Source organism: Zonotrichia leucophrys, chromosome 13, assembly GCF_028769735.1.
Source record: "Zonotrichia leucophrys gambelii isolate GWCS_2022_RI chromosome 13, RI_Zleu_2.0, whole genome shotgun sequence".
In the NCBI taxonomy this organism is placed as follows: domain Eukaryota; kingdom Metazoa; phylum Chordata; class Aves; order Passeriformes; family Passerellidae; genus Zonotrichia; species Zonotrichia leucophrys.
Window position 1 is genome coordinate 1,421,033 of NC_088183.1, and position 117,505 is coordinate 1,538,537.

At 56.4% G+C, this 117,505-nt stretch overlaps 4 protein-coding genes across 4 annotated transcripts; all 4 read right to left on the bottom strand.

Moving 5' to 3' along the window:
- Window positions 1–4,755: 4,755 nt before the first annotated feature.
- SLC26A2 (solute carrier family 26 member 2) lies at window positions 4,756–15,556 on the bottom strand. Its single transcript, XM_064724894.1, has 3 exons — window positions 15,332–15,556; window positions 9,686–10,324; window positions 4,756–7,126 (listed from the first exon to the last, which is right to left on the bottom strand). The coding sequence occupies exons 2-3, from the start codon at window positions 10,310–10,312 to the stop codon at window positions 5,630–5,632; spliced, it is 2,124 nt and encodes a 707-aa protein (XP_064580964.1). The 5' UTR covers window positions 10,313–10,324; window positions 15,332–15,556; the 3' UTR covers window positions 4,756–5,629.
- A 6,361-nt stretch (window positions 15,557–21,917) lies between these two features.
- On the bottom strand, window positions 21,918–26,520 carry LOC135453802 (E3 ubiquitin/ISG15 ligase TRIM25-like). The gene is made up of 6 exons (XM_064725187.1): window positions 25,604–26,520; window positions 24,897–24,992; window positions 24,295–24,528; window positions 24,180–24,202; window positions 23,576–23,739; window positions 21,918–22,983 (listed from the first exon to the last, which is right to left on the bottom strand). Exons 1-6 carry the CDS (start codon window positions 26,198–26,200, stop codon window positions 22,907–22,909), a joined length of 1,191 nt encoding a protein of 396 aa, XP_064581257.1. The 5' UTR covers window positions 26,201–26,520; the 3' UTR covers window positions 21,918–22,906.
- A 3,191-nt stretch (window positions 26,521–29,711) lies between these two features.
- Window positions 29,712–76,702, bottom strand: PPARGC1B (PPARG coactivator 1 beta). The gene is made up of 12 exons (XM_064724904.1): window positions 76,566–76,702; window positions 46,050–46,223; window positions 43,368–43,577; window positions 41,536–41,646; window positions 39,802–40,852; window positions 39,280–39,316; window positions 38,894–38,958; window positions 37,747–38,494; window positions 37,163–37,238; window positions 36,316–36,437; window positions 35,888–36,042; window positions 29,712–34,355 (listed from the first exon to the last, which is right to left on the bottom strand). The coding sequence occupies exons 1-12, from the start codon at window positions 76,647–76,649 to the stop codon at window positions 34,252–34,254; spliced, it is 2,937 nt and encodes a 978-aa protein (XP_064580974.1). The 5' UTR covers window positions 76,650–76,702; the 3' UTR covers window positions 29,712–34,251.
- A 13,641-nt stretch (window positions 76,703–90,343) lies between these two features.
- Window positions 90,344–103,507, bottom strand: ARHGEF37 (Rho guanine nucleotide exchange factor 37). The gene is made up of 13 exons (XM_064724860.1): window positions 103,285–103,507; window positions 101,103–101,306; window positions 100,666–100,789; window positions 100,198–100,345; window positions 99,291–99,490; window positions 98,673–98,803; window positions 98,079–98,183; window positions 97,358–97,468; window positions 96,062–96,391; window positions 95,283–95,411; window positions 94,776–94,971; window positions 94,184–94,359; window positions 90,344–93,848 (listed from the first exon to the last, which is right to left on the bottom strand). Exons 2-13 carry the CDS (start codon window positions 101,292–101,294, stop codon window positions 93,639–93,641), a joined length of 2,052 nt encoding a protein of 683 aa, XP_064580930.1. The 5' UTR covers window positions 101,295–101,306; window positions 103,285–103,507; the 3' UTR covers window positions 90,344–93,638.
- Between the last annotated feature and the right edge of the window lie 13,998 nt (window positions 103,508–117,505).

Consider the following 117,505-nt stretch of genomic DNA (forward strand, 5'->3'; position numbering starts at 1 on the left):
CCTGGGGGCTTCACACCTTCTTTTTACTGCACACACAAATCACAGCAAAAAACCAAAGTGATGTTTTCCACACACTCCATAATTTCCCCACATTTTACTCCAGTAACACACAAATTATTTTGTAAACAGATCAGATCTGCTGACCAGTGGGATCTAGGCCAGGCCTGAGGTCCTGGTTGGTTTAACTGGTTCTCCAACCAGCTCCAGGCACAGTTTGCCACTTTGTGTGTTCTGCAGATTATTTACACTTAAAATTATTCTGAATTTTCAATTATTAAAAAAATCACCAGAATGTCAATTATTAAATCACCAAATTTCATTTTTTTAAAATTTCAATTATTTATCACCAAATTTCAATTATTAAAAAACCCCAGAACACACCAAGAACATATTAGAGATACTCAGGAACACAAAACTAAAGACTCAAATAATCATGTGCTTGTCATAAAAAATGAAATTTTACCTCTCCTTAACCATGTTTCGACTGCATTTCAAATAAACCTAAAATTTACTTCTTTAAGTTAGAAAATCAGATATAAAAACCTGGACCCAAATTCAACAAAATGTTTCCCACCTATGTGTGGAGTCTTTAGATCATTTGAGTGATGGACTAAGTGCTGTCAGAGCTGGGATTCAAATATTGAAGCAGTAATTTCACCTCAATGGAAATTTGGTTCTCCATCCAGTGCTGAAAGATTTGGTGAATTTGCACATCCAATACCATTATGCCTTAACTTATAGAATCTCCAGGAAATAAAATAGACAGGTACTAATTATGCTATGAACTAAATCTAAATATTAAATATTTGCCATTTTACCTAACCAGAGGCCTTGCTTTTAGCACTGCAATGATCTCCAAGGAAAAAGCAAGGCTCAGAATGATTTCCACTTCAGAGACAATCTGACTGAAATGACAAAAATCAGCTTGATTTTCACACGAGCAGCTGACCCTCCAAAGGCTCATTAGGATGATGACCCAGTGTAATTAATTCTTGGGATTTAACGAGGTCATTCCCAGTGCCAAGGCTGCACTAAGGCCAGGATTGCTCTTGTCTGTGCCAGGAGAAAGGGCAAACCCTTCTGGTGTGGAGAAATCCACCAAAATCCACCAAGGCAGTGGCACAAACACAGAGCCCAGCATGGCAAGAGCAGTACAGGAATATTTGCATCTCAGCTTCACCAGCTTAGCCATGTCCATTAAAAATGTCAATTAACTGAAGTGTTTAATCCCTTTTCCAAAGCAGGTGGAAGAAACGCAAGCCACAGGAGAAGATAATGCCCTGAAGCAGGTTTTGGCCTGAAGAGTTTCACCCTCAGCTGGATCTGGGCCAGCCCAGGCAGAGCTCACCAACCTCAGCCCAAGGCTCTGGGCATGGCTCAAAGCCAGGGTTTAGCTGCTTTTCCTGCAGTTCTCACCTCTGTTCTTCAGCCCCACCAGCAGTGGATTCCAACCCCTTGGCAAAAGGCAGCAGAGACAAAAGGGTGGCTGAGATTCCTCCCAGGAGGGAGCAGCTTCCATGGCTGCAGCTCTGCTGGCCTGGTGGGACAGCCAGGAGTGGCTGAGATTACAGTGGCACAAAAATAAATAACCACAAACCCAGAAATCCCTCATTTCTGCTTGTGTCACACTATGGACAAAGGCATCACAGCCAGGTGTGGACTGAGATTACAATGAGACAGAAATAAAAACCAACAAACCCAGAAACATCTGATTTCTGCTTGTGTCACACTGTGGACAAAGGCATGACACCAAATCACAGCCAGGAGTGGACTGAGATTACAGTGAGACAAAAATAAATAACCACAAACCCAGAAATCCATCATTTCTGCTTGTGTCACACTGTGGACAAAGGCATGACACCAAATCACAGCCAGGTGTGGACTGAGATTACAATGAGACAGAAATAAAAACCCACAAACCTCTAATTTCTGCTTGTGTCACACTGTGGACAAAGGCATCACAGCCAGGTGTGGACTGAGATTACAATGACACAAAAATAAAAACCAACAAACCCAGAGATCCCTGATTTCTACAGGTGTCACACTGTGGACAAAGACACAACAAATCACATAAATGCCAAAATAAAGACACCTCCAGGTTCAGCTGGGCAGCACAAAGAGCCCCACAAACCCCCTGCCAGCCCCAAAGCAGGCTGAGGTTCTGGTTCTCCCAGAGGACTGGGGTGGTTTTGGGGTTGTTTTACACTCACTTTACTGCTCAGGAGCTTTGGCTTTATCAAAAGATCACGCAAAGGGAGCAGCAGGTCACATGGAATTCATCACACACAGCTTCTTGTGTTTACAGTCAATATTGAGAGTCTGGCAGCACAAGCCAGGAGGAAGCAGCAGGAGGAGGAGCTCATCAGCATCACTCAGTCCCAGCTTGGAAATGTCAGCATGAAACCCAAAAGAGCTCCCCGTGCCCACTGCAGTGCCTGTCCCGGTTTTCTGAAGTGGACTGAAAATGGTTTTTGTGTCAGAACGCTCAGACAAGTGAAACATTTTCGAGGAAAAAACAGAGCCTGGCATTCAGCAGGAGAGTGCTAAAGAGATTTCCAGTACAGCTGAGACAGAGTTCATTTACATAATGCTCTGTTGTGTCATTAATGAACGTGCTAATGATCTCTTAATTCTTCATTTAGACTGGTAATTGTTGATTGGGACATTGGGGAATAGAGCTGAGCTGATTTACACCAGCTTCCAGCCTGGCCTGGGGCTCTGCAGGTTGCACTGGGAGGAAGATCCCTGCTCCAGGCCGATGGATAACCCAAACCCAAACGTTCTGAGGCGCCAAATTCACAAATTCACAAATTCAGGGGATGGGGGAAGGCACAGGAAGCAGTGAGTGCGGCAGATTTCCCCTTAAAAAAACATGTCACATGCCCAGCACTGTTCATTTCAAACAGCAGAAGGCAGGAGAGCCCTTCCAGGACAGGACAGGAATATCACAAAAGCATAAATGGAGATATCCAGCTGCTGCATCCATCACACAGCAGCAAAACACAAACATATAAATATATGGATTCCTTTATAAAACAAATGCTTTGGAGGAAAAGTTTCCAATCAGTGATCCCCAATTCCTAAAGATAAACTGGATTGCTTTAAAAGGTCCATAAACAAAAAATGTGCTGCTTGCCAGTAGGATCAAATCAGATCCATGCCACTGCTAAAAAACAATTCCAGGCCCAAGAGGAACAGGGCTGAAACCCACTGTTGTAAGAAATTCCAGCCATAATCAGCTTTAATCTCCAGTTAATTCCCAAGACCTCCCTACTGCACTGAACTCTGGCAAATGGCATTTATTTCAGTTCCAATTTAGCCAGGGCAGCGTGCATTAACGGATATTATTAATTTTAAATAAGAACATTAAAAGTATTTATTTTGACTGCTTTTGCTGTTGCATTTTAATAGTTTCTTGTGTTTTGCTGGAAATGAAATTTGGAGGCTGCACAAACAGCACTGAGGCCAAATGCAACGTGCTCCAGGTAACGTTCAGCACATCTTTTAGATATAATCTAATTTAATTACCTGAAAAATGATTTTATGGCTGTTTTATTGTGCTTTTATGTAAATACATACCCAGGAGCCACAAATACATATCCCACTAGTTGCAGGAAGCGGGTCCTTTTTGGAGTTAACACTGCTATTCCTCCCTTCCTGGCACAGGTAGGAAAGGATTTACAAAACCATCTTTTAATAAATAAAGGTTTGGAATTCGGTTACACAAACCTCTGAAGGGTCACAGGTGAAAAAATCTCCACCTGGGCAGCACGGAAAGAACAAGGGAGAGAGGGGAAGAGGGAAGAATCACCCGGAGCAGTTGTTATTTGGCTTTTGTCCCACTCCTGGCTTTTCCCAGGGACACACAGAGGCTTTTTCCTCACAGGTGCCAGTTCTGTGAGGTGCCATGGGTGGGGATCAATGAGGTTCTCATTTCCCAAGCTGTGCTGCAGCCACCCCTCACCTCCCCAGCACTTCTGTGCTGCTCTGTGCCCTCCAAAACGCAGTAAATTCAGTTAACAAGAAAAGGACTCATCTTCCTGCTGCCTCATCCTTCTCTGAGGCTCCCAGAGTGAAGTGATCCAGGACACTCAGCTTTCACAGAAAGAATAGTGTTACTGGTGCTTGCTCAAAAAAAAACCCAAAAAAACAACAACAAAACAGTTTAAACTCAAAATCTCTACTTAGTAAACATTTCACAATTCATATTGGATTTTACACCTTTTTTGACTTCTGATTCATTATTTTTTAATTATTAAGGATGAGAATATTGCCTGTTCACAGCACCTTTCCCTTTTAAAAGCTGTGAAGCATCTGAAATTCAGATTGTAAACTCCTCTGGCAGGAAAGCACCCTCTTGCAGGGATGTGTGCTGTGTAGAGCTGCTATTCAGGAAAAACTGTTAATCTCTCAATTCTGCCTTCACAATTGCATTCTACTGCTGGGAGGAAAGCAGTAAAAAATCCTATCCTTGTATTTTAGCATGAAGAACAGGCACTCTCCACTTCCACAGAATTTAAAATCAAAGGAAAAAGCTCTATTTATACTGACCTGGTAAAAAAAAGGTCCAGGAAAGAATTTTCCTGGCTCCTTTTCCAATGGTGTGTGCACTCCCATTGCATAAAGTCCAGGACAGAGCAAAGGGTTTATAGCCAATAAATCCTGCATTCATGCACAGTCTGTGTGACATGGACACATCTGGGCACGTGCTGGATAATTTATTTGTCCCTTTTCACTTTGGTGCCTGTGATTCCCTCTACCTGGCATAAAAAACTGCCTAGATGGGACTTTTTTGGTCAAAATTAAAGAGCTAGATATTTTCTATATCTAATGTTCATAATTCTAAAGAGCTCCTAAATATTAGGAAAACAACTGACTGACCATAAGAATGAATCAGACTTCTAGAGAGTCATCTGTGGAAAAGAAATCATTAAAATCAAGCTGGAGAGGCAGCATTTCCATGGGCACAGGCAGGTAAAGGCCTGTGCAGAAATGAGATAACCATGTCCTTGTGGCCTGGCTGAATTTAGGAGGCAGTGCCAAAACCTCTGCAGGTGAGAGGTGCTTGCTTAGAAGATATTCATTGAGATATTTTCCTGCATGTTTAGATTTGATTTCTCTATCTGAAACTCAGGGAGATTGCAAATTGAAGCACTGCCCAGTAAAGACCAGAGCAAACAGTCCCTGGCAGCCTTTCCTTGGCAAACACAAGGGCGTGGTGATGGAAAGCAACGCCAGAATGAGGGATGAGAAATGAGTTGCCTCATTCTTCAGCTGCACAGGATGTCCAGGCTACTCCAAAATCCCACCCCATCCACAAGGACAGAGTGGCAAAAAAGACTTGATCACTTTTCAGAGTGGAACTGAGACACAGAAAGCTCTAGAGAGGACATGAGCTGAACAACCCCATGGAAACTTAAGATCTGCAGATTGGCCGCAATCAGGTTAAGAACTGCCTTCATTCAGCACCTGCCATGGAATCACTACCCCAGGCAGGTAAATCCAGAGAGATTGCAGGGCACCAGAGTGCTGGCACCACCCTGCCCTGCTCCCTGAGCACAAACACATTGATTTCACACATGTACAGACACGTTTGCCCAGCCATTGCTCCAATCCCTCTCTTTCCAATCTATTTCTTCGGAGCGCCGTGCCCCTGCGTGCCCAGGGCAAAGTCCACGGCCTGGTGCACGCTGTGGAAGAGCAGCTGGTCCTCCCCCTGCTGGAAGAACTCCCCTCGGAGCAGGGAGCTCCTGACAGAAGGGCTGCACTGCGCCAGCAGCACGTGGACGTCGATGTCCCTGTAGTCCTTGCAGACCTCCTTGAGCGTGCGGATGCCGGCCGTGTCCAGGAACTGCACGGCACAGCAGTCGATCACGATGGTGTGAAACCCCACCGGCTCCGACCCCAAATCCACGGGGAGGCTGCTCTGCTTGTCCCCAGACCCCTCCTCCTTCTGCTTGAGCTTTCTTTTCTCTGCTTTCTTCCTGGCTGCCTTCACCCAGGCGGGGTTGACCCCGGTTTGCTTGTAGAGGGTGGATTTGAAGCACTCCTTGTTGATGTAGTAGATGGGGGCCTCGAAGCGGAACACCACCACGCCAGGCTTGGTCTGCAGGTTCTTGTAGGCAGACAGGGACTCGTAGGTCTCCGACTCGGCCACCCAGCCCAGCAGCGGCGCCTCGGGGCGCTGGGTGCGGAAGATGACGCAGAGCATGGAGAAGCAAACCCCCACCAGGAGCCCGATCTCGGTGCTGACCAGCGCCGTGGCCGCCATGGTGACCGCCCAGATCACCGTGTCCACCCTGCTCAGGCGCCACATCTTGGGCAGGTCCCTGAACTTGCGCAGGGCTCCGCGGAGGTTGACGATGGTGATGACGGCGAGGACGCATTTCTGCAGGGAGTAGAACAAAGGGGCGATGACGAGGAGGACCAGGAGGATCACCAGGCTGGTCACCATGCCGGACACCTGCGTCCTGCAGCCCGTGGACTCCTTGACCAGGGTCTTGGCGAGAGCCGCGCTGGTTGTGAAGCAGTGGAAGAAGGAGGGGATGATGTTGCAGAAGCCAATGGCGTACATCTCCTGGTTGGCCCTCACGGAGTAGCCGTGCTTCTTGGCAAACATCTCCGACAGGGACACGGTGATGGCAAAGCCAATGATGGCAATGGGGATGGCATCCAGCGCCACGCTGGGAATCAGGGTCCACACTGGAGGGCGAGGGGGCAGAAACCCTGTGGGGATGTGCCCTGAAATGCTGGAGCCATAATTCTCCTTCAGCTTCCCAAAGTGAGAGGCCAGAGTGGCAGCCACGACCACAAAGAGCTCCACCGGAACCGGAGCCTTGAGCTTGGATTTGAAGCGCTCGTTCAGCTCCTTGGCTGGGACGAGCACCAGGAAGCACAAGAAGCTGGTGATGAGGTCGCAGATGTTGGTGGCGTGGATGTTCCTGAAGATGTTTATCCAGGTGGTGATGAGGGAGCCCACGCCCCCGCTGCGAGGGATGTCCAGGCCCAGCAGGTACTTGACTTGTGAGGTCAGGACGGTGATGGAGGCCCCTGTGACAAACCCACTGAGCAGAGAATCCGAGAGGTACACGGAGACAAAGCCCACCTGGAAGAAGCCCATGGCCACCTGGAAGGAACCAACCACACACAACATGTCAGGACACAAATCCCACAGATTTTGTCAGCTGGGATAAAAAAACCCAACATTGTGCACGGCCCTGGAGGACCAGGCATGGTCCGAGCAGGGAGAAAATTCTCCCTGTATTCAAAGTATTTTAAAAATATATTATAATATATATTATATAAAATAAAATATTATTAAAATACTAAATAGTATATTATAAATATAATTATATTAAAATTATATAAAATATAATATTTATATTTATAAAAATATAAATATAATTATATATAATATATATTATATATAAGATATATAATATACGATATATGATATATAATATATTATATTTAACATATATAATATATTACATATATATTTTATACCAATATAATATATATACATACATATATATATACATATATACATATATACATATATACATATATATATATAATTATTATATACTCCCTGTATATAAAAGTATTCCAACCAAACTTTTTGGGAGATCTTCATTCCCTGAACAAATGTTTATTATCTGCTCTGCTAATTACCCTGGTGGGGAAAAAATGAAGAAAAATCCAAACCCCACATTTGAAATACTGCCTGCTTTTTGCCATTTCTCTTTCAGTTCCTATAAACTCTGTGAACTTTGCAAGGATCTAAACCTTCCCTGCTGGCCTTTGTCTGCCTTGCACTGGAGTTCAGAGCCTGCAATAAAACCACAGCTTGTGGGGTGACAACTGTCCTTTGCACTGCAGAAAGTTTGGTGCCTCTGACTCAGAAAGTCTGTGAGCTGCAAACTCCTCTGCTGCAGATCATAAAAACAGAGATAACTGGGAACTCCATAAGAATCTCACAGAATTACTGAAGATAAGGCAGGTCTGGAACTGCACTGGCTGAAATCAGCTCACAGCTCTCAAAGGCTCCCTTATAGCCTTGATAATTAATTCAAGGTTGTTCTAAGCTTATCTAGTTAGTATTAACTGGTGTGAGAAGATTTTCTTTTTATTATTTGATTGCAAAGTTTCTGATATAAAGAATATGTAATTTTGGTTGAAAAAAATAAATTTGAGGGTGTTGGCCTGTAGAGAATATGCATAATATTCAGAGGGACTGAAGATAAAGTGATCTGATTTCTTCAGATAAAGAAACTTAACTGTATTTTCACTTGCAAAGACTATTAAGTGCAATTCACAAACTGCACCCATCCCACAGGGATGAAAGATGAAACCCAAAAATCCAGTGTAGCCTGGGAGGCCCAGGATATTTCTGAAATAACTCAACAGGAACTTGCAGTACAAAAAGTTCCAGTTTGTGTCTAAAACCTGTGTTTTAAAGTGTCACAAACATGTTTTGCTCCTCTCCTATATATTTTGATTGGCTGTCACCCTGGACAGATGAGAACAAATGAATGTGAACTCACAAACTCAAATACCACAGCTCTGCAGTACTGCTAAAATTAATCCCATTCTGGTTAATGTATAAGACTCTAAAAACAAGGATACCTGCTTTAATTTAGGCAAGCAGTGAATTCTAGAAAATAAAAAGAGATATGTAAATATAAAATATTTGTATCCTCTCAGTAGAATCCTTCCCATGCAATAGCATTGTTTTGGCTTCAAATGGGCAAACAGCAAATTTTTAAAAGCACATTTACAAATAAAAGGAAACTGGAGATACTTTTACTGTCCAAATTTTTCTTCGTTAAAGGCAAACGATTAAAGACTGGAATTAGGAGATGATACACACATTTTGGCCTGATGAAATGGGGTCTAATGCCAAAAACATAAACAGAGCTTCAGGCCACAGCAAGGAAGGTGGTGAGCAGAGGTGGGACCAAGAGCTGGAAGTGCAGGTAAAACTTTACAAAAGAAAGGCCTTATAAAATCAAGCCTTATTACTATTTGAACTCAATTAAGTTCGTCTGTTGAGTTTCAATGAGAAACAAATTCTAAGAATGAAAATCAATGCACATGACAATCTATTCTTGTGAAAAAAATAAGATGCGCTTACAAAAACAAGAATTCTATCTCATTAGAATATTAATACAGAAGAATATTAGAATACTAGAAGAAAATATGTAAGCTATCTAAAACTTGAAAAGTTTGATAGAGACGTACAATAACCCGTAGCAACCAATGAACTGAGTTTCACTAGACTACTAACCAATTACATTCAAACACAGTACCTTCTAATATCATATAAAAATGAACTCTCCATAATAAAAAATGTAATATTCTGCCAAAAAAAGCGCAAATGTCTAGTCTCATATCTATGTCTAACACAAGGCCAACAGCAACTCCAGCAGAAGTGTCCTACCTACTTATTATTAATATGTTTTCCACTTCTGTGCATTATTTTGATCAGGTGCAGTTTCCTTGTAAAACCAGTTTTGCAAAAGTGTGAAGTGCTTTTTTTTTGCAGCGTGTCACCGGCTGTAAAAGAGCCGCTTCTTAGGTAACAAACCTTTACAGTACTTGGCAGGTGAAATCACTGCATTAATAAAATAAAAGCAAGAAGAAGAAGCCACAGGAGGTGCGGGCCAGCTCCACGTGCCCTTACCTGGTACACCCCCGAGATGAAGGTGACGGTGGCAGCCACGGCCATGGCGTAGCAGCCGCTGTCACAGAGCGGCTCTGTCCCGTTCCCAGTGCCGTTCCCGTGCCCCCCCGGGCCTGGCAGGGCACTGGGCACGGCTGCCTCCAGCTGGTAGCCAGCCCTCTCCACCTCCCTGTCCACCACCTGGCCCAGCATCAGGCACACCACGCCGAAGATGCTGACGGAGATGTGGCGCGAGGTGCCGAAGATGCAGTAAATGATGCAGGAGAAAAAGGAGGTGTAAAGGCCGTAAATGGGCTCCAGCCCGGCCAAGAGGGAGTAGGCAATGGACTGTGGGACCAGCAGGACCCCCACGATGACACCAGACATTACATCCCCCAGGAGGTACTCCCTGAAGTTGTATTTAGGGAGCCACTGTAAGATGGGGAAAAACCCCAAAACACAATCTTTAATTTTGGCTGGGGTGCAGCTGCAAGTTTCTTTTGCTCGCTTAACCAGCAGAGCCTTCATGTTCCTCTTCTTCTCTTGGGGTTCCAGGAACATGGTGTGATGGAAACTGCACTTGGCATCATCTCCTTCTGGCCCTTCCATCAATTCATGGATATGGTTGGTCTCCGTCATCGCTGTCATCACCAGGACTCACTGAAAACACAAAGAAGGATCATTAAACCAAAAATGAATGTACAATGTGAGACTGAACACAGCATTTATGAAAAGCAAGGGATGCAACTCTCAGTTTAGCAGAGAGAAAGCAACTTCCAAGCAAACTGGGAACCTCTCAGCTTGCCTGGGAATTGAGAAAATGAGATTTTCTCAAGGAAGCCTCCACACTGCATCCCTGTGAAGCAAGGAATGACCTTTCCCAGGAGGGAAGCTGATATCCTGTGGAATACACCTGCTGCTGGCAGGGTTGGGAAATGGACAGGAATGCAGCAGCTCTGCCTTTCTGGGAGGCTTCCTTGAGAAAATCTCTGCCTGCAGCCTGTTCCACCTCGCAAAGCCAGACAGAGGGTTTATTGTAGTGCCACAGCCACTCCAGCCCAGCTGCTAAAAATTAACTGCAAGTGGGACATGTTCAGCAAAGCACAGCTCAGTCTACATCTCTTGTGGGTTGGTTGTTTCTTTTTTTTTTGTTTTCTTTTTTTGATGCAGGGATTTCGCCTGCCAAGTACTGTAAAGGTTTATTACCTAAGAAGTGTTTTTTTTACAGCCAATGACACGCTGCAAAAAAAAAGCACTTCACACTTTTGCAAAACTGGTTTCACAAGGAAATTGCACCTGATCAAAATAATGTACAGAAGTGAAAAAACATATTATTGGGCACAATGACAGGTAGGTAGGACACTTCTGCTGGAACTGGTGCTCTAGACCAAGCTGCCCACAGACAGTAAAACAGAGTAATTATATCAATAATTTAATCCTGGGAACATATTGCCTGACTGGGAAAGAGCAAACTCTTGATGAGACAAACCATAATGGAAGTTGAGCATACCAAGTGACTTCCAGCACTTAGACAGCTCTCCCACCTGCAGAAAACATCCAGAATTCCCCAGAAAACTCCTTAAGCCCCAATACCTGGTACCACCAGTGCAGTGAGGACATGTCAGCCAGAAACTCACTGGTCTGGGTGAGACCCAGCCAGAGAACCCTGAGAAGTGTCACTGCCAGGCCTCCCTTTGTGGCCCTGCAGTCCCATATGCCAATGACAACATGGATTTGATGTGCTGCTCACGTCCTCTCTGTGCAGTGCAAACATCAGCCAGACTCCTGTCCATGGAACGCTCACTGCTGAATTAATCGCCCAATTAATTGTCCAATTGTCCTGAATTAATTGTACCAATTAATAAATCGCTACTGGAACTGGCAGTGCTAAGGATGCCACTTGAGTCTGCCCCAGAATGTGTTCAGTTAATCACCATTTCTCAAGCAGCTGCAGCACCACAGAACTGTGGAGTCATTCAGGTTGGAAAATGCCTCTGAGGTCACCCAGTGCAACCACTCCCAGCAGAGCCAAGGCCTCCACTAACCCACGTCCCCAAGTGCCACATCTACAAGCCTTAAATCCCTGCAGGGATGGGGACTCCAGCACTTCCCTGGGCAGCTGTGCCAGGGCTGGACAGCCCTACTGGTACAGAAATATTCCTAATTAAAACACTCCCTGTTACCATCCCTGCAGTGTGGGTTTCCCAAAGGTATGGGAGGGAGAAGTGAGAGGAGTGACTTTGTGTGCCTTAGGATAGCCTGAGCAGAAGGAACCCACAAGAGCAGAACCAAATACAGAATTATATATTTACAATGGCTTCTTCAGAGACTTCTAGAATGAATTAGAAAGTAATTGCACCCAACTAATCCAACCGTGGTGTCCCTGTCCCTGGAGCTGCAGATATATCTAAAGCCAACACACAGAAAACACCAGGGAGGAGTTTCTGTTTCATCTCCTGCTCCATGCTGGGACTCCCAAAGGAGTTTCCATTCAGCACAGAGCCAGACAGGGAGCATCTCTTTGGTGGGTGAGCTCCTGCACCCTCCCAAATAACCAAACCCTGCCACTCTTTGCTGGGCGCCCCTGAACTGGTACTGAAAGGAGGGTTTCAAACACAGACCCCAAACCAGCAGGGATGGATTTTCTGTGTCACAGGGGCTGTATCCATCCCTGCTGTAATATCCCAGGATCACTGAGGCTGGAAAAGCCCTCCCAGCCCCAGCTGTGCTCAATGCCCACCTTGTCCCCAGCCCAGAGCACCGAGTGCCACGTGAAGAGTCAGGATCTTCAAATGAAGAACCTGCACTGCAAGAAGGGACATGCTCAAGATGATCACACCTGGAGGAGACCCCAGCCCTACCCTGCAGGTTTCCAATCTCACCCACCTGTACAGGACTGCAAATTGTGCTCAGGGATGATTTACAGCCCTCACAACCCCCTTAAATACACAGTGAGAATCAGGGGAGTGTTACAAAAGCCCTGTGTTAGCTCTACTTTGCAAAAGTCCATTTTGGAGCTGTATTTGCTCAAGAAGTTTTATTTGTTTTACCAGCTCAGAGTTACAAATCAAAAGGCTTCTCACCCACCCAAAGCTCAGCAAATCAACACTGTAAAAGCTGAGGGGGAAAAAAATCAAGCAAAACTACTTTTTATGTGTAGCAATGAGTTTGTTTTGTGAGATTTTAGTAAAGATTTCAGTAGTGAAAATTCTTTTGATTCCTTCTGTCCCTCCTCCAGGACTTGCAGGCAGCTCAGTCAAACCTGGGAATTTTCTGAAATGTGCCAAGACAAACCCCAGACAGCTCAGTTTGGTGCTGCTGTAAAACATCTGCATGGAGGGGGTGCCTGGGTTTCAGTCCTGTCCAGACAGTAGGGAAATGTTCTAAGTAAAACCCTTTTTGGCTCCTGAGCTCTGAGCACATACTGGCTCTTTGTGCTGACTTGCATGACAGCTTTCTCCCCGTGCCATGAAAAGGACCTTTCAGCACACAGTCCCTGCCCCTTGCCATGTCAGGACAGTAGGAAATATCACAATTTCCAACACTCATTTCACCCTTTTCTGCCTCAAAGTGCTGCCCTGTGTTAATTTTGTAACCGTTAGCTCTGGCTTGTCTAATAAAACTGGATTTTATTCTTACACATTAAAAAAAAAACCAATGCTGAGAAAACACCTTTGGTTCATGGTTTGGACACTGAAGGGCATTCTGTACATATAACTTGAAAAAGGAGCTGCTGTAGTTTTTATTCTGAAAGCTGCTATTTACACACAACCCAGAATTCACTTTTATCACTGCTTTTGGCCTTTCAGGGAGTGTCTCGTTGTGACAAACTTCGCTTAAGATAAAAAAACTACAAGACAGAACTGAGGAAATTTCCAGTATCTGTCATCAACTGACTGCCATAAAATGAAGATACAGGGAGGTCCTGCAGTCTGTAGAAGTCATCAGACCTCCAGACTATTTCTGGAGCCCATCTGGGCCCTTCTTTCTGATACCATGATGTGGCAGCATCTGCCTGGCTTCTGCTTTTTGGGGGAGCACAATCTGCAGCCCAGGGTTGGCCTGGACTTCATCAGTCCGTGGCACATCAGAGTCACCTTGAGAGTAAGGGAAAACTGGATTGTGAAGCTCATTCACCTGCTGAAATAACTAATACGAGGTGAAACTTCAGATGTGAGCATTTCAGAGTAGAAACTGAATCAAAACATGATGTCAGTTGCTGCAACACCGTGTCAGTTTTCCTTATTTTTCTACATTTAAATTTTCACTGTATGCGATCACTCCCCACCCTCATGTACCCTTTGCTAGACAGGAAAATTTACACGCACTAAAAACTAATGCATAAAGCCATACAAGACATGAACAATTTGTGGAGAATTGTAAAGGTGAATCAGAAATCCAAATTCCACACAAACTGACCAGAGTTGGGCCTTTAGAAAATGCACCCCCTAAGAATACAAGAGGAAAGTATATCACATCCTTTTGACAACTAAATCTTTGACCTTTCTCTTGTTGGACAACAACCTTTTTCAAATAATGTCTTGACTGTTGTGCAGCAACAAGGAAATTCAATATTACCATGATAACACCCAGATAAGCACTGGAACAACACTGCCTGCACCTTGGAATTTGACAGAATCCTTCATATCCTCCAGCAAAACATTCAAGCCACAAGCATTTACTTTCACAAAGGGCTGAAAATAACATGAATAATGAAAACCACGTTTAAGGAACACATGTGGAAACAGAGCTGCCCCGCTTCTGGCACAGTAACCAGCAGCCATTCACTCATGTGGGAAAACCTGCAAAGCCGGACAATAAAACCTCACTTTTGTGGAAAACGGGATCTGCTTCCACTCCAAATACGGGATCTCCTCACTTTTCCCGAGCAGCAGCAGCAGCAGCAGCCTCCTGCATTTTTGGGGAAGATCCCATGGAATCCCTGCTGGCAGCCAGCTATTCCAGGGAAGCTGTGTCACCTCCCAAGGGCAGCTGAGCCTGCTGGCTGCCCTGCCCTGGCTGAAGCAGATCCCGCCAGCAGCTTCCATCCCACCCGGATTTCTAGGGAGAGTTTGCCAAGGCTTTCAGCAAGTTACTCCTGCGTTAGGGCTCTTCTCCCACCCTTTCTGTTAGCAGGGGAAGGTGGCACACTGAGCAGCTGGGCCGGGCACTGAGGATGGGCTGAGGAAGAGCTGCCCAAAGGGATTTCCTCAGGCAGCAGCTGCCAGCTCTGCCCAGGGCATCCCACACCGCCCATCACAGCCCGGGCTGCATCCACAGGGCTGGGGCTCTCCGATCCCAATGGAAACACACCGGGACTGCGCTGCATAATGCAATAGTTGTGTTTTAATTAACAAAAATTGGTAAAATCAATAAAAGCCTGCATGAAGAAGCCCGCACGTTGTGTGCCCCTGAAACTGCGGGGTTCGCTGAGCGCTTCGCCAGCACTGAGGGTCCGGGCAGAGCGGAAGGGAAGTGAGAGCAACAGCTCAGCTCTCAACGCCACATTCACTTTCAGCCTCGGGGTCCCGCTCCTTCCTACCCAGCTTCCTCATGGCTTCCATGGGCATTTTCCTCTCCTCCCGCTCGTTCCGCGGCGGCGAGCAGAAAGTGAGGAGGGTCCGAGCCGGACCCGGCTGTGCCCCGGCCCCTTCCCTCAGTACTCACCGCCCGCGGCTCCCCGGGGACCTGCGGCGGCTGGGGCCGACCGGCGGACGGACGGAGTTAGAGACAGACGGACGGCCGGACAGACAGAGTTACGGCCGGACAGACAGACGGACAGACGGAGGGACCGCCCGCCCGCGGCGGGCCCCGGCAGCACCGCCCCGCTGCGGGCAGGGAGGGCCGGGCAGAGCCGCGCCCCTTCCACCCCCAGGCCCGGGGCGCTTCCGAGGGGATTCCGGTGTGTGTAGTCACGGGGAAAGCTGCTTCTGGTCCTTAATTTTGCATGCAGCCCTTTTAAATTGAAAGTATAGGGTTGATAATGTGGGGTGATAAGGTGAGGTGAAGTGAAATTAAACTTGGTGCAGGTGGGGAAGCGTGGCACTGTCTGGCCCTTCTTGCCCTGGGGTACCACTGGGATTTAATGAAACCTGGATTCATTGAAATGAATGGGATTCATTGAAACCCGGGAAGGATGAAAGGTCCTTGGCTATGTGGGTATTAAAAATCCCAGGTTTCTGTTAAGTGCTCTGCTCTTGTCTCTGGGCTGGGGGTTCAAGGTCGGAGGGGCCATGCCCAGCCCTGTCTGCCTTCCCTTCCCTTCACACAGAAAAGCAGACGTTTCATCTGAAGTCAAACATTGCCCAATATTTGCATTCCAGGTGGAACCTTGAATGCAAACTGTCAAAAAACCCCATCAATACACAGCTGGAGCAAAGGAGGCCGACTTCAAGCCTGCAGAACTCATGCTCTTGTCTTTCAGTGTTAAGCAAATGCTGTAAACCTTCCTGTAGAAATACTGAATATTTCCACAGAAAACACTTCCTTTCTCCATGAGGGTTTATTAGATGTCATGGTAACCAGAACAGGCAATGGCAATGGAAATAAAAGAGCTCCCTCCCTCTCCCCTAACTGTCCATTGTCAAAAACATCAGTGACTGACTTCCCAATCCCTTTAGGGACTTCCACAGGAGTTTTAATTGAGTTTGAAGTATGGTGACTTCAAGACAACCAGAGCAAATCCTTGGCAGGAGTGACACCTATGACAAAAGCATTCAAAGCTTATTGGGCAGGGACTCTGCAGAATCCTAATAGGAAATCACAAACCCAAGCTATGAGTGTTCCAGCATTTTCATTCTTGTTCTAGAAGCACAGACTGTGGAAAACTTGGGTCATCCAATACATCATGTCTTCATGGAAGAAACAGGGAAATAATATCTTCTTGGAACATGATAGTAAAAGAAAAAAATCCCAAGCATTATTATTTTTCTGGACCTAAAAAAAGTAGGCTTTTTCCTTCTTACTTTTAGACTGATTTTCTTACAAATGGGTGGAAAAAATCCAAGCAATTATTTAAGGTAATTAAATAATTTCACTTCCAAGTGCTTTCCTCTTCTCGAGGTATATTAAGCTTTATGGTTAATATATTTCTGTGCTGAGGGAACCTTTGGCCTTGGAGAAATGTGTCTCTGGGCTCCTCACGCTCCAGAATCTCCTGCCAAGGAGCTGGGGTTTGCTGACACACGAATGCCAGCGTGTGCCATCTGCCCATCCCACTCAGCCTGCCCGGCAAACCCACTGCTTCTCCAGATCACCACATCCTCTTTGGAATATCCAATCTCCACAGACCAGCTGGTCAGACTGCAAAGTAATCCTGGAAACTGCTTTGTTCCACAGAGCAGGTACTCCTGGGCTGCCCTGGGAGTCTCCCTCCTTGCCTTTTGCCCGCAGCTCCTGTCCAGCCCTGCCGTGCCCTGGTGCCACCTGGCACATTGCTCTGCCTGTGATGGTGTTATCAGCCCTGTGTGTCCATAAACCCCACAGGCAGTGGCTCTCCCTGGCTCTTCCCAGGCTCCCAGCTCAGTGTTATCACCCAGCAGATAAGGGCAGCCTGTGATTTCCCCGGCTCTCAGCTGCTTCGTGCCACCTGGCTCGCAGCCTCGAGTAAGGATTCTCCTTCCCTTCCCTTCCCTTCCCTTCCCTTCCCTTCCCTTCCCTTCCCTTCCCTTCCCTTCCCTTCCCTTCCCTTCCCTTCCCTTCCCTTCCCTTCCTTCCCTTCCCTTCCCTTCCCTTCCCTTCCCTTCCCTTCCCTTCCCTTCCCTTCCCTTCCCTTCCCTTCTCCCTTCCCTTCCCTTCCCTTCCCTTCCCTTCCCTTCCCTTCCCTTCCCTTCCCTTCCCTTCCCTTCCCTTCCCTTCCCTTCCCTTCCCTTCCCTTCCCTTCCGTCCTCCTGGCACCTCCCTGCCCAGTGCCCTTCTCCTGCTGGTACAGCTCCATGGGAGGATGGCTGGGTTATGCTGAAAGTGGTTAAAAATGAGTTATTAACTCTCCTTGCCCTACCCTCCCTCTACAGCTCGCAGTGCACTGAGATTCGGGCCTGAATTTGCACATTCTTGCATTAAGTTTGGAGATGGAGAAGATGGAACTGCCTGGTTCCCATCTGTGAGTTCTGTCAGAGCTGGGACAAACCTTCCTCCCCACCCTGACCTGCTGGGCTTGGAAGGGCCTAATTAATGTCACACACACACGTCTACGTGTGGCAGGTCTCACTTAGAAAACCCATCAGACTAAGTAACAGGAAGAGGCCCATCCTAATGCTTGAAATGCATTTAATTTAATTCAGTCACATCATTCAGTGCTTGGCAAAAATCAAAAAAGAAGAGCTAAAATGAGCTGCTTTTAAAGGCTTCCATCAAGGATGAGACAAATGCCAAGTAAAAATTGAGTGGTTGGAGGTGAGAGGGCGTAATAGAAAAAGAAAGATGCAATGAATCAGAGTTCTTAGGTAATGAAAATACTTAAGCCATAAAGCTATCAAAAAGAAATAAGTTCTGTCCTTATCTCATGTGCATGTCATTGTACATGTCACAATTATACTGCAATCAAGAAAAAGTGTTCTGCACAAACATCTGTGCAGAATTGCTGCACTTTCAGTGTCATGGTCCAATGTTGTCAGCTAGAGTCAAGAAGTAATTAAGTGATAAAATTTTCAGGGTGTTGATGTGTTAGAAAGCTTAGTTAAATAATTGCTGGATTCTGTGTTTTCTTACCCTGCTTTCATCCAGGCTCTCAGCTCTTTGCTTCCTCAAAGATAAAGCATAGAACATTTTAAAAAGTCACAAATTCCACTGAGTCCCTTTGCAAACAAGCAAACGCATGGAGGAATTAAACTGCACCATCAACTTAGCATCTAACTCAGAAATTCCACCTTCCTAGATTCTCATTTTCATCCAAAAGCTTGGTGAGCCTGCAGCAGGATTACAAATCCCAGGTTTGAGGGAGGGATGCTGCAGGAACTCTGCAGCACTGCAGGAACTCTGTCTGCAGCAGCAGCACTGACCTGCACTGGCTGCTCCCAGCTCCTTCAGCTGGCAGCCAGAGAGAAGCCCAGGATGGTCAGGAAAATGCTGAAAGACAGGCTCAATTCTTTTGCCTCCTCTGAGTGCTGAGAGCAGCTGCCCTTTGTGCCTTGCTGCCTTCGAGCAGGAAGGAATATTTGCACCTTGAGCTCCCAAAATCTGGCCACACACTTTCTGTTGTGCTGACAATTGATGGGTGCAGCAGAGCCAGGGCTGAACACACAGCACAGCTTGGAGAGTGTATTTAAATCAGGAAGAGATGTTACCCTAAATCTGAGATGGACTGCTAGGTTTATTTTTAATCCCTGAAATCAGGTATGTGTTGATTAGCACAAGTGACAGAACAGAGCTGTAGCCACAAGTCCTGTAAAAGCACAGAAAACTTCAGCCTGGATTTCTTGGGAGTCTACCCACAAAAAATGCTCTCAACATCTAATTCCTGGTGATGGTATGGAACCCTCCAACCCTGCTTACATATGTCTAGAGCCATTTATGTGGTTATTCAGCCACATAGTGACAACAGAGTCACCACAAATCATCTTACAAAAATATAATTAGACATATGAGATAATACAGTTCACAGTTTGCAGTGCAGCAGCAGTTGGAAATTTTATTATGTTCATGTTAATTCTTAGTACTTATAAAAAAAATTTTGATGTGTTACAGAATTTAGGAGGGGAGGAGAATTTAGGTAGGAGGGGAGATCAAAACATGTGGCAGGTTCTCATTACTAGAGGTAATTTTGGATAATATTCAAGTTTTTCTTTCCATCTCAGTTCTGACATCTGTTCTTCACATCTCCCTTACATCTGGACCGAAGAGAATCAAAATTCTCCAACAAGTATGTTGTTCCTTCTTGACAATGTTTTCCTGCAGTAGGAATAAACAAGGTGGAAAAGTTTCACTTACTGTAAAATAAAGTAATATTTTATAACATATTTGACAAGTTGCTTCCAAGTAGAGCATTGCCTTGTCTCAGAAAAAAATTATTTCTTTTTCACTGACCTGTTTTGAGTGACTGTCTCATTCTGTGTAAAGCACAGCCACTGACTGAGCTCACAAGAGAAATAAATGGACATATACACTGATTAAAAAATATACCTCTAGATTTGCTCCAAAAAAGTGATGAAGAAAATAAGATTTTCTTTTGAATTTACGAATTAAGAAGACAGTAATTTGCAAACTGAATTTCAGTTGCAGCAATTCATATCTCCTGCAGCATTTGGATCTATTTAGGGAACCTTTTCAGGTACTGAGTTTGCTCCAGCTCCTGCCCAGCTGGTGGGAACGCCTCCGTGGTCTTTCCTTGGAACAGGCTCAGTTTTCCTGAGTGCTGAAGCAAACCCAATGCCTCCCTCAGGCTGAGGATAAATGATTTCCCTGCTGAGTTCCCAGACATTTCTGCCCTGAGGGTACATGCTGTGGCAAGGACAGGAGATACATGCAACAAAATGCTGATCACATTGTTAGGTGGGAGATTTTCTCTGCAAGACTCACAGCTCCAAGCCAGAGTCCTGAGGAATAAATGGTATTTTTGAACATTTACTTACATTATGAAGAGGTATCAGTGGGTGAAGCCTCGATGTAAAGAAATGGTGTTGAATGTTAGAGCCTTGTAAAACACAAATCACATCTTGTTAATAGCAGAACAAGAAATGTGAATAGATCTGAGTCCCTTCTTTTAAGGTGAAGGACAGCCTTTGAGACTCTGCTTAGGTCTCCTTAAAACTGAAGCAGGAAAGTGCAGGACATACAGTCCTTAAATTACCAACTGGAGAAATCTGCAGGGAACATTTTATAAGTAAAGGATTTACCTGCTCCTCTTAATTTACTTGGCGATTTTGATCTAAAAATAAAAAAAATAGAGAAGAATGGTTAACAAAGCTGGCAATGAACTCAAGTGTATGGCTGGGTACTGTCCCCCTGGATCTCATGGTCAGAGATAAACCAGGAGGGGATGGGGCTGGGCAAACACAGAGGATGTTTCTTGACAGTGGTACTGAGCACCCAGAACTTGGGAAGTTGATGGGAGCAGGAAACCACATCAGAGAGAGGAGAAATTGGCCTTGCACTGCTCAGGAGCAGACCTCTTCCTTGTTATCCACAGAAACTGCCCCCTGCCCCCAGCCCTCAGGACCCCTCACCAGCCCCTCACACCCATCCCCACTCCCTGTGGAAGCCCCACCGCCCTTCCTGCGGCTTTCCCCCGTCCTCGCCGCCAGGGCAGGGGCCATGGGCAGGGAAGAGCTCCCTACCAGCTCTTTGTCGTGTCCCTCCTTCATGGTGATGACCTCGTGGCCCTTGTGGGCCCCGGCCATGGAGCAGAGCACGCAGATGCTCCTCCCTGAGGCAGCAGCATTCCAGCAGCTTGCCGTGATCCCAGCACCTCCTCTCCTCCTCCTTGTCTGCTCCCACCTCCACCAGGATGTGTTCCTGATGGAAAGCCCTGGCGTTGTGGTTGCTCAGGTGGGCCTGGCACAGGGACGCCTCGCAAATCAGGCAGGTTTTCATGGCCGGCTGGGGCTCATCCAGGCACTGCTCACAGGCAACCACGTCCATCTTCCCCTTCTCGGCGCCTTCGTCCTACTGGAGGCTTCCTCGTCGAGCTTTGGAAGTGATGGCCTTAAATGCCTCCACGATGTTGCGCAGCTTGAAGTTGTGTAGCTCCAAGGTGACACCCAGGTCGGCCATGCATGTGGGGCAAGTCCAGAGGGCCTGGGAATACAGCGCCTCCTCAATGCACAGCCGGCAGAAGTTGTGGCCGCAGCTCAGCACCATCGGCTCCCGGTACAGCTCCAGGCAGATGGGGCAGGTGAGCTCGGCCTCCAGGATGCCAGCCCCTCCACATCCCTGCCGAGCTTGGGCCATGGCTGCAGCAGGAGCACAGAACCGAGACTAAAACCTGGTGCAGGCAGCCGGCCCAGGGTCTTGCCAGCCCGCCCCCTCCAGCCCCTTCCTCCGCCCCAGGCCAGGCAGAGAAATGTTCCCTCTGCCGGCTCCACCCTTCCCTACGCTGTGGCAGCCACTTCGGGAAGTTTCCCCTCAGTCTCCAGCAGGGAACGCTGCACGGTCTCTCCTCACCTCCCAGGGCAGCTTTGCGTCTGCACTGGATGTGCAGGATGGAAAGAGGCGGCAGAGGCAAAAGCTGCCGCCTTAGATCAAAGATCAGAACTGCTAGTGCTGTAGCAGTTAATGTTGTGCTGTCAACTTTTAGATGAAACAAATTGCCATCACGTTTAACAAACTAATAACATGACTTTATTAACAAGAACCTAACACAGTATTTAAAACAGCTAAGCAAAAATGCCCAACTTAATGGTATTTCCATTATGATTAACAGAATAAATAAGAGAAGCTCTTGCAGGAAGAGGTGGGGTGCTGTGATACACCCCCTCATAGCAGCCCACAATCCAGCTTGGCATAGCCTCTGTGCAAGGCTCACAATTTCTAGGCCTGAAAAAACAAAACACCTTGTAACCACATTACTAACAGGAGCTTCATCACACTGATGGCATCATGGATGGGATACTGGAAATGGATGGTTCCAGTCTCTATAAGCCCGAAGTTCTTAGCAGGATGTCCAGCCTTGACAGACATGTCATGAAAAGACAGTGTTTCTTCTACCATTAATATCTTCGACCTAAGGAACACACAGAGGCAGCATTCAAGCCAGGCACAAACAATTCCAAGCTTCCAGCAGCTCTCATTGCTGGTATCCTCCTCCCAGCAGCTCTGGGATGGCACTGTGTGTATTGGAGTCCTGTCCTGGTTTGGGTTGGGATTCATTCTAATTATGAGAACTTCATTCCTGAGAATTCATTCTCTTCTCATCAGCTGGTACAGTAGGGAATAATGTTGGTAACAGAAAGATGGTTTGGCTGTGGCTGAGCAGTGCTAGACCTGAGCCAAGGAGCTTTCTGTGCCTCATGCTCTGCCAGCGAGGAGGTGCACAAAAAGCTGGGAAGGAGCATAGCTGGGGCTGGTGACCCAAACTGGCCAAGGGCATATTCCACACCACAGAACACCATGCCCAGTGTAGGAACTGGGGGCAGATGTCCACAAGGAGCCAATTGCTGCTTGGGAACAGTGGCTGGACATCAGAGAGCAGGTGATGGGGGAGCAATCACGCTGTGCATTGATAGTTTTGGTCGGGTTTTCTCTCTCTCTTCCTGCTTTCTATGATTGTTATCATTATGATGGCCAGTGAATTTGTGTTTCGTTAGGCTACTTGTAAGAAAAATGAGTGGCAGATCCAAATGAGAATCCAGAGGATGTTGTACCACCACTAAATGAGAAGGGACCTAAAGAGAAAAAATGCATTGATTACCAGATCATTGTGGACATTTGGAGTCTGCCTCTGTCCTGACCCGAGGCCCGCTGCCAGCAAGGGCTGAAGCAACACCCACAGAGCAGTACCTAGGGATCCCTAATTTCACCAATTCAGTCAGACACGTGTCCACTGTGCACAGCTCTGGGACTGTGGGCTAAGCTTGCAAAGCATTGCAAAGGAGTAGAAATATTTACACAGGAAGAGGAGGTTATTTATGTCTGACCCTGCCTCTGCTGGGATGAGTTCTCAATATCCCACTGAATCAGAGAGATGCCACAGAGGTATTGCTATTATCTTCTCTTAATCCTCCCAGAAAACTCCTGGGAATTCCCAACCTCTCCATCCATAGCCTGGTTTAGCAAGGCGCATTCAAGGCATGCCCCAAAGCCCTGAATGGCAGGACCAGCTCCCTTTGCTGCACACACATGTGCAAATAAGCACAGGTGCAAGGAATTAGCATTTCTAGAGGTACCCAGTGTACTTGGTGCCTCATTATAGTCCTTTCTTAAAGATGTTTTATTGACTTCCCCATTTACTTTTGACATAGCAAAATGAGCTCTTACCAGTAGGCTGTGCTCCATATCCCCAATGTGATGGGTGCTTAAAGGAGACCTCCATGTTTGAGATGAATTGCTGGAAAAGTCTCAGAATATTATCGGTTGATGATTTATCCACAGTAATGGGTGGCTTTGGCACAACTTCCCTTTTAGGAAGTGGCTGGCATTTCCTAAAACACACAGAAGGAATCACAGAACCACAGAATCACAGAGGGTAGGAGAAGACCTCCAAGGCCATCAAGTCCCAGCTGTGCCCCATCCCCAATCTTGTCACCAGCCCAGAGCCCCCAGTGCCACCTCCAGCCCTTCCTTGGGCACTCCAGGGATGGGGATCCAACCCTCCCTGGGCAGTTCCAGTGCCTGAGCCCCCTTTCCATGGGGAAATTCCTGCTGTGCCCACCCTGAGCCTGCCCTGAGCCCCCTTTCCATGGGGAAATTCCTGCTGTGCCCACCCTGACTGCCCTGGCCCATCCTGAGGCCGTTCCCTCTGCTCCTGTCCCTGTTCCCTGGAGCACAGCCCGACTCCCCCTGGCTGTCCCCTCCTGTCACTGAGAGCTCTGTCCCTTGTCCACATTGGCAATAAGGATATTAAACCTCAGGAGCAGCTTACCTGCCTCTGATCGCTGAAAAAGCCTGTAAACACATTTGGAAAGCAGAATCAGCACAGTGCAGGCACAGGCCAGCCCTGGAGCTGTGTGTGTGGGAAGGGGGATGCTGAGAGGTACCTTGGTGAAAAGAAGTGTGTCCTTCTGACTCCTCAGAGCCTGCAGCTCCTGAATATCCTGGCTGGCCGAATCCTTCATCCTCTTGTGATTATTCACCTCTGTCTGAATCTTAGAAAGTTGTTCCTCCTCATAGTCATTTAGAACTTTCAGGACCTCCCCTTTTTTCTTCTCTAGCTCTTTATGCATCTCCTTGAACAGGCTCTCCAGCCGTACCCTCCGCTGGCTCTCATCACTCTATCAAGAAAACAATTTCAAATTTGTAAGGGACATTTCCACATTAGCTTTTACTTAGAAAAAAAAAATCTTTTTTCTGGGATTGAAAAAGTAACTAAACGTTGAAGGTTGGAAAAATAAAAAAGCCACACACCAGCCACTCATCAGGAGGCACAGACCTTCAAGCTTAACTAAGAATGGACCTCCCACACTGATAAGAAAATTCTGCATCACCCTTTCCCAAAGAAGAAATCTCAAAAATACATGAAAACCACCCAGGAACTAAAAAAGGTTCAGAATCCATGATCTGGGAAGGACAAAAGAAAACTTTATCTCCTTATTTACCAGCAAGCAACCACACCAAGGTGATATGGGACCTTGAAACAAACCTTTAGTCCCTCCATTTGTTTCAGCAATTTTGTTATGACTTTATCCACGGCAGCTTCATGGTTCTTCAGTGTTTTCAGAATTCCAGGAAAAGATTCCTACAAATATCACGGGAAGGAGATATCAGGAGAGGACTGGCATAATGCACGAGATCAGCAGTTTTATCGACAGGGGTTAAGCTGGACTTGCAAAAGGTCTGCTCACTGCATGCTCTCACGACTAATCAGTGGATAAAGGTTCACTGGAAGGTTTATCCCTGAACAAGTGCCACAATTACAAGCACAAAAAGGACAATTTGAAGCTGAAAACTGTTCACGTGCACTAGCCACATACAAAGCTATTTCCCCTGTTGGAACCTTTCTTTCTCTTACTCTGTCATTAATTATCTTTGCATAAGTGCAGCTCAGGCTCATCTTTGCCTTGGAGGTGCACCAAGGACTAAAACCTTGCAGGAGCACTCAGGCCCACCAGTCTGGCCAAACTCTTCCTCAGGAGGGGAAAAAGGCGTTTATAACATCTCGTTTTATGTCTGAGGGGCCAAAGCCAGAGAGAATCTGGGACAAAACTCAGAATAAAAGCCCAGGACTGCAGTTTAGCCCCATGCTGGCTCTGAGCTCTCAAACTCAGCAGCTGCCCCTGTGCCATGGGAGCTCCCTGGGGTTTTCCTGGTGCAATCGCGGCCAGGGCCCCCGCCCCAGCAGCCTCTTACCTGCGCTTCGCTGAAAGCCTCCTCCAAGCTGATGATCTTGTGGTTCTTGTGCGAGATGACGGAGCACAGGACGCAGATGCACTCCGAGTCGCTCTCACAGAAGCACTCCAGCAGTTTGCCGTGCTGGGGGCATCTCCTCTCAGCCAAAAGCTGCCCATCGCAGGGCTCCACCAGCACGTGGCTCTTCTGCCCGTGCCGGCTGTTGTGCCTGCTCAGGTGCGCCTGGCACAGCGAGGCCTCGCAGCTCAGGCACGTCTTCACTGCGGGCTGCGGCTCCTGGAGGCAGGAGTCACACAGCACCGCCTCCCCGGCCTGGCCCGAGCTTTCCCCCTTCTCCTGGCCTTGCGCTTCCTGCTTTTCCTCCTCTTGCTGCGCGGGAGCATCCAGGAACCTCTGCACGATGTTGCGGAGGTGGAAGTTGGCCCGCAGCTCCCCGACGAGCGAGTGGCACAGCGGGCACCGGGCAGGGCTCGGCTGGGCCCGCAGCGCCTCCTTGATGCAGTCCTTGCAGAAGCTGTGGCTGCAGCCCGCGCTCGTGGGCTCCTTGTAGATGTCCAGGCAGATGGGACAGGTCAGCTCTTCCTTCAGCCCGGCCATGGCCTTTGCCTGGGCCGTGCCTTCAGCTCCGAGCAGGGCGGACAGGGAGGGCTCAGCTGGGAAACGAAACTGAACGCGGGCAGTGACGAGGAACGAACTTTGCCCTGCGGGCTAATGGCTGCTGCCTCCTCCCCTTCACCAGGCAGGGTCTTCCCTCCCCTCTGTCCCGCTTCCTGCCTCTCGGGGCCACGTGGGCAGGGGCTGTGGCTGTCCTGCTGTTGACAAAAACAAGTAACAAGTCGTGTTCAATTAATTCCTTTCGGTTTCCTTGCCAGGGCGTTGTCCTGTGTGCAAGCGGTTATCTCATCTGTAAAGACTGTGAGCTTGAGCTATGCTGGTAAGTACTCATATTTTGGTCAGACTACAGTGTGACAAACCCTTTCACTCTCCTTTTAAAATTTAAAAAGTGTAATAAAGGACAATAGGAGACTGAGACAGTAAAGCAAAGATTACGGCCGGGTGCGTCTTGGCAGTCAGTGAAGAGTACACCTTTACCTTCGGGATACCTTAAATACCTTTACAATGACATCAGCTTGTTGCATTCTCATAGACCCTTATGCATATCCATCTTTTCCCATAAACTAGTTCACATATTCCAGGAACGATTTTGCATGGGCCCTCCTTGGGTTTGCCTTTTTAGAGCATGCGTGTTTCTTGGCTGTGGTTTTGGCTCCTTCTCCTTACCACTTCTCATCTGAGCTTTGGTTCATTCTTCCTTCAGATGGCAGATGCTGATAGCTGGCATATCAATATCAGTGTCCTCATGACATGTTCACTGGATGTTATCCTGACCAAACAGTTCACTTACAACTATATCAGCTACCACTACTATTATGTCTTAAGGTTTTTTGTTAATAGCAGAAATAAAAGCAAAGTTATTTTAACATTATAGATAGAGCATTTATTTTACTATTTGTGAAAAGCCAAGAATATAATATGTATTTATAACAAGAGCAATGGGATGCATTGAAAGAGAAGAAGACCTCCAAATTTTTGGAGGTCTGTGACCAAAAAAGAATAGTTGGAGAAATGGGATGTTCCCCAAACGACTAGCCAAGAACCTCAAAAGAACCCCACTCCAATGAAAATAAACTCTGAGAAGTGATTTAAACATGCAGAGAATACAGGGAGTGTTTAGCATACAGGTATGAGTTTTGGGAAATGTATTGGATATGTAAAAGCCACATAGATTAAAGCACGTTGGTCAGCCAGGTGTGCTGTGTGTTATAGGGAGTTATGCCCCGCATGCCTGGGGCTGAAATAAAGAAACGCCACTTTCTAATACTGAAATTCCAGCGTTAGAGAGCTGAATTTCCCAGCGACAGCAAGTCAAACTCCTCGCAGCAGCTCGAGGCTGAGAGCTTGGGCACTTCAAGGGCAGCGTGGCAGAAGGTCCAGCCCTGCTGTGATGGGTCAGGAAATGAGGCAGGAAGGAAAGCTGGGAAGAATCCCTGTGGGCAGGGAGGCTGGGACAGCTGGAGCAGCAGGCAGAGAGGACCAAAGGAGCCAAAGCTGTTCCCTTCTGCAAAGACTCCTGGATGGAGCCGGACGAGAGGCTGGGACTGATAAACCCTGAGTGAGCAATTGTGTGGCTCACCTGAAGTGCAGCCTGCAGAGCCCAGGGCAGAGCTTGTGCGGCCCAAAGCTGAGGTCCCTGTCAGGCAGCTCCCGTGCCAGCAGAGCCCAGGGCAGCATTTGGTGTCAGGTGCCACTGCTGAGGGCACAGGTGGAGCTGAGGCTCCACAAAGCAGCCCAGCACAGCTCAGCAGGCACTGGAATGGAGTGCGCACAGTGGGCACCGCACACTGGTCAGGAGCAGCAGCTGGGCTGGGCTGCCCCACTGCCAGGTGCCAGCCAGCCCAGGGCACCACCAAAGCTGTCTCTGTTCACACAAGCTCCTGAGGGACTGATTTTCCCCTCCCACGAGGCACACTGTGCAGGGAGAGAAATAACACTGCCCCCCTGCCCTGCAGCAGCCACTGAGCTGCTCCAAAACAGAGCCAGCGTCTGTGTGAAAAGGAGTTGTTTTATCTCAACGTTCTGCCAAAATAAAAACAGCCCAGCTGGGATTTATCCCAAATGGTTGGAAGTAATTGCTGGGACCAAGGGAAATGATGAACTGGTGTCAGCATTCACCATCCCTTCATGCAGATTCTAGGTCTGCCTGCAGGAATTGTCCTCAACAAACAATTGTATTCAATAAACAGGTGAGTGCTTTGTTTTCCAGGAGGCTGCCTGGGAATGCAGTGTTGGAGGCACAGGTCAGGTTGGGAGGACAAACATCAGCCCTGGCTCTGTCCCTCCCTGCAGGCCCTTCCCTTGTGTGCCCCTGTCCCTCCTGGGGACCCACTGCTGTGTCTCTGCTCCACACGTGCCCACCCCGGGCACCCCATCACTGGCTGTCCCTGCTGCATTCCCACATTTCCCCCCTCCAAATTCATGTTTTCACCCGTCTGGGCACTGTTGGCATGACACTGCCTGATGTAGCTCAGAAAAACATTCCTCTTTGGTGGCCTTGAAGGCTGCTGGCTGTGGAAAGCAGCAGGGAATGGGCTTCCCATGGATCTGCAGTCTGGCTGCAGCAGTGGCAGGGATGGGGGGTGGCTTTGGGCTGGGAGGCAGGTTCCAGCTCTGTGCCCAGCCTGGGGGAGCCACACTGGGCTCCCACAGACAGGCAGGTGCAGAGCTGCTGCCTGAATCGGTGCCAGCCAGCAAACACCAGCAGCTGGCACAGCTCAGCACCTCGCAGAGCTGCTCCTTTGGGGCTGCTGGGATCCCCCAGCCCAGCAGCTTCACTGACCCATGCTCTGGATAAAACCAGTGCCACCCCTCCAGCCTGGTGAGCCCTCACAGGGCATGGCTGGCACAGGGCTCCCGTGTGCCCGGGGGAGCTGTGCCCGTGCTGGGTCTGTCCCTGCCTTCCAAACATCCCTCCCAGAGCCTGGACTGCCCCGGGGACCAGGACAGCAGGGGACCAGGACACCAGGACAGCAGGACAGCAGGACACCAGGACAGCAGGATACCAGGACAGCAGGAGAGCAGGACACCAGGACAGCAGGACACAGCCCTGCCCCTGGGGGAGCACTCTGGCTCCCAGGGCTGCTCTCCTGGCTCCAGGGGCTCTCCAGCTGCCAGCCTCAGCTGCACGGCTGCTGCATCACCACCTGCAGTCTTGTCCACATTTTCTCCTGCTCTCTTTCTCCACTCCAGAAATTCTGAGGAGCGTGTTCAGCTGCGTTTTTCACCCTCTCCATTTGTGGAGTTCCTTCAGGAAGGGCCCTGTGGCAGTGGCACCACTCAAAGTGCAGAGCCCAGGTTTTTCCTGCATGACTTAAACTGGGAGCAGGCACACTTAAAATAGCAAGAGACAGCGATGTTCCCAGGCAGGAGCTGCATCCCTGGCAGCTGGCAGGCTCTGCCACCCCCTTGGCCCTGGCACAGGAAAACACCTCACCCCGAGCAGATTTGCACTAAAAACCAAAGTATAGCAGCACAAACTGGTTCCTTTTTTTGTTGTTTCCACTTTATAGTATATATGTTATCGTTTATTTATAGGCAGATCACTTCACTATTTACAGTACATGAGCGTAGAGATTCTACAGTCTTTTTGATGTAAACAAGAAACTCCACGGCAGGGGAGTCTGGAAAAAGAAGCCAGTTCTGAAGTATTTACACAATTTAAAATAGAACTTTTATACCCACTGGATAGATATAGAGAATACATTGAGCGATTTGGTTAAATTATCTATGAAACTATAGAATCTGACAATGTAAAAATACAAGAAAACGTTCTCTCATTTTAGAAGGTAGACAGTTAAATCACACTAGAAATAAATCTCTTTTCTTTTTTAAAAATAATAACAATAATAATAAAGGAAAGGCATAAGAATCCATGCCATCTCTTAAGGTTAAAGTATATTACATAAATAAGGACACAACAGAACGGAACTGGGGGAAAAATTAAGTGAAATATAAAAAAACCACTACCAATTAAAAAAAAATACTAAAAACTTGATTCTTAATCACAGAGGGATCAATTCTGCTTTTACTTACTCTGCAAGTAGAAAATTGCAGAATTAAGTAGTACTTGCTCAGCATGAGCAACAGAGGCAGAATTGGCCCCTAATAATTATGAGCAGTGTCCTTTTACATTTAAAAAAAAAGAAGAAAAACACAGAATTTAGCTTTTTTATATAAATAACAAAGCAGATGTGCCCCTTTTTAGGTGAAATTCTTACACCTTTCTGAAGAAATGCATCAATGGAACCGTTCTCTCTCTTTCTCACATGCACTCACACATTCCCTCCCCAGCTCCTGCTGCTGCCCCTGGCCCCGGGGAGGGCGAGGGAAGAGGAATGAAACCCCTAAATGAAACCCCAAGGCTGCATTTGGCTCTGTATTGCTTGAGATTGTCAGGGATGGACTTAGAACAGAACAGGTGTTGAGTTCAGCTCCAACACCAGGACCTCAGGACTCAGCAGACCGCCAGAAAGAAAAAAAATCCCCAAAAAGAGGAGAAAACCGTGTTGATCTGCAATTGCAAAACCGATTTTGCACGGCGCAGAGCTGAGATCAGACCCAGGACTGCAACAAGGGGACTGAGCTGCTGCTTCCTGAAAGATGTGCTGAGGAAATGAGAGAAACCTTTGCTTTGGGGCAGCATCCAACCTAAAACCTGGGATTGTCCTCTGCATTCAGCCCACACACTCAGAAACGTTTGCTCCTCCCTGCGGAGCCTCAGGGGCACGCTGGATTCCAGCCAGAAACCTGCTGTCCCCCCTGAACAAGGAGTTTTCCTGGGGCAAACCTGTGCAAAACAAGCAAAGGGGCATTTTATCAGAAACTCTCCACACATTCAGCATTTGCCCACAGCACCTGCAGGAAACGGCCGGGGGGCGTTCTATACTCACACAGCTTTAAAAAAATAAATCTCCTCCTGACTTATTGCCTACCAGAATCAACCCTTTTGCTCCCAGTTTCTCCTGCCCTTGCAGGGGGCTGGGGTGTGAGGGTCCCACAGGCTGGGATGGGAAGGCAATCCTTGGGAAAGGGGGGATCCCCAGTCCCTGGCAGCTCCTGCAAAGCTCTGGGCACCTCTGGCTTCCCTGGCAGCAGTGCCTGGGCATTGCTTTGCTCCTGCCCCATTTCCCTGTCAGCGTCCAAACCTTAGGCAGCTCAGGAGGGAGCTCTCACCTGCCCCTGTGCCCGACCCACCTTCCTGCAGACTTGAGCACTGTGAGCTAAAGACACCTTTAGAGCAAAAAAAAAAAAAAAACCCACAAAATTAAAAAAAAAAAAATCAAGTGGAAATTTAGTTTTCACCCAGTTCTAAGAGGTGGGGGAAGCCCCAGGGGCAGGCAGCACACAGCCCAAGGGGCTCTAAGCATAGTGCATAAGTCTGGAAAATAAAATTTTTTGGGGGAGGAGGGAAAACAAACCATCCCAAGTGAATGAAAAAAAGTAAAAAATCCAAACAAAAAAAAAAAAAGAAAATAAAAAAAGAAAACCCAACCCCACTTATAGGCTTCAGGCACCACAAAGACCACTTATTGCATCTCTTCCTACCGTAGGGCTGCAGTACTGATGAGCTCTGTGCAGGACCAGCCCTTCCCTTCCCCAGCACCGGCCTCAGGACCCAGCAGCTGGGCTGGGGCCGACCCAGGGCACCCAGCCACAGGAAAACACCGGGAAATGCTGGGGCTGGGGAAAACCAGTGCTTGGGAAGTGACTGAGCGATCCCCTGGGTGGGCTGGAGCCCCCCAGCTCTGCACTAACCCTTCCCCTCCACCACCCTTGATGCATCCCCAGCGGGGCCCAGCCACGGGTGCCCCCAGCTGAGTGGGAGATGGAAGAATTCCACTTATTTGCTCTTCTTTTTTTCTTTCTTTCTTTTTTTTTTTTTTTTTTTTGTTGTTTTTTTTTCTTTTGGATTGATCGTTTTCTGAAAAACATCAGCACAGCACAGGACAGTACTACCCACCCTAAATGTGTCGCTATATACATTCTACATAAGCTCTATAGCAATCACATGTAAACATCATCATCGTGAGGAAATACTAGGACAGAAAAAGGCAAAGCTACAATGAGGCAATTGCCAATAGCAGATGCTCAGTCTTGGCCAGAGCTGCTCGTGGTCGTTAAGGTGGGATGAGAACGGGGGATCTGGGGGTGGGAGAGGCGCCAGATTTCACTGCTGAGGCTGGAATGGCACGAGGGCTGTTCCCTGGCAGCGATGGTCACCGGTGGCAGCGTGGGGACCCCGCGGTGGCCCCGGGCCCTGGCGCTGCCGGGCTGGTGTTGTCAGAACCACGGCTCTCCCGAGGGAACAGCCAGGGAACTGTGCTGGTGTCGGCGCTGCCGGCATTCCTGCTCCTGCCAGAGCCCAGCTGCGCTCCAGGGCCCACCCTGGCACGGCTCCGGCTCCGGGCCTCGCATCCTGTGCCACTTCCCAGGCTTTGGTCGCTCTCCCTGCAGGACGGAACATACCCAGGGAACCGGGGGTGAAACCCCCACGCCGTGGGGAGGGGAGACCCCAGGAGACTCTAATCTATCTATTGGCAGAGTTAAGGCTATAATATTCTATCTACAGAGGATGGCTGAATCCCTAGTGGTCTCTGGGGCTCAAAAATAAAAGGAGAAGGTGGTGATGGCTTGAGGAGCGGCAAGGTTCCCGCTCCCTTGGGAAAACAGCGCCTCTGGCCGGCTGGTGGTGGGCTTTGCTCCGGCTGGGGGGGGGCTGTGTCCCCTTCCCACCACACCCACACGTGGAGGGCGAGTCCACAAGTTCATTTTACACTTCAATCCAGCGCCGAGGGCCCTTGGCCAGAGGCAGAGGCGTGCCCCGGGGCGCTGCACGGATCCGGGGTGCGGGTGGGTGCTGGGACGTGTATGGCTTATCAGCTACGGGGCAGGGGGCTGGGGGGTGCTCAGTGTGGGTGCTCAGTGTGGGTGCTGTGCCCGCCCCACCTCTCTGCACTTGGGGCTGGCCTTACTTTGGGCTGGATTTGGGGCTGGCTGCCCAGTGGGAAGCACACACAGGTCTTCTTGCCCCGCTTGCTTTGCAGGGTGTGGAAGCAAGTGTGCATCAAGCCACAGGGCCTGGCCAGTCTCGCAGCCAACCAAGGAGCTGGAGAGGAGCCAGCTCCTCCACATGGCCCGGAGACATCCATGCCCCAGGCTGTGCCAGCAGGACCCATGTGCCCAGCTGGCTGCAGCCCCCCAGCCCCTCTCTCCTGGCTCCAAAGGCAGCGGAGGCAGCAGCAGCGCTGGCTGCAGGCCCTGCATCCCTCTCCCAGCCTCTGCAGCCTGCAAAGCTGCATCCATCACCCACCAGCACCCAGCTCAGCATGGGGGTGATGCTGGGGGCTCGGGCCACGCCAGCACGAAGAATGGCTTTGACAGCAAAGTGGGTGACCCCGGGGCAAGCACCGAGCACTCCGGTTTGCCAGCAAGGGAGGCAGGGGAATGTCAGCTCTGTGACTGCTCTGACCCCCCATTTGCTGAGTGGCAAGTGCCTCATTACAGTGCATAGTTAAAAATCAAGGAAGCGGTACAATAAATCTGAATTACAGTACATCTGAGCCATAAATACATTTTTTTAAGTATATACTTTTTTTTTTTCTTCTCTTCTTCTATTAAAAATTAGTTTATAATCCTGATTCTATTCACAATGAACAATTTCATCATCACACACTACGGACAAAAAAATGTTATGGTGAACACAGCTGCAACTCCACGGCGGGAGCATGGGGAGGGCTGGGAGGGGGAAGAGGGGCCGGGGGGCTCCTAGGCTCACCCTAAAACAACCAGTCAGAAGCAGAGGGGGGACTAACGTGTGGCAGTGAGACATCAACACCATGGGGACTCACAGACAGAAGCAGCTTTGTTCAATGTAAACATCGATCAGGGGACAGCAGTCTCTCTCTCGCGGGCGTGCTCTCGCTCTCTCTCGCTCTCTCGCTTGCCATAGACTGAATAATTTCTTTGAAAACGTAAACATATTGGAAGTGCCTTGACTGAGGTATTGAGGTATTCCTCCAAGGTTAAGGCTGTTACCGATGCAGGCTGAGCTGGGCCTCCTGCAGCAAGCTGTCGAAATCCATGGTCTCGTACTTGCTTTTCACCGGAGCTGGGGACGACTCGTCCGTGCCGCAATCTGGGGATGGCAGGGACAGAGGACAGCCGGGTCAGGGAGGGGGATCAGCGCCCTGTCTGCCTCGTGGGGAGGGAAACTGAGGCACAGCAGGGCACTGCTCACTGCCCTGCTACTGCACAGCCAGGCTGGGCACAGCGGTGATGGTGACAGTGAAAAGAGAGGGGCTGCAGCCAGGCCAGGGCACACACCACTGGCATTCACTGCCAGGGTGAAAAAATCTCCTGTGTGCAGCTGAATTTGGAAGGGCTGACACAGGGCCATGCCATGGGAGCCGTGCTGGTGGCAGAGCCTGCCTGCTCCACTGCCAGGAGCTGAACACAGAGTGCCCCTGGAAAGCCCAGGGAATTCAGCACACAGCAGAACCAAGGCTGCCGAATTTCACAGCATCTTAACAGTTTGGGTGTGTATTTTTGATTGGTGTGGTTGCATTTCCCCTCTGCCTGGGGGCTCGCCTTCTCACCCTGTAGCAGGATGAGCAGGATTTTAGGAATGAGCTGGGCTGTGCAGGAAGGGGGTGACCAACCCTGGTGGCTCTGCAGAAGTCAGGTGAGGAGCACTCAGGGGGCTTCTCTTAGGCAGGGGGACAGCTCTGGCCCCCCTCCCCACAGCACTGCATGGTCACCATCTTCCTCACAGGGTGCTATCTGGTTCCTAATTTCTCTGTGTCCAAAATGGGAGGCTCTGGGATTTATTTAGATGAAAATTGGACACTTGTGCCCACAATCAAAGTCAAGGGATGGCTGCTGTAAGCAGAGCAGATACTGCAAGGTGATAAAAAAACCAGGGAGTACTTGAATCAGATGGGGCATCTGGAGGTAAGTCAAGACTTGGGGCTTTATTTTCTGGACCTCAGTCTTTCACTCATCAAACCCTTCAGCCTCTGCGGAGGGTACAGAAATAAACATGCAGTGCTGGTGAAACACCTGAAGCAAGGAGGGCTGGGCAAAGCCTGGGACACATTTCTCTTGCAAGACTAGCACAGGGTTTGGCTCCTGGCCCTCAGCTCAGGCTGCAGCCCTGGTGACACAGTCACTGAGACCTTGCTGAAGCACTGAAAGGATTAATGCGAGCACAGCACATTTCAGTGCTGTCACTTTGGCTCCAGAGTGCATGTGCAGCCTGGTGAATCTGTCCTGCAGAGCAGCAAACCACCCACATCACCTCTTGGGCTAATGAAATGTTGCTGACTGCCTTCTCTAATGCCTGGAAAGGGAGTTTTCTGCTGGAAAGCCTCCAGCACTGTGCAGAAACTCAGCAGACACAGGATGGGCTGCGCTCAGCTGAGACCCAGCACCCCGGGCTGTGATGCTCCATTTTGCAGCCAGCACACCCTGAGGCCTCACACCAGTTTCCTTCCTTCTCCCCAGTTCCCCAATCCACCTGTGTGAGCCATGAGCCATAGGAAAGGCAGTGGGCTTCTCCTGCAGGCTCTGCAGGCGTTGGGGATCCCTGCGTGACCAGGGCTCCGCGGTGCACTGTGCTCTAACAGCTCTGTGCTGATAAAAGAGACAAAGCAGCTGCTGCTTCCTCACCCAGGTCAGCGTATCTGGTCCAGAAGAAGCGCCCCAGGCCACCAGAGCTGAGCTGGAAGGAAGGCTCGTTCCTCTTCCTCAGCGAGGGGCCGTTCTTCAGCGATAAGGCGGCGTGCTCGGAGTAGCGGTATGTGATGAAGCCGTACTTCTCCCCCCTGAGCAACCAGAGAGAGAATTCAGGATGTGATGAGCGCCACAGCCCTTGTGATGCAGCACTACACCCCTGGCCCATCATTCTTCCACTCCTCCATCCCACAGATGCCCTTGGAGCTCTGGGCACACTGAATCTCCTTGACAAAAGCACCGAGACCGAGGGCTCGGCTGACCCAGGGGATTGGTGTGGCACTGCCTGGCGGTGCTGTGGGGTTTGAGGAGAGGAGCTGCTTGTGGCTGCTGGAGCCCAGGGCCACAGCTCACTGCCCACCCACCTGTTAGTCCTGGTCAGGACCTGACACTCCACGATTTCACCAAACACCTCAAAGCGTTTCTTCAGCTCGCTGGAGCTCATGCTGCTGGAGAGGTTTCTGATGTACACCACCCGGCCTTCCCCCTGCCAAAGCAACCAAAAGCTTTCAGGCTTGGAGCCTGCACCTCTGTGCTGCTGATGGGCTGTGGAGGAGGCCCTGCAGCCAGCACTGGGAAACTCTGCCATGGACACAGCCTGACATCTCCAGGATCTGGAGCCAGGTCACAGTGTCACCCCCAGGACAGCCATAACCAAGCTGGAGCAGCCACTGCCCCCTTTTTTCTTTTATATTCTCCTTCATTCTTGCAACTTCTCCTGGCAAATGTGGGATACAGTCCCAAGAATTGCCAGTGGCAAAATCCAATTGCATTGCAGGAAGAAGTGCCAAAGCAGCACGTGTGAGTGTGAGTGTGTGCACAGCAGTAGGGAGCACCAATTTACTCTCCCACGTGCCCACTCCTCTCCCAGCTCCCTCCATGTGCCCACAGGTTCCTGGTGCACGAGGATGCAGCAGGGCCATATCTGTGCCATCAGGGATTCCCCAGTTCACCCCACAAACTGCCAGTGCCAAGTGCACTGAGGCACCAGCGTAGGAGGCTCTGGGCATCCCTGTGCCAAGGACTCCGTGTGTTGCCAATCGCTGGCGGCTCCTGCTGCACGTTGGGTTTTCCTCCCCCCACCAGCCCCTGTCCTTGTTTAACACTGGCCTCGCACCAAGGGATGCTGAAGCCAGGGCTAATGGGCTCCACTGCTGCTTTTGGGAGCAGGAGATGAGCCGAGGGCTGGCCTTGCTGTGTCCCCTCACTTACGATGGCCTTTTCCCGTCTCTTCTTCAGCTGGCCCCGCTGCCCGCTGCCGCCCTGACACTGCTCGCCGTTCTCACACCTGCAGGGAGGGACAGGAGCTCAGCCCGGGGCTGGGGGAGCTGCTGGGAAAGCTTCAAACATCAGTGAGAAGCTGAGACACCCACAGGAGCGGGGGCACTGGGAGCCAAGGAGAGACTGGGGTCTGGGCTCACTGGAAAGGACACTGCAAAGCTTTTTCTCATCGATGCCAGGGTGTCCCCAGGCAGCACCTGCCCCTTCCCAGGCCTGGGTCCTGCCCATGCCCTGCCACCCATGGAACCCCCTGGCTGCTTCAGTCCTCCACGGCTTCCTCAGGCCATGGCTGACACTTGCAGCAGTGGCTGATGCAGTACCAATTATTTTCATCGTTTTTCTTTCATTAATTAGCATCTTTACTACTCGCAGCACCAATTACTTTCACACTTTTTCTTTCATTAATTAGCACCTTTACTACTTGTGCCAGCGGAGCAGAGAGCACTGGGGGTGCCCTGCACCACAATGAAAACTCAGGGGACACAACCAGTGCCAACGTCCCCGTGTGCCCGTACCTGAAGGTGCGTCTGCTGGCAGGTGACCGTGACCGGCAGCACGAGGAGCCCGAGCTGGACCTGCTCCGGGAGCAGTAATGCAAACTGCCCCTGGAAAGGGCGCTTCTCCTCAGGCACAGCTTGGTGTCGCCGTGCTCCTCCTCCTCCTCCTCCTCTTCCTCCTCATCCTCCTCCACGGGGGAGCCGCTCTCACTGCAGCTGTCCTCAAAGACGGTGTCGTACTCGGGGGTCTTGCAGAAGACCATGTCCTCGTCATCGAGGGCACTGTCCAGAAAGCCAAAGTGCTTTGTTAAGCTGGCTCGGATCTCCTGGTCTCTCAGCTGCTTGACGCCGTCCTTCCAGAGCATCTCGGCGCCCGTGTCCTTGCCGAGCTCCAGCCCCTGGTAGTGGGCGGCCGGGACCCTCCTCTTGTGCTCCGTCTCCAGCTGGCTCGGGGGCTCCCACGACTTGAGCACCTTCCTCTGCAGGGCAGGCTCGGGTTTCAGCACCTGGCAGTAGTCGTGGTCCCCGAAGGAGCGGGAGAAGGGCCGCTTGAGCACGCCCTGCTGCTCGGGCAGCGCCCGCGCCCGGCTCAGGTGGGCGAACAGCTCCGTCCTCTCCGGGTGCTTCCTGGGCGCTTTCCGCGAGGCTGCCGCGTCCCCGGGGCTGGGGGCCATCCCCTCCTCCTTCCCGGCCTCCTGGGGGATGTCTGGCTTGTACAGGTCCTCCTCGGCGGGTTTGTATGGCGGAGTGGTGGGCGGTGTGAGACCTGGAGCCCCCAAACAAAGGGCAGGAGTCAGCTCTGCCCTCCCTGGCCTGCCCTGCCCCACCCCAGTCCTGGCTGCCCCCACAGCCTCGTCCAGGGGCACCTGGGGGAACAAGAAGGATGCCTTGATCCCAGCAGGGAGCAGAGGACTCTCCCTTCCCTCCTGGCTCATGCAGGGCCCCCCTGAACGTCTCCTCCCACCCCGAAGGCATTCCCCCGAGCTGCTGCTGGTGCTCGGATGTGGCAGCGCACAGCAGGCTCCTGTGTCTGCACTGTGAAGGGGATGAAGGTGCCCCCTTGGCTGGGTAGGCTGGAATGATGACTCCAGTCTGAATTTAGGGTGAATGAGCTCTCTCCTAGAGTACATTTTTACAAAACTAAAGATTTCAAAGCATGTCCTACCTGCTGTCCCACACAGCTCCACGGTCAGCATTGGCTCAAAGTTTCTCTTCCCAAAGGTTGGGTCACTGGAGAAGAGCAGAAAACCAGGAAAGTGTTTAGGTGAACACAGCCCCAAAGCCCAAAAGCAAGCTGAGAAAAGACTTCCCACAAGTGAACCCTCCCACTTTGGCTGGTGCCTGACAGAGTTACCCCACAAGGGCAGTGGGGTGAGCAGCTCCAGGGCACACACAAAACGCCCTGCCCTGGGCATGGGACTGTCCCAGCTCCTCGCACCCTGTGCTCTGCAAACACAGCTCCCTGTGCTGCCTGCAGGGGCCCTGCCCAGCCACACAACCCCAGGCAGTTCCCAGCCCCAGAACGGTTCATCCAGCCCCACCTGCACTTACGTTTGTGCCAAGGACAGCGTGAGACACCTGGGTGTTTCTGAAAGGCAGGAGAGAAGCAGGTTACCAGTGGGGCTGTACCCCTGCAGTGCCCACTGAGGGCTTTGCCCACCTGAGAGGGACTGGCAGGGCTGAGCCACTCCTGCACTTGCAACTTGCTGGGGTTTTGGGGTACCACTGCTGCTGAACCCCAGAGCCCAGACCCAGGGAGATCTCACAAGGAAAAACCTGGAGGGATGGGGCAACCTGGTCCCTGCTGGGTTATGGTCACACCAACTCCTCCACCTCATTATAACCATGGAGAAACTGAGGCAGAGGATGCCCATGGATTGAAAAAGCACCCCAAAAGTGAACAGACCCCCAGCTGCCCACGCATGGGACCCCACAGCCAGGCAGCACGGGGGGCTGCTCACAGCTCTCCTGCCAGCTGAGTGCCCAGCACCCGGGCAGCATCACTCACGCATGGCAGGGATGGCACGGGCAGCACGGGCACACCGAGCAGAGTGACAGTGGCCAGGCCCTCACCTGTCTGCTCCAGGAGGGCACAGCGCCGGCTCTCCGTGGCCACCTCTCCATCCCCCGGGGAGCCCAGGCAGAGGGGCTGGGGCTCTGCTGACGGGGCCGTGCCCCCCACCTCCACTTCGGCCGCCGGCTCCTCGGCAGAGAACCCCTCCAGCAGCAGGCACGGTGCGGCCTCCCTGCAGCCCAGGGGCACGGAGGGCTCGGCGTGGGGCTCCTCGAGGAAGGAGAGCCAGTGCCCGAGCTCGGGGTTGAGTCTCTTGGAGCGGCGCACGGCGTACACAGCGCTGTCCTGCTTGCGGGGCGCCTTCCCCTCCTGCCTCCCGGCATCGTCCTCGAGGGCCCCCAGCTCCCGGGGCGCCTCCGCCTCGGGGCTCTGCCGGGGCTCGCCCCTCTCTGCTCTGCCTCGGGGCGTGCAAGTCCCGCCGGCATCCTCCCCGTCGGGCGGCACGGGGGAGCAGGAGCCGGGCGGCCGTGCCAGGGCGGCGTACACGGGCTTGCCCAGGCGGTATGGCTTGCTCACATCGCACAGCAGGTCCCGCGCCAGCAGCTCCTTCAGGATGGAGAAGGACGCTCCGGGCTTCTTGCAGCTGCCAGCCGCCTGCCAGGCGCAGCCCGGCCGGCCCTGCCCGGGGGCACAGTCCGGTTTGGCTCTCTTGTAGGGGCTGCCGCAGGGCTGGGGCCGGCCCTCGGCGGGGTCGCGGGCGGGCAGCTTGCGGGGCGGCAGGCAGTAGGTGTGCATGTAGCGGATCAGCTCCAGCACCGAGTGCAGCTCCCCCTCGCAGGAGAACTGGGGGCCCGGGCCCTCCTCCGCCGAGGACAGCGCGGCCGCCGAGTCGCCGGAGCTCAGCGAGTCCTCGCTGGAGTCGCTGTCGTCCTCGTGCTGGGCGCAGTCTCCTGGGGACGGGTGGTGGCCGCTGCCGGGGCACTCCTCGGGCGCCTGGGGGGCTTTGGTCTGCGGGCAGGAGGTGCTGGAGGTGAGGTGCCGGTGCAGCTCCGTGCAGCTGCGGCTCTGTGCCTGCGGGACGCTCGCCCTCCTGTCCCGGGGACCCTCCACCTTCCGAGAGGAGAGAGGAGAAAGGAGAAAATCAGCCCTGAGCCCCACAGCCACTGAGAGGAGGCTGACAGAGCCCCCCACACCCTCACACCCCGCAGCTGTGGCTCACCAGCACCCCGACCTCCCTGGGGTCAGCCCCGTGCCCCGAGTGCTGCCCCGAGTGCAGGCAGGGATGCTCCTGCTCCCCTGGAGGGATCTGCTGCTCTTCCCACACAATCTAATTGGCCAGGCCTAATGCACTGCACAATTACCATTAACAAAGCAGAAAAATCTCTCATGGCACCTTCTGCCGGGTTTCAGATCAGCTCAAGCGTTGGGGTGGGCTCTGCAGTACGACAGGCAGAGACTCCTGGCCAAAGGCCTTGGCTTGGGCTGAGAGTCAGCAGGGATGGGGGCAAGGGGTGACCAGGCATGGAACACATGGGGCTTTCACAAAGGGGTGCTCAGGGAAGTTGGGAGAGGCCAAACCCCTCGGAGTTCAAGTGAGATCAAAGTGCTTCTTAGCACAGCACAGAGTCTAAAGTTTTGCAGAGCCCAGACTGCATCAGACAGGGATGGGAGCACTGTGGTGACAGTCCCTGCCTGTTCCCAACGCCCTGCCCAGCCCAGAGGCTGCTCACAGTCCCCAGCACCATCCTTGGGGCCATCAGGAGGTGTGTGTGCTGCAGGGGCTCAGGCAGTACCTTAGTGCAGGGCCGTGGGGGCCGGGACTTTGGGGTCCCCGGGCGCCGGGCGCTCCCGTCCCGCTGGGCCTCGCAGCTCGGAGGGGACGGAGACAGGAGCAGCTTCTTCAGCTGCAGAGAGAAGGGGCAAGAAAAGGAGTCGGCATCGCAGCGAGGGCAGGAGAAAACACCCCTTGGCTCATGTGTGAGCACACCCATCCCCGAGCATCCCACCCGAAAATGGGGCAAAAAAACATCAGGCAGGGAGGGTTAGGGTTAGCAGCTCCCACCCCACGTGGCCGTGGGGCAGGTGCCTGGCTGTGTCAGGGTGTCCCCACAGCATTCGGCCCAGGGATCCCAGGCAGGCTGGGGCAGTGTGCAGGAGGGAATTCACTTCCCAGAGACAGCCCCACTCGGGTCAGACACACAGGAGCTGCTGCGGGCATCCCAACTTCTCACTCCATCAGCTCTGCCCTGAGGTGACAGAGGCTTTACACTGGTGTGAGTGATGGGTTTGGACAGCTCGCCGAGTCCCCTTGTGAGGCTCATTTAGCCAAAACATCCAGACAGGGCCTCGACTCATTAACGAGCTCTCAAGGCTCTTTGGAGATGCGAATCCCTGTGGGATCTGTCAGGATCTCCCCCAGCACCGTGTCACACCCATGGGCGCTGCAGCGGGGCTTTCCCCAGCTCACCCATCCCTTCTGATGGCAGGGCCAGCACGTTATCCTTCTACTGAACCCCAATTTTGGTCAGGGGGAGGGAAAAAAACCCCAGACCCCACACCCAGCAACAACAACTGAGATTGTGCCCGTGTGGCGCTATAACCGGAGGCGACAGCTCAACAGCAAGACGACTGCGTAGGCACCGGGGGCTGCAGGAGAGACAGGTCTGGGGCTTGGGGCTGATAGAAAAGGGGTGCCCGGGTCAGGGTCGGCCAGGAAATGCCAGCCGGGGCACCCGAGGCTTTAGGAGAGAGGCTCCTGCGGGTGGAAGCGCCCAGCTCCCGTTCCCCCCCGCCCCTGCAACGTATACATCCTATATATACACATACAGCTCATGTGTGATATATACCCCTGCGGGGCGGGCGCGGTGGAGATGCACGCTGTCACCACTGGATGTCACTGCTCCCCTTGGCTGGGACGTGGGGACAGCCCGGGAGCGGGCTGGGGGCTCGGGGGGTGCCGTGAGCGGCAGGCTGGGTGTCCTGTGCCAGGGAACCCCCGGGCACGGCAGGAAACGCTCCCGGTGCGGGGAGGGGAGCGGGGCTGGAGCCCCAGTATTGCAGGGAACCAAGGGGGATGCTCCAGCCACCAAATCTGGGGGGACTGGAGGCCACGCAGCCCCTGAGGGGCTCCGGTGGAAGGCACAGGGAGGGTCAAACCCTCCCACTGACAGCCGAGGGCAGGGGCTGACACTCAGACAAGCCCCTCTTGTGACAGCAGGGAGCTCAGCCCAGGGCAGAGCCGGGGGAAAAGCCACCACTGCCCACGGGCACGGGGCTGGGACGAGCCAGGGAGAGCCCCGGGCAGCCCCACACCTGCAGGGGGGTTAAAAGCAGGTGTGGGTGTGCCAAAGCAGCCCCCAGCCCTCTGGCACCCGCCCCCACCCCGCCCAGAGATAGGTTTGTATACACACAGCTGGTTCCCGTGAGGATGGTGATGGAGGTGACAGCAATGATGCAGAACATGTATACGTATACAATACAAGTATATGCTTTGGTATTGACGGTTAAAGAGAGTTTTAAGCCTAGAATGAAAAAATTCAGACCTTGGCTTCCTATCATACCCATGCAGCCGGCTTATCTGGGGCTCATCCAAATCCACCTTAAACAGTAGGAAGTGGGTTCTTACTAGAGACAGCTCATCACCCTCGGGGGCCGGGGGGCCCCCCGTGACCGGGGCGGTGGGTTTGGGGGAGGGGGCAGGTGAGGTGGTGGCAGGGCTGAGCGTGTCCCCCTCTTCCATAGTTCTGAAGGCAGCCAGGCCCATGTCATCTCCCTGAATATCATCCAGAGTCTCGGTCAGGGCTGCCAGCAGCGCTTCGTTCTCGCTGTCTATTATCTGAAAGGAGCAGCAGAGAAGAAAAGCGGGGGTTAGGCTGGGCACAGGGTTCCCAGGATGCTGGACGGGGGACAGGGACCAGCAGAGCCACACCAGCTCCCACACTGCCCAGTGACCCCACTGTGAGACCTGGAATAGCAGTGTCAGTCTGTCCACCTGCAGCCCAGCAGGAAAAGAACGAACCAGAGCATCTTCTCTGCCCACAGCCCCTCCACCCCACCACGAGGCAAACAGCAGCAGATGAAGGATCTGTCAGGAAAAGGCTCCTGGCCCAAATCCTCCTGACTCTGCAAGTGCAGGAGCTGTGAGCTCAGCCAGCGCTGCCCAGTGGACAAGAGGGCACAGCCTCCCAGGAGGGCACAGGGGAAGCTGCACCACTGGCCTGCTGCCACAGCTTGTGACAAGAACCACGCTGAGCTTTGTGCTCACTGAGAGCCCCCAAACACAGGCACCTCCAGCTGCTCAGGGGCTCTCAGCCCTCCCACACCGCTGCACCCAGTGCTCTGTCAGAGATCTATCCAGAGCACAGCCCCAGTCACTCCCCAGTCTCCCATCAGCACCCCCAGATCATGCTGTTCACCCAAAACTGTGTCAGGGGAGCTGTAGTGCAAGGCCCATCTCATTCCTGGACAGGAGCTGCTCCGCCTCCCCCTTGCCCACTGCTCCAGCCTGGCTTGGGTCCCTCCTTCCACTGTGCTTTGGCTTTGCTGATGCACCTCCAGCATTCCCAGGGCCCTCCCAGTCCCACCCAGCCCCACGAGCTCCCTTCCAGTCTGGCAATACAGTGCTGAAGCCCAGGAGAGGATGCAAAGCTGAGGAATGGCTGGAGTGAGCCAGCAGTTCCTTCGTTTTGGTCCTCCTCCATCACAATCTGAATGTAAACCATGTCCAGGGAGAGGCAGGCTACCATCAGGGATAAAATTAGCACGGGGGTAAAGTGAGGCTCACAGCCTCCTGTGCTTCTCTCCTCTTGTTTGAAAATTAAACATCTTTTGTTCCATGCCCTAACCTTGCTCGCAGTTACTAGAGCAGGCTCCAGGGAAAGGCAGCAGGATGCTCCATTTTTGGCTCAGTTTCTTTTCCTCCTGTTATTGGCACGAGATTGCTGTGCACACAAGTTCAGTGGGATACATTTCATCATACTCCACTGCTCCTCATCGGCCTGGCTTTTGCATTTCTTTTCTGTTTATCTTTTCCCCAGGAAGTTCACGGAAAATATGCATCTCGTGATGAAGGTCCCTCAGCTGGACTGGACCATTTTCAAGCACAGCATCAGCCCAGCACAAAAGCCAGAGGGTTGTTATTTCATGGGCAGGTTAGAAAATATTGAGGCTTTTTTTTCATCTCCTTGTTTAAATAGAAATCTTCCTCCTCCCAAAATGTGACCCAGGCTTGGTGATTAGCTGGTACCAGGGGGACACAACCTCCTTGTGCAAGGGGGTAAAGGTCAGGAGGGCACAGAGACCCCAACCCCAAGGACAGGCACATGCAGGGCATGGCATGAGCTTGGGCAGGGTGAGGGGCTGCCCGGCCTGCTCTGTGCCCAGTCCCCTCTGCATCTCCCTGCTTCCAACCTGGCTGTGCTGTCAGACAGCCCTGCCCTGTCCTCACAGCTCCAGGAGCAGAGGGACATGGAGCAGTCCTGCCTGTGCCAGGAGCATCCCCTGCCCCAGGAGCATCCCCTGTGCCCAGGAACATCCCTGCCCCAGGAGCATCCCTGCCCCAAGAGCATCCTCTGTGCCCAGGAACATCCCCTGCCCCAGGAACATTCCCTGCCCCAGCTCTGCACTGTGCTGACACAGCCACAGATCCATCCCAGCCCAGGGCTGAGGAGAGGAACACTGGGACCCCAGAGACAGAGGGGCTGCCAGAGCTGGGAGAACAGAGCAAGGGGCTGGTTCCTGTGAGGGAACAGGGTGGAGGGGCTGATTCCTAAAGGAACAGGGTGAAGGGGCTGATTCCTAAAGGAACAGGGTGAAGGGGCTGGATCCTAAAGGAACAGGGTGAAGGGGCTGGATCCTAAAGGAACAGGGTGAAGGGGCTGATTCCTAAAGGGACAGGGTGAAGGGGCTGGATCCTAAAGGAACAGGGTGAAGGGGCTGCTTCCAGCTCCTGGGAAGGAACTTTCCAGTGCTGAGACCCCCGCACTGCCGCCCTGGCATTCCAGGAATGGAACAGGACACGCTGCACCCCGGCTGCGATTCCAGTGAATAATCCAGCACAGGAGGGCTGCCTCAGCAGCCTCCTCCTCCTCCTCCTCATTAGCCTTACTCTGCTTGCCCCATTTAGAGCTGGTGCACAAATTAATGGAGCAGTAATCAGCTGGGGAGGAGATATTAATAGTCCTGTGTGTTCCCTCTTCCCAGCCTCCCTTTCCCTGTGCCTCCATCCTGGAGTACTGGAGAGCTCTGTGCTCCCTGCTCCCAGCCTCTCTGTCCCCCTGCCTGCACGCAGGGGGGATGGATGGGGTACCTGGAAGAGCTCGGAGTCGTCGGTGCTGTACTGGCTGGAGTCGGTCTCCGAGTGCTCCCTGTCCCAGTGCAGCTCGCTGAAGCAGCCAGCAGAGTCCAGGTCGCCGGCGTCCAGCTGGGACAGATCGATCTCGGGGAAGTCAGAGTAGAGGTGCTCCTCTCCAGACACCTCATACTGCACACAGGAGAGCAGAGAAACAACTGAGACCAGGGGAGCAGGCACTGAGGACAGCAGCATCCCCCCTGTGTCACCCAGTGATCCACCCCAATGCTCCCAGCCCTGCTCCAGCCCCTCTTCCCACTGAGCTCCAGGCACTGGCAGGGTGTGCTGGGCACCTTTTCACCCACTCAGCCTGGCACTGGTCACTGGAGCAGCCCCACAGCCCCACCACACCCCTGCTGGTGTCCCAGCTGTGGCACAGCTGGAGCTGCTTGGGAAGAGCCTCATCCCTTCCCAGTGAGCAGATGCTCAGGGCACAGCACAGCCACTGCACAGCCACGGCTGGGGCAATTCCTGCCCTTGGTGCCCTAAAAGTGACATCCAGTGGTGGCCTGGGGATCAGCACAGGACACCTGGGACAGCAGCACACAGGGCCAGCCTCACAGCTGCTGCTCACCCTGTCCCCCCAAGGGCCCTGGAGCCCTCAGGATCCCAAAGCACCACCAAGGCCACCAGAGCTGCTCCCTGCTCCCTGCAGGGTGAGGACAGCCTGGAAATGAATGGATGTCTGAGAGCACTTGGGGTGATGTGAGCTAAAAATCTCCACTTAACCACAGAAAGGAGCTGGCACCTGCCCCACTTGGGTTCCAGCCATGAAACCCCAGAGGGGGCTGGGGCTGGCACCAGCACCCAGTGCCCGCCCTGGCACCTGCACCGTGCCTGCTTCAGCCTCGGTGCCAGGGTAAAACACAGGGAAAGGTCTGGAGAGGCTCCTCCCAGCACTGCCTGCCCAAGGGGAGGCTTCTGGCACTGAGGGAAGCAAGTTTATTTACAGAGCAAACGGATTTTGGAGCAGGCAAACATCTGAGCATGTGAGAGAGGCTGCGGGGGAGCGTGGGGGCCCCTCCTCCTGGAGCACCCTGCAAGGGTCTGCTCCATCACTCAGTGGGAAGGAAAGGGGATTTCAAACCCAGCTGCAGGAAGGGAAAAGACAGCTTTTCTCTCTTTCTCTTCTCGTTTTTTTGTTTTTCAAATTGGGATAATCTGGGATTACTGGCTGTGTTCCCCCAGGCTGAGGAGCCTGTCTGCCACGCTCCCCACCACATCCAGGACACTCCAAAGGACACTCCCCTGCACACACTCCCTCCCTTCCTGCATTTCCCACCTGCTTCCCAGCCTGCCCCATCCCAGGGGAGGTGGAAAACAGGGAGAGCACCTCGGAGGGCACAGCAAGGGCAGGAGAGTGGTTTTATGGCCTGAAGGTGAGCAGTGCCAGGCCCCATGTCCCAGCCATGCCCAGGGGCTGCAGTGGATGCAGGGAGCAGCTGGGGCTGCCCCTCACAAAGCTCTGGGGGATGCTCTCCCAGCGCTCTCCCTTCACCTCTTTGGGATGGGTACCAGGTAAATAGCACAAGTGTGGTGCCACAAAGAGTATCGGGCACCCCTGAGGGCTCTGGGAGCACAAACTCCTCACTGGGCCCCCAGGGATGGGGATTTTCTAACCTGCTCTGTAAAACCCTCTGTTCCCAGGTGTCAGAGCACGTGCAGCAGGTCAGGAGTCCCCACTGCCAGCTCTGGGGGACACAGATGCTGCCTCCCCCCTTGTGCTGTCCCTCTGCTCTGGGATCAGGTGTCCTTTGGCCTTTCAGATGTGTCCCTTACCTGCTGTGCCTCGTCCCTGCCTTCCTGTCCCTGCCCTGGTGCCTGCTCCAGAAAAAGTCTTGTGACAACTTTGTCTCCCCCTTCTCCCCAAAGCTTCCCATGGGAACACAGGCACAGGTTTTTATTTTTAGCCAAGCCATACATCCACAGCTATACGTGTGTCTGTGTGTGCGTGTGTGCGTGCAATTAAAAATAGCAGAGCAGCCAAATTCTCCTGCTCCTTTTGATATGCCACAAGGGAAAAGATCCTGGCGCTGAGATCACAAGGAGCAGCTGACACCAGCGCTCGGGATGTCTTTTGATCAACTCCACAGATGTGACATGTCCCCATTGGCAACAGGGCTGCGTAAAAATAAACCCCTGCAATGCCAGGCTGCTGAGCTGCCCTCTCTGGGCACTGGGGGCAGGACTGCCCTGCCCTGCCACTGCCACTGTCACTGTCACTGCCACTGTCACTGCCACTGTCACTGCCACTGCCACTGTCACTGCCCTGTCACTGCCACTGTCACTGCCCTGCCACTGTCACTGTCACTGTCCTGCCACTGTCACTGTCACTGTCACTGCCCTGCCACTGTCACTGTCACTGTCACTGCCCTGCCACTGCCACTGCCCTGTCACTGCCACTGTCACTGCCCTGCCACTGTCACTGTCACTGTCCTGCCACTGTCACTGTCACTGCCCTGCCACTGCCACTGCCACTGTCACTGCCCTGCCACTGCCACTGTCACTGCCACTGCCACTGTCCTGCCACTGTCACTGTCACTGCCCTGCCACTGTCACTGCCACTGTCACTGTCACTGTCACTGCCCTGCCACTGCCCTGCCACTGCCACTGTCACTGCCACTGTCACTGCCACTGTCACTGCCCTGCCACTGCCACACTGGGGATGCTCCAATCCTCCTGCCTTCCACGGGTCAGGAATGCCCAGACTCAGCTCTGTGTGTGTGGAGCCTCCTCCTCTCCTCCTTGGCAAACATGGGGACAGCCTTTGCTTGGTGGGGTCACCTGGATGGGCACCCCAGCCCCCAGCCAGTCCCCTCTGCTGGGCAGTGTCCCTGACCCAGCCCAGGCACCAAGGACCGGCTCCAGAGGGAACCCAGCACTCCCAGCCCATGGCTGAGCCCCACTGGGGAAGGGGCAGCCCCTGCCCAGCTCAGGGGTGGCAGCAGCGATGGGGACACTGCCTGTGGGCACGGGACCTCATCTGCTCTCACTGTCCCTGTTCCCACCCTCTGCACTTCCTGCTGCCTTGGGAGAGGAGTGAACTTTTGTTCTAATTTTACTCGGGACTTTGTAGGAAGATCAGCCATGGGTTCTTGGTGTGCAGCCAGCAAACACCCATGGAGACATGCTCAGAGCCTGGGAGGCATCCTCCAGCCCAGACACCTGGCTGTGAGCAGCAAGGCTGCCACCAGAGAGCTGTGCCATCCCTGAGCAGCCACCAGAGAGCTGTGCCATCCCTGAGCAGCCCCTGCTCCAGGGGGGAGAGCTCCTCTGGCTCCTGGGTCAGCATCCCCCTGGCTCCTGGCTGCTCTGGGACTGCAATGTGCTCCCACTGCTGTCCCTCTGCCATGTCCCCACTCTGTCCTTGCCAGGGCAGTGGCAGCATGAGGAGCTGGCACAGGGTTAGATCCATCTCCCTGCCTCCCCTCAATGCAGGCCACTGTCTCTGGTGGCCCCAGAAGCTCTGGGGACATGTCCTGGGCTGGAGCCACTCTGCCACCCTGGGGACAGCAGGTGGGACATGTCCCTTTCAGTCCTGTTTTGAGCAGTGTGAACTCTGGCACGTGAGGTTTTATCTCTGAGGAAACACCAGGCTCCTCCCTGAGCCCAGCTCTAATTCAAACACTGGATTAAGGAGACAGGAAATGTTTTCCTCTTTTTCAGTGTCAACCTGGGCTCCTCAAACAGAACCCTGCAGTCAGCAGGACTGGAGAGGCTGCCTGGGGTCAGCTGCATCCACGAGCCCAGGAGAGCAGGAGCAGCCAGGGAACAGCAACTGAGCAGGGCGGGCAAGGGCTGAGCTCATTGTGTGCTCTGTGAGCTGCTCAGGAGCTGGGACAGCGCAGTGACCGTGACACGCAGACCTGCAGGTGCTCTCCTGTCTCACTGCAGCCCTGCCAGAAATCGCCCTTATCTGCACAAGCCCTGGGTCCAAGCCCTTGAAGTCATGGCCAAGAACTGTGGCGTGGCTGCGGGCACAGGGGATGGCACACGGGGCTGGTGCTCACTCAGCCTGCTCAGGGACAGCCTCTGAAGAGCTGCTGAGCACGGGCAGCACCTTCCAGCAGCCTCATCCTGCCCGGGGTGCCCTGGGGTGCCCTGTCACCCACGTGCCATGGGAAAAGGGCAGGAAAGGGGCAGCGCCTCGGAGGGGCCGAGGGAAGCAGCAGGGACAGCAGAGCCCCCTCCTCACTGGGAGCAAACAGTGACTCAGCTCCTCCCTGCAGAGCCAGGAGCTGCCCAGGGCATTAAGGGATAAATCTCCAGCCCCAGAGCAGCCAGCGAGTCAGGCTGGCACCCACAGCAGCAGCAGCAGGGAAACACCCCGTGCTGCTCCCACCAGCCCTGCCTCAGCCACAGGGCAGCTTCTCCCTCCTCAGCCTCACCAGGACTCGGAAAAGCAAAGAAAATCCTTGGGCAGGGGTTTTGCAGAGTTGTCTGGGCTTATCAGGGAAATCCGTAATCACAGACTGCTTCAAACGGGGATTACAGCCCTGCAGGGAGACAGCAGCGTGTCCCTGGGACGGGCTGGCACCAGGGGGGTGGCACTGGCTGCCTGCTGTGGCACTGCCTGCTGTGGCACTGCCTGCTGTGGCACTGGGCTGCTGTGGCACTGGCTGGTGTGGCACTGGCTGGTGTGACATTGAGCTGACTGATGTGGCACCAGGCTGGTGTGGCACTGGCTGGTGTGGCACTGGCTGCTGTGGCACTGGGCTGGCTCCTGTGGCACTGGCTGGTGTGGCACTGGCTGGTGTGACACTGGCTGCTGTGGCACTGGGCTGGCTCCTGTGGCACTGGCTGGTGTGGCACTGGCTGGTGTGGCACTGGCTGGTGTGGCACTGGCTGGTGTGGCACTGGCTGGTGTGGCACTGGCTGGTGTGGCACTGGCTGGTGTGACATTGAGCTGACTGATGTGGCACCGGGCTGCTGTGACACTGGCTGGTGTGGCACTGGGCTGGCTGGTGTGGCACTGGGCTGGTGTGACATTGAGCTGACTGATGTGGCACTGGGCTGCTGTGGCACTGGGCTGCTGTGGCACTGGGCTGGCTCCTGTGGCACCGGGCTGCTGTGGCACTGGGCTGCTGTGGCACTGGCTGGTGTGTGACACTGGCTGGTGTGGCCAGCCCAGAGGGATGAGGGATGTGTGGGGACAGCCTGGCTCCAGCAGCAGGGAGGAGGGCAGAGGTGGGAACGGAGGAGACAGCTATAAATAAGTGTAAATACAGCAAGGAGGCACCTGGCCAGAGCTGTGAAGGTCACCAGAGTGTGTGCCAGCAGATAAGCAACCCCCCTGCCCAGTGGCATTTGACAAAATGTCACTGTGAATGAGGGAGAGGCGGTGTCGGGTTGTGCCTTGGCCCTGCCAGCCCCTGCCACCCCCATATTTATAGCCTGAGAGCCCCCAGGAAGGTCCCTGGAGGTGAGGGGACCCTGCCTGCACCCACAGGGAGCACAGGGCCCTCACCCCCTGCCCAGGCTTGGGGCAAGGCCCTCAGGAACCTCCCGGGCTGCACAGAGCAGGGACACCTCTCTGTCCTGCCAGCCACGCTGCCCTCTGCCCCCTGTTAATTTTTAATTACTTATTTTAACTTTCTGCTAATCCGTTTTAACGATTCAGCCCAGCCAAAGAGGCAAAACCTCATTTAAAAGCTGGGCAGAGCAAACAGCAGCTCCTTCTTCCTCCTGAGGCACTCCAAACCAAGTTCTGCTGGTGCTCCTGTGGGTGCAGCACGTGGGAGCTGCCCACGCTGGGCACACTGTGCCAACACAGCCTGCACTCAGAGCTTCAACCCAAAGGTTGGACCTGACGGCCTCAGAAATCTTTTCCAGCTGAAATAATTCTGTGATTCAGTGGCACACGTGGAGCAGCTGCTCTCCCAACACAGCCTGAGATGTGCTGGGTGGAAAAAGGGGTGCTGGGTGGAAAAAGGGGTGCTGAGTAGGAAAAAGGGGTACTGAGTGGAAAAAAGGGGTGCTGGGTGGGAAAAGGGGTGCCCAGTGCCAGGCTCTGAGCCCCAGGCTGTGCACAGTCTCACTCCTTGACTTTTGTCTTATATTAGGAGGTGTAATTAAGATCAACCAAGAGATGCCAGTAATGGGAAATATTAAACATTAACCACAAACAATAAACATGAACTTGCCAGGATAACTTTGATATGCAGGAAAGATGGAAGAAATTGCACTAAACTGTCCTTGAGTCACAGGACAGAAGAAAGGAGCCTGAGATACTGGTAATAATGCCCTGGATAAACAACATTCTGCTGGAATACTTCAAACAAAGGTGTGTCTGCTTTAGGAAGAAGGGCACAGCAAAGTGTACCACAGGTTATAGAGCTGCATGTTCACACACACTCAGCTCATTTCTTCAGGCTCCAGATTACAGAGTCCACTTTGGTTCTGCCTGAGCTCCAGCACCAGCCCAGGGCTGCAGAACCCACCAGGGAGCTCCTGCAGCCCCACAGACCCCAAAGCAGCCCCACAGACCGCAATGCAGCCCCACAGACCCCAAAGCAGCCCCACAGACCCCAAAGCAGCCCCACAGACCCCAAAGCAGCACCCACAGACCCCAAAGCAGCCCCCACAGACCCCAAAGCAGCCCCACAGACCCCAAAGCAGCCCCACAGATCCCAATGCAGCACCCACAGACCCCAAAGCAGCCCCACAGACCGCAATGCAGCCCCACAGACCCCAAAGCAGCCCCACAGACCGCAATGCAGCCCCCACAGACCCCAAAGCAGCACCCACAGACCCCAAAGCAGCCCCACAGACCGCAATGCAGCCCCAGTGGTGCCAGGCACAAGGCAAGGGCAGGCGGTGCCCCGTGCAAGGAGCAGACAGAGCAGAACAGGCTGTTCCCAAGGAACAGCTCCTCTCTCAACACCACCTAATGGAAAGAGCCCTGTGTGTGTCCCTGTGGGCTGCCAGGGCTGCCCGGGCAGTGCCAGCACACCTGGGCACCCTCAGCGTGCTCAGAACTGGGACAGCTTCACCCTGCAGCCCTGGGTGCAGCACCCCAGCCTGGCAAACCCCATCCACACCAAACACACCTGTGCCAGTGGCTGCTGCCAGCCTGTCCCTGGCACCAGCTCCCTGCCACCCCTCGATGGCATGAGAGCTGAACACTGCTGGGGTTTTCTAGGAAATTCCTTTTTATCTCCCCAAAGCAAAGGCAGCAGCAACGGACAGCAGCTGGCACGGGCTGGGCACAGAGCACAGAGGGGACTGAAATGGGACATCAGCTGCCAGCCCTGCCAGGGGAGCCTTAATGCCATGGGACAGGCAGGGAAGGAGAAGGAGAAGGAGAAAGGAGGAGAAGGAGAAGGAGAAGGAGAAGGAGAAGGAGAAGGAGAAGGAGAAGGAGAAGGAGAAGGAGAAGGAGAAGGGAGAGGAGAAGGAGAAGGAGAAGGAGAAGGAGAAGGAGAAGGAGAAGGAGAAGGAGAAGGAGAAGGAGAAGGAGAAGGAGAAGGAGAAGGAGAAGGAGAAGGAGAAGGAGCAGGCAGGGCTCCCCCAGCACCCCTCTCCTCCTCCTGTCAGGTGCCCTCCAGCCTGTGTGGGACAAGGACAGGCCAGGAGGTGGCACAAGCCCCGCAGCCCTGAGGGGATCCCAGTGGCACTGGGTGCAGTGGGGGCCGTGGCTGAGGCCAGCAGAGCACTGGGACACTGAAATTCCTGGGATGGCTCCCACTCACAGCACTGAGGGGCAGGAGAGGCTGTGCAGCCCCCAGAGCCAGGCTGGCAGCACAGGGACCCGGCTGTGCCATGATGGGGACAGGCCTGACTCACTGAGGAGCTGACTGTTAGCCAGCTCTGCTGGTCACAAGAATTCCCCTCGATGGCAAGTCCCTCCCTTTGCAAGGAAAACATGAGGGGGTGATTATTTTCAGAGCTTCCTCTTCTGATGTCCCTGCAGCCTCGTGACTGATGTGGGCACAGGGACCCCAGCGAGGAGGAGCAGCCCTGCCCCTGCCCTGGGGAGGTTGGGTGCCCAGCTCAGAGGCTGACAGGGCTCCACCAGGCCCTTTGTGCCCAGGGGACACTGCAAACATCCATCCTGCCATGGCACGGCCTGGCACACCTAACCCCAGCCCAGCTCCAGGGCACTGCTCACCCTGGCACCGGCAGCTCCAAGAGCAAATCCCAGGGGGAGGCACCAGCTGTCCCTCCACTGCCACACAGAGCTGTGGTGGCACCCAGGGGCAGGCAGAGCCCCTGCCCACGGGGACACCACTGCCTGGTGCCACCCAGGCCAGCCACAGCCCTGCTCCCCACCCACAGGCACAGCCTTGGCATCTCCCAGGCTGCCAGAGCTGCCCTTGGCATTCCAGGAGCCACAGCCTGGGAATCCCTGCAGTGCCTCAGCCTCCCTGCCCAGCTGGGCAAGGGCTGGCATTGCCAGCACATCCTGGTGTCACCTCGTGTGACAGAGCTGAGGTCACACCGTGTCACACCGGGCCCAGTCCTGCCTCTTTCACACCTGACAAGGAGCTGCAGAGAACCTGTTACCCCCTGCCCTCTGTCACCCCCTGCCCGCTGTCACCCCATTCCCGCTGTCACCCCTGCCAGCTGTCACCCCCTGCCCGCTGTCACCCCATTCCCGCTGTCACCCCCTGCCCGCTGTCACCCCCTGCCCGCTGTCACCCCTGCCCGCTGTCACCCCCTGCCCTCTGTCACCCCCAGCCCGCTGTCACCCCTTGCCCGCTGTCACCCCTGCCCGCTGTCACCCCCTGCCCGCTGTCACCCGCTGCCAGCTCTGTCCCCATCACCTGCAGCACACCCTTCACCTCCCCAGGGCACAGCAGCCCTTTCACAGCTGGCTGATGCTCTGCTGAGCAGCAGGGACTGCCTGCACAAGGTGTCCCCTGCCGGCAGGGCAAGCCCAGCTCCTGCTGCTCCTGAGGGGGCTCGGGTGCCCCTGCCATGGAAGGCACCGTGGGCTGGCACTGCTGGTGCCACCAGCAGCCTCTTAGTGCTAATCAGGCCGAGGCAGGAGACGGGGAGGGTTCAAGCTGGGGTTAAGAAGGCACAAGGAGGATCTTCCTGCATTAGCCTGACCTCAGAGCCAGCCCAGGGACAGCCCTGCCCTGCTGGGGCTCAGCCACCAGCACAAACCCTCAGTGGGACCCTCCAGAGCCCTGCTGCTGCTGGACAGGGGCTGAGCTGGCCCTGCTGCCAGGGGGGCTGTGGGAGCCCCCAGTGCCCAGCTCACACCTGAAAATGGAGTTTTCAGCTGGATGCATGAGGATGCAAACCTCTGTGCAAGGAGAAAAACCACTCACATCTCTCCTTACTCCCCAAACCACCCAGATCTGTCCTTACCCTATAAACCACTCACATCTCTCCTTACTCCCCAAACCACCCAGATCTGTCCTTACCCCCCAAACCACCCAGATCTGTCCTTACCCTATAAACCACTCACATCTGTCCTTACTCCCCAAACCACCCAGATCTGTCCTTACCCTATAAACCACTCACATCTCTCCTTACTCCCCAAACCACCCAAATCTGTCCTTACCCCCCAAACCACCCAGATCTGTCCTTACCCTGAAAACCATCCAGATCTGTCCTTGCCCCCTGCCCAGCCTGCCCAGGTGTGCCCAGTGCAGCTGGAAGCCCCAGCTGTGCCAGGTGGGTGGGTGGGCACTGCTGGCCACCCCTCAGTGCTGCGCTGCCCGTGCCAGCTCCTGCTTCTGCCCTGCACAACCTGGCACCCTGCACCTCCCTGTCCCCATCACCTGGGCACAGCAAGAGGTGAGTCCCCCCCTGTTCTGCTCCTGAATCAGGGGCTCCCTGTGCTCCCCCATCCTGCTACACCCAAATAAATGATTGCCCATTTTCTGTAGGTGTCCTGGCAGAGGGGACTGTCACCACCCAGTGTGGTCACCTCATGGTCACCTCATGGTCACCTCGTGCCTCTGCTCTGACCCCTCTGTGCCCAGAAAGCTGCTGGGGAGGGGCAGTGCTGCCAGGTGGGCATCAGCAGTCCCTGGCATGAAATGATTCTCAGTGTGGACACCACCCCAGTTGTGTGGGAAAGGTGGGAGGAGAGCAGGTCCCAGCAGGCCTGGGGATGCAGGGACACCTCCCAGGTGGATGTGGAGCTGAGAGCCCTGAGCAGCAGCTCGGGGCAGGCTGGGCACACAGAGCACAGCCTGTTTGCTCTGGGCATTTCCTGGGGCTGCTCAAGGCTTTGCTGTGTCCGGGTCTGCACCTACACTGTCACTGCCCCAGGGCTGGGCCCTGCCCCTGCTTTTTGGCTCTGCAGGAAGCATTTCTGGGAGCCTGGAGCTGCTGCTGCCAACCTGCTTTCCTCGGGCTTCCTACTCTGCAAACAACTGACTCACCCTGGAAAGAAACAGCTCCAAGATCTCCAGATAGAAAACCTCTATGAGGGCAAGGAGCTCCTTCAGGAGCACATGCAAACCCACATCCACAGAGCTTTGTTCTAGTCCAAATTCTCTCCTGTGAGGGACCACACCTTTCCCCTCCCCAAAACCCCAGGCAGGCTCCAACATGGCATGAGAGGAGGGGTCTGGCCGCTCCCTGCGGCAGCAGCTGGGGCCCCTCTGCTCTTCCCAAACCAGTTGGGGTGAAGCCCACAAGCTCGAGTTCTTACACTAAACCAGATCCTTTAACTGCTCCACGTGCTGTGCCACCCTGGCCTGAGCTTGCCTGCCCCCAAGCCTTGTCCCCCCTGTTTCTGACCCCAGCTAATCCCGGGATCAGCAGAAAGCCAGAGACCCCAGGGCAGGCTGGCCTGAAAGCCAGCCCTGAGCTCTGGCTGTGACAGGAACTGCTCTGAGCCAGCAGCCACCCCTGGGCTGGCACCATCAGAGCCAGGGGAAGGCACCCCGAGCCTGGCAGTGCCACATGGCAGCTGGTCTGAACCCCATGCAGGGCTGGCAGGGGTTAAGGCTGCCCAGGGCTGGCTTGGTGTGCCACCTTCACGCGCTTTGCATGGCCCAGAGCCTGGCAGCAGCTCCCCAGTCATGTGAGACGAGAGCAGCTCCAGCTCCCAGCCCTGCCTCGCTCTTATCCACCCGCTCTTATCCATCCCTGTGCCTCTGCTGCCCCCCTGGCAGGGGCTGCCATGCGGGGACGTGGCCAGGAGCCCTTGGCAGAGCCTGCAGGGTCACCTTGGAGGGTCCTGCAGGGAGGCAGGGCAGCGGGACAGGGCTGTGCTCGGGGTGGCACCGAGGGGACATTGCTGGGCCACGGCCCCACAGCTGGGGCTGCACTGGAGGAGAACTGCCAGCCCTGCCCCTGCCAGCCTGGCAGCAGGGCACAGAGGGCACCAGCCAGGCAGCCCCTCAGCCTGCCCAGCCAGCCCCAGTGCCAGCCTGGTGAGCAGGTGGCACCGTGTGTGCCCAGAGCTGGCCGAGCCAGGCTGGGTTATGCAAACCACAACGGGAGCTGTTTCAACTAGTTGGACTCCTGCCTGGCAGTCAGGTGCCTTCCTCCTCCTCCTCCTCCTCCCAAACGGCTGCCAGGGCCCTGGGCAGCTGCCCAAGCTCTGTGGGTGCCTCTGTCCCCACGCTGCTGTGGGCGAGGGGCTCTGGGGTGCCCTGGGATGTGGGGGGCAGGCAGGGGCTCAGTGACCCCCAGCACCAAGTGCTGCTCTCCCCCAGCTCAGCTGTGAGCCAGCCCCGCCTTGGGGTGTCCTTGGGGTGCCCTCAGGTGTCCTGCACTGCCAGGGCACAGCTGGCACCACGGGCAGGCACAGGGAAGGTTGTGAACCTGCACAGAACCAGGGAATGCTTTGCACTGGGAGAGAACATTAAAGGTTTTGTTCCACCTTCCACATCCCAGACTGCTCCAAGCTCCATCCAGCCTGGCCCTGGGCACTGCCAGGGATCCAGGGGCAGCCCCACTCCCCCGGTGCCCAGCTGGGAGCAGGGATGGGGGGCAGTGCAGGCAGGGGAAGGGGCTGTCAGCCCCATTGCTGGTGGGTTTTACCCAGCACTGCGCTCACCTTGCCATTTCCCATCCCTGGGAAGTGCAGAAACACAAGGAAATCTTTCTGTGGAAGGAATGGTGCAGGGAAAAAGTTCCCAAAGGAAGGCCTGGGCAGAGCTGGTCACATTCCTGTCACCAGCTGTCACTGCCACACTCACACCTCATGGCAAGGGCTCAGTGTTTGCCTTTGCCTGGAGAAACCCTCCCCAGGCCAGGAGGAGCCAGCAGTGGACAGCATCTGTTCCCAGCACCCTCTGACATTGCAACACACGGGGAAAATCCCACATATGAGCACCAGGAATCCTCATGCAAATCCTCATTCCCAAGCCAGTGCAGCCTGGCACTCTGGGCTGCCAGGAAAGCACAGCCTGGCCCTGCACAGGGCTCTGTGCACAGCACTCCAGCCTCTCCTGGAATTTCAACACGGATTCCCAGGCACCCCCAGCTCCATCAGAACTGTCCCCTGGCCAGCCCAGCTGCTCCTGGGGGATGCAGGGACCACAGGGGTCAGCAGCTCCATGGGGTGACAGCTGTCCTGCCTGGGACACGGGTGACACGGGGCTGGGGTGGCACAAGGGATGGCTCCATCCCTGTTTTCTTTACTACAAAATTCTGTGCAACAAAATAAAGCCTTTGCCAAAGGAAACGGGCCCCAGGCCAGCTCCTTCCAGGGCTCCCTGGAATGCTCTGCTCTGTTATCCCTCGGTGGGCGCTGAGATTTTGTGCAGGTATCAGTTTTTCTGTTCAGGGTGCTTTTCCAGCTGGATGTCTTTGATGAGCTGTTCTGCAGAGGTGGCATGGAGCAGGAGGAGCAGGGAAACCTGCCTGTGGTGAATGGTAAAACCCTCTGGCAACGCCGTGACGCTGCTCCAGACACAGGGGCTAAATTTAGACTGCTCATTTATTATCCTGCAGCTGCTGCCTTTGGTGTGAGAGGAGCCAGGGGCTGCACTGATGCTCCCCTCACCCATGGCTGGGGCTGCCTGGACACAGCCACAGGCTCACACTGGCTGCAAAGCATAAAATAATGCACAAACCTTTTCCCTGGGTGTCTCCTGAGAGATGAGGCTGAGCTTAAATCCCCCACAAAGGTTTATATGTGCTGGCATGAGCAGTCCTGCCTGGCTGGGAAGGGGATCCCCTGCTCCTGGTGAGGGTACCCAGGTTTCTGCCAAAGGATGGGAGGCTTTCCTGTGGCTGCCCCACTGCCAAAATCAGGGATCTTCCTCAAGCAAGCCAGCCACAGCTGGAGCAGAGAGGCAGGAGGGGCAGGGAGCCATGGGTGCCTCCACCTCCTCTCCTCTGGGATGTGCAGCAGAGACAAATCCTGGTGTGACCCCGGCGCTTGGCAGACAATGCCCTGCCTGCAGTGCCAGGGAGACAGCAAGTGCAGCCAGGCTGAGCACTGGCACCGTGGCTGCCTTGGGTGAGGAGCCATCCCCGGGCTCTGGTGGCAGGGAAGCCACAGGAAAGCCACCCATCCTTTGGCAGGAGTTCTGCGTGCCTCCAGCAGCACACCTGGGACAAAGGGCTGAAAGGAGGGATGGCCAGGCAGCCAGGCTGGGCTGTGACCCTGCTGGGACTCACAGCAGCCATGCCCCCACTGCTGGCACCAGCCTGGGACTCACAGCAGCCATGCCCCCATTGCTGGCACCGAGTGCCATTGAGGTGGGGCCAAGCAGGACAGAACTCCAGGCATCCCATCCTGTTCCATCCATCCTGCTGCATCCCATCCTGCTCCATCCCATCCTGTTCCATCCATCCTGCTCCATCCCATCCTGCTCCATCCATCCTGCTGCATCCATCCTGCTCCATCCATCCTGCTCCATCCATCCTGCTCCATCCCATCCTGCTGCATCCATCCTGCTGCATCCATCCTGCTGCATCCCATCCTGCTGCATCCATCCTGCTGCATCCCATCCTGCTGCTGCCATCCCATCCTGCTGAATCCATCCTGCTGCATCCCATCCTGCTGCCACCCCTCCTGCATCCATCCTGCTCCATCCATCCTGCTGCATCCATCCTGCTCCATCCATCCTGTTCCATCCATCCTGCTGCATCCCATCCTGCTCCATCCATCCTGCTGCATCCATCCTGCTCCATCCCATCCTGCTGCCACCCCTCCTGCATCCATCCTGCTGCATCCATCCAAGCAGGAGGCTGGCAGTGCCAGGAGAGGGTTAAGCCATTCCTCATCCCTGCTGGACCCACAGCAGCACCAGTCCTGCCCCCACACTGCTGCTGGAATCACTGAAGGGTCTCCCAAGCTGTGGGCTCTGCTGGGGCTGCCTCATCCTCCTTGGGGACAATGGGGTGCAGTGGTGGCAGCAGCAGAGGCAGCCTGGTGCCCGCTGTGCCAGCTGCTCGGGAGGGGACTGGGAACCTGCCTGGCACCTGGGCACTGGGAGGGGGGGACACAGCCCCAGGAGCATCCCCAGCAGGGACAGAGGTGACAGTCCCTGCCCTGAGCCTGGTGGCTGCAGGGACATTGGGGACACGAGGGATCTCACACCTCAGGCTGCCGTTCCCATACAGGGACAGGCAGGACCAGGCATGGGGCTCATGGAAAAGCCACTTGGAATGACAGTCCTTGGTCCTCCCCAGAGTGTCCCCACTGCTCCTGTCACTGACCCACGGGGACCACAGCACCAAAGACCTCCCTGTGCCTTTTGGTGCTGCTCCCCCTTCTCTCCTCATTCCTTTTTCAGGCACCATCCTATGCACGGACGGTCAGCAACCCAAAAAATGCCCAGATGTGGTCCCTGGGTGACCTCCTCCTGCTCCCTGTGCTGACATGTGCTGAAGCAGCACAGAGGGGACACAGGGACACTGTTTCTGCCTCCCCCTCGGCCCCAGAGGCCTTTCCCCTGCTTTCCCCCGGGTCAGGAGGGGCACAAACCCTTGGGCAGTGGCTGGTATTTGGGTAAGAGGCCACACTGGGGTACAGAGGCAGCAGCACGTGCTGCTGCTGTCCTGACACACACAGCGCTGGGGCTGTGCCTGGCCATCAGCACAGGCTCAGCAACTCTCCCACGGCCACCAGCAACACCCCCGGGACCCCCAGGGACCCCCAGGCCAGCTGTGAGGGGTGACAGGCAGGGCAGCAGCTCAGTGGGGAGCACAGCCTGCCTGCCTGAGGCTCTGCCCTCTCTGCTCCCTGCACTGCAGGGCTGCACTGCTGTTCCTTGCTGCAGGAGTGCTGCTGCCCTGCTGGGAGCAGCCCGTGCCCATCGTGGATGGGACACTGTGCCACAGAGCTCCCCTCTGCCATGCTCCTCACCCTCCTTTGGCTGCCAGCTCCGACCCTCTCCCACCTTTCCCACGAGAGGATTTCCCAGTGCCTGCCAAGGGATTTGCAGGTATAAAGTGCCCACTCAGTGCCCGGGAGCCGCTGGCATCCACCCTGGCAGACACCCAGTGCTGTCCTTCAGAAACATGGGCAAAAATCTCACCCTGGCACTGCTGAGCCCAGCCATGGCAGCCCCTGGCCCCGGGCATTGCCCCTGGCCAGGGGCACGGGTCCCCTGGGGGGAGGCAGTGCCCGGGCAGCCCGAGCAGGGCACATCCAAAGAAGGAAAAGAGTTGGATGGATGCAGGAGCAGGCCGGGCTCCCTGGCCAGCCAGCCCATACTGTAAAAGGAGTGGGAGCAGGGAGTGCACAGCCCTGGCTCCAGCAGTTTTAAGATGGCTGTGAAGCTGAGAGAAGGAGGAGGAGGAGGAGAAGGAGGAGGAGGAGGACATTAACCCTCCCAGCACTGCACTGCAGCCACCAACCAGCACTGCAGGGAGAATGAATGGCAGCTTTCCAGAGGCTCCACTTAACAGTAGATGGATTGGAGACCACTCAACTCCCACCCAATAAAATCCAGCTGCTGATGCTCTCAGGCCTGGCAGGGCCGAGCTGGGAGATGCTGACCTCAGACAGGCTGTGGGAAAGAGGAGCAGAAAGAGAAGGAGGAGAAGGAGGCACATGACAAATCAAGGACCCACCATGGGACAGGCCTTTCAGCAGGACCTTAAAGGCCCCTGCAATATGGACTCCCTGAAACAATGCCCTTCCACTCGTGCTGCCCCTGGGGGCTCAGCACACCAGAGGGGCAGGAAAGGGGCACCCCTGGTGCCATCCTCTGGGTGCCTGCATTGCCATCCCTTGCTGGCTGCTCAGCAGGGAGCAGCAGAGCCAAGTGACTGCTCAGCTTCCCTGCTCCTGTCCCTGTGGACACTCACGTGAATATTCACGTTTTTCCTGCTTAATGTTTTCCTTTAAAAACATCGGGCTTGGCCCTCCCGGTGCTTTTCTGCAGGATTCATCAGAGCTGCAGCCACTGAGGAGCAAAGGTACCGGGCACTTAACAACAACTTCCCTTCTCCAAAGTTTTAATTGGTCATTGACGTCAAGTGATTATTGAGAATTATTAATTAAGAAAGCATTTAAGAGCCTGGCTTTTGTTGAGGTTTTGCCGTTACAATTAGTTTATGGGCCAACAGGAGAAACATCAGCCTTTGCAGTCACTTGGAGTGCAGCAAAGTGCCCATAATTAATTTCCCTTTCCGCAGCAAGTGCTTTGCTCTGACCTGCCTTGGGGACTCGCCTTTCTCCAGGTGTGCCAACCACAACAGCCCTGGAAGCACACAGCCACAGGGACATCAGGATGGGAACACCGTGTCCCCTCCAGCCCCTCTCTACGCAGGGATTGCGGCTCTTTTCGGGAAAGCATCCTGGCCACACGCCCTGATCCCGGGGAGGAGCCCACCCTGCCTTTGAAAGAGATTTTCTTTTTATCTCCTTCCTGCCCTGGGGAAGCAGCTGCCTCGCAGGTGCTTGGCACTGAGAGGATGTGTTCTGGCAGCCCGGCGCTTTCCAGGAGTTCCCTGAAGCCCCTCACACAGCGGCAGCACCCACCGCAGCCAGCAGCAGGATGCTGGCGGGGTGAGCTGAGGCTGGAGAGGCAGGAGAACCCCATGGGAGGGCTCCAGGAACGGGGCTGGAGCAGTGCCTGCTCCTGCCTCAGTCTGTGCACAACCTCAGGCTGCTCCCTGCAGCAGCAACTGCTGCCTCCCCACCTCTGCTGGGGCCCCACAGCTCCTCCTTCCCTGGGGGATCTGGGGTGCTGCTGGATGGGGGAGGCTGGGAGGGCTGCTGAGGGGCTGGCAGGCTGCAGGGTGGGAGCCAGCACAGTCCAGCCCTTCCAGAGCAGGCTGCAGGGATGCAGGGATGCAGGGATGCAGGGATGCAGCCCAGCCCTGCGCTCCCAGCCGGATGCTGCTGCTGCATTCCCTCACAGCACCCCAAGTGCAGCACCAGGAGGGACCAGCAGCCCCTGCTCAGCAACTGGGTCAGCTAAATATAAATGGAGCAGCCCCAGAACCAGGCACATTCCTGCCTTGCATCATTGACACCCTAAAAACCACGGCCTGGGGACAGGGGCTGTGGCAGCTGCTGCCTCACCAGAGGCTCTGCTGAAGCTGCTCCTTTGGAGCCACTGCTCCAAGGACTCCCAGCCTTGCTCCTGCTGGCCCAGGGCAGCCAGCACGGAGCTGGGGGACCAGGTGGGACAGATGCCTGTAGGACAGGGGGACCAGGTGGGACAGATGCCTGCAGGATGGATGCTCCCAGGAGGCCATGGCTGCAAGCTGTGTGCGCACTCCTCCACACAGAGCAGGCCCCAGGAGGGAGATTTCCACTTCCATTTATCCAAACCAGCCAGATCAGCTCCCAGGCACCAAGACAAGCAGCTCAAACCCCTCATTAGGGCTGGGCAGATGCCTCCCAGCCCAAGGGGTGCAGGCATGCACCCACAGGTTTGGCTCCTAGGGTGATGTCCAACCCCTGGGTAAGAACATTTTGTAGGAAGACTCTGCAGCAGGATGGGTTGGTCCCAGTACCCCAGTTTGCTGCACCCCAAGGGCAGATGCCACCCTCAGTACAGCCTGCCCTGTAGTTTGTGGGTGCAGTAGGTCTGGTGCTGGAGCCCAGGAGAGGCAGATTTGGGGTGCTTTGAGCTGCTCCCTTCACAGCCTTTTTGGCACCGTGTGGGAGAGGAGGGATGGTGCTCATCCTGCACCCCACACCCAGCCTGAACAGCCCTTTGCAGCCTGCAGGTCTCCAGTTGTCTGCAGCTGAACATCACCCAGCCTGGAGGGTTGGTTATTAGGGAAAAACACTTTAATGAGGCAGCTCATTAAAGGCAGGAACAGATTAACCCAGGAACCTGAGGAACTCGGTGACTGCCGAGTTCAAGAATAGGAGCAACAGGCCCTTCCCTGGCAACGGTGGGAGATGCTGCCTCAAAGCAGTGGGATGAGCCCTTGAATCCTCAAAGCCCTTTCAAAGCCCTGCACCCTCCCAGGAGCTGTGTGAGCTCTGGAGATGAAAGATGCTGGGAAGGGTGGACCACAGCTTGAAACCTATAAAAACACTCACTGAAATACAAGGGGAAAATACTCCATCCCCAATAGTCGACTTCACAAACTGCCTCCTCCACTGATCAAGCAAAATCCCAGCACCAGCGTGGACTTCCAGCAGGGATGCTCCAGGGAGAAAGCCTTTGGCAAGACACAACCCTGCTGCACAGGAGCGACGTGGGAGGAGAGGCAAAGCCAAGCAGAGTTCAGAGTTACGGTCAGCACAGAAAAATGAACCCTGGAAAAGAAATCCAGCTCCATTTCCCACTACAGAGAAAGGTTTGCAGCCCATCCCTCTCCACAGGCAGAGGAAAGGCTGCTGAGTGATGGAAGCCCAGGCGAGTGGGGCACCTGGGGATGCCGGGGTTACCTCAAAGCCACTCCAGCAGCAGGGAGAAGAGTCAGGCCCGTGCCATGGCTGTTATGAATGAAGGTGGGAGCAGTGCAGCTAAAGATAACTTTGTGAGCAGGTACTATTAATAGCAATACTCTCGGGCTTTTGCTTTGTGCTTCCTGCGAGGCTCTGCGGGATGGAGGAGCTCTAATGGATCGGGCCCTGCCATAGCTTTGGGGAAGGGCCCCGTGTGCATCCCTGAGCCCAACAGCAGGACCGACAGCCTCAAAGAACAGGGACAGGCAGAGGTGGCCCAGGCTGCCACCGGTCACCCGGCACCGGCGCGGCACCGGCCGGGCGCTGGCAGCGAGGACGCTGGCAAGGCTGCTGCCATGCCGGTTTCCATGGCGACTTCAGCACTTGGCGCGAGATGGAGATGACGGGATCAGCCAGCGGAGTCACTGAGCGGAGCTGGCGTCCTCCGTCTGCCGTGGCCAGCGGCACAGCCCTGCCCGAGTGAGAGGCTGGCACAGGGCGCACGCCCGGCCGCCTCGGGGCATCTGGGTCCCCCTCCTTACACAGCGCGTGTGGCTGCCGGTTGTCCTGGTGATGCAGAGCCTGCACATCCCGTCAGCCCCTCCCTGACACCTCCAGGAAAGCTCTGTCCAGGTCCTGACCCCAGCCCTGTGCTGGCCACCCAGCACACAAGGCACTGGAGCACCCCCCATTTCCATTCCCAGTGGGGCTGTCCCCTTGCTACAGGACACACATCCCTTCACATCCCAGTTGGTGGCATCAGCACAGCCTGGCAGGGTGGTACCCAGCTCCCCTCTGCAGCTGCAGGAGATGCTGCAGGCTGGGGCTGAGCTGGCACCGGGACAGCCCTGATCCTCACTGGCCCTTGGCCCCGCAGAGGCTTTCCCTGGCTTACAGGTAATCTAAGATCAAGCGCTCCAGCCAGCCGTGCCTGGGCAGACACACACAGACACCACGGAGCAGCGGGGAACCGAACACCTGCAGCATGTGACTCCCCAGCTGGCTCGGCCTCCCGGGCCCCAGAAGAGACCTCCCTGGGGACCCCTGCCCTTGCCAGGCTGCCACACCTGGCCCTGGCATTCCCAGACTGCTGGCAGGGAGCACAGAGGGCCGGGGCAGTAGGTGGGGGGCTGGGACCCCCGGCACCCGCTCCCGCCGGCGGGCAGGATCCTCACCACTCACCCTTTTATTCCAGCAGTGCAATTAGCCTTGCTGACCCCTGAAATCCTCAGCCTCTCTAAGCAGCCATGCATTAAATCCCGGATCCAAGAGTGGAAATAGACTTTGTAAAAGGCTTATGGCCCTATTTATTACATTTTACGCATGACGGAGCCGGACAGCGCGGCTGCGGCCGCACCACGCCGAGGCAGCCGGACACACGGACGGGCAAGGGCTGCAGCACAGCCCGGGTGGGTGTCTGCTCCTGGGCAGGCTTGTGCTGCCAGCCGAGCGCTCCCGCAGACGCAGGCCGGCGGGGATATCGATCCAGATGAAAGCCAACACCGCTGCCGGGCCGGGTAACCGTATCTGCCGCACATTTGTATTCCTCGGAGCAGGGCGGGAGGGCTGCAGCCATCTGCCAGGAGCTCGGGGATCCTGGGGACACTGCGAGCCCTCCACACAGAGCCCACCGTGCCACCTCCTCTCCTTCTGCTTCCTCTGCCTTGTCCATTCCACCTGCACCCTGCTAGGGCCCAACACTTGGGCAGTGCCCAAACAGGACCTGCCTGGGGCCCGCTGGGAGCTGAGGGGACACGGCAGCGGGGCTCGCAAGGTTGTCCAAGGGCACTGTGTGCAGCCAGCGTGCAGGTGTTCACTGACACATCCCCAGGGTCCCACGGTTCAGCCAGGTGGCTCCTGCCCCAGGGGATGGCAGAGGAGCCTGCACACCACAGGCTGCATAGCTGAGCTGGGCTCAGAGAGGAGCAAGGATGGGCAGCAGGGGGACAAGGTGTGCAGGGAGGCAGAGCCAAAAGCACACCAAAAGCACAGAGGCAGTGCTCAAACAGCTGAGGGACTCTGCTTTTCTGCAGGAAAACACAAGGCAGCTCCTGTGTGTCTCCAAATCCCAAGGAGCCCCTGCAGCAGCACCAGGCCAGGGAGCCGCTCTTGTGTCAGCCCTGCAGAGCAGGCAGGAACAGAGGGAAACACAAGGGTGTCCTCTCCACACTCTTAAAATGAGCCTGCTGCAGAGACTCCTGCAGCATGTGTCACCAAGTCCCTGGAACACCAGCACACACACACAGCCAGCCACTCCCCACTTCCTTGGAAGTGACACCCTCACTTGCAGGGCAGTTGGAAATGTTACAAGACAAAAGCAAAGGTCACCCTGTGCACCTCTGAGAAACTCAGCTTCCATCAATGCTGGTGCAAGGTGCAAGCCTGGCTGATGCCAGGGGGTGCACGAGAACCGCCCCCCCACACCACATGGTCAGACCCATCTCTTGTGCTCATCCAAAGGCAAAGAGCTCTGGTGTGTGTGAAGAAGCAGAAGTGGGTCCATGGGATGTGCACAGTGCCCGGATTCTGCCAACACCTTCTTCTTGGAGGTGTGCACGCCCTGGCGCCCAGGTGTCCCTGAATGCCCATGAACATCCCTGGCAAAGGGAAATGGCACCTGTGGGGTGTCCCTCAGTTTGACATTTCAAAGGCTTGGTCCCACACCTTTCCCTAAAGGTCCACCTTACCTGAGGTGCACCTATGGGCACAGAAGGTCCCTTGCACTTCCCTGCCTTTCCACCCAGCCACGTTGTGGGGATGATTCATCCCCAACAGCCCTCACTGATCACCCCGAGGTGCTGCAGCCCCACGGGGCCTTTTGGCAGGGCTGGATGTGGAGGTTTCACCCCGTAGCTCAGCTCTGCTTCAGTGCTTTGGAGCACAGATCCTCCCTCCACAGGGCACAATAACAAACAGCATGTTTGGGCATAGAAGGCCTCAAAAGGCATCGAGACATTTAGAAAAAACCCTGCAGTCCACATCTCCACAGGTTTGTGCTTCCCAACCCGGTCACTGCCGTGAGCTCCCCGCTGACCCAGAACACTGCAAGACCACCCTGATAATGGCAAGGGGAATAATCCCCCCAGGCCCCACTGAATGAGGTTCAAACTCCCCATAACACCCATGCACAAAGGTCCCATACCCGCCAGGGCACTTGCAGGCTAATCCTCCCTCTGGAGAGGCTGCTATATTTAGGTATCTAAATGAGACAGAGTGGCTCTTTCCAAAAAAGAGTTCGTTTGGGTTACATAAATACAGAGAGAAACTTGAAAGCTGTATTTCCAGGTCCTTGCACTGCCATAAGTGAGCGGCAGAGATGAGGACAGTCTCCCCCTGATAATCTGCCTTTCATGTATTTTTGACTCAGCTGGATGTGCAGACGGGTTTGCAGCTCCTCTGGGCAGATGGGCAGCGGGCACTGCTGGACACTGAGGCGGGCACTGAGAGGAGGCAGCCAGGGCAGGCAGACCCTCAGTTCTCCCCAGGGAAACCACTCTGCGTCCCAGATGCCCTGGCAGAGGAAGGGAGAAGCCAGCACTGCAGGGAGGCCAGGCAGCACCACTCAAAGCACGGGCAGGAGGAGTCAACAGGAATAAAGAAGCGAGCAGCTGCAGCCCTTCCCATCCCTGCTGTCCCAACATTCCCCCGTGACATCGCGCTCCTCTCAGCCACCAACTTCCTTCCTGCTGCAACCACTTCCACATCCCAAAGCCTTGGAGAATTCCCAGGAGAATGTCCTGCACCTACCACAGCTCATCCCCAGCTCCAGTTCTGCTGATGGGATGGGCTGGGAATGGTCACCAGCAAAGCAGTGTCCCCCCAGAGCTGGGTGGCAACATGTACCGTGAGGGTTTCTGGGGACACGGGCCACGTGCTTTCATTTTCAAAATACATATAAATAGACATGCTTATTCCTTCTTAAAAGGACACAGCAACAAGGGAAAAAAAAAAGCAGCTCAAATACCATCCAACCTTTCAGCCTGAGAAAACCACACAGTTCTCACAGGCTGGAGTTCTGTTACCTGGGAAATGGGTTCTAGCACTGGAAACCCGCATGCGCCAGCCTCCCTGTGGGGCCCACACAGAAACAGAAACTTCCTTTTTAAGAAAAAAAATTGCGTTTTTTTTTTTCTTTTCATTATCAGCACGGTTTGGTCGTGACTGTGTGCAAGCCTGCTCGAAAGGAGAAACGATGCTGGTGGTTTAAATCTCCAGCTGTGCAGAGCTCTGGGGCTGATGCCGTTGGAGCGGAGGTTTGAAAATCCTCCTGCAGTGAAGGTGCAGGAAGGTGGCCCTGAGCCACACACACCTGGCACAGGCAGAGCCCCAGGTCCCCCAGCCTGGGGCAAAGGGAAGCAGCCTGGGTTTGCAGGGAGCCAACAGGAATGCAAAGTTTAATTAGCTGGAAGCCAAGGGCTGTGGAAGTTGCAAACATTTGCACTGAGGCAGGGAAGGTGCCAAGAAATCAGGGCTGAAGCTGGACAAAGTTCAGCCCCGCCGTGCTGGTGCCCGGTGAGCAGCCTGTGCATGGCAGGAGGGGGTGCTGGCAGTTCACCTGGCAGCAGCCAAGGTGAGCCCCTGGCCAGCTCTGCCACACACGGGCACTGGGACCTGGCCCAGGACTGTGGGCTCTGCCTGGGCAGCACACGTGGAGCAAAGGACCACCAGCTCTGTGCCCACCAGTGTCACCACACCATGCTGGCAGAGGGACTGGCCTCTGCAGGGGATAGAGAGCCAGAGCCTGGCCCTGCTTCATCCTTCCAGGAGGGCTGTGAGTGCCACGTTTGTCACCTGCAGCTCCTCGCTGCCACCCTGGCACGTGCACAGCCACAGCCTGGCTGCAGCCCGGTGTACCAGAACTGCATGCATGCAAGGGGCCATGGCAGTCTCCTGAATACCCTGCAGCTACACATGCACTTTCTTCATGAAAAAATAATAACACGACTCCCTCCTACCTAGGAACTTGGCTAAAAAACGCAAGAAAAACGCTCAGCAAAAATGCTGCATCCCCAGGGACAGCTGGGGCTGCTCCAGCCATGGGTCACCTCGTGGCAGGACAGCCAGGTCCCCAGCTGTCACTTGTGAAAGCCACATCCCCCCTTGCAGAACAAACATGAAGAGAGGCAGCTGGGCTTCCTTCCATCCCAGGCTGCCCCAGCTCGGGCCACAGCCCCGGCCAGGACGCTCGGCCCTCGCCACAGGATTTCCTTGCTCTTGACGTCCATGAAAATTAGGAAATGAGGGTTCCTCGGGGAATAGGTGGGAAAGGCAGCTTTTGGCAGCAGGGGTGAAAAGATGACACTTCCCACATGCCGGGGACAAAGCGTGTCCTGCAGCCTCCCCAGACAAAGGGGGGAGCAGAAGTGACAGCGGTGCTGAGCTGCTGCTCTCAGAGCCCAACTGGCAGCAAAATGAAACAGGAACCGAGGGGCCTGGCCGTGGCTGGCTCAGCAGAGGGGCTGCGGTGCTGCCCCGGCCGCAGGGCGCACAGGAAGAATTCAGAAAATGCATCTCAGTGAAGATATGCTGCTGCCTTGCAACTGGAGTCCCTGCAAGAGCTGGAGGCGCCACCTCAGCACAAAAACATCCATATAAAGCATGTACTGCTCATCCCAGGGGAGGGGAGAAGTGTCACATCAGCCCTCCATGGGCTCTCCAGCCTTTGTCCCCATCTAGGTTGGCAGGGGGCTGTGGGGACAGAGGGGACACAGATGGAAAATGCTCCTGGCACCCTTCAGCATCATCATGCTTCCTCCAGGAGAACTCCTGGTGCTGTGGTTGCCCACCCAGCTCCCAGTGCCTGCGGCTTTGCCTCGGGACACTGGGATGTGAGATAAGGGAAGTATTTTCCCTAAGCCCCACATTGCCGGCAGAGATCAAAGGTGACTCTGGCTACTGCATGGGGCCGTGTCCCCAGGGCTGCCACAGCCCCTCCACATCCCCCACCAGCAGATACCATGCTTGCCACATGGAAAACCCCTCCCCCAGCGGGTTTTCAGATCTCCCAGGGCCAAAGGAGATTTCCAGCTTTTACTTTTTCCTGTCTTAATTCAGAAGTGAACTGGTTTAATGCAGCAGCTCGGCCTTGGCTGTTGCCTCCACATGGGGAAGTGCAGTGGGACGGGGCTGGATGAGGACAGGGCTGACAAGGCCCTGAGTGCAGCCAGAGCTGTGCAAAGTCCTTTGGCGTTTCTTGGAAGCTCCCATTACTGAAAGAAAAAGAAAAAAAAACAACCCAACCGCCATAAATAAATAAATAATAATTTGTAAGTCAGAGTTCAGGAAAAGTGCTGAAAAGCAGATTGGCCGAGTGATAAGGGAAGGGAAACACATTGGCTGGACCATCACCCAGTGCCTCTGGTGCCCGTGCCCCTGGAAGTAGGTCACTACCTCACCTGACCACCCGCCCCATTAACTTCAACCTTTAGTCCCTGGCTCCTCACTACAAGCACAGGCATCTTAAAACCCCCTTGTCCAGGTGAGAAGGTAGCTCTGCAGGCAGCAGGAGGGGGGATCCTGCCCACTCCTGGGCTGTGGGCAGGGTGCCGGAGCCCCACATGGCCGGGAGCCCCACATGGCCCAGGAGCCCCACACGGCTCTGGAGTCCCACACGGCTCTGGAGTCCAACATGGCCTGGAGCTCCACATGGCCCAGGAGCCCCACATGGCCTGGAGCCCCACACGGCCGGGAGCCCCACACGGCCTGGAGTCCCACACGGCTCTGGAGTCCCACACGGCTCTGGAGTCCCACACGGCCAAGAACCCCACATGGCCAAGAACCCCACACGGCCCTGGAGTCCAACATGGCCTGGAGTCCCACACGGCCTGGAGTCCCACACGGCCGGGAGCCCCACACGGCCGGGAGCGTGGCGGTCACCGTGGCAGGGCCGTGCTGGTGGTGGCTCCGGCACACACAGAGTTCCCCCCTGCTAAATCACTCCAGGCTGCCAAGCAGTCACGAGAAATATAAGCCCGCGCCGGGTTGCCATGGAGCAGGGCTCAGCTGCGGGAGCCAGAAGCCGATTCCTCCGGCAAACGTGTCTGCAGCCGAGGCCCTGCCAGCACCTCGCGTCCCCGGCTCCGCGGTGGCGGCCAAGCGGTGCCACACGCGTGGTCCCGGCGGAGCCACGTCTCTGGGGACAGCACTTCCTTCCCTGACACTGCTGCAGAGCCACACAGGGACAGTGCCCCTTGCCCTGGCGACAATGGGCATGCAGAAGTGGTGGCTATGGTGGTGGCATTTGGCAGCAGCAGCGCAGACTGGTCCTGCACAATGTCTCTGCCCCAGCACGGGGATGTCCCCAAGCCTCCATGGTGCTGGCACGTGCTGGCCAGGGGGAATCGTGTCCTTCATGGGATCATAGAATTGTTTGGGTTGGAAGAGACTTTAAAGCTCATCTATTCCACCCCCTGCCATGGGCAGGGACGCCTTCCAGCCTGGCCTTGAACACTTCCAGGGATCCAGGGGCAGCCACAGCTTCTCTGGGCTCCTGTGCCAAGGCCTCTCCACCTTCACAGGGAAGATCTTTTCCTTAGTGTCTCCTGTAACCCTACGCAGTGTCAGTTTGGATCCATTCTCCTTGTCCCATTACTACAGCACTGCAGCTCTCACATCCTGCCATAGCCCCCAGCCCCACCAAAGGGGATCACAGAGCCTGGTGGGCTCCTGCCCTTGGCACCACATCAAATCACCTGCCAGGAGCCAGCCTGTGGCATCTCTGTCCCCAGCCCTGCACCAGAAACATGAAACCCATTTCCCAAAACCAGGAGTTTGGGATTGGAAGGGGCATTCCCAGAGCATTTTTAATTAGCCAACCAACCGTGCCAAAGAGCTCATGTAAGTGGAGTTCCTCCCTACAAAAAGGCTTTTGACATTGGAAAGGTTAACGCGAGAGAGATCCCTCTCTCTCACAAAGCTCCCTTTGCTGGAGGCCCTCGTTGAGCCCTTAATTATTCACCTGTTGGAGAGGTGCCTTTCCATTACAGCATGAGAGCGGTGCAGGGATGTGCAGGCAGGCAGGTGGGGGAAAACCCTCGGTGTAGGGCACCCCTGAGGTGGGGAACACCGGTCAGAATCCCGGGGGGAAGGCAGGCAGGTGTGGGGGCAGGCTCTGAGGGGCAGGTTCCAGCCCAGCCCTCCTCTCCCTCCGGCTGCTCTCTCTCTCCTGGCTCAGCTCAGACTCTGCTGCGCTCGCCAGCCTTCACAGCCTGATGTTGGGGACAGCCAGGGGACAACCAGCACCCCACACAGCCACCAGCACACAGCCACCAGGACACAGCCACCCTGCTTCCCAGAAAACTTCAGCCTCCTCCAGCCCTGCCACTGCAGCAGCCCTTCGACCCACGCTGCAGCAATGCAGCTGAGGATGCATTTTGCACAGGCCCTCGGGCTGTCCATCCTCCAAACCCATCCCAAATCTTCGAGAGAAAAGCCACAGAACACAGGATATCGGTCAGCTCAGTGAGGACTATCAGAAATCAGAGATGCATCCCCACTTCAGCACTAGAAATGCCAACCCAGCGCGGGCTCGCTGTGCCTCCTGCACTCATCGATGGATTAAGCTGTTAGCAGGAGGCTGGGAAGTTAAAGAGGGAATATTGTATTTCAGTTCATGTGATCTTTAAACATCCCTCTGAGAAGCAGCCTGGGTTCTTTTTATTATTATTTTTCCCCCCCTCCTGCTGCACTTTGTTTGGGGTTTTTAAACGAATTGAAGCCGTTAGAGCCACGGTGCTCCAGCCTCTCACAGGGATGCTGAGAGCTGCTCCGTGGTGCTCTCGGCAGAGCTGCCTGGCTGGCACTTCCCAGCGCCTGGTGCCAGCAGATGAACCAGCTACAACCAGCTTCATACCTCTGAGCAGCAGAGTCGCACAAAATGGATTAAGCAGGCCCAGAAATGACACATTTTGAGGCGCAGCAGAACAAAATCACTTTTTTTTTTTTGTTGGGAAAAAAAAAGGAAAAAAAGAGAAAAAAAAGGAAAAAGGAGTTGGCAGGAGAAAGGCAGATATCAAGTGAAAAACCCTGATTTTCTTTCTGTAGCAATGCAGGTACCACGTGAATCATCGCTGTCCTCGATATGTAAATAGAGGTTAGCTAGCACCCTCAGCACAAGCCCTTGTGAATAAGGGACTGATGCAGATACCCCTGTCAAACCTTCCCTGTGCATCTCCCCAAGAACCTTGCTCAGGATTCCTCCCCTGGAGGGGAAGGGATCACCTGGCACCTGCACCAACTGCGCCTTTCTCACAACCTACTGCAAAAGCAGGACGGGGAGAAGCGCAGGCGAGAGAGCAGGAGTTCCTCAAAATTTCCACGAAGGAAACGGCCACTATTCATCATCCCGTGGCCTCCTGACAGCGCAGCCTCTCAGGACAACCTGCTCCGTGCTGGGGCACTGGGGTCCCTGGGGCAGCAGCTTGGGGGCTCCCCGGAGGAGGCAGTAACCCAGTTGTAAGCAGAGGCTCGTACAGTAGTAATGGGGAGAGACGTCAGCGCCAGCCCGGCCCGCCTCCCGCTCCCAGTTAGAAGCAGCATGTGACAGAGCCAGGGCTGGAGCCTTCCCCCAGTTTCATCAGAGGTTAAGGTACAAGCACAACACATGCTTACAACTTCAGGCGGTTCTTAGCAAACGCATGCAAATCATAGCTGGGGGGGGCTGTTTTTTCTTCCTTTTTCCGTCTTCTCTTTTCTTCCCATCGCAGCCCTGAGCCCCTCAGCGCACGTGGGGACAGAAGAGGAAACGGAATTATCGAAAGCAGGCGCCGGACGGGAGAGCACGGAGGGGCTGCACGGGAGCTGCAGCGAGCTGCAACGCTGCCCCCGCTGCTCCTCTCCTCCCACACCTGCAGATTTCAGAGCAGCGCTACCTGTGCTGCTCCCTCCAGCACAGAGCACGCCGGGGGCCGGGAGAGAAAACAGGGGACACAGCCAACAGCGTTTCATCAACATTGTCTCCTTTCAGCACAGGCCATTACACAGTTCCAAATTTTCCAGGGAATATTCACAACATGGTGGGCTTGCACCAGAGAGGGATGACAATTCGTAGAATTTTTTTTTTCCCCTCTCTTAGCAGTCGCTTTTTGCAATAAGATTCTTAAATTGGCACATCAAAGCCTGACCAAAAAGCAAAGAAAAAGAGAAACAAGGCTCCAGGCACATGCTGCAACCATAAGGGCTTTTCATGTCGTGGTTAACACACTGAGAACAGGAGGGTTATTATAGGGAAGTGGAGCCAGGAACTTTCACCTGCTCAGGGAGCAGTGGGGCTGGTGGGAGCTGCAGCCTTTGTGCCATTCTTCCAGGGGATGGCATCCCACACACGCAGCCTGCTCGGGGGACAGTGTCCCACACAGCCAGCCTCCTCTCCTGCAAGCCCATGGGCTCCCTCAGCAATAACAAAATGGAAAAAACCCACAAAGTGCTTACAAAAATCTCGGCCCACTTCTCACCTTTCCTGACCCTCCTGCTGTAATCAACCTGTCAGCAGCTCTCGGTTAAGAAGCCAGGCTGCCTCCCCCTGCTCTGCCCCCGGACGCCGCCCGGTCCCGTGCCAAGCCGGAGCGCTCTGGCGCTGGTGCAGGCGGGCAGAGGTGCCGGGACTACATCAATCTGGCTGGTGGCAAGCCCTGCCTGGTTCTGGCTGGCACACGCACCGCGGGCAAATCTGATTTACCAGGTCTCGAGCCCGTGTTTGTTTTGAACCCAAACGGCGGCAGGATTAGCCCGGGTCCTGTCCCCCACAAACACACACGCTCCTGGCTGTTTGCAATCGCGGGGCTGAGCTGGTGAGAGAGCAAGGGTTGGGATGAATGCGCTCGCTTCACAATCAGAGCTATTTTGTAATCCGTGGTTATGAAAGTGAAGGGTCGGGGGGGATGATAAATAACTACAGAAAACTCTTCCCACTTGCAGCAGCCTCATCGAGACGACTGCGAAATGCGCGGCCGTGCTCGGGCTCAGCCCCGGCTCCGGCTCCTGCCCGGTTTATTGTATAGCGCCTCTCTTGCAGCCCCCAAAATGGAAAAGCATGCGAGCCCTATAGCCAGCACGGCTCGCTCTCGTGATCCCGCCGGAGCTGCCAAGGAGCCTTAATCTGATTTTAATACCCGGCTCCGTCCAAAACACAGCCCATCCACATTTTGGAGCCGGCGACTCGCAGCACCGAGACCCCTGTCGCTGTCGCACCCCCCCTCCCCAAACCTCCATCCCCCAAGATCCCAGCCCGTATGCGTGGAATTGACGCTCGGCATGACTCATCCCACAGCCCGGCTCTATCAGCCCCCACCGCGCAGCCCCCTGCGGAGCCCCCCCCACCACCGCGCCGCCCCCTCCCCACCTTCGGGGGAGCCCTAACAACCGGGGGGTGCTTCTGCACCGAAACCCATCGAGCCATCAACTTGTCCCCTGTCCCCCCCAAACTGCCGGCCGATGGGGGGGCGCGGGAGTCCACGTGCGAGTGGTGCTGAAAGCGCCGGCGGGGCTGCGGGGCTGCGGCCGCCCGGGAGCCCCGGGAGGGGCGCGCACAGCCCCGCGGGCGGCCGGCTCCGCAGCCGCGGAGAGAACGGCACCGCCGCACACCCCGGGCACCCGGCGGAACGAGCCGGGCCCCGCAGCCCCGCTCCGGCAGCGCCGGCTCTTCTCTTCCCCGGGGTGCCCCGGCAAGCAGCGGGGGGGTCCGTCCGTTCCCCCCTCCGGTGCAGCGCCGGGGAGCCGCGCAGCAGAGCCCCCCCCGCGCCGCCTACCTGGCTGTCCGCTAGGTAACTGAAGACGAAGGAGGAGAGATCCTCGTCGAGCAGAGAGCTGCAATCCGGCCCCGGCTCCGCCATCTTCCACCTCCGGCTGGGGCTGAGCACCGAGCATGCAGCAGGCGCGGCGGCGGGAGCCGGGCGGCCGGCGGGGCGGGGAGCGCGGAGCGCCGGGGCGGAGCCGCCCGCAGCCCCCGCCCGCAGCCCCCGCCCGCAGCGGCTGCGGAGCCGGACACGGGGGGATCGCTGCGAGGAAGCGCCCCGGGGGCTTTGCAGACACGCGTGGGACACCACTTTTTGTGTGTCCCTTGGAAGGGCCACCCCGTCAAACAGGGGGTGCCACCGGCCCCTGGGGCGCTCCGAGTTTGGATGTGTAAGCGCTGGTGCAGCGGGTCAGACCAGGGGGCACATCCAGGCTCTCTCTGGGGCTTTTAAAGTAGTTCCTGCAGGAGCGCCTTCCCCAGGGACACCACACGCAGGAGGAACCCACTTTGAGCAGTGCCACTGTGCACACCTTAAAATTGCCAGCTCCCAGTTTAGAACTGGGAGCATCCAACAACAACAGGCACCTCTTCACAGTCCCCAGATCACCCCATTTGGAGTGATATTTGGAGATACAAAATCCCTGAGAGCCGCAGCTGGGCCAGGAGTCACTTCCAGGCTCGGTGGGTCTGCATGAAGTGGGACCAGGGGACTGCAGTAAAGAGTAAAAAGGAGCAAAAGATCTTCTGACTTTCCTTGTTTTCATTTCAGCTGCGGCTGTGAGCATCTTGATGTCACGCACGTCATCTTTCTGTCTGGGGTTTTGAGGCGTATCCTAAAAGCCCTTTCAGAAATAATTAATGATGGGACCAAAAATCTCATGAATGTTCTATTTACTTACCCGTAGCAATTACATGGGAAAGAGCAGGGCTTGGCACTGCAGCCTGAATTAGCTGATACACAACCAACCAAGTGGCAACACCTCCAGCCTAATGGCTCCAAATCCTTGATTCCCCTCAGAGTGCCTAGACAGGCCTGCAGGGTCACCGTAAAGAGCTGATGGAGCAAAGTGATGTGGAGCTATCGGGGTGGGGAGCTCTGTGCCAGGCTCTGAGGGGTGAGCAGAAAGTGCTTCTTCCTCTGGCAGGAAAGGCCTGCCCGCGTTCTCCTTGCTGTTGTTTCAAAGGCAGAACTGTTTCCAGGCACTTTTTAAATTCCCTCTGGCCTCCCTTTGGCTCAGGACACGTTGTGAACACCAGGCAATGGAGCAACAGTGGGTTTTCCCTGATGATCCCGAGCCTTGCACCAAAGGGAGATGTCAGGAACAGCATCTGTTGTGTCACACTGATGAGAGCTGCAGGCCAGAGTGGCCTGGCTGCTGGGACGGGACAAAGCAACTCTTCCTCGTTGCTCTGCACTCTAGTACTAATTGCTGAGTGCCAAAACACTTACCCAAGGTGCTTTTCCGGCTGCCCTGCCAGCACTGAAACTTCTCTTCCCATGGGTGGGAGGCCCGGGCCCGGAATGCCCTGCCAGGATTCCCAGTCACAGCGAGCACAGCACACTCAGCAGGGCCAAGGAAGGAAATTGCCTTGCTCTGGGGCATGTGCAATTCCTTGAAGACTGGCACTCAAATTCCCAGCTGAGCCCACTGAGCAGTGATCTGCATTCCTTTCCTTGTAGAAGGTACAAGTGATGAAGGCTATGGTGTGATGAAGATGAGCAGAGAACAGAAGGGAGGTTTTCTCCATCAGGGCTGGAAGGCCTCACCACACCAGTCCTTTGGGAGGAATTTGTTTCACAAAAGGTGAGGTTTGCAGTTGTGTATCTCGGGATTTCCTTTGCACCATCTGCACTCAAGTAGGAAGTAACATTCGTGGGAATTACTTGTCAATTGTCATTCAAAAATCAAGTTGTGCATAGCTGGGTTTTTCAGAAATACCTTTTCCCTTTTGGTCCTTGTACAAGAACATTTCCTCTTCCCTTTCTTTCTGATGGAGGAGATGAGCCCTTCCCAGCCTCCAGCCTGCAGGACACCCCCCTGGCAGCAGCCACCCCCAGGCGTGGAGGAGCATGAGGAAAGCAAAGCCCAGCCTGCACTGCCCCATTTCCCCTCTGAACAGACAGGTGAGGGCTTCTTCCAGCCCTGCAGCAAAACTGGATGTGATATTGGGGTCAGATCCCCTTGTGCTGGGAGGGGGACACAGGACAGCAGAGCACAATGGGCCATCTTGGCCAAGTGGACGTTCTGCTGCTTCTGGGTTTCTGTGGGATCCTGCAGGATGAAGTACAGCTGCTGACGTGGCTGCAAGTTGTTGTTAATCTGCCCACCTTCAGCTCCTGACTGCTTTGGACTTTTGCACAGTCCAAGCATTTTTCTGTGCCTTTTGGTTCTTTTCACCTATGAAACGGAGATCACACCACTTCCCTGTGCCCTGCAGCTTCTGGAGGAACTGGTTGAATAACACTCATAAAAAGGGCTTTGGAAGCACCAGGAGAGAGGAGAAGGAGGACAGGATGTTATAAGTGGTGTTGTCTCCACCTTCTTAGAAGTCAGTCATGTGGCAGCCTCAGAACCCCCTGCGGTGGGTAGGGATGGTGGTGGTGTGAATGGGACATCACATTGCCCGTGTCACACACCTGCCCTGTGCACAGGACCTGGCCAGCTCTGCCGTGTGCTCTCAGCTTCCCTCCTCAACCAGACCCCGAGCTTCGAGAGCAGGGCAGCTGCCAGAGCTCCAGCTCCTGCTGCTCTATCAATGGGCTCCAGGAGGCGTCAGCCCCTCTCGAGCAGAGTTAAACCCCCTGTGCCCACCCTGGCCTGGCAGCCCTGGCTGAGCTGGAGCGCCCCATGGCACCACGCTGCCTCTGCAGCAGCAACTCGACGCTCAGCCCGGAGGGACTGGGGATAACATTACCGAGGTAAAATATAACAGGAAATCTTGCAAATGTCCTTTCAAAACAACAGCGAGCGAGTAATGTCATTGGGCCAGCGGTCAGGAGGGGACAGGGTTTGAAGGTACCCCGAGCCTGCCAAAGGCCAGGCGTGGGACAGCGGCCGGAGCCAATGAGCGCCGCCTGGGCAGGAGCCACCCCGGCCCCGCGACCGCCCGCCCTCGCTCTCACGTTGCAGCTGCCTCTGTTTGTGGATGGCAGAATGTTGTAAGGAGCGGGCAGTGAGAGGCAGCGGCAAATGGGGCTGCTCCGAGGAGTTACAACACCCGCAGCCCCCGCTGGTGACACTGTCTGCTTGGCACTCCCGTGACACGGGGGACTGGAGCGGTGGCCGCTCTGGCTGGGGACGGGGGAAGGCTTTGTGAGCCGGTGCTGGGTGAGCTGGGGGCAGCTGAAGGGGAAGGTGTCCCCAGGCTGCCCAGAGCCCTGCCCTGCAGCGCTCTCCATCCACGCAGGCTGCTCAGGCATGCACAGCGGTTGGCAGTGCCATGCCCAGGGTTTCGCTGACTTTCTCTGCCTGGCTCCTTTCCACGAGCTCTGCTTTCCCTTCCCCACAGCCCTGCTCAGCCTTATCCTTCACCTGAGATCAGGAGCACAGGGACAGAGTGTTGCTTTCCCTCCATGCTTTCTGTGCTCATTAGCTGTGTGCACCTGGGAGCTCCTGTCTCCTGCTCCTCCTCAGTTGGTGACAGGAGGGCTCTGTTATGCTTCGTGGCCAGCAAGGAATGAAAGTCTGATCGCCTCTCTGCCACAGGGCTGAGGGACTGGCCCCTGGGGCTGGAGGGGACTTAGGAAACAAAAGTGGATTTTGAGGGCAAGGTGGGCTCCTGGCTCTGAGATCCAGCTTGTCCAGGGAGCAGGGCTGAGCCTCCGGTAGTTCTGCGGTTGCCATTCCTGCTCCAGAATCCCTCAGCATCATTGTGATGTCCCACTGTGCCACAAAGCCCTCAGGCAGGCACACCAGGACACCATGGACACTCTGCCCGTGCTGTGGCACAGCCCCCCAGGACCCTCTCTGTGCACCTGGCAGAGGGTCCCTGCCCCCTGTGCCACCTGCCAGGCTCTCTGCAGCTCTTTCTCCGGAGCAGGGGCTGCTGCAGCTCTGTCAGAGGAGCCCATGGCCAGCACTGAGGGCTGAGGGATGCACCCATGCAGGGGATGCTGTAAGGGCTGCAGCCTGCTCCACCCTGAGCCTGCCCCGCTCCCAAACTGCAGCCTGGAGCGTGCTGGGGAGGCAAATCCACACAGTTATTGCAGAGAAAACCTGTCAGGAGACAAATGTGATGGCAAAGGAGCAAGAAGGGGGTTTTGTGGCTGCATTGTTGGAACAGATGGGAATTTCCTGGAGCAAGAGGCAGCGGAGGGTAGGGATGGCTCCTGCACGATGGCTCACGCTGCCCACCAGCTGTGTGGGCCGAGCAGGGGACCAGGATGCCCATTGACTCCTTATGGCACTTTCAGTGACTCATTTGTCCACGGAAGCAGCACACCCACAGCAGCTGAAGCAGCCTGTCCTCCTCCCCAGGCTGCTCTGGCACAGCAGGGCCAGCCGGCCCCTTCTGCCTGGGGATGAGAGGCTGGCAGCAGCCCAGGGCACTCGGCTCATGCTGTACCTCGCTTCATCTGGGGGAAGGAACACGCTGTCAGAGACCTTGCACTGCTCCTTCTGCGCTGCCTGACATCCCAGCCTGCAGCCCCAGCCTGCCCCTCGCTGGTCCAGGGCTGGTGCCTCCGGTGCTGCCCAGAGCAGCCTGGCACAGGGCACCAGCCAGCTGTGGGACCGGCAGGATGGCACCATCCGCTTCGTGTCCCTTTCACTCCATCTGAGCTCGGCTCTCCCACAGCCCTGGCAGCTCTCACACTGTGCTGCCAGTGTCTGTCACAGCCCATCCATGTCAGCCCACTGGCCTCTGGCTGCCCCCCTGCCTCATCCCTGCCTGCTGAGCTGCCTCTGCTCCTGGTGCTGCTGCCTGGGCTCCCCTCACTGCCCGTGCCTGCCTGGCAGGACAGCCCCAGGAGCTGGGCTATCTCCTGTATCCCCACCGTGCTGCTGCCAGCTGCTCCCAGGAGGAGTGAGGGGCACTGGGATGGCTGGCTGAGACCCAGGCTGGCCTCATCCTCCTCTGCTGATGGCTCTGAGCAGGGCAGCCCCTCCTGCCTCTCCCTGGAGGCTGCTCAGAGTCTGGGTGCCTCTCTTCCTCTCTCTCTTTTAACTGCCTCATCCCAGAGACGTGCCATGATCACCAGAGCAGGTCCTGATCCTCCTGCACCAGCAGAGCTGGCCAAGGCAGTGAGCAGTGGAGGGAGACGCCGTGGATCTGCAGCACTGCTGAGCAAGGACTTGCTGTTCCCCAAGCAGCTGTTGCTGGCAGGGATGTCCATGGGCACCTCCTGGCTCGTGACTCCCAGCCTGCCAGGCTGGCTCTGTCTGTCCCTGGGCCTCCATCTCGCAGCACCCCCTCCTCCTCTGTCACCAGCCGTCCCCTGAGCATCCCCCACAGTGACTGGCCACCATCCCAAACTCCTGCACCCTGCCTGGGCACGAGTGGTGGGAAGGGGCTGGTGCTCAGCTCCTGGCACGCCCTGAGCACAGACAGTGCTGGCAGAGCACAATCCCCTCTGCAGGTGTTCCCAGCAAAGCCACCCTCAGCGCTTTGGGGAGTTGGGGAGTCAGTGGGGGCTGGCTGTGAGGGGCGGGCAGCAGGCACTGGTGCATCTCCCAGCCCTGTGCAGACACTGCTGTGCTGCTCCTCAGCGCCTCAGCACCGTCTCCCTGAGCAGGAGACACTTCAGCTCCAGCCAGTGCTATAAATAAAACCCCGTTCTTTTATCCCGCCAAATAGGTTCTCATTGATTTTACCTATTCCTCCTCCTCCCCCCGAATCCCTTTGGAATGTGAAGTCAGCTGTGGAGGAGCTTGGGGAGCCGCCAGCCCGGCTGGGGAAATGCCACCCCCTCCAGCCCCTCTTCCTGGGAATAGCTGCTCTCTCTCTGGGCAGGCGGCACCGCTGGAGGAGAGCAAACGAAGCTCCCTGGTGGAAGTTTGCCGGCTAATTATTTATTAATGTCCTGGCAGTGCAATCACCGGCAGCCAGGCAGCCCCTGAGCCCCAGGAGAAGGAGGATGGAGAGCTCTGCTGATGGGGCTTTCTCGCCGAGGAGCTCGGGGTGAGCTGACACCGCTTTGGTGCCCGGCTGCTCCGGTTCCCCATGAGGTAAAAGGGGCCCATCCCAAAGGGGACCATCCCAGAGACCCTGGGAAGCGCTGAGGGCTGGCCCCAGGGTGGCCCTGGTCCCTTGTGGGTGATGGCAGCTGTGGGGCTCAGCCCCCCCAGAACAGGCAGCGTTTGGATGCTGACTTGCTGCAAGCAGCTCCTCTGCACACAGGAGCTCCCCGTGCAGGGATAGCAACAGAAATAATGCAGCAAATCACAGCTCGCACAGCCTCCCTGGCACTTGAAAGCATCTCGAGAGCTTAAAAAGCTGCAAGATGCTCTCATTCCCATCCTCTCCGTGCTCCTGTGCTTAGAGGACGGGGGGAGCATCAATTTCCCCGGCAACGGGGCCCGGCTCGGGCTCGGTGCGGGAGGCAGGGCGGCCTCGTGCTGCCCGAGCGGGGCTCCGGCTGACTCATCGCCATGCAGTATGCAATTACCACGGCAAGTGCGGGCCCCTGCTGTTCCGCACAGGTATCTGTGTCAGCCAGGGCTATTTCCAGCTCTCCCCGCACTCCCGGCTCCGCAGAGAGGTAAGAACAGAGCCGCCTCGCTCCTCCGCCCGCCACAGGCACGGGCACGAGTTTCCCGGGAGCGGCGAGCCGGGGGGCTGAGGATGGCACCCCGAGAGCCCGAATTGCACAGCCGGGGGAGGAGAGATCCGTGCCACTCGCTGCCCACGCGTTCCGCGCTGCTGCGGCCGCAGCTCCGGCTGGCAGCGCCCGGGGCTGGCAGCGCTGGCACCGGGCATTGTCAGCGCCGCAAAAGGAGCAGCAGGGACGGGATAAAGCACAGACTGAGAAATGCTCCGGCCTGGAGAGGCAGGGCAGGGATGGGATAAAGCAGGGACGGGATAAAGCACAGACTGAGAAATGCTCCGGCCTGGAGAGGCAGGGCAGGGATGGGATAAAGCAGGGACGGGATAAAGCGCAGACTGAGAAATGCTCCGGCCTGGAGAGGCAGGGCAGGGATGGGATAAAGCAGGGACGGGATAAAGCACAGACTGAGAAATGCTCCGGCCTGGAGATGCAGGGCAAGGGAGGGATAACGGGAGCGCAGCGGTGAGAGGCAGCGCCTTTCCCTGACCGAGCAGATAAATGGGAGCTCAGCGACTCTGCCTCTCCACCTGACACCGACTGCCCGCCGTGCCCCAGCAAGCTGTCGAGCCCAACTGCACTCAGAGAGTGAGATCTTTGGATTCCCAAAATGTTTACCTAAGATTTTTCTCGCTGCTTTTCCCGCTGGTTGCCGTGAGCTGGAATTGGGGAAAGCCTCAGATGTTGGGCACATCTTGGACAAGGATGGAGCCTCCAGCCACAAGCCTCGATGGTGGCAGGGGTTTTCCAGCTGGGGCTGTCCCAGCTGGGCAGGAGCTGCAGCCCTGTCCCCGTGGCCATGGGCAGAGGCAGCTGTGCCATCACACCAGTGCTCAGACTGGGAAGGACTGGTGTCCCTGCCTGGGCGGGATGAGCCTGCCCCGGGGGAGCAAGCCCAGCCTTGCACAGCCTTTGGGGTTTTCCCGAGGTGCTGGAGGTTTGCTCACCTTCCCCTGGAGGGTGTGATATGAGAGGAGCCTCCACATGCAATGGAGATGTGCCTGGTGTGGGTCTGCCCAGGGGGGTGGCACGATGGGTGTGTGACATCCCTGAGCCCCAGGCTGCAGGCTGTGTGGCAGGGAACATTCTAAATCCATTTTCCCTGCCCTGAGCATGAGCTGTGGTCACCCCCCAGCTGGGCTCGGATGGCTGGGCCTGCTGAGGGCAGGTGTGGGGGAAAATGGAAGAAGAAGGGATGGATACACCCAGGCAGCTGGCAGAGCTCTGTGCCTCAGCATCCCTTTGGCCTTTGCCTGACCTGTGCCCACCAAAGCCAGGCCTGGGATGGGGTGAGGCCACAGCCAGACCTGTGCCTCTGCTCCAGGTGCCAGGCTGAGAACAGCACCCAGCCTTTGTCCTTCCCACAGCCCTCACTCAGCACGGGAGAGTGCTACAGTATTTCACTGGAAAAACCACATTAATCATCCTCAGCACCGCCTCCCTGGCCTTTGTCACAGTTTGGTGCCCCAGCAGCGGCTTTAAAAGCATTATTTATTTTTAATAAAAGCTGATCTAAAGAGCGGCGTTGGCGGGATGATAAAAATAAAAATGCAGTGGTTGTCACAACTGTCAGCATCCCTGGGAATGGGGTCTGGCAGTGCCCGGCTGCCTTCCCCCCCAGCCTGAGTGGCTGCACAGGAAAGGAGAAAACAGCCAGCAGCACATGCCTTGGGCAGCCTCTGTGCCAGGAAAGCAGCTCCTGCTCCTCAGTTTAATACACAGGTGCACTTCTCCAGTGTATTTGTAATTTTCTAAATGTTTAGCAACTTTAATTTCATTTACTGCATGAATAAATGAGCAAATAGGACATATACAAATGTTGGGAAGTAAATTAGCTTAAGTCTTTTCATTAAAAGAACTATGTGTTATTAAAACATCTGTGTTGCAACGTGCTGATATCACATTAGCAACAGGAATAAGAAATCCTGTTTATCCCTAGGAAACTAGATTTTCAGGGCATGGATCTGGCAGTGTGCACCGGGGCTGAGGCTGTAAACCACAGTGCCTGGCAGCATCTCCAGCTCCCCAGGGAGCCCTGCAGAGTCACGGGGCAGCATTCCATGTCCCAGGCTCCAGGGCAGGCTGAGAGCTGCATCCCCAGGCTGTCCCTGGAAAACTCTGCCCAGCCCCAAGACAGTGTGCATCAGGCAAAGGGAGAGGGAGGCATGCAGGAATTGAGCAGGAATTGAGCAGGAAGGCTGCAGGAAGGATGCAGGAAGCACACCTCACTCACTTCCTGACCATCTCTTCTCTTTCCATCCCTTTTCCTTTCAGCAGATGGGAACAAAGCTGGACTGGAGGCCCTGGGCAGAGCCCAGCTCTGCCATCCCTGCTGCTGAGGCTCTCTCAGCCATGGCCAGCCTGGCAGCTTTCTCTGCAGAGCAGGGTCACGGAGCTGCTCCAGGGCTCCTCTCAAGCTCAGGTTTCTCCCTGGCTCTTCCCGAGGAGCTCCGTTTGCAGAGCCCCGTGAGCAGCAGGGTTTCAATGCTGTCTGGCTGAGGCAGAGCCCAGCCGAGGCTGGGACAAAACAAAACCACCATTCACGGGCGGTCATTGAAATTCCCAGCAGCTGTTCCCAACCAGCACACTCAGGTCTGCCCTCCTTTGCTGTCCTCAGGCACTTCCAGGGACATTTTCCTGGGTGGCAGGGGAACAAGTCCACCCATGAGCAGCATCCCTCCTCCTCCTGCTCCTGCCTGATGGGACCAGCCCTGCCGGGGTGGCACTGCCCGGTTCGGGGGTCACTCGGTGCCAGCTGGGTGCTGCTCCCTGCAGACACCCCCAGACCCTGCCCTGGTGTCCCGCAGGCACCTCCTGGGCTCCAGCTCATCCCCATCCCCTCGTGGTGCTGCCTGAGCCCCTGAGGCCGAGCCGGGCTGTGGGGGTGGCAGCCCAGGCTGTCTCCATCACCTCCCCACAGTGGAGAACACTCGGGACAGCAGGAGAGCCCTCGGGCATGGATGGGGCTGCGGGCCAGGCACGGCCACAGCAGCCCCAAGCTCAGCTCACATGAGGCAGAAATTGCTCGGGCACAGGTGTGGGTCAGGTTGGGGTTAACCCCAGCCGTGCCTGGCCGTGGGGCAGGCAGGGGCACGCCGGGCAGGCAGCAGGAGCCAGCACACTGCTGGAGCCTGGCTCGCTCAGAGCCGGGGCTGAACGCTGCCTGCAGCCCCAGCACCCAGCACAAATGAGTTTAGTGGCCTCAATTTAATTCCCTTTTGGACACGGTGCGAAAAAGATATTAAAGGAGGGAGAAAGAGAGCAGAACCCTGGATTGATCGGTGCTGTGATGGAATGGTGAGCTGCAGACAAGGGGTGAGCCCTGGGGCAAAGGGGGCTGTGCTGGCAGCAGGGATGGGCTCACAGGGACAGCACAGGGGGTGTCACTCTCACTGGATGTGCCCAGTTCATGTAGCTGGAGCCACCAGAGCCAGGGTGCACCAAGCACAGGGCTCCTCCATCCCAGGAAATCCATGGGCTGCAGGACAGTGCCCCTGCCCCCCTGCTCTCCCCACCCACGGTGTCCCTGGCACCGGGGCACACCCAGCCAAGGGCAGGCTGGCAGGGGGAAGGTGCCACTTTCAGCCCTCAGGAGCCAGGGCTCCAATTTCAAAAAATAAAGTGAGGTTTTCATCTGTATTTGCTTAGCAGGGTAATGACTTTATTTGTGATGTGATGCTCTGGTCCCTGATGGCTCAGGCACGGAAAGGGAGAGCTGATAAGAGCGAAGAGGCCCAACCAGAGGGATGCTGGTGGCTGCTCTGTGCCTGGCATTCCCCACCTGGATCCCTTCCAGGGGATTCCAGAAATGCTGTCAGCTCTGGGAGCTGCACTGTGGCCATGGGGAGGGCAGCAGCTCGAGGAGGTGAAAGCCAGCCCTGATAAGAGCTGGGCTCTGCCCCGTTATGGCTGTGGGGAAGGCACAAGAGCAGCACAAGGTATTCCATACTTGGTGTGACCTGCCTGGGTCACCCTGTGCCTCTGGCCTCATCCTCTTTGGGGGGAACAAGCCCTCCCTGACACCCCTCTGTGCCCACCCCATGCCCCTGGGTGGCTGCTGAGGCCTGGCAGGCAGCAGGGAATGTCCCTTCTTGGAAGATCTAATCACCCAGAGCAATCCAGCTCCATTCTTCCATCACAAGAAACAACTGATGTGTTTTGCCCGAGGTAACTGCTTTAGATGGGAGAGCAATCCCAACCCCACTGCACCCAGCTCCCCCCAGCCTGAACAAGACACATTTTCTTTGCTGAGGAGGAAGGAGGTTTCTCCTCTCCCCCATCACTTGTTCCAAGTTTGCCAGTCCCACAGAGACACGAGCAGAGCTCTGTGCAGCTGGAGGGTTAACATCTCAGCTCTTCCAAATAAATAGAAAATGACCCAGTTTCTTTATTTTCCTCTTTTCCCAAAGTCCAAACACCCAAAAAATGAGATGGTAAGTGGAAGCCACAAATAGATTTCATGTATCCTGGCAGAGCTGGGAGATGAAAGCAGGGAAATCAGCTCCTGCCTCCCCTGCTCAGACCTGGGAATGGTGCAGCACATCTTGCCAGGGGTTGATTTCCCTGGATCAACCAAGCAGGAGAGGTTTTGGGTCTGATCCCAGCTCAAATCCCCATCCCTGGGGGACCAGGCTCTCCCCAGAGTTGCTCCCATCTGCCTTGTTCCAGGCATTAAGGTGAGTGGCAGAACGTGCCCAGCCTTCAACCATTCCTATCACGTCCCATCTGGAGACAGAAATCTGCCTGCTGGCTTCACAATTAAAATTGAAATGATTTGATTATGGGGCTTCATTAGTAAAAACAAACACCAGGCAGCCTCCCTCCCTCCCTCTCCCCCCGCATCCCCGCCCAGCCGTTCCTCCCTGGGGCTGTTTTAGGTAAATCCCAGCCGGGATGCGGGCGGGATCACAAAAGGCTTCGTGTCTGCAGCTCGGAGCTCCTGTCGGGAGCAGCCTGAAAGAGGCAGATTTCAGACCCACAAATCTGCTTCGGGCAGGGATGAAGGAGCAGCCCCGATGGCTCGATGGGCTGCACGGAGTGTCCGCCACAGCAGCGAGGGGAGCAGGGAGGGGTGCAGGATGCTTTCTACCCCTCTGGGTGCTTTCCATCCCCTCTGGGTGGTTCCCAGACTCTCTGGGTCCTTTCCATCCCCTCTGCATGCTTTCCATCCCCTCTAGGTTCTTTCCAGCCCCTCAGGATGCTTTCCAGTCCCTCTGTGTTCTTTCCATCCCCCCTAGTTTCTTTCCAGCCCGTCTGGGTCCTTTCCAGACCCTCAGGAAGCTTTCCAGCCCCTGTGTGTTCTTTCCAGTCCCTCTAGGTTCTTTCTAGCCCCTCTGGGCTCTTTCCAGCCCCTCTGGGTGCTTGCAGACCTCACCAAGGGGTTCCCAGAGCTTTTTGGGCTCCTGCCTGGACTCCATCCCCTTCATTCCGAGAGTCTCTGCACCTCCACACCAACCTGGCCTTGTCCTGCTCGCTCCCTTTTCCTTCCCTGCAGCTGCAGCATCCCATGGGAAGGGCTGAGCAGGCTTGGAGCAGGCACGGAGTAAGCATGGAGCAGGCTCAGAGCAGGCTGCCCGTGGTGTGTGCAGATGCTCCAGTCCCTGAAGCATTGGCAGTTCTGGGGGAAGCAATTCAATTATCCCTCGGGGCGTTGGGAACAGGCTGTGCAGGCTGGAGAGGAGGAAAGCCAATGGAGAGGGGCTCAGGAATGCTGCTGGGGTCGGGTGCTCTCCCTGGGACTGGTTTTCTCCAGCAGTGGCAGGACAAGGGGAATGGTTTCCAAGGGACAGAGAGTAGGGTTGGGTCAGATATTAGGAAAAAATGGAAGTGTCACCAAGGCAGTGGCACTAACAGCATTGCTGTCCTACCCTGGCTTGCCTTGTGGGCTAAATCTTTAACCAGATCAAGGGTTTAACTTTATCAGTAGCTGGAAAAACGTGGCACCACTTCCCTGGGGCAAAGTATCTTGATCTCTGCAGAAATGCCTTTTCCTGGGCCTCACTCAGCAGCTCCTTTGGCATGGGGACCTGTGGGACCCTCCGGAGCAGGGAGCACCCAGGGCCCCATGCCACACCTGGGCTCCCGGCTGCTTTTCCCTCCAAAATCACAATTTTGAAGAGCTGGCACTTCCCCTGGCAGCGTGTGTACCTGGTCATGGATTGCCCTCCTGGTGGGCAGTGCAGGAGGGATGCCACCCCCGGAGCAGAGGCTTCTGTGTCCCCTCAGGGGAGCCCCCCAAAATCCCCCTGCCAGCCCTGGAAAACCTTGCACAGCCCCTGCCCAGAGCAGGATGATGGATTATTGTTATTAGAGGTGGAGAACAGTTTCTGTGCACAGCCAGGTGGCTCAGGAGTAATTTGTCACCCACCGGCGAGGGGGGCCGGGCTGTCCCTCTGTCCGTCTGTCCCTCTGTCCCTGCCATGGTGGGAGCTCTCTGCAGCCTCGGCAGGCTCGGGGCGCGGCCGGATGGAGCCCAATCTGATGGGCACGGGCAGGGCTTTGGCAGCGGCACAGCCGCAGGGCAGGGCTCCGACCTGGGCTGATCCCTGTGCCCGGGGCATCCTGTGGGACAAGGAGGTGGGACAGCAACCCCCAGCTCCACGGCAGCCCCCAGCCCCACGGCAGAGATCATCCCCATGGCAGAGATCCATCCCCACGGCAGGGATCCACCCCAGCCCCACGGCAGAGATCATCCCCATCCCAGTGCCCCCATCCCGGTGCCCCCATTCTCTGTCCCCATCCCAGTGATGCCCCCACCCAGCAGAGGGGCAGAGAGGCAGGGAGGGGACGCTGGGAGCACACACAGCTCTGGCACAGGGGTGCTGGGGGCAGTGCCAGCCCAGCCTGGGCTCCGCTGGCAGCACTAACACAGCGGGACAGGCACAGGGGTGCTGGGCAGTGCCAGCCCCAGCAGTGCCAGCCCAGCCCGGGCTCAGCTGGCAGCACCAGCACAGCAGGACAGGCACAGCCGGTGCGGGCGGCGAGGGGGGGCTGTAATGACGGTCCAGCTCAGCAAAGGTAGCAGAGCATGAAAGCAATTTCACACTTTATTAGACAATTCAGGTGCCAGCTGCACCAGCCTGGAGCGAGCGCTGCTGTTCACGGCTCCTCTCCTGCTCTGCAGCCCCGGGCTCCCTCTCCATGGGGCTCAGCCCCTCCTCGGGCCACGCTGGTCCCAGCTGGCACACGAGGGGCCAGTGAGGGTGGCCTGGGGCTTGAGCTGCTCCTTGTGGGCCACCACAGGGTGGGCAGGTGGCAGAACATTGCAGCACAGGCTGGCTCTGCTGGGAGCCAGCTCAGCCTGGCAGCGTGGGCAACCCGAGCTCTGTGCCCAAAGCCACTGGGGCTGGCTGTGCCCTTCAGCCCAGGGCAGCCACCCTGCTCCTCCTGTCTCCCTCTGCCCTCTCCTTTCTGCGCCCCGTGCTGAGGGGACGGCTCTGGGATTGGGGCTGGTGGCAGCTGCTTTTCCTCACACCTCCCTGTCCCTGGGCTGCCCCAGCAGACAGAGCCGATGGGCACACGGGCACCTGGGCACTCAGCCATGCCCCTGGCACTCCGGGCTCTCACCTGGGGTGTGTTGTGTGTCCCTGCCGTGTCCCCGGAGAGCAGCGGGCACACGGAGCTGCTCCCGGCACGTGGCCGGGCTGGCACCCGCGCCCTGGGGACGCTGTCACACCCCTCGGGTGGACAATATCCAAATGCCTGCACGTCCAGGATATGAATCAGCGCGGACAGGAGCGCAGCAGCCGCTCTGGGACACCCGGAGCTGCCCCGGAGGCGGCTCGGGCAGCCAGGCATTGCCGCTGCCAAATTCCGGGCGGGCTGAGGGCGGGTCAGGGGCAGCAGCGGCTCCGCTGCCACCTCCGATCGGCCCGGGCACGGCAAAGCCCTGGCCTGGCAAAGCCCTGGCCTGGCACGCATTTCCCTGTTTGCACGGCTCCGTTCCCCGGTGCCAAGCATGGCACGGTGGCACCGGGCCAGGGCCGTGCCTAACCTTGACCTGGCTGCTGGCGAGCAGCCCCAGCTGTCCCCCCGTGCCCCCGGGCACAGGCATGTTCCAGCGGGCCAGCCAGAGCATTCCTCCCGGGAGAGCCTGTCCTTGAGAGGCTATTTAAAGGCACACTTGTGCCCTTTATCCCCCTCATGGCTGGGCTGGAAGAGCCCCGTGCCCTCCCGTGACTCCAGGAGGGCATTTCCAGGCTCAGGGCAGCAGCAGTGCTGTGAGTTTGGGTGAATTCAGGGAGAATGGAGGGATGCAGGCACCCATCTCCCACAGCCAAGTGCCAGGCTGTCCTGGGGACAGAGCCCTGGGAAAGGTGCCCTGGCCATCGAGGCTGGCAGCAGGGCTGGGGGAGCTGCAGAGCCCAGCTCACCCCTTGGCACCCACATGAACTCAGTGCCCTCTTCCTGCTGGGTGTCCTGCCCAGCCCTGAGCACCCCAGATCTCCTTCCAGGGGGAAATGGGGGCCCAGGCAGCAGCAGGCTCAGCGCTCCGTGTGCCACCGTCACCTTGCAGCCCCCAAAGGGTCTCTGGCACCCAGGGCTGTGGAGCAGGACCTGCCCCACTGCTGCCATGGCTGGCACAGGGCTGATTGCTGGGCACCCCACCGAGCTGGCAGAAGGTGACTCGGGAGGGAAACCCGACCTGGTGGGGTTTGATTGGGGATGGAAAAACCCAGAGGAGGCACCTGCAGGGAGCTGGAGGGGTGAGCCCTGTGCCTGCAGGGCCTGGGCTGGGTGGGCAAGCACTGCTCACTGACCCTCCTCCCCAGCCTGCTCATTTTCCCTTGCTGAGGAGCCCATCAGCCTTTTCCCAGGCCGGGAGCATCCCCAGGACACGTCCCCAGCGCTGGCACTGCTGTCCCCTCCCAGGTTTGGGGCAGGTGAGCATTTCCTCAGGCCTTTCAATGGCACCTGGGCAGAGCCGACTGCCCCCAGCCACCCCCCAGGTCCGGATGAAAGGAGGCTGAGCCCCCCTGTGCCTCACACCAGACCCCAGCCCCGCACAGGGCACTGCCTGGGGCTGTCCCCTGCCCAGGGTTGGGTGAGGCCGTGCCAGCCCTGCCCCCTGCCCAGCCCGCGGGCACGGCCGCACTGGGAGCCCGCGGGGAGCCCGTGGGTGGCCGGGCAGGGCAGGGCAGGGCACGGCACGGGCACCTTTGATGTGGGCAGCCCAGGCGACGCCAGCCGGGTGCTGCACTGACCTGGGTGAGGGCTGGGCAGCGTGCGGTGCCAGTCCCGGGGCGTTCCTGAAGTCCCCTCTGGCACCACGGCAGGGCTGCCCACCCAGCCCCATTAGCATCCCCTAACAGTGCAACCAGGGGGAAACTGAGGCACGGATACCTCGGGAATGGTGGGAGGGGGCTCTCCGGTCTCAAACCGAGCCTTAGGTCAGGACCGACACGGATCGATTCTCCCAAGAACCGCTTCCATGGGACCTGTGCCAGCCCGCCGGGGATGTGTGCTGCTCGGGGTCCCGGGGATCTCGGGGGTCCCGATCTCGGTCCCCCCGCGGGGCGGGCCCGGGCGGTGCCCCCGCCCCAGCGCCCCCAGTGCGGGCCCAAAGGGCACCGGGAGCGGGTGCGGGGCGCCCTCTGGCGGCCACAGCCCAGCGCTGCCACGGGGCTCAGGGTGCCCAGGGAGACAAATCCTCAGGTGCTCAGGGAGCAAAATCCTCAGGTGCCCAGTTTCTCAGGCACTCAGGTGCCCAGGTAGCCAAATTCTCAGGTGCCCAGGTGCCCAGTTTCTTAGATACTCAGGTGCCCAGACAGCCAAATTCTCAGGTGCCCACTTTCTCAGGTACTGAGGTGCCCAAGTAGCCAAATTCTCAGTTGTCCAGGTGCCCAGTTTCTCAGGCCCTCAGGTGCCCAGTTTCTCAGGTACTCAGGTACCCAAGCAGCCAAATTCTCAGGCACTCAGGTGCTCCAGTGCCCAGGTGCTCAGTGCCCCAGTGCCCCCCGCCTGACTGAGGGCCCCTCTGCAGTGCTGCTCCCTTGCTGCTCAATCCTGCTCCACGCAGGGACGACACCACCTCATCTCCGCAGGACACATTTGTCACTTGCAGGGATTGCAGCAAATCCCCCGAGATCTGCAGCCACCTGCCCTCACTCCCCGGTGCTGCTCTGCTTTGTGCCAACACACACACAGCACCTGGCACCCTCACACCTCCTGTCAAAAGGCGCCTCCCAAGTGCCAACCTCGTGCCCGTGTCCCCCGGGTGCCTCCCACCACCTCCCCAGCCGGGGGCTGCCTCCCTCCAGCATCTCCTGCGAGGTTTCCTCAGTGCCAGGCTGGCTCCATCCATCCTTGCCCTGCCTGGCACGCTCACACGGGCAGGCTCCAGCCCGCCGGCTCCTGCACGGGCACGGTCACCAGGTAGCTGGAGGGCACGTAGCCCCTCTGGCCGTTCACCTCCACCAGGCTCCACTCCGTGCTGCCCTTCTTGTCGTGGGGCTCCAGCAGCAGCACGGGCTGCCCCGCCTGCAGGCTCAGCTCCTGCGGGCTCCGAGCAGCGAAGGAGAAGCCGGCAACCACCTGGGGGAGGCAGGGAGAGAGAGAGGGAAGGGATGGAGGGAGCCCTGGCCACCACCTGGGGGAGGCAGGGAAAGAAAAGAGGGAGGGAGGGAAGGAGGGAGCCCTGGCTGGAGCTGGGAGTCAATGTGGCAAGGATGTGGCAGCTCCCAGAGGGCAGCACAGCCGTGCCATGGATGGAGGGGCTGACCCACCAAGGATGGCTCTCTTGCCCCATCCACCCTGTGCCAGCAAAAGGGACACCTGGAAAAGCAGCTCCACCTTCCCAGCCACACCAGGATGAGCAGGGAGCTGGTGGGGTTGCTGGAAATGGCCCAAGGGGTGTCCCCCACTCTCACCTGGAATGTTGGGGTGAAGGTGGCCACCTGAGGCCTGGGAGCTTCAGGGGATGCATAGGAATGTCTCCTTCTCTCTGGGTCACCGTCCAGGCCCAGCAGCTGCATCACAGGCGGCTGCTGCACCTGCACTGGGCTGTAGGGCCGGAGCTTTGCAGCAGGGACAAACCCTCGGGGACCTGCAGGACACACACACAGCCAGGTGTGGAGACAGCACTGACACTGCAGGACACACACACAGCCAGGCCACCGGGCCCCGCTGCCTGGCACACACAGGAGACAGGAGTGACAATTGGGCTGTGGCCTGGCATGGCACAGCAGCCCTGTCCATCACATCCAGGAGAAATCCCCACCAAAAAGGGAATTCCATGTGTTTCTGTGTGTGTGGATTCTCCTTCCCCAGCCATGACACTCCCCCTGGGGAATCACCTGAGCCTTACACCTAATGGCAAAGCTCAGGTGCCTTGGGCTGAGCACAGCCTGGAAAGGAGCACAGGAGAGCACAGCCTGCTGCTTCATCCAGGATAGGAAATGATTGAGGTGAACCTGGCCCTGGTGCCAGGGTGAGGAGAGGCTGCCCACAGTGCCCACATACCTCCAGCATCCACCAGCCACCTGCTGGTGTTGCCCTTGGTGTCGGAGTTCTGCAGCAGGGCCACGATCTGTCCCCTCAGCAAGGTCAGGTCCAGCTCTCTGCTGCCACTGACGTTGCTGGTCACTTGGTACAGCTTGTCTGGGCCGTGCTTGCTCACAAGGGAAAGGACCTTCCTCTCCTCAGCTGGGGTCAGAGCCTGGTGGGGAGAGGAGACACAGGAGCGCTCCATGAGACCCCCACTCCTGCTCTCCTTCTGCAGGATCACATCCCAGGTTAACAGCAGAACCTCCTTCACAGCCCCAGGTTTGGAGATGGGAGCCCAGAACCAGCAGAGCTGAGCTCCTCCATCCCTGCTTATCCCAGCTCTCAGGGGCTTGGGGGAATCCTGCGGCACCCCTGGGCCCATCCTGGGCCAGCCTCCCCACCAAGGGCATTTCCTGCCCTGGGGAGCCACAGCCCAACGTCTCTGTACCCGCTGGCCTGAGCCCTGCCCTGCCCTGCCCCTACCTGTGTGCCAGGGCTGGGTGCCACCGTCTCAAAGGCCTGGCAGAAGGCACGGAGCTGGGCACCCGACTGCTGCAGGCTGTCCTCCACCACCTTCCAGAAGCTGGGCAGGGCCATGTGCCCATGGGGCAGCTGTGGAGACAGGCTGGGGTCAGGGAGAGCCCTGACAGAGCTCTGGGGAGAGGCAGGAGGAGGAAAAGGGGTGAGGAAGCAAGAGAGCAGACCTGGCCACTAAATTCACCTTGCATGGGGGATCAGTGTGCTCCTCTCTGGCTCTGAGCTGCACCTTGTTCTGCTCCTGCTCCTGGCCCAGGCCAGGGCTGTGCTCCCCCCCAGGGCTTCTGACAGCCCTCCCTCCCCGTATTTACAAACATCAGAGAGGAGTTTTGAGCAGTGAGGAGTTCGGGGAGACATCTCCCAGGGCATGGGGCTGGGGGAGGCTGTTCCCAGCCAGGAGCTGCCTTTCTCCTCCCTGCCTTGCTGGCACAGGGCTCTCAGGAGCTCTGAGCTCACACTGACCTCTCAGACAGCAGCACATCAATAAATTACCAGCAGTGTCCACAAACAGAGAGCAGGACAGTGTCTGCCAGTGCAGAAGAGAAAATCTGGCTTTTCCTGGGCAGGAAGGAAGGGACATCCTTACAAATGCTCCACAGGGAGCTGTGTGTCTGCAAGGGCAGGTGGGCCACAGCAAACCTTCAGTGCCCTGATGTCTGAGAGATCCCCCAAAGCTGGAGAAGGCAGTTCCAGCTCAGCCCCTGTGCCTGAGGGGCCCCACTCACCTGCTCCAGCTCCTTTTCTGCGTGGTGCAGGACCTGGGCAGCCAAGTCCAGCTGCAGGGCGCTGAAGGAGCGCAGGATCTGCCCCAGGAGCTGCACAGCCACCTGGTTGAACTGGGGCAGCTCGGCCACCAGCAGGTCATTGATGGCCAGGTAGGTGTTCATGGCAGCCTCCTCATCGTAGCTCACGCTGCCCATCTCGCTCTTCCTCTCCTGGATCTCCTCGTAGTCCAGCAGCTTGTCCAGGCGCTTCTTGACCAGCTGCTGGGGCCCCTCCAGCATGTCTGCCAGGCTGCAGAGGGGCTGCCACACCAGCCTGCCCACACGCTGCTTCTGCCAGGACACAACCCAAACCCCAGGTGAGCCCCCAGGCAAGAGCAGTGCCAGCACAGGGGCAGGGGGCAGGGGGTCTGTGGGGAGTGGGGAGCACCACATCTCTCCCTGAGGCCTCACAGGATGCCTGTTGCAGACATCTTTTCAAGAAAATCCTTTCTTTAGGATTTTTCCCTCCTGAGAAGCTGAGAGGCCTCAGGAACAAAATGCAAACAATGGTTGTCTGCTGCTGTGGAATGCAACAGGTGCATATGGGATTGGCCCATCTTGGATGTTTCTAATTAACAGCCAGTCAAAGCCCAGCTGGCTCAGACAGAGTCTGAGACAGCTGCCTTTTGTTATCATTCTTTCTTTTTCTATTCTATTCTTAGCTAGCCTCCTGAAGAGAACCTTTTCTTATATTCTTTTAGTATAGTTTTAATGTAATATATATAATAAAATAATAAATCAGCCTTCTGAAACATGGAGTCAGATCCTCGTCTCTTCCCTCAACACAAGACCCCTGTGAACACTGTCACAGATGCCAACCAACACAAACCCTTGGGAGGGAGCCTGACACAATTCCAAACTTGTGCTCCATGGAAACAGCTGGGCAGGACCCTGCAATGGCTCAGAGCAGTCCCAGCTGGGTCTCTGCCCACACCCCTGCCCTGAGCCCATTTAACCAGAGCACCTGCCTTGGGGTGCTCTGGTCTCCTCCCCATGTCCCCGGAGGCACATCAGGCTCACACTGCAGCCCATCCTGTGGCTGAGCCCTGGCTGTGCTCCTGCTGTGTCCCTGTCCCTGCCCTCCCTTGTCCCCTGGAGCTGCTCCCTCCCTCCCTGTGCCAGGACTGCAGATGGATCCTGTTACTCCCTGCTGGCTCTGCCTGCCCAGCTGGGCTCTGGGGCACTCTGAGGTGCCCCCAGTGCGCCCTGGCAGAGGGTGGGAGAGCTGCAGGAGGTGTGCAGGGCAGGAGCACTCACAAACTCGGGGAACACGGCGCTCTGCAGGAGCTGGGAGAGGCGGCGGTGCTGCTGGGCAGGTCCCTGCTCCATCTGCAGGTCACACAGGTGCGGGCTGGGCAGCAGGAACGCCTGCAAGGGAGGCAGCACCACACTCCTTGAGCTCCTTCCCGATAATCCTGCGTGGGCAGCCCTTGCCAATCTTTCCTGCAAGGTCTTTCCAGCCCAGGAATTGCTGCTGAACCCTGGGCCGCTCCCCGAGGCTTTCCTGATAATGCAGTGTCTGGGGATTGCATGTTTTGCCAGCACTCAGAGTTTCATTTTCCTCAGATGCCCCGAGGGATTTCCATGAGGAAATCGTAGCAGCTGCTGACCCAGGTGATTTCAGAAGGGCAATTTGTTGTCAGTACTGATCTGGGGACATTTCTGCCTTATACACATTATTAAAGTGAGAATTCCCAGGCTGAACAACACCCGGCCTTTTCAATCATTTCAGACCTTGAAATAATGATAAGTTTAAGGACGGATTATTCTCAACTGACACCAGCTCAGACAGTGTTGTCAAAGCCTCAGCTTTGGTTTAAACTCCCCTGGACCTGAGCAATCCTTGGGTGTTGTGCAAGTCCCTGACACAACAGCTCAGCTGCAAATCCCTGAACACCCCCAACAGCTCCTGCTCTGAAATATTCCCCAAGCCCAAGGAACAGCTCCTGAGGGATGGGGCCAGTGGTCAAGGTGTTACCTCTAGGTGGCCCAGGTAGGATGCCATGTTCTCCTTCAGCGTGGCCACACTGGATGCCACACACTGGAACTTCTCTTCCAGGTCGTCATATTCCTTGTCCTCAGTCTGTCAGGAGAGAGGCAGCTTGTCACCAGCATGGGCAGGGCTGATGCCCATCACTGGGGGCTAAAACAGCAGCCTGGAGCTCACAGGGCAGGGCAGACCCTGGGGGACTCCATGAATCTGGGAAGGAGTCAAAACATTGGCACAGGCAGCAACAAAGCTCTTGGTGTAGTTGTGGTGCTGGGGAACACTGGGGTGTCCTTGCTTTTCTGGGGGGCCCAAGGGTTCTGCAGGTCCTTTGGGGGCCAAAGTGCTGCCCTGCAATGCTCTGGGGTGGGCAGTGAGGTGTGTCCCTGCATCCCTGTATCCCTGCTATCCCACTGCTCCTTGGGATGATGGAGAACCAGGAGGCAGCAACAGCCACCCCACCCCACCCCATACTGGCTCTGTGCTCCCCACTCTGCCATTGAGGCACTTGAGGAGCAGCCAAATGCCCCAGAAACAGCCCAGGGAGGGGCAGCAGGTGCCCGGGGGTGGGTGAGGGCTGCCCACCTTGGCCACGATGCCAGCCTCGTGCATGAGCAGCCGGCTGAGGCGCGTGGTTTTCTTGGCGATGGAGTGCGTGTTGAGCCGCGCCAGGCGCGCCCGCAGCGTCAGGTGCTCGGCCTTGGTGTATTTGGTTGCTGCCTCGGGTGGGAGGACACAAAATAAGGGGGGAAAAAAAAGATCAGAAGAGGAGACTTCATGGCTGAGCAGGCAAGGAAGGTGAGCAGCACAGGGGCTGATCGGCAGGATAAGCACGAGCCACATCAAAGAAGGGAAGGACTAGGAAAACCAAAGAGAAAGGTGAGCTCCCATCTCTGGGGAGCCTGATTTCTCCTATCCCAAGGGCAGAAGTGTTATTCCCCGTTCTCCAGCCGCAGGAATGTGGACAGACTGGTTTAGTCCTCAGCCCCCTCATGCCACCCTGCTCCTGCAGCCTTTGGGTCTTGCCCAGAGTGGCACTGACAGGACCAGAGCAGCTCCAGGAGCTGCCTGCACAGTCTGCAGCAGGATTAAGTGGAGGGCAAGAGAGCTTTGAACTGATTTAGGTGGGAATTAGTGCCCAGGAGACCACTGGGGTCGTGCTGGGTGCTGTGCCCCCTCCTGCACCAAGGCCTGGCCACTCACCCACTTCGCGGCGCCGCTTGTACTCGTTGATGTTGGCATTGACCTGGGCCATGGCACGAGCCGCTGCCTCCAGGGCTGAGTGGGCACTGGCACTGCTCGGGGTGTTCTCCAGGATCTTCCCCAGCAGCAGAGGGTACTTGGTGACCCTCTGCACGGGCATCACCAGGAAGAAGCTGAGGTCTGAGGCGCCCGTGTGAGGCCTGGTGGGGAGGGGAATTGCTCAGGGTTGGTGTGTGGGGCTGCCCTCCTGCCCTGCTGCTCTCCACGGCTTCTCTGGGAGTGTTTGAGGGACAGAGCAGCCCAGATGTTGTGGGGCATTTCTGGCTGCGCCCTCCAGCTGCAGGGGACTGTCCCTGCCAGCCCTGAGGCAGTGCCAGCCCTGGGTGGGTATCCTGCCTCTCTGGGCAGCTCTGTGCTCATCCAGCCCTGGGCACGGGATCAGTGGGCAGCAGGGAGGGAAGGCGTTGGCAGTGTCTCCTTCCCACCCACAGGAAGGCACCATCTCTCTTTTGGGAATCACATTGTCTGTGCTCTAGGCAGAATCCCAGGAGCTGCTCCCCTGCCACTGCTGCTCCTCCTGCCTCTACAGTGTTTGTGACCCCCCTGATAGTTCAGGTCCCCTAGGGCCAGCCTGTGTCTCTCTGGTCCATGTGGGGAGGCTGTGCCCTCCCTGGGGAAGGCAGCAGCTTGGATATCACCCATCCCTTCTTTTGGGATCCATCATAAAAGATTCTGACCCAAGGGTCCAGGACATGCTGCCAGGAAATGCCACAAAGCTGGTGGCCATGATATGACATGGCCAGCCTGGTGACACAGATCCGCGCCGGCAGCTTGTCCAGAGAGGAGAAGGGCAAAGGCAGGATGTGAAACAGGCACAGGGAGGTGGTGGCTCGGCAGAGGGACCTACACGGTGGCATTGAGGGTGTCCAGGATCTCCTCCTGCAGCCGGGGGTCCCTGCGGTAGCTCTCCACCAGCTGCAGGGCGTGGTCGTAGCTGGCACAGTAGATCTTGTAGACAGCCTCCATCTCTTCCTTGAACTCCTGGAACAGCGTGCCTGGGGAGGGAGAGAGGGGCTGGACAGGAGGGTCCCTTCCCATGACAAGGCAGGGCTTTATCCCCAGCCTGCTGGAAGGACAAAGCCAATGGAGCAATGCCAAGCGTGCCAGGGCAGGGCTCTGCCCCCTGAGCACCCTGCTAAGCTGGGCCTGGTGCTGTGCCCATCACCCCACAGGCTGGGCAGCTCAGCCTTGGGTGGACATGGTGGCACCAGCGCTTCCCAGAGCCCAGGCAGGAGCAGGAGGTGCCAGGGCAGGGGCTGGGCTGGCACACCCCCACAGGAGGGCACGGGGCAGCCATTGGCACTGCACCACTTACTGATGCCAAGCAGCTGCTCCTGCCCCTGGCCAGGCATGTCCTCCAGCCCCTTCAGAAAGCGCCTGGACACATGGAGGATGTCGTCGGTGTTGGAGAAGAGTCCTTCCAGGTCCAGCTCGGGCAGCTGAGGGGAACAAAGATGCCCCAGGCTAAGCCAGATACATCAGAGATGGACCAGGTGCTCTAGAGGCACTGCTGGTGACCTTGTACCTGCCCCATGGGACACCCCAGGGAGTGATGCTGTGTTTCAGGAGGCTTTGGGGATGCTGAGGCCTGGCTGGGCTCCCAGGGTGGCTGTACTGGGTCAGACCCAGGGTCCCTCCAACCCCAGAGGCTGGCTGGTGAGGGAGCACAGGGAGGTGGGAGGAGCACCTGCAGTGATTTGGGCATCTCAGAGCTGTGCACAGAGTCCCCCTGGCAGGGGTGCCCCGTGTCACCTGCTTGTCCTGGAGGTGAGCCCGGATGTCACACACACACAGCTGCATGTTGTGCACGTAGCTGGCCTCGGTGCTGAGGAGCTCCTCCACGGCCAGGCGCTGGCTCAGCTCCATCCTGTCACCGGGCATCTCCTCGTACACGGCCTCCTCAGCCTCAGCTGCATCCTCGGGGCCGGGCTCTGCACTCGCCATCTCTGCAGGGACCTGCAGGCGTGGCAAAGGCGGCCCTGGGACCGGTGCTCTGAGCCCAACCCAGCTCGGTGCCCGTGCTCCCTCCCCTGGCCCCCACAGCACATCCCCAGGGACACTCAACCCCTCTGCACACTCCAAACCCATCCAGTGCTGCAAGGCAGGAGCAGGCTGGCTGCAGACACCCACGTGTGGCAGGCAGGGACGTGCCACACACACGTGCCCACGCTCTGGTGACCTCGTGTGGGGCAAGGGGGCCCCTGGGTGCCAGCAGGGGCCTGGCAGCTGCCACCCAGCACTGGGACTGTGCAGGGACCCGTCCCCATGGCAGAGCAGGGTTTGCCACCTCCGCTGCAGCTCCGTGCTGCCAGGGCCAATTGTTCCCTCCCTGCCTTGGCTGGCAGCGCCTGGCACCTTGCCTGGCATTCAAGGGTCCTGTTCAAAGTACAAAGAGTGGCTCTGCAGTGCTGGAACAAGAGATGTTTCTGTGACAGCAAGAGCTGCTTTAAAAGCCACTGGGATGGGGGAGAAGTGGGCAGAGCTGCTGCTGCCTCTGCCAGCTGCACTGGCAGCCCCTTGTACCCAATGCCAGGGCCCTGCGTGGCACAGCACACTCTTCTCTCCTCTCTGCCGTGGAAAATCTGAGCTGATTGCTGGCATTTTCTTCTCAGGAAACACACTCTGCTCTAACTGATACCAGGGAGCATGAGCAGCTCCAGAGCATCACAAACAGTGCTTGGCTGCTGGCAGGAAGGCCTTGAGAGAGACAGAGGTGTGGCACAGGCACAGCTGGGCTGTGACAGCCCCCGGCCGGGCAGGATTCCTGCCAGGCTCCTGCGGAGGAGGAGAGCAGCAAGGGCAAGGCAGAGGTGGCAGATAAAAGCCGGATGGCACAAGCAGCAGCACAGACTTTGCCCTGCCCTGCCTGCCCAGCCAGTGCCAGCCTCCACAGCCACACTGCACCATGCCAGGTGCCCCCTTTGGAGGCTGCAGCCCCTCTCCCTGTCCCCACCGGGTCCAGCTGACAAAAGCTGATGCAGCTGCGAGCCGTGGGCAGGGCCACTGTCCCCTCCTGGCACACGCCCACTGCTGGGCTTGGCACAGCCGGCAAAGTGGCATTGGACCTGCACTTGCCCGACAGGAGTGTGTCACCCTGCCAGCTGTCACCCTGTCCTCTGGGACTTGGCTGCCTGTCCCTGCCATGGGACATGGGGAGGAGGAGACTTTCCTGCACCCCTCTGGGTGCTCCCGAGGTGTTCGGGCAGAGGGGTTCCCATCATGGACCAGTGTCCTCCGCCTGGGTGGCAGCAAACCCCCAGTTCAGTGGAGGCAGGTGGAAAGGCCCCATCTGAGACACCCCTGAGCCCTGGAGGGGCGCCCTGCAGTTCAGGGCATGCCAGTATTGGGGTGTCCCTGGTCCCTGCAGCATCCCCAGGGCACAGAGCTGCTCTGGGGGCTACCCCAGGCTGCAGAAACCTCCTTGTCTCCCCTCACCCCCCTGGCCTGACACCTCAGAGGGACAAGGGGACAGTGCAAAAGGAAGCTGCAGCATTTCTGGGCAGCGTTGGAGCAGGCAGACAGCGCAGGAGCAGGTTTCGTTTTCCCAGCCCCCCCTCCCAGGCAGCTTCCCGCATTTGAGCTGTCACTGCTGCCTCGGCTGCCGCCAGCAGCCCTGTCCCTACGGGGGCTGCGGGCATCCCTATCCCTATGGGGGGCTGCCATCACCCCTGTCCTTGCAGAGGCTGCCAGCATCCCTGTCCCTATTGAGACTGCCAGCATCCCTGTCCATGACGGAGGGGCTCCAGGCATCCCTGTCCCCGGTGGGGCTCCGGGCATCCCTGTCCGTGACGCGGAGACCGGCCCGGCCCTCCCGCGCACCGGGGTCGCCGGCTCCAGGCCCGCAGCTCCCACCGCGCCCCAGGAGTGTCGCCCCCCGCTCCTCAGCCAGCCCAGCCTCGCCTCTGCCCCCCGAACCCGCGGCCGCGGCTCTCACCTGCGGAGCGGGCGGGGTTGCGCAGGTCGCCGTGCCCGGCCGTGCCTCCGCTCTGCGGGCGGGGACAGCGCAGCCGCTGCTGCGGGCACGGGGGATCCCGAGCGGGGGATAACCCGGAGCGGGGGATAACCCCGAGAGGGGCTGATCCCGAGCAGGGGATAACCCCGAGCGGGGCTGATCCCGCCCCGGGGCCCGGCCCCGCCGCTCGGGGCCGCCGCAGCCGCCGCCGCTCGGTGCCGGTCGGGCTGAGCGGGGCGGGCCCTGCGCACGCCCGGCGGGCGGGGGGGGGGCTGGCGGCCGGCCCGGCTGGCACCGGCTGGCCCGAGCACCGCCCCCGCAGCACCGGCACCGGCACGGGCTCATACCCGCGAGAACTGGGAGCCCCGGTCCGGATCGGCCCCGGTGCCGCCCTCCCTGTGCCCCCCGTCCGTCCATGCGGCCCCCGGTGCGCAGTGCCGGTAGAGCCGGGGACACACCGGGAGACAGGGGACACACCGGGAGGGCAGGGTGCACAAACTCGCCCCTGACACCGATAACAGGGACAGGTCTCCCATGTCTCCCCGGCATCGCTGTGGCTCCGAGGTACAGCCCCAGTGATGCCCTGTTGTTCCCACAGCCCATCCCAAACGCGCAGGGTTCCTGCTCTGTTATCCCAAGGTCAGGCATGTCCCGGCACTGCCCCGCTGCTCTGCTGTCCCTTACCTCTGCTCAGCCTCGGGAACGGGGACAGAGAAAACAGAAATGAAAATAGAACCACGGAAGCTCGGACATGGGGAACCAGTGCCTGCTTGGCACGAAGTTGGTTTTCTTTCTCGGTGAGGTGTTTGCATCCATATAAACAAGTTATTGGGAAGAGAGAGGCTGTTCGCTTGTCCTGACCACAGGGAGGAGGTGGCAGCACCGAGGTTTTTCCAGGCTGGCCCACGGTGTGCAGAAGGTGTCACTGTGAAAAGGACTCCGAGGTTTTCAGTGACTCATGCAGCACAAGGCAGCGTCTGTGACCAGATCCAAAACTCCCCGTGGGCCAGGACAAGCTCTCTGGCACTTCCAGCCCTTCCCTCTGGGTCCCTTTGTGGGACCCTTTGTGATGTGGGCTGGGCAGGGCAGCACAGGGACCCACATGCACCTGCTCCACCTGCTCCCAGCCTGCGCTGGTGCCACAAAGGCCATCCTGTCCCACTGCTTGTCCTGCCACAAAGGTCACTCTGTCCCACTGCTTGTCCTGCCACAAGGGCCATCCTGTCCCACTGCTGGTCCTGCCTGCCTCCCATCCTGCCCACAGAGAGACAAAACTCATGGAACTGGCAGGGTGGGTGGGTGGTAAAGCACCCCAGCAGGATCAGTCCCAGGCTGGGCTGTGCCACATGGGCTCAGGCAGTGACACGGTGACAGGAGGGACCCACACACGGCTGGGCAGCGAGGGCATTACCTGGCTGTGGCCTTGGGCACACAGATGTCCTTCCTCCCTTGCAGGTGGCAGCAGGGCTTCAGTCCTTGCCCAGGGGCTCTCTGAAGCAGCAAGAGGCCCCTTGGGCTGGCATTGCTCTGATGCCACGAGTTCTCAGCTCCATCTCACTGCCATGTCCAACAGAGCCATGGGGACACACCACAGCTGCTTTGCTCCCATCAGCACATTGTGGATGATCCAGGGCAGGAACCACCAGGGAATCCAGCAGGGCAGAGCTCCCTCCTCCCCCAGCATCTCCATCCCACCGGGCAGGACCAACACCCCATCCCCAGCCCCTCCCCGGCCAGCTCACACCACGGCTGTTCCCTCAGGCACATTTCCCATTCCAGTCTGCTTTTTCAGAGGCAGGATAGGCTGGCTCCAGCGAGTTCCTTGCAGGATGGGCTTGTCCTGCTTCCTGACAGCTCCTTCCCTCGGCACAAGCCGTTTCCTTCCTGCCTGCTGCTGGCACCAACACCTCCCGTGCAGCCCTAGCTGGGGCTGCGGCTCTGCCCGCCTCACCTGGGAGCCCCGGGAGCGCCGTGTGACAGTGACAGCGCCGTGTGACAGTGACAGCGCTGTCACCGCTCCAGGGCTCCCCAGGAGGAGTGGCAGCGGGCTGCCTGCCCCGGCCCGGCTCTCCTTACACCGGGAAAACAAGCAGGCGCCGGCTGGTCCAGCACAAGTGTTTGTGTGCCAGGGCTGTGGGCAGGGGAGGCCAAGCTGAAGTGTCCCAGCAGGGCGGGCTGTCCCCTGGCACCCAGCTGGGTGGGCTCCCACCGTGCCAACACAAACCTGGCAAGCTGGGCAGGGAGTGGGGAGTCCTGTGGGACCCTGCAGGGAGGCAGCACCGGCTCCTCCTGCAGCAGAGCCAGCTTTGTGCAAACCCATTGCAAAACTGCTTCTGACAGAGCAGGGCGAGCCACCTGCACAGCACTGCCCAGCCCTCTCCAGAGCCACTGGCACTGCAGGAGAGCATTGCCCAGCCCTCTCCAGACACACTGGCACTGCAGGAGAGCACTGCCCAGCCATCTCCAGACACACTGGCACTGCAGGAGAGCATTGCCCAGCCATCTCCAGAGCCACTGGCACTGCAGGAGAGCATTGCCCAGCCATCTCCAGACACACTGCCACTGCAGGAGTGTGTGCCAGCCCTTCTCTGGCAGTATTTAAGGAAAAACCCAACCCCATGAGCTGGTGGGACTCAATCCCTGGGACTCTCCTGTGTGATGAGCACAGCCTCAGCAGGGGCTGGAGCAGCACCTGATGATGGTTCTGTGCTCTGGCTCCAAACAGAACATGGTGAAAGCCTTGGGAACAGGGAGTTGGATGTGAGGCAGGAACATCCAGGCAGAAGGCATCACCCACCCTGGAATGGGGTTATTTCCACCCTACATCTCACCCTGAGCTTGCTGGCTCCTGCAAAGCCTTTTGCTGCTTTGCCTTTTCCCAGCTCCTCCAAACATCAACGCTCAGGATGTGGGGATGAAAGCTAAAGCCATCAGGGGGCTCTCTGGGAACGCTCCTGACAAGCTTGGAGTTACACAGGGCTTGCTCAGAAAATAAACACAGCTTCCAGCCATGCAAAGCACCACAGCTCAGGCTCTGCCCAATAACAGCAGGTGGGGGCTCCTTCCCCAGCAGCAGGTTCGTACAGGAAAGTTACATTTCCTCAATTTAATCTCTTCCATTCTTGCTGTTCTTGGGATTTCTTTCCTGTCTAGATAGGACCTGGTGACCGCAGGCTGGAAAGGAAAACACAGGGAGAAAAACAGCAGCTCAAGAATGTGCTCCCAGGTGCGTCCTAATCACAGAACTTCCTCCCACACAGGGAGGCAGGGCTGCAAGTGGACTTTGCCTGCAGCCCTGCTGCGTGTGCTGTGTGTGCTGTGCAGCTCCAGCCACTGGGAAGGAGGGAAAAGCCTGTGAAATTAAAGGTTTTCATTCTGCTGAGCTTGCCACCAGCACGAGCAGCTCCTGAAAAGCCACAGGGATGTCATTGCTTCCTCTTCCTCCTTCCCTCCCCAGATAATGTGCTTAGGAGGGAGGGAGGGAGGGCTGTGCCTCCTGCTCAGGATAATCCCATCAGGTGCTCCCAGGCAGGGGGAAATGGAGCCAGCTCCAGGGTCTGTGTGGAGCTGCAGGCTCCAGCCCATGCCTGCACCACGAGGCAGAGCACAGCCCAAAAATAAACAGATAGGATTTGATCTAGGCAGAATAAATGAAGAGTCAGCTCTTTATTCCCAAGAGGGTTGTTTATGGGCCTTGCAGAGGTCTCCTTCATGGAGGAGGCTTCAGCCCCTCTTGGCCTCTCTGAGGCCACAGCATGGATCCTCCTGGATCCATGATTTTGTGGTTGAAGCTTCTCATCCACGAGCCTCTGTGGTCCTTCCCTCTCCCCTCTGCTGCCCTGCCTTGCTTTCCCACACCAAGATCTCCATTTCTCTCCCAGGGCTGGTGGCTCTGGGCCCCTCAGCCATTTGTCACAAGTCCCTGTAGCCAGCTGAGCCAGCTGGTGCTGACAGCAGCTCAAGGGGAAAGCCAGAGGCTGGTGTGAGGGCACTGAGATGTTCATATTTCTGCCCTGACAGAGGGTCCTGCTCTCTCAGGACCAGTGGAGAATGCAGAGGCGTGCACAGTCCCTGGCCTGGAGTGCATGCAGAGATGGAGGGTTCTGCAGGACAGATGTGCCCAGGCCAGCCCAGCCCCACTCAGAGCCACCCACACCCTGGAGTGACAGCACTCCTTGCCCAAAGCATCCCACAGGGCACCCCACCCTCCTGCCTGCAGCAAGGAGGTAACAAGACATGAGAAAAGTAAGAAAAGCTCAGAAAATTCTGGTGGTTTCTGCTGATTACTCATTTGCACGGATCCAATACTGATCCCCTCCCTGCCTGACTTTGTAGGATTTCTGCTCCAGCCACGTCATCACAACCACCCACCCATGGAGCTGGAACTCCACATGAGCTCCTCCTCCTCCCCATGGGCACCCCACACAGCCGGGCACCCCGGGCACCCCCTGCCCACAGCCAGCCCCGGGTGCTGCCGCTCTCCTGAGCAAGGTGAGGCAGTGAGAAGCCAAAGGGAGGCACATCCCCATGGGAGTCACCTTCTGCTTTGGGATCACACACCTCTGGAGCCCCACCAGCTCCTCCAGGCAAATTCCTGCAGGAGTGGCTGTTCTGGAGTCACAGCAGCAGCTGCCAGTGCAGGAGGAGCTGCAGGAGCTGACTTCTCTTGCTTCAGGGAGAAAGGAGGGGTGCCAGGAGGTGAGAGCCCCCTCGAGTGCTGAGCCAGTCCCTGAGCAGCTTCCCCACCCCTTTGCCCACTGGTGCACCCAGGAATGGCTGTGCCATGACAGGGCTCGTGTCTCTGCCATGGGCAGGTGTACCAGGTGCCCCTTGAGAGAGCCACTGGGTGTTGTTTCACTGCTGAGGGCACAAACCCAGCCCAGGGGGCTCAGCTGGGGCTCACAGCACAGTGAGAATCCCTAAAGCAAAGGCCTGGCAGGTCACCCAGGCTCTGCTGGGAAGGAGGGCAGCCCTGAGCTTTGTGCTACAGCCTGGGGAAGTTCATAACCAAGAGCTTTTTCATGGGAGCAGCCTGGGTCTCCCTTCAGTTTGGGAGAAATGATCACCAGAGGCTGCAGAGAGCTGGGACTGGTGTGGGTGCCAAGGCTGAGAACACAGGGAGATGTGGCTGCACAAAGCCAGCAGGGATGGAAAGTGGTGGAGGTGGAAGGGAAGCTCCTGAGGTCCCTGGAGCCTCAGCAGCAGCAGCAGAGGGGCTGCAGGACCAGCTCATGGTGTTGCCCACACATCCTCCTCTCCACCACGTCACCTCAGACAGGGAGGATGTTTTACTGGGGAGCAGTTGGTTGGGAACAAACCCCAGCAGCAGCTCATGCCATGGAACATGAAATGGCAGCCAGGAACCCCAGTGTGGTGGCACTGAGGCCTGCCAGCTCAGCCTGGTGCCAGGTACAGCTCAGGATCCCCCATACCTGTGGGGTTAGCCCAGCTCTGGCCATGTGGAGCTTCCTGCCAAAGTGGCAGTGCCTGCCCAAGGTTACTGTGCCTGTCCTCTGCTTCTGCTGAGAGCACAGCTCCCTGTGTGCCAGCAGCCATTGCTTCACCTCCTCCCTGCAGCCACAGGGTGGCTGCAGAGTCAGAGGGACGTGTCCATTATTAATGAGTCTCCATTATTAATGAGATCCCAGCTCCTGCAGCCGCCCTGAGTCACCAGCCCAGCCCCAGCTCCTCCCCAGACCATGCTGGTGAGAGCACCAGCCCTGACACCCTCTGGGCGAGGGGGATTGGGGGCCATCCTGCAAGGATGGGGAAAGAAACCTGGACTGTGAGATCCAGCAGAGCCCTCAGGGACAGGGAGGGACGGAGGAAAAACCTGCAGGCAGAGCAGTTGTTATAGGAAGGAAAGGAAGGGCTGCAATAAAGGGTTTTGTTTTCACAGCTCGGGGATGTTACCTGTGGGGAGCCATTGAGCGTGTCCACAAACTCTCTGGAAAAGGGCAGGGCCAGCAGAGTGAGCTGTTTGGCACCAGCACTGAGCTCTTTGGAGCTGCTGGTCCATGTCCCTGAGCAGGGGACAGCCAAGGGAACTCAGGAAAGGACAGGGAAAACACATAAAAACCAGTCCCAACACTGGCAGCCCAGTGATAGACTCTGACTGGCGCATCTCCTCCCAGCAAGGCAGTCTTGGGGGTCCTGCTAAATGATGTCTCCAAAACGCCTGGAGCAGAGAAAGCAGAGAACTGACTGTTGGGAATGAGCAGGGAAGAAGCAGAGGATGGCAAGGAATCACTGGCACTGTATGAGCTGGGGATGTGCCCACGCTGGGGATGCTGCCTGCAGCTCTGCCCGCTGCCTTTCTCCAGAGGGGTGTGCAAGAGGCTCAGAGAAGGGAAGCAGGGATGCCCCAAGCCCTGCAGCAGCCTCTGCATGAGGAAAGGCACCGTGGGCAGTGGGAGGGCTGTGATGCAGCTCTGCCCTGCCCTGGGAGGCGTGTGAGGGCAGGGAGGGGGATTACTCACAGCCCTGCCCCTGCAGGAGTGCAGGCTCCAAACGAAACTACCTGCAGGGAAGTTTGGGGTGAGGAAAAGGAAGTGGCTCTTGGTGCAATGTATAGTTAAAGCGTGGAGCTCCCCACCACAGGATGTGACAGATGCAAAGCATTTAAACAGGAACTGGATGAATTCATGGAAGAAAAATCCTTTGGGTTATTAAAGACAAAGAACCACCACCTCTTCCTCAAGGCTGGAGCTCAGGGGATGTTCTTGGGGCAAGAACACCTCAAACATCTGCTGTGGGCCCCAGCCAGAGCAGGGGTGAGGTGTCCCGTGGCTCTGATGTGCTGTCCTGAGATGGAAGCAGAGATCAGGAGCTGCCAGGGAACATGGCACACCACATCCTCCCCAGGGAATGCCTGCTGCACCCCAAGGCTTGTTCATTCACCTTGTGTGAGCACTGACCACTCCTTCCTTCCCTTCTGGACTGAGGCTCTTTTGTCTCTCTGCAGAGGGGAGGCAAGTCCCACATGTCTGAATTTTCTTGACAAGTTTCAAAGTGAAAAATCTCCTCAAAAGAAGGCAAGTGGGATCCCACTCCTGGGAGCATGGCTCCACCAGCCCAGGAACATGGGCTTGCTGTGGGGGGACATTGTTCAGCCACATTCTGGGGACACAGGGCACTCTGTGTCCCTCTGGAGGCAGGGTCACACCTTGGGACAGCACGGGCATTGCCTCACTCAGGATCCTGATGAGTTCTGGGCTTGAGTCACACGAGATTTTGATCTGCTCCCCAGGATCTAGTGGGGTTTGGACTGGGCCAGCAGCACAGTAAAGGGGTGAGGTGTCCTGGCTGGGTGACATTTCTGTGCCAGGCATCAGCCACCACCTCACAGGCCCACAGGAGCTGCTCAGGAAGGAGCGTGGCTATGAGAGCTCATGCGGTGACAAATAATTCTGTCTGTATTTCCAGTGCCAAGGAGAGCAGGCACAGGCAGTGCCCAGCAGAGCTGTGCTCCCATCATGAAGCCACTCTGCAGCCAAATCTGGTCCCTCCAGCTCTGCAGCAGGGAGCAGTCCCTGCCAGGATGTGCTCCCCCTCAGCAGAGGATGGTGCAGAGGGAGCCTGTGCTGTGTGTGCTGAGCTGCAGTCGGCGCAGAGCAGGAGGGAGGTTCATCCTTGGCCCCTGCTGCTCCCATATTTGCATTTTGGGTGTTTGTGGAGCACCCTGCTCCTCAAGGCACCCAGCTGCTCTCCAGGGCTGTCCCCCTGAGCAGCAGCTCAGCCCAAAGCTGCCTTGTGTCACAGCTGTCCCCACAGAGCCACCCAGCTCTGGGGCTGAAGCTGGATGTCCCATAGAGCCACTCCTGGGGTGCTAAATATGGGCTGGAGTGTCCAACATGGGCAGGACTGCAAACCATGGCCCTGCTCTGTGCTGAGCTGCTGCTTGTTAGTGCTGAAATTCGCTGAGGGCCCAGCAGTGAAGGAGCCCTTGACAGAGCTGGTTCCCAAGTGCATCCAGGCAGGACAGCCCGTTCCCTCTTCATTGCTCCTTTCCCTCTTCATCTGCTCCTTCTGCTCCCTGAAGGACCCACCTGCCCTGCCTGCTGCTCCAGGGGGTTTTGGGGCAGGGCCTTGTGCACCAAGGGGCTGATGGATCCATTAGTGACATTTCCAGTGCTGACAATAACATGTGATGAGCCTTTCCCCTTATCTGGCACTTTCCACCCTGTGCTCTTCCCAAACGCAAATGAACCGGGAGCTCGTGATGATCTTTGGAGGAGGGGAGAGAAAAAAATTCAGGCATAATCAAACAGCATTTCTCAGCTCATTGTTGGGCTTTTTTTAATCGCAGCAAGCATCAGCTTTTGAATGACCTGAAAAGCTCACCCATTGAGTAGGGAAGATGTTCAGGCAGGAAGGAATTTGCTTTAAAAAAAGAGGGAAGGGACTGTAATGGCCTGACAGGGGAACTCAGCCTTTGCTCCTGCTCCATCTAATTTCTCCCCCAATGTGTAAAGAGAACCAGAGCACCCCAAAAAGAGGGTGATGGGGGTACTGGGACAGATTGTGCTCAGCTGGCTCCTGCCACTGGAGAGCAGCAATGCCCAGCAAGCACAGCCAGAGCCTGCATGGGACCAGCTCAGGCACTGCACCAGCTGCTTTTGTTCCTCTTATCCTCCCCAGCATCCTAAACCACAGAACACGACATGTATAAAACCCATGTTCCCTAAAATGGTTCAAGAAATTGCACTTAGGAGGATGATTTACTCCCAGGTGTATCAGCTGTCATGCAGCAGCTGAATTATTTTGTGTTAGAGCAGACTCACCTCAGTGATTTGAACCTGACTGATTTAAGCAGCCACGGAGGAAATGTGCCTTGGCTGCCAAGTACCAGAACTGTGCACACCAGCAGGGTAATTAATTCAAGAGCACCAGAGAAGCTGCTGCTGAAGACTTCTCCACAGCACTTGACATGCAGTGAATCAGCTGTGCTGCCATTTACATCTTTTTGGGCCCATGACTCCTTCAGACTCTCTTTCCTCACCTCCCAGTGCATCCTCTCAAGCACTCAAAGCAATTTCAGCCCTGACATCACTGGAAAGTTTGGGCCTCAGCTCCACACACTCTGCAGGAAAGTCTTCCAGGGAACAAGTTCATTGGTGGAGCTTCAGCTGTGCACTAACAACATTCCTGTGAATCATCCAAATTACTTGAAAATCCCCCTTTTCCTCCAGTACTTAAAAAAACCCAACAATCCTCTCTCCAAACAGCCAAGAATGTCTCAGGCTGCAGAATTCCCCTCTAACTTCTTACAGGCTTGGAAGTGGCACTGTTGGCTCCTGGACACAAACACCTTTGGTTCAACCCAAGCACTGCAAGAATGAGATTTGTGCCACTGTCCCTCCTGCTCCAGGCTCTGTCCCAAAGCCACATCCCATCTCCAGGGCCTACTGTGTCCTTTCCCTGCAGGAGGCTGAGCAAAGCACGATGGCTGTGGGTGCTGGGATCTGCCTGGAGACACGATGAGGTCAAATATAAAGGTTTGGCATTAGTGGGGGAGCCTTGTCCCAGCCTTGTCCCTGCTGCCTTCTCCTGGGAATGAAATCCCATCATTTCATGGCTGCTCACATCCCTGCTGAGGCAAAAAGGCATCTCCTGTGCTGGCTGTAACTGTACAGGGGCTGACAACTTTCTGAGGGTTGCATGCAAACACTTAAAGCAGGCGCCCTTGCCAAAAATAATGGTGCCTCTTGCCTCGTGCCAGCACTGGCATTGAAGCTTTGCACTGAGATCCAGCCTGGCAAAGGCTGCCAGTGTCAGACTGTTCCGGAAAAACGGAGTTATTTTCAACCTGGAGCAGCTCCCTGGGCTGGCTCCCCACAGCCCTGTGCCAGCGCAGGGGAGGCAGCCACGGGAGGGCAGGGACAAGTGGCTGTGGCAGGGGTGGCCAGCAGCACCCCTATGGCATGGGTGGGGGTCAGGCAGGACAGTGCCCGTGGAATGTGGAGGGACAGGATCCCTCCTGCCACGCTGCAATGTCCTGGGGAGCCCCACGTCACCCTGCTCTGCAGGAGCCACCCGAGGGACAGGAGGGTTTGGCAGTGCCACCTGAGGGACAGGAGGGTTTGGCAGGGCCACATGAGGGACAGGAGGGTTTGGCAGGGCCACCTGAGGGACAGGAGGGTTTGGCAGAGCCACCTGAGGGACAGGAGAGTTTGGCAGTGTCACCTGAGGGACAGGAGGGTTTGGCAGTGCCACCCGAGGGACAGGAGGGTTTGGCAGTGTCACCTGAGGGACAGGAGGGTTTGGCAGAGCCACCTGAGGGACAGGAGGGTTTGGCAGTGTCACCTGAGGGACAGGAGGGTATGGCAGTGCCACCTGAGGGACAGGAGGGTTTGGCAAAGTCACCTGAGGGACAGGACAGTTTGCCAGGGCCACCTGAGGGACAGGAGGGTTTGGCAGGGCCACATGAGGGACAGGAGGGTTTGGCAGAGCCACCTGAGGGACAGGAGGGTTTGGCAGTGCCACCTGAGGGACAGGAGGGTTTGGCAGGGCCACCTGAGGGACGGGAGGGTTTGGCAGTGCCACCCGAGGGACAGGAGGGTTTGGCAGAGCCACCTGAGGGACAGGAGGGTTTGGCAGTGTCACCTGAGGGACAGGAGGGTATGGCAGAGCCACCTGAGGGACAGGAGGGTTTGGCAGTGCCACATGAGGGACAGGAGGGTTTGGCAGTGGCACCTGTCCTTGGCAGGAGTGTCCAAGGTGAGCCGCCTCACAGAGGGGCTCAGAGCAAGCCTGGTTTGGTTCCTGCTGGCACAAGCTGCTGCTCTCCAGCCCCTTTCCCAAACACCACAAGCTCTGCTAACCATAGCAGCATGGAGGATGAGCTGAGGGCACTCCAGGCTGGAGGCAGGGGCTCAGGAGGGAGGGCAGAGGTCCCTGTGTGGGGGACACGCTGCTGGTGTGAGGTGAGGGCAGATGCCACAGCACAGAGTGTGTCCCAGGCCAGGACCTGCTGGGACTGCACACCTGGGACCAGATCTGACTGACACACAGCCCTCAGTGGTGCCAGAGGCTCTCAGGCTCCTCCTGGCAAAGAACAAAGGGATTCTGAGGTGATTGGGGCAGCCCAGGATCAGTGGCACCCATTGGTGTCACTTGGTTTTGTCCCCACCTGGGTTTTGCTCACTTACAGGGAAAATGGGGTTAAATTGTCTTGGGTTCTCCATCTCTGTGAGACAATAAACACTTCAGAGAGCAGATCAGAGCTCTGGCTGGAGATGAGGGCTGCTCACTCTGGAGGCTTGGTCATGCAGCAGGACTTCTGGCCTGCCTTTTAGAAAGGGAAGGGAGAGGATTTATTCCTTTCACTCTCCCAAGTGATGCAGATACAAAGATGTTTTCGTTTGTCTCAGTGGCCCAAAGATGTGAAAAATAATAATAATGGGAATTCATGGATTCTCCTGCTCTTTCCTGGTATCTTCAGAGCTCCTTTCCAGGCAGTGGGAGATGTTCCTTCACTTTTCCAGCTGACATCTCCTGTCTGTTGTTCTGCCATGTCACTGCCAACCCTTGCACTGCCCCTGGAGCTCCATCAGGGTCACCAGCCTGGCAGAACATTAACCCAGACAAAGCACTGGGAGAGACCATTTGGAAAATTTTCTGTAGGTTTGGAGAGCTGAGCTGATTGTGGAGAGCTGGGCAGCGAGAGGGTGAGTAGGAGGGAAAGAGGATGAAGAAGAGAGACCACCGTGTGTAGGAGCAGCAGTGAGACCCGGGGTCAGCTCAGCCTGAAATTCCCTTTCCAGTTGATATTTTTAGTGCTATTTAATTGGAATTTTAAATCCAATTTCTGGACATGGAGATACCCCCTGGACAAGGAGCTGTCCCTGCAACAAGGAAGACGTATCACAAGGGACGACAGAGCTGTCCCAGGACACCGAGTCAGATGTCCTCTGGACAAGGAGCTATCGCAGGACACAGAGCTGTCCCCAGACCCAGAGCTGTCCCCAGGACACCGAGCTGTCCCCGGCAGGCAGGAGGTGGCAGCATTGCCTAGCCCAGCGGATCCTGCTCCCCTGCATACCCAGGCGTGGGGCTCTCTCCTGGCCCAGGAGCTCCAGACCTGTTTTTCCAGCTCCTCCAAGCATACGTGACTCAAGCCAAACGCCTCCCAGCTGCCCAGATCCCACTCAGAGCAGCCATTAAGCGCAACCCCAAAGGGCGACAGAGGCACATCAGCCCTGAGCTGTCTGCAAATCACAGGGGGCACCTGAGGACACGGGGCTGTGCTTGCAGCAATGGCTGAGATGTTCTCAGATACCTCATTTGCCCTTGGAGCTCCAGCCCCCTGAAGGAGCGTGTGATGCATCCCAGATCCCCCACACGAGATCCACAATCCCTGTGAGTGACAAGAGTGTGGATATTCTTGCCTGCACAAATGCTCCCTGACAGAGCCGAGGTGGGAATGAGTTGGAGGCCAGCTCGTTCTCGGAGCATCGTTTTTTCCTTCTGGTGCATCTGGCTGATTTTGAGTCATTTGCATTTCATTTTTTTTCATCAGAGACACAGAGAGAGCTGTAGTAAAACCTTGGATTTAAGCCCCCTGAAACACAAGGGGAACTTGGAGATGATATTTGCCATGCAGGGCATTGCTGAGTGCCAATCCTCCCTCTCCAATCCTGCCGGTCTCTCACTGTGGAGTCATCTGCAGCTCACTGAGTCCACCACAGGAAGAAACTCAGGAAAATCACAGATTTCCCTTCCTGCCTCACAGCCAGATGGACACAATCCAGGGCTCTTTTGCACTTGTGCAGGCAGAAAGTGTTTTTATCAAGCTAGAAAGCAACATGGTGAGTTCAAGAAGAGCTTCTTCCACCGTGTGGATGCTATTCTTCGAGAGAACTCCTCCACCTTCATATCCTACTGACATGTCCTAACCTGGACCTCTCAATCTCACTTTTCTCCAAAGCAGTCAGCTATTAAAAAAAAAATCCATGCATAGACAGGTTTTAAAATCTATAATTTTATTATTTCCATGACTTTGGGTGCACCAGGCAAGCTAGGAAGCAGTTTCTGCCTGCCTACCTCCAAAGCAGACACCCTGAGTAGGCTTTCCTTCTACTTCCATGAGCTACATTACTGGAGGAGCTTTCTCTCTCCTGCAGACTGAATCATTTCCCAAATGCAGCCCTGCACGGCAGAAGACGCCGCTGTGACAGCGAGTGACGATGAGTCACCGGGAATTCACAGTTTGGTGTTCCTGCAGAGGGAAAACTCACAGAGAGGGAGCGAGGGGGCAAGGCAGGAGATGTCACTTGTGACAGACAGCCAGGATCAGCCCCTGGAGCACGAGCTGCTGGGTCACGGTGACCCTGGCCAGCAGAGAGCCGGCTCTGGGAGCCACGTGAAGGTGGAGACTGCAGGGACAGGGGATGTGGTTGTCACGGGTGGTTCTGCTGGTGGTGTCCTTGTCAGGGTGTCACGGGCTGCTCCTGGCTCCTCACCTGCAGTGATCACCCCAGAGCTGCCCTGCTGGGCACGGCACAGGCCAGGGTGGGGGCTGAGGGGGAGGTGAGGAGCAGGGAAGGGTGGTGGAGCACGGTGTGAGGGGCTGAGGAGCAGGGAAGGGTGATGGAGCACGGTGTGAGGGGAGTTATGGAGCAGGGAAGGGTGATGGAGCACGGTGTGAGGGGAGGAGTTATGGACAGGAAGGGTGATAGAACATGGTGGGGTGAGGGAGTTATGGAGCAGGGAAGGGTGATGGAGCACGGTGTGTTTGCACAGGAATGGCTCGGCCCCAGGATCCCCCCATGGATACTGGGAAAAGGAGGTTGCGGATTTCAGAGAATCACAGATTTGTTGGTCCAGGAACAGGGGGCACGGGGATGCGTCCAGGTGGGTTTGGGATGTCTCCAGAGTCAGAGGCTCCACAGCAGCCCTGGGCAGCTGTTCCAGGGCTTTGCCACAGTCATGGCAAGAATCTCAACATGCCAGGATGGTTGGGGTTTGAGATCTCCCAGATCACTGAGTCCCACCTGTGACCAATCCCCACCTTGTGACCCAGACCGAAGCATTGAGCACCCCATCCAGCCTTTCCTTAAACACCTCCACGGAAGTTGTTGTGTATTTATTTATCTACAAACCAGCCTGTTATCATACACACAGGCTGGGGCCTGGCCTTTGAGAAGAGCCTGGCAACAGCACCATACGTGGGGTGGCATATCACTGCTGGCTGAGCCAGCTC

Excerpts from the sequence above, each read along its gene's own strand:
- SLC26A2 (XM_064724894.1), bottom strand. The coding sequence starts at position 10,312 with ATGACAGCGATGACGGAGACCAACCATATCCATGAATTGATGGAAGGG. Across the intron at positions 7,127-9,685 it reads TCATCTCGGGGGTGTACCAG|GTGGCCATGGGCTTCTTCCA; the intron begins GTAAGGGCACGT and ends GGTTCCTTCCAG.
- LOC135453802 (XM_064725187.1), bottom strand. The coding sequence starts at position 26,200 with ATGGCCGGGCTGAAGGAAGAGCTGACCTGTCCCATCTGCCTGGACATC. Across the intron at positions 24,203-24,294 it reads ACACACTTCTTTTCACCAAG|GCTTTTTCAGCGATCAGAGG; the intron begins GTACCTCTCAGC and ends ATGTGTTTACAG. Across the intron at positions 23,740-24,179 it reads TTTTCAGCGATCAGAGGCAG|GAAATGCCAGCCACTTCCTA; the intron begins GTAAGCTGCTCC and ends TGTGTGTTTTAG.
- PPARGC1B (XM_064724904.1), bottom strand. The coding sequence starts at position 76,649 with ATGGCGGAGCCGGGGCCGGATTGCAGCTCTCTGCTCGACGAGGATCTC. Across the intron at positions 41,647-43,367 it reads AGGGTGATGAGCTGTCTCTA|CTGAAGAAGCTGCTCCTGTC; the intron begins GTAAGAACCCAC and ends TTCTCTCTGCAG. Across the intron at positions 40,853-41,535 it reads CCCCACGGCCCTGCACTAAG|GTGGAGGGTCCCCGGGACAG; the intron begins GTACTGCCTGAG and ends TCCTCTCGGAAG.
- ARHGEF37 (XM_064724860.1), bottom strand. The coding sequence starts at position 101,294 with ATGGCGAGTGCAGAGCCCGGCCCCGAGGATGCAGCTGAGGCTGAGGAG. Across the intron at positions 95,412-96,061 it reads CAGAAAAGGAGCTGGAGCAG|CTGCCCCATGGGCACATGGC; the intron begins GTGAGTGGGGCC and ends CTGTCTCCACAG. Across the intron at positions 93,849-94,183 it reads CCTTCACCCCAACATTCCAG|GTGGTTGCCGGCTTCTCCTT; the intron begins GTGAGAGTGGGG and ends TGCCTCCCCCAG.